Source organism: Anomaloglossus baeobatrachus, chromosome 5 (genome assembly GCF_048569485.1).
Source record: "Anomaloglossus baeobatrachus isolate aAnoBae1 chromosome 5, aAnoBae1.hap1, whole genome shotgun sequence".
Classification (NCBI taxonomy): domain Eukaryota; kingdom Metazoa; phylum Chordata; class Amphibia; order Anura; family Aromobatidae; genus Anomaloglossus; species Anomaloglossus baeobatrachus.
Window position 1 is genome coordinate 249,230,584 of NC_134357.1, and position 144,179 is coordinate 249,374,762.

Sequence of the window (144,179 nt, forward strand, 5' to 3'; positions counted from 1 at the left end):
GGAGTATGCTGAGCCTTGTAGGTCTGCTCCCCCTGACTCTCCCTCTAGCATACAGTCCTGGATGGAGCATGCTGAGCCTTGTAGTTCTGCAGCTGTCTGCTCTCCTGCATACACTAGTGGAGAATGAAGAACATATGGAAGAAGGAAATGACATCAGACCTTTTTTTTTCCTTTCAACAATCTTTAATGGCAATGTTCACTGATAAAAAAAATGCAGAAAAACGCAGTGAGAAAAAAACGCAGCAAAACGCGGTAAAAACGCATGCGTTTTTAAAGACGCTGCGTTTTTGTGCGTTTTTAGCGCTGAAAACACACAAAAATGCAGCGTCAAAAAAACGCAGTGTGTGAACCTAGCCTAAATGTGCAGGCAGCAGGCGTTGGCTTCTGCGGACGCTGGTAACCACGGTAAACATCGGGTAACCAAGAAGCCCTTACCTTGGTTACCCGATATTTACCTTCGTTACCAGCGTCCGCCGCTGTCAGCTGTCAGTGCCGGCTCCCTGTGTCACTGGAGGTCACAGGGAGGAATGATGTGAAATGTGTGTGTGTCACAAGGTCCCCATCAGGGGTGTGTGTGTGTGTGTGTGTGTAGCACAAGGTCCCCATCAGGGGTGATTGTGTGTGTATGTGTGTGTGTGTGTGTGTGTGTGTGTAGCACAAGGTCCCCATCAGGGGTGATTGTGTGTGTGTGTGTAGCACAAGGTCCCCATCAGGGGTAATTGTGTGTGTGTGTGTGTGTGTGTTTGTGTGTAGCAAAAGGTCCCCATCAGGGGTGATTGTGTGTGTGTGTGGCACAAGGTCCCCATCAGGGGTGTGTGTGTGTGTGTAGCACAAGGTCCCCATCAGGGGTGATTGTGTGTGTGTGTGTAGCACAAGGTCCCCATCAGGGGTGATTGTGTGTGTGTGTGTGTGTGTAGCACAAGGTCCCTATCAGGGGTGATTGTGTGTGTGTGTGTGTCTAGCACAAGGTCCCCATCAGGGGTGATTGTGTGTGTGTGTGTGTGTGTGTGTAGCACAAGGTCCCCATCAGGGGTGATTGTGTGTGTGTGTGTGTGGCACAAGGTCCCCATCAGGGGTGATTGTGTGTGTGTGTCTAGCACAAGGTTCCCATCAGGGGTGATTGTGTGTGTGTGTGTGTAGCACAAGGTCCCCATCAGGGGTGATTGTGTGTGTGTGTGTGTGTGTGTGTAGCACAAGGTCCCCATCAGGGGTGATTGTGTGTGTGTGTGTGTGTGTGTAGCACAAGGTCCCCATCAGGGGTGATTGTGTGTGTGTGTGTCTAGCACAAGGTTCCCATCAGGGGTGATTGTGTGTGTGTGTGTGTGTGTGTAGCACAAGGCCCCCATCAGGGGTGATTGTGTGTGTGTGTGTGTGTGTGCGTAGCACAAGGTCCCCATCAGGGGTGATTGTGTGTGTGTGTGTGTGTGTGTAGCACAAGGTCCCCATCAGGGGTGATTGTGTGTGTGTGTGTGTGTGTAGCACAAGGTCCCCATCAGGGGTGATTGTGTGTGTGTGTGTGTGTGTGTGTAGCACAAGGTCCCCATCAGGGGTGTTTGTGTGTGTGTGTGGCACAAGGTCCCCATCAGGGGTGATTGTGTGTGTTTGGCACAAGGTCCCCATCAGGGGTGAGTGTGTGTGTGTGTGTGTGTGTGTGTGTGTGTGTGGCACAAGGACCCCATCAGGGGTGATTGTGTGTGGCACAAGGTCCCCATCAGGGGTGATTGTGTGTGTGCACAAGGTCCCCATCAGGGGTGATTGTGTGTGTGTGTGTTTGTGGCACAAGGTCCCCATCAGGGATGATTGTGTGTGTGTGTTTGTGTGTAGCACAAGGTCCCCATCAGGGGTGATTGTGTGTGTGTAGCACAAGGTCCCCATCAGGGGTGATTGTGTGTGTGTGTGTGTGTGTGTGTGTGTAGCACAAGGTCCCCATCAGGGGTGATTGTGTGTGCGTGTGTTTGTGTTTAGCACAAGGTCCCCATCAGGGGTGATTGTGTGTGTGTGTGTGTGGCACAAGGTCCCCATCAGGGGTGATTGTGTGTGTGTGTGTGTGTGTGTGTGTGTAGCACAAGGTCCCCATCAGGGGTGATTGTGTGTGTGTGTGTGTGTGTGTGTGTGTGGCACAAGGTCCCCGTCAGGGGTGATTGTGTGTGTGTGTGTGCACGCGCGCGCCGCGCCACTGCATGTGAGTACCTGTGTGTGTACCGGTGATACTGTCTGCAGGGTTGTGTATCTAATCCTCTCCTGTGTGATACTGTCTGCAGGGCTGTGTATCTAATCCTCTTCTGTGTGATACTGTCTGCTGAGCTGTGTATCTAATCCTAACGTGTAATACTGTCTGCAGGGTTGTGTATCTAATCCTCTCCTGTGTGATACTGTCTGCAGGGCTGTGTATCTAATCCTCTTCTGTGTGATACTGTCTGCTGAGCTGTGTATCTAATCCTATCGTGTAATACTGTCTGCAGGGCTGTGTATCTAATCCTATCGTGTAATTGTGGCGCCCCTGACCTGGTCAGGCACCACTGAGTACTGCACCCATGCTGGGGACAGTACAATACAGGTAATCCAGAAGGCTGACCGAGGTGTGACTACACAGGCGCATAGTGATCAGGTCTCACACATGTACCTATGAGAGGACCCCTGGGGATCCCAGGAGGGGGAAAAGCCTTCACCTCCACTGGAATAGTGGAGGGGGCCAAAAGCCTCCATCTCCTCTCAAGGGGTGTGGTAAGAGAGTCTGGTTGCTAGGTGGCGTAGGCAGGCACAAAAGGGAAAAGAGAAGGAGGAGTAAACAGTCTGCAGCAGAGTGTGGAGGAGTGAGGAGCAGGAAAGTGAAGCTCTGACAGGAGCAGCAGTGAAGGTCCCAGATGTGAGCCGGTTCAGTGCAGAGTCCAGGGAGCTCCGAGGAGAGCTGACCCCTTCCCCTGGGCTGCTGTAGTCTGACAGCGTCCGCGCAGTGGCTACCGACGGGGGAGAACGGTCACCTAGGAGGGCTACCCGAAACCCATCTCCAGCTAGAGAGAGAGCACAGAGTGGGAAGTAAGGAGACTGCTAGGGAGAACCAGGCCCAAACGGGCGGCAGATCCCGGAGCGGGGATAGATCCACCTTTCCCTGCTAAACCTGCCGGTGTGGGGCCCTCAAAGCCCACACCACAACACCTAAAAGCCGCAGCCACGTAGCCACAGTTAGGGCCCACAGTTCACAGGAGGCAAGAAGCTGGAGTGATCTGGCCCAGGCAACAAGCACACGGCAAACGAAGGGGAGTGAGGCTTCAGCAACTTCCCTGGGTGACCCCCATAGGGACTAAAAGTCGGGGTTACCCCAAACCACCAAGGGCTAAGGAAGGCGAGTTGGTAGTCACCATCAGAAGTCAGCCTGAAGGATACCTGGTTCCACCCTGGTTCATCCCAGCTACGCCCGGGTTACTCACCCTGCCACCTGAAGTGAGTAAAACCCCTGAAAGACATCCTGCGTGTGTGGAGTTATTCTGCGCCTTGTGGTACTACGCACCTACACAGGGCCCTGGGGCTTGCCTCACTCTCAGGAGGCAATTCCAACTAACTGCATTCACCATCAGCCCCAGGCGTCCCTCAACCTGCAGTGGCGGTCCCCACTGACCGCAATACTGAGAGTGGCGTCACGACAAATAGAAGATCTCCTACCTGTGACAAGATCCAGCCGGGTGGAGTCCCTGAAGGTAATGCACCGACACAACACCTGTGGGGCTTCACATCTGGCGTCACGAACAGGATAAGGACTAGACCTGTCCAGACAGGTGACCATGTGCCTGGGCGGTCCGCTTGAAAAATTGGAAGCGCCGCCATATTGCCACCATGAAAAGCGCGCCGAAAAACAACAGCAGCCCGCGCTGGGAGAAGTTACCGCCCACGAAGAGGTGTGGCTACCCAGAGATCCCCTGCAGAGTTCTGACCTCGCTTGTGAAGAGAGCGGAAGCGTCCAGAGACGTCGGGACAGAAAGGGAGCCAGAAGCCTGCTGCTGGGAGAGGAGCTGCTGAAAGAGGCAGAGCGGAAACTGAACAGCTTGCTACTAGAGGCAACGACGAGTCCACTGCTGGGAAATCGTACAGAAGAGGGCGCAGAAGAAATGGCGTCTGACCGCAGAAACCCAGAACCGGGCTCCGCTGCCTGGTGGTATCGGGAGCTGGCCCAGTTCTGCGACCGACTGGAGACCCGGGTCGTGGAGCAGATCAGAGAAGAACGCATGGAACTTCTGGAGATGGCTGCCGCGGTTCAGGCCTATGAAGGGAGAGCCGCGCGCCGAGCGCCAGACCGAGTGGCAACGACTCAGACCCCGATGCTGCCACCGATGGGTGAGTCCAGTATTACCCCTGCCGGCCCGGATGCCCCGACCCCTGCTGCCACGCCCGCGGTCCCTGAAGAGGCGCCCGGCGCGGCGACGCTGAGCCGTGCCGCAGCCACGCCAGGTGCGGCCCGCCAAGCCCAGGCCGCCGCAGCGATGCCCTGCTCGGCCCACCAAGACCCGGTCCCTGCAGCGATGCCCTGCCCGGCCCGCAAAGAACCGGCTGCCACCGCGACCCTCATCCACGCCGCAGGTGTGACGCTGACCCAGGCCGCCGCCTTGCTAGGCCCGGCCCGCCGAGACCCCACCGCAGCAGCAACGCTCGTCCGCGCCGCAAGTGAGGTGCTGAACCAGGCCGCAGCCACGCCAGGTGCGGCCCGCCAAGCTCCGATCGCTGCAGCGACGCCCAGCCCAGCCTGCACCGATCCCATCGTGACAGCGACGCCGAGCCAGGCCGCCGCCATGCAGGGCGCGGCCCGCCAAGGCCAGGCCGCCGCCATGCCAGGCGCGGCCCGCCAAGATAAGATTGCATCGCCATTTACCCCGGCCTGCAAGGCCAGAGCAGACACCGCTCCCCAGTCCAAAGAGGTCCCTGCTGGAAAGCCCACGCTGGGGGAGGACCCCGCATACTGGCAGCTGAAGGCTGACATGGAGGCCAAGTTTCCACAATGGTTGGTGGACCAGTACATACTCCCTCCGCATACCCCCAAGACGACTCCTGCAGCAATCATGCCAAAGAGATCCCTGCCTGGGCCTGCTGAAGAAAGTCCATCCCCAGCACTGCCACCAAAGGAGTGCTCAGAAGAACTAAGGGGGAGGGGAGGCCAGGAAGCTGAGGAGCTGACTCAGGAGCCACCAGCAGTGGATCCATGCCCAGAGCCGGAGATGTTGCCATATTCTCGCTGGGATGAAGAGGAAGATTTATCCAGCAACCTCACCTGGGAGCCTGCCAGCAGTGAAGCAGCCACCCAGCAGAATCAAGCCCGCAAGACACGGCGCCGTAGCAGAAACCAGTTGTCACCTGCTCCGCCATCCCCAGAGCAGAGAGAAGTCACGGCCAGAGACCTACAAGAAAAACGGTTCCTGAGAAGAGCCAAAGCACAGGTCAGAGGACCCCTTTGTAGAGGAATTGTGGAAGACTTTAGCCTGAAGTCAGGATACGGATTCATCGTTGCACCTGGTATAAAGGAAGGTATCTTCGTCAACAGAAGAGACGTGAGAGCCCATTTGCCCAGAGGACATCCTGGAAGAAACCTAAGAATGGGGGACACAGTGCAATTTACCATGCATCAAGGAGAAAGAGGCTGGTATGCGCTAGATGTAATGCCATGTCCTAAAGAAACAGAAGAAGAAAGGAAAGACAGAGATAGAGAAAGACCAGACAAAGAACCTACTGACGAGACTACCACAGACGAAGAAAGAGGTCAAGGAAGCAACAGGTGCCGCAGCCCTACAGGCCCAAGCCCTGGTGAGGAGGAATCTGCATAAAGTAAAGCAAGTTACCAGTTTTGAAGTTTTTGCAACGTTTTAAAGTTTAAGTATGTGCCCACATAAACTAATGTGAGAAATGAACCTTAAGGCTATGAACTGGCTATAGCCACAAACTCTCGCAGTGTAAATAGTTACACCAGAGGGCACCACCACCACCAGAGTCAGCCTGTTTAGGGGCTTGGCTCGTCTGCAACCAGGGAGCACGTCCGTATATAGGGCCTTGGCTCACCTGCGACCAGAGAGCATGCCTGTTTATGGGGCCTGGCTCTCCACCACAAAGAGGGTACCTGGTCAGCACCAACTGTGGAGGCCGCCTCTACATCCTGCCAGAAGAGGCTGAAGGCGCGGCTCCACCAGGCCAGGTATACCCTGAAGACCACCAGACCATGAAAGCCGCCTCTACATCCTGCCAGAAGTGGCTGAAGGCGCGGCCAACGTGAGAGGGTTTTGGGTGGGTTAACGGACTTGTGGGTGGAGGGTGGTGATGTATGGTACCTGGTGCTTTTAAAAATGTTTTACATGTTTTAATGTTTTATGCATTTTAAAATGTTGTCTTGCAGCCCGAGGACGTGCTGGTGATAACTAAGGGGGAATGTGGCGCCCCTGACCTGGTCAGGCACCACTGAGTACTGCACCCATGCTGGGGACAGTACAATACAGGTAATCCAGAAGGCTGACCGAGGTGTGACTACACAGGCGCATAGTGATCAGGTCTCACACATGTACCTATGAGAGGACCCCTGGGGATCCCAGGAGGGGGAAAAGCCTTCACCTCCACTGGAATAGTGGAGGGGGCCAAAAGCCTCCATCTCCTCTCAAGGGGTGTGGTAAGAGAGTCTGGTTGCTAGGTGGCGTAGGCAGGCACAAAAGGGAAAAGAGAAGGAGGAGTAAACAGTCTGCAGCAGAGTGTGGAGGAGTGAGGAGCAGGAAAGTGAAGCTCTGACAGGAGCAGCAGTGAAGGTCCCAGATGTGAGCCGGTTCAGTGCAGAGTCCAGGGAGCTCCGAGGAGAGCTGACCCCTTCCCCTGGGCTGCTGTAGTCTGACAGCGTCCGCGCAGTGGCTACCGACGGGGGAGAACGGTCACCTAGGAGGGCTACCCGAAACCCATCTCCAGCTAGAGAGAGAGCACAGAGTGGGAAGTAAGGAGACTGCTAGGGAGAACCAGGCCCAAACGGGCGGCAGATCCCGGAGCGGGGATAGATCCACCTTTCCCTGCTAAACCTGCCGGTGTGGGGCCCTCAAAGCCCACACCACAACACCTAAAAGCCGCAGCCACGTAGCCACAGTTAGGGCCCACAGTTCACAGGAGGCAAGAAGCTGGAGTGATCTGGCCCAGGCAACAAGCACACGGCAAACGAAGGGGAGTGAGGCTTCAGCAACTTCCCTGGGTGACCCCCTTAGGGACTAAAAGTCGGGGTTACCCCAAACCACCAAGGGCTAAGGAAGGCGAGTTGGTAGTCACCATCAGAAGTCAGCCTGAAGGATACCTGGTTCCACCCTGGTTCATCCCAGCTACGCCCGGGTTACTCACCCTGCCACCTGAAGTGAGTAAAACCCCTGAAAGACATCCTGCGTGTGTGGAGTTATTCTGCGCCTTGTGGTACTACGCACCTACACAGGGCCCTGGGGCTTGCCTCACTCTCAGGAGGCAATTCCAACTAACTGCATTCACCATCAGCCCCAGGCGTCCCTCAACCTGCAGTGGCGGTCCCCACTGACCGCAATACTGAGAGTGGCGTCACGACAAATAGAAGATCTCCTACCTGTGACAAGATCCAGCCGGGTGGAGTCCCTGAAGGTAATGCACCGACACAACACCTGTGGGGCTTCACATAATACTGTCTGCAGGGCTGTGTATCTAATCCTATCCTGTGTGATACTGTCTGCAGAGCCGTGTATCCAATCCTATTGTGTCATACTGTCTGCTGAGCTGTGTATCTAATCCTTTCCTGTGATACTGTCTTCTGAGCTGTATATCTAATCCTATCCTGTGTGATACTGTCTGCTTAGCCGTGTATCCAATCCTATCGTGTCATACTGTCTGCTTAGCCGTGTATCTAATACTTCTGTGTGATACTATCTGCTGAGCTGTGTATCTAATCCTATCCTGTGATACTGTCTGCACAGCTGTGTATCTAATCCTATCCTGTGTGATACTGTCTGCAGGGCTGTGTATCTAATCCTATCCTGTGTGATACTGTCTGCAGAGCTGTGTATCTAATTCTATCCTGTGTGATACTGTCTGCACAGCTGTGTATCTAATCCTATCCAGTGTGATACTGTCTGCTGAGCTGTGTATCTAATCCTATCCAGTGTGATACTGTCTGCTGAGCTGTGTATCTAATCCTCTCCTGTGTGATACTGTCTGCACAGCTGTGTATCTAATCCTATCCTGTGTGATACTGGCTGCACAGCTGTGTATCTAATCCTATCCTGTGTGATACTGGCTGCAGAGCCGTGTATCTAATCCTATCCTGTGTGATACTCCTGCTGCCCTTGGTGACACTTTAGACATTTCTGGTCACCAACAAAATGGCTCTGCACTGTGTCCCTACATGTCATTCTCTGTTATCTGTTGTAAACACTCAGATTGGGAGGGGGAGGCGTGCCATCACACACAGGAGAGCAGACACCGCCCACTTAACGGCAGGCTGTAATCTGAGCTTTTTATACAGTGGAAATTCAGTAGGATTTCAGAAGCTGCTCCCCCTAGTGTTTAACAGTGGAAAATATCAAACTTTTTAATTTTTTTTTTTTATATTTTGCACAATTAAAAAAAAAAAAATATTTAAACAAAACATTTAAACATTATTACTTTACATTTTTTCAGTTATTATTATTATTTTTTTTGACGATACCTTCCCTTTAAAGAAGCCACTTTTCAACACAACCCCAGGCCGCATATTGCTCTTGCTACTTTTAGAATAAGGGTACTTTCACACATCCGGATTTTTGCTCTGCGGCACAATACGGCGTTCTGCAGAAAAACCGCAACCGGCTTTTGTAACGCCGATTGCGGTTTTTTTTGCATTGACTTACATTAGTGCCGCATTGTGCCGTAGGGGCTTGCGTTCGGTCCGGTTTTTGCCGCATGCGGCAGATTTAGCCGATGCGGCGGCCGGATCGAACGTACCCTGCAACGTTTTTTGCTCCGGCAAAAAACACCGCATCGCGCCGCATCCGGCCGCTGCGGCGCATTTTTCAATGCATCCCTATGGAGGCCGGATGCGGCGCGATGCGGAAAAAACCGCATCCGGTCGCCGCATGCGGTATTTTCCACTGCGCATGCTCAGTAGCATGCCGCAACCGGAAAAAACCGGACCGGCCGCATGTAAAAACTGATGCAAAGGATGCGGTGTTTTCACCGCATCCGTTGCATAGTTTTCACAGCCGGATTGAGCCGCAGGGCTCAAACCGGATGTGTGAAAGTAGCCTTAGTCCGGTGTCACACTTGCAAGTGCCTCGCGTGTATCTTGCGCAAGTCTCGCGTTGCATCACCTGGCACGGACTCACACTCTCCTCACAGCAGCGGGTCGGTTGCATGCATCTATATGCAAACGACCCGCTCCTGTGAGGAGAGTGTGAGTCCGTGCCTGGTGATGCAACGCAAGACTTGCGCAAGATATATGTGAGGCACTTGCAAATGTGACACCGGCCTAAAAGTGCTACTTTTGCATGCAGCTTCTCTGAACTTCTCTTTCATTGAGCACATCTGGGAAATCATTAGTCAAAAATTTATTGGGGAGTTGCCAGCAGCAGATCTTGATGATTTGCCCAAGCACATTCTGAGTAGCAGAAAATTCCTCAGACACCAACCATTAACAACACAGGTCTACAAAAAAATACTTTTCTGAATCCTTTCTGAATTTCTTTTTGTCCAGATTTCAAAAATGTATCTCGCTTTTCTGTAGCACGTATAGTTTCCATGCAGCAGCATCATTATTATAAAAAGGTATAAGAAATATACTGGTGAAATTAAAGGGAACGTGTCAGGTGCAATATGCAGCCAGGACCACGAGCAGTTCTGGGTGCCTATTGCTAATCTCTGCCTAACCGTCCCTGTATACACTAGCATAGATAAAGAGATCTTTAGAAAAAGAGTTTCTAAAGATCTTTTATCTTATGCTAATGAGCGTGGGGACTAGTCCCTAGGGTGTTATATCCTCTGACTAGCCGTCCTCTTAGCATGTTAGCACGCTCACAGGGGTGTACTAACATGCTATTCAATTTAACATCACCAGTGGTGCCGCGCGAACCTGTATTTGCTGTGACCGCACTTCTGACTGCCGAGCACTTACGGTCATGCGCAGTAAGAAGCAGGGTGTATGCGTCCCAGCTTCAGAGAGGTCTACTACGCATGACTGGATGTGCCGGGGTATTCAGAAGATCAGTCACCGTAACCGCTGGTGATGCTGCCTTGAATAGCATGTTAGCATGCCAACAGCGGCTAGTCGGGGATATAACGCTCTTGGGACTAGTCCCCGCACTCATTAGCATACGATAAAAGATCTTTAGAAATACGTTTTCTAAAGATCCTTTTATCTATGCTAGTGTATACAGGGACGGTTAGGCAGGGATTAGAAATATGCACCCAGAATTGCTCGTGGTTCTGGGTGCATATTGCATCTGACAGTTTCCCTTTAAGAAAACTGTAATCTACATATCAGAAAAAATGCTTCACCTTACAAAACCAAATTATTGAACCAAAATAATTTCACATGCAAAATAGAATCTAAAATACGAGCCGAAATTAGCCCTTACACTCCCGGCCACTAAAACACCCTTCTGACTGGGCCATTTTTTGCAATTCTGAGCAGTGTCACTTTGGCATGTTATAACTTTGGAACATTTCAATGGATACCGGTGATTCTGACATTGTTTCTTCATGACATATTGTACTTCATGACAGTGGTAAATATAGGCCAATATGTTTTACGTTTATTTGTAAAAATTTCGCACATGTCTACTTCACACCAGTGCAATTTTCAAAACAAAATTTTTTTTTTGTTAGAAGGCTTCAAAGTTCATCAGCATTCTAAAAACTGCACCCCTCAATCTGCTGAAAACCCACATCTAAGAAGTTTATTATCCCCTTTAGGTGCTTCACAGGACCCAAAGCAATGTGGAAGGAAAAAAATTAAAATGTTACTTTTGTACACAAAAATGTTACTTTAGCCTTAAAACTTTGCATTTTCACAAAGGAAAAACGCACCATAAAATTTATGATGCAATTTCTCCTGAGTACACCGATACTTCACATGTGGTGGAAATCAATTGTTTGGGCGCACGACAGGGCTCGGAAGGGAAGGAGCTCCATTTGAATTTTTGAAAGCAAAATTAGCTGAAATCATTAGTTGTATTTGGAGACCCCCTGAGGTGCGTTAAACAGTGGAGCTCCCCCACATGCGACCCCATTTTGGAAACTAGACCCCTCAAGGAATTTATCTAGATGTTTGGTGAGCACTTTGAAACCCCTGGGGGCATCACAGAAGTTGATAATATTGAGCCGTGAAATAAATTAAAAAAAAAAAATTACCACAAAAGTTTTACTTCAACCATGTAGCTTTTTTTTTTTTTAGGCACACGGCAGGGCTCGGAAGAGAAGGTGCGCCATTTGACTTTTCAAAAGCATGGATGCCAAGCAGTGATGTGCATCACTGATCGGCCGCAGAAGGACGCACACACGGATGAGGTGCCAAAGCGATGGTAGATTCAGAAAAAAAAAAGTTGTGCCCAAAATTGAGCAGGGATACCGATCCGTGATGTGCATCTCGATCAGCGCTTGGCAGCTGCAGGACGCACACACTGATGAGATGTAAAAAGTGATGGGGATACGGGAGAAAATAAAATATATAAATCACAGGAGTATTAGCAGGAGGATCACTAAACAGAGGAACTGCAGGAGTTACAGCAGATACGTCATTTGTCCAAAATCTATCAACCTCATACTCAGGTTTTACACCACCAAAATTTATAGCCACAAAGAACCATACGGGACGGTGTTTAACCTAAAAAACTAGACTTTATTTATTCTTATAAAATTATTAACAATCACATGTGTCAAACAAGAGATCTCAAACTTATCACACTGGACGTGTCAACATACCAACATTATCTCAGTAATCTCCAAAAAGCCGTGAGAGCACAGTTAATCCTCCAGTAATCAATATCTTTTATTAAACTTCAATTTATAATTCCCATCTTGAACGGTGGGTACGCAGGTATAATTCAGGTTCAGATCAGGCAGATCATCTTGTTATTGCTCCCATTGCTGTAGAACTCTGAATCACAGAGACTCTGCCCGAACTCAACCAGCTGTCAGCATTCATGTATACTAGTAAATCCTTAGTAATTCTATTACAATTCAGCAGACATCCACCATGGCAGCGTGTCCGCCACCAACAATTACCTCCCCCAAGTGACTGGAGCAACCCACGGCAATGAAGAGATACACTGACCTGACTGTGATGGTAAATGGTGTGACCGTCCTCTATCCCGACGCGCGTTTCCCACTTCTTCAGGGGACGTGTGTATATGTTTTTGAAAAAGGCGCCTTTTTATAGTGGGACCGGAACCTCCTTCATATGCGTGCAGTGACGTATGCCCGGCCCGCCCCCATAGTGACGCGGCACAAGGCACTCCTTCCCATGTGTGCAGTGACGTATGCCCGGCCCGCCCCCACAATGACGCGGCACCAGGATCTCCTTCCCATGTGTGCAGTGACGTATGCCCGGTCGGGCCCCATCAGTGACGCGGATCCATCCATACCTCCGGGTATGTCACAGCCCCTTCCACGCTCCGGTGGTTGAAACGCACGCTGCGTGTCAGCCGCCTAGGTACTGCTACCATGGCAACCAGACCAAACAGCAGGCGCCGCAAGGTTACCGCAGACGTGGAGTGAGCACCCGGCAAGCCAGGAAGGACATGGGAATTATATACCGTAAGTCCCGATCTATGCAATTAAGTGTTACCAAACTGCTCCCCTCTAGGAATAGGAGCCATGTCATCCAATATTACAATATGATCCCATTCTTTCATACCTAGCTATTAAAAGTGGGGGTAATAATGACCCCCGTATCAGCATTATATCACCAATAGCAAAGGATTGTACCCCCCCCCCCCAAAAGGGTTAGCTCTACCCCACCTAGATTTTTTCAATATTGCAATATTACACTCCTGGTCATAACTGAACTCCCGATAATTTACGCTTACACATCAACATATAATTTCAAACCGGGTATCCCAGAATGTAAGAAGACAGCTGTGGGGAGAAGGGGAGAGAATAGGAGCCATGGAGATTAACAGCATCTACACTTCCCTCTGGGTGATTTTTCATATAAATTACAACCCGGATCCACCCCACGAATACTCAATCCAAAATTAGAGTCCACATTATAGTGCATTCCAAGGTTTCTTCATAGAGGTAGCAATCCGATTTTATCCCAGGATGTTGATTGTAGATATAGATATTTGTTGCTCCATTCTCCATTGAGATGACCACAAAGTTCCTGGAAGCTTGAATCAGACCTCAGCCCAGAATTCAAAGAAGGGATGCAGTTTACTACAACAAATAAACACTTGATTAACATTTATTTCATAATGCGACTAGATCACACCCACGTGGGCCTCCACATAGGATTTACATTCAACCGGGAGGCTCCACACCCACTAAGCGCTACTTATTCTCAACATATGAATGCCAATAACACCCTATCTAACTAAAACCACATTAAAAAGGGGCTACATATCTAGACCCTTAATTCCGGATTACTCTAGGAAGGAGTTAAAGCCAAAGTGTTCGTTTAAACCGTATGGAGCTACCGTTCCCAATCTAAAGATCCATTGGCTCTCCAGACGAGCCAATGCCTTACTAAAATCACCTCCCCTTGGGCCCAGGTTGATTTGGTCAAATCGCTTTTATCCTCAAAACACGGGGGTTACATTGGTGGACTTTCTGGAAATGTCTGGGGATAGTTTTAAGATGTTCCCCTTCTTTCGCTGTCTTGGCCTTTTCTATGTCCCTTATGTGTTCCCTTACACGTATTTTTAACTCTCGTGTTGTAAGGCCCACGTATTTGAGATTGCAGGGACATTCTGCCAGATACACTACATTTTTTGAGGCACAGGTGAGATGAGTTCTTATGTCATACGTTTTTATTTCCTTGTTTCCCCTAAAGGAGGATGACCTGTCCATATTAAAACAACCTTTACAGATACCACACGGGAAGAAGCCATTTTTCAACTTTATAGGATTTGGTCTTGCATTTCGATGGTGGCTATGAACCAACAAATCCTTTAGATTTTTGCTACGTCTAGCCGTGACTTTAGGACTGTCCGGAATACAATCCCTCAAAATAGGATCTGATTTCAAGATGTTCCAGTGTCGCTTCAATATGGACAAAAACCCTCCCCATTGGTTATGGAAGGTTGTAATTAAGCGTATGGGTTGGTCTTGTTTTACTTTGGGACCTGTATACAGAAGGGCATCCCTTGTTGTTTCATTAGCCCTTCTATATCCCCTCTTAATCCATCTCCTACTATACCCTCTCTGTAGAAAGCGATCCCTCAACTCCCTAGCTTGATGATCAAAGTCTTCTTGTTTTGTACAAATTCTTTTGGTCCTAATAAACTGGGAGATGGGAATTCCCTTCAAGGTAGACTGGGGATGACAAGATGTCGCATGGAGCAACGTGTTGGTTGCTTTTTCTAAAAACATTAGTCATCAAGTCTCCCTCCTCTGTAGCCATGATTCTTACATCAAGGAATTCCACCTCACGACCATACCTATAAGTGAGTTTGATGTTTTTATCGTTGTTATTTAATTTTCTCATAAATTGGTGTAGATCTTCCTCAAGGCCCTCCCAGATGAACCAGATATCGTCGATGTATCTGATCCAGTTCTGGACCAGACACACCGACTCAACCGGGTCAACCTGAAAAATGTCTCTTTCCCACAAACCCAAAAACAGGTTTGCGTAAGAGGGGGCGCATGACGCCCCCATCGCAGTCCCTTGGGTCTGGACAAAGGTTTCATCCTGAAAAAGAAAACAATTATGTGTCAGGATAAATTTTAATAGATCCAGGATCAATTGGATGAGTTCCGGATCCAAATTAGTGGTCTTTAGGAAAAAAGAGCAGGTTTCTAATCCGTCTTGATGTTTAATCGAGGAATATAAAGCCTCTACATCGGCTACCACCATCAAAGATGTTCTCCCTATGTTCAAATTATCAAACCGCTGTAGGGCTGCAGTTGTATCTTTTATATGAGACGGTAGGGCCTCAACCAACGTCCTCAGGTAGAACTCTACAAAATCACATATCGGTTCATTTAGGCCCCCGTTCCCCGAGACAATGGGCCTACCGGGGGGTCCACTGGGTTTTTGTGCAGTTTGGGTAATAGATAAAAGGTGGGCATGCGGGGATTTATCCTTAAAATTCCCTCCCTTAATTTATTAGTAATGGTGCCCTTCTCAACTGCACGATCTAAAATCACAGTAAGCTCTCTCTGGAAGTCTAGAGTTGGATTATATTTTAATTTTTTATAACAGATGGAATTGAGTAAAATTTTATAAGCCTGGACCTCATATTGAACATTAGGCCAGATTACAAGGTTCCCCCCCTTATCCGCTGGTTTATGTTCAATCTATTTTTATTGTAAACATATCATATTATACATAAACAGCATGTGAAACTGAATGACTGACATGTCAAACTTTTTATAAATTGCATAGTAAAGAAATCATGTTTTTTCAATCTGTCTCGATCTCGATTTGACCGAATAGTGAGCACTTTTCATCTATAATCCTCAATAAGCCTCTTCAACTTGGATTCCAGCTAGAACCCAGGAAAAGGGAAGGAGAAGAGAAGAGAGAGAGAGAGAAGAAGAAAAGAAGAGAAAAAAAAAAAAAGGAAAGAAAGGGGGGAGAAGGGAGGGAATTAGAAGGGGAAGTGGGGGAGAGGTAGGTAGCAGCGTGAGTAAGCTGGGAAGACGAAGGCAGACACACAAGGGAAATGGTGGGTAGTTTGATTTTATTAGGGTGGGGGAGGGGCACTCTCTATCATATGAGAATCAGGTGATCCTACATTCTCATCCGGTTCACCCTAACCAAGCTTTACTCCATCAATCTAATAAGATGTTATGGCTCCATCAAAACAGTTTAACAAAATCTGGAGAATCTTTAAATAGGATCCATTCTCCCCAGGTCCTGCAAAATTTGTCTCCAGTGCCCGCAATGTCGGCAGAGAGCTCCTCCATCCTATATATGTTTGCCATTTCAGAGTACCACTCCGAGATAGGAGGGATCGTGGAGGACTTCCAGTACCTAGGTATGACGGAGCGCGCCGCCGCCAGGCAGAAGCGGAGTATGTCTCTCTTATGATAAGCGATTGAGTGTGGTAACATAGAGAGGAGGGCTATCTTGGGGCAGTTATTCACTGCTTTCCCAGTTATAAGCTGATAATTAGCAAGAACCTTTCCCCAAAACTGTTTTATTCCATCACACTCCCACCAGATATGCGTCATAGTACCGACATCTTGCCCACATCTCCAGCACATCGCAGACACTGAAGGGAATATAATATGTAGTTTAGACGGAAACTGGTACCAACGTGTCAAAATCTTAAAATTTTTCTCCTCTGCAGAGCACGGGACTGACAATTTATGAGTAAATAAGAAACATTTCTTCCACTCATCGGGAGAGAAGTGTTGCTTCAGCTCCTTTTCCCAAGCCAATTGGTAGCCTCGTTTGCCTGAGACCCCAACTCTGATAAGAATATTGTACAGAAGGGAGACTGTGTGTTCAGGCGGGCTATTTTTAGTAAACAGTTCCTCAAAGGCACTACAAGTGCCTCGGACTCGATCAACTGTTCTCCCCGGAGAGACAAATGCCCGTAGTTGGAGAAACTCCAACCATTGTGAACCTCTAGACGGAAGCAGTGTCCGAAAGGTTTGGAATGAGGGTAATTTACCATCAATCAGTATGTGCCCCCAGCGGATGTCTTCCTCCGCCCTCCAGCCGAAGTAGCTTCTCTGTTTATATCCAGGGTGAAATGATGGAGTGTAGAATAAGGGAGCGAGGGGACTAACTGACTGTGAAGGCGACATTTTTTTGGATACTATGTGACTAACTTTGAGCGTTTCTTTGATAAAATTTGAAAGCATCCCCACGTTAGGAAGATCTGAAGGAGGTATCCACGGGAGGTGTTTGAGAGGAATCTCCAGTCCTTCTTGCTCTACCCGTATCCATTGCTTAGAGTCACTGTTGAAATGCCAGTCTAATATACGGGTCAAGGCTGCAGCCTGCATGTAGACTCTGAAGTTAGGAAGGCCTGCTCCTCCACACTCCCTTGGAAGGGTAAGAGTGCGTAAGTTGATTCTTGGTTTAATTTTACCCCATATGAATCGGATAATAGCAGATTGAAGGGTACGAAAAAAACTACTGGGAGGAGAAATGGGGATGGTTTGAAAGTAGTACAAAAAGCGTGGCAGGATATCCATTTTAATGACATTCATCCTGCCCATCCAAGACAATTTCAGTCCCCCGTAAGACTTTAAGTTCTTGATTGTACCTTCTAGTAGTGGTAAGTGATTAAGTGTATATAGTTTGGAGAGGTCCGCTGGGATTGAAATACCCAAATATTTAATGGCCGAAGGTCTCCATTTGAATGGGAAGTTAGACATTGCCCGGGAAACTTCAGTTTGGGTCAAAGAGATATTTAAGGCTTCTGATTTTGATAGATTAACTTTAAAGTTACTAAGGAGGCCGAATCGTTCAAATTCCATCATTATAGACGGGATCGATATATGAGGTTGAGAGATGTATAACAGGAGATCATCTGCATATAATGCAATTTTATGATGGGCATCCCCGATCTTGAGTCCTTTGATATTACTATTCCCCCTGAGAGCGTTAGCTAAGTGTTCCATGATGACTACATACAAAAGCGGGGATAAGGGGCAGCCTTGTCTGGTCCCGTTTCGTACAGCGAAGGAGGAGGATAAAGCCCCATTAACCCTGACCTTAGCGGTTGGGTTATCATATAAAGCGCCAATTTTCTGTATAAATCGGGGTCCCAGTCCCAACTGACCCAATGCTGCCCTCAGAAATCCCCAATGGACTCTGTCAAAGGCTTTCTCAGCATCGATGGCTAGGAGACCCAGCGGGATCGAATTGTTTTTAGCTTTAGCAATCTTATCCGCTGGTTTAAAGGTCACATCTGACCATGTCTTCATCTCTTGTAATGCCTGTCTCTCCTCATAAGATAAATTAAATGGCCCTTGAGTTACAGCAGGCAGAAAGATGGACGGCTTAATACAGGATCAGGCAGTAAGAAAGACAGCTCAGTGAGGAACCAGGAAGGACACAGCGATGGAGGCAGATAGGATTGTACCTCCCACGCAGACCTAGTGGCAGCAGCTAGGGGATGTTAGAGGGGGATAACAGAAGGAGAGAAGGGATCACACCGACTGCAGACTGACAGAATGCAAGGGGAGCAGATCGGCGGGCGGGCTGGCAGATCAGCGGGGGTGCAGATCGATGGGCGGAGGTCAGCAGGCAGACTGGCAGATTGGAAGCTCGCAGGGTCAGCACTGGAGCATGCAGGATAATACTTACAGCGGCAGCAAGATCAGGAAGTGGTGATCGGTTGGCGGCATGGTACTACAAGTACCATCAGGGCACTATGCAGACATGCTGAGGGAGGGCTCTCCAGGCTAAAACAAGCCTGGGGAGGCCAACCAGATCCCTCGAATCAGTGTTGCAGGGGATGGGGGAGCTGTGTCTGCTGGGCTCCAGCTATGATCTGATGCTGCTGCAGCACCTCACAACTGGATCTCACAGGATCACACTGTTTGGGGCATTTTCTTTTTTTAGCCTAAAACAGTGCGATCTCTGTTTGGCTGTTCAGATTTGAACCGCCAATCACAACACGACCCCCCCGGGTTCAAGCAAAGGTCCCCTGCTGTAAGAAACAGCAGGGGACATAATTTGAAAGCTGTTGCTATGGCCCCGGCAATCAAATTATTTTTAGCCAACAAAGTTACATCCCTGGTTGTTAAGTCGCGTAAAAATAAGACATCTTTATTGCCCGCGGTCATGAAGGGGTTAAAAGAGCTTGACAGACTATCGTTGATACGATTTTCCAGGATTGTCCGTATATAGCATATAACAGTAATCTGCCAGCATTGAGTCATTCAAAAAACCCTGGTAGCGGTATTCCATTACTATAATGTCCTGGTGAAACTGCTCGCCTTGTTCATTGCTTACATCCCCAAGATTTTGAGGGAAGAAATCTAATTGTGAATGCAAAAAGTGCATTTTCAGAGACATGCAACATCCAAGACACTGGTATGCATTTAATAATAATAATAATCTTTATTTCTATAGCGCCAACATATTCCGCAGCGCTTTACAATTCAGGAGGATCATATACAAACAAGTAACAGTTATAGAAATTCAATATTTAGAGGAAAAAAAACAAACAAACAAAAAACAAAAAAACACAACCCTGCTCGTGAGAGCTTACAATCTACAATGAGATGGGGGGATAGGCAAGGTTCAAGTGCTTATTTACAATGACAATCAAGCAATCTCACAGAAATGGGGCTAGATAGTGGTTTCCTGGACCAGTGGGCCCGAGCCTTGAGATGCCTTTGGGTGCCATGGAGTTTGATGTGGAGTTATGTTGTGAGAAGTTGTAGAGGGACTATGTGAATCGAATCTGATTAGGGAGTGTGATAGGCCGCCCTAAAAAGATGCGTCTTTAGGGTGCGTCTGAAGCTGAGTAAGTTGTGATTTGTCCTAACTTCTTGGGGTAGAGCGTTCCAGAGGGTTTGTGCAGCTCGGAAGAAGTCTTGGATCCGGGAGTGGGAGGTTCGAATTAGTGTGGATGTTAGTCGAAAGTCGCTTGCAGAGCGTAGAGAACGGGTGGGGTGATAGACAGAGAGGAGGGTGGAGATGCAGGGGGGGGGGTGCCGCACTGTGGAAAGCTTTGTGGGTGAGAACAAGCAGTTTGAATTGGATCCTGTGATATATGGGCAGCCAGTGCAATAACTGGCACAGAGCAGAGGCATCCGAGTAGCGGTTAGCCAGATAGGTGACCCTGGCTGCTGCATTAAGGATGGAGTGTAGAGGAGAGAGTCTAGTTAGGGGGAGACCAATTAATAGAGAGTTACAGTAGTCAAGGCGAGAGTGGATCAGGGCCACGGTGAGTGTTTTTGTCGTTTCCATAGTGAGAAAGGGGCAGATTCTAGAGATGTTCTTGAGGTGCAAGCGGCAGGAGCGGGCCAGAGATTGTATGGGGGATGGGAAGGAGAGATCAGTGTCAAGTATAACACCCAGACAGCGGGCCTGCTGCCTAGGAGTTATCGTTGTGCCATATACAGAGAGGGAGATGTCAGGTTTAGGAAGGTTGGGAGATGGAGGGAAAAGCAGAAGTTCAGTTTTGGAAAGGTTAAGTTTCAGATACAGCAGACATGGCATTGCAAACTGCAGTCAGGCAGTCACTTGTGTTCTTTAGTACAGTGGCGGTGAGCTCAGGAGATGAGGTGTATAGCTGTGTGTCATCAGCATAAAGATGGTACTGAAAGCCAAATCTGTTGATGGTCTGTCCAATTGGGACAGTGTAGAGGGAGAAAAGAAGAGGGCCAAGGACTGAACCTTGAGGGACCCCAACAGTGAGAGGGAGAGGAGAAGATGTGGAGCCAGCAAATGATACACTGAATGAACGGCCAGAAAGATAGGAAGAGAACCAGGAGAGCACAGTGTCCTTTAGGCCGATAGAATGGAGCATAGAGAGAAGGAGACTGTGGTTAACAGTGTCGAAGGCAGCAGAAAGGTCAAGAAGAATAAGCAGAGAGTGGTCACCGTTACGTTTTGCTGTCAATAGGTCATTGGTCATTGGTTTTTTTTAACAATGGAGTAATGATAGAGTGTTTGAGGGAGCAGGGGAAGATACCCGAAGAGAGAGAGATTGAAGATTTTAGTTAGGTAAGTGGTGACAACCGGAGAGAGGGACTGGAGTAGAGGTGAGGGGAAGGGATCAGTAGGGCAAGTGGTAGGACGAGAAGAAGAGAGGAGCCTGGAGACTTCCTCCTCTCTGACTGGGTCAAATGTGGAAAGTGAGCTGGATGGGATGTGGGGAGGGATGGAATTCACAAGGCTTGGTGGCTAGGAGCTGATCTCTTGGCGGATGTTTTCTATTTTCTCTGTGAAATACGAGGCCAGGTCATCAGCATGAAGGGCTGTGACAGGGGTCTGTACTTTGGGACTGAGGAGGGAGTGAAAGGTGTCAAAGAGCTTTTTTGGATTGTTATTGCAGTTTAGCAGTTCCTCAACACCTTCAACATATTCTGGAGATTTATTTTTTCCTAAGAAGTATTCACAGATCCACTTGAAGCTTTTCCAAGATTTCAATTCCTTCAAACACATAATCTCTCATAAGCTCTCTGATCTGAGGACCAACAAACACCCAATCCTTCAGTTTGCTGGAGAATTTCTGTGAAATGTAATGGAACCCTTGTGTGAATTTGTCTTTGCTATGGCTATCACAAAGTTTTTAATCAATCCCACTTTATATGTAGTGGAGGAAGAAAGATTTTTGTTGGAGCAACTAGAAGATTATACTGAACTTTGTCTCTACCTGGAGCATAGATGTTTCTCTGTCTCCAATCACAATGATCATTATGTTTTACTGTCCCATAAACACAAAAAGCAACCTCCTTGCATTCCCATTAGCAGACCAATCACTTTCAAATATCCACAGATATTCCATTGATGATGCGTATATTGTATAGCATCCAAAACAACTGACAGATTTTCATAGCTTTCCTTTATGTGACATGAGTGACAGGGATTGATGGTTTCATATTTGCAATGTGAAGCAACAGTGCTTTCAAACTTCTCTGGGATTCGTCAATAAATAATCGCCAATGTGCAACAAAATGCTCTTGATTCAGATCTTCAAAGAGGTCATTCACATTGTTACAGCACACCATTGGTCTATCAACTGTGAAAAATTGTATTCAAGTGTTACTTCTGTTTCGGTAATCACACACTTTGACATTATCATGAAGAAGATTCTTCTGTTTCAACCTAGATGCAAGAAGTTCAGCTTTATCTTTTGAAAATGAAAAGTCTCTGATGAGATCATTTAATTAATGTTGAGTAAAGCTTTTTGGCTGCTCCATCAGGTACATACTCATCTTGACTTGAGGTCTCCATATCTTCGCCAGTAGCTTCAGCTCTATAGTCTTCATATTCTACTTTATTTTCCTCCAATCCAGACAATGGTGCTATAGGAAGTGGCAAGGTACCATCATGTGGAACTGGCCTGATCTCAGATTCAAGTTCAGAGTAATTAATCTTATGTTTGTTCTTTGTAGAAGACAATCAGTTTGAAAAAACAAAAGTAGCAGTCATCACTATGATTTTTAATTTCTCTCCAAATCATAGGAACAGCAAATGGCATAGCCACTTTCATCATATTCGACCAGTCATGAAAACTATTTGAACAACTTAAGCATATCACATGAGGGCCCCAGCATACATTAAAAATGCAGAAATAACAAAAATAATTCTCTCTCAAAAACTTTATTTGATAGGGCAAAACTAAGCATATTTTTGGAATCAGCACATCACACTCCATAAAACAGACATATTACCTTTGCTGATGATTATTTGGGTTGACCAGTGTAACCTAATTGCTGAGGTGTGTAAGTGCAAGGATTTATAGCACATGCGGCTCAAGATAAGTTGAAAATGTTTCCATTTTTTTCATCATTTGCATATCATTAATCTGTCTATCCATCCTGTGCTTTCCATAATTAAATGGCTTTTCCTTCTTGGTGTTACAAGTGCAACGAGGAGTGTATATGTTTGTATATTGGCCACAGCATTTGTGCCCCTGCATATTCAATTAATACTATAGGTATGCTTTTTTTGTTTTTCATTATGTGCAATGGGGTGTATGGCAGCTCTCTCGGCTGCACACATATGCAACAACCTTTCTTAGAGAGGTTTTAATTAGAGATAAGCCTTGATCCTCAGTTCATGTGAACCCTGTCTGGGGACATGGCAAGGTAAGGCACTAGAGTTAGGGGTACTTCTCACATGAGATCGCTAGCGAGATCGCTGCTGAGTCACAGGTTTTGTGACGTACCAGTGACCTCACCAGCGATCTCGTTATGTATGACACTAAGCAGCGACTTGGCTCCTGCTGTGAAATCGCTGATCGTTACACACTATGGTTTATTTTCTTCAAAGCCGATGCCTTGCTGGGCAGGACGCACCGCTGTGTTTGACACCTACCAACAACCTCCTATACAGGTCACTCATCGTTATACAGGTTGCTGATCGTTACTGCGTCGTTGGTAAGGTCTGACTGTGTGACATCTCACCAGCAACCTCCCAGCGACTTACCAGCGATCCTTATCCGGTCGCATCGTTTTCGGGATCGCTGGTAAGTTGTTAAATGTGACAGGGGCTTTAGGAACATGTATATTATGGTAGGTCACCTTATGATTTGATGGGTTTTACAATTTTTCATCAAAAAAGTTAACTTGTAACTCATCTTTTTTATGTATCTAGCAATATATAAAAACACACAGTCAATCAACAGTAAAAAGGAATGTCGTTATTTCTTGGATATCCCCTAAGTACCAGTAGACAGCACCAAGGGAGAAAATGTATTAATGTTGCGCATTATAGTAATTTATAAGAAACCATTCTTTAAAAATATTGAGATTAACCAAAATTAAGCTCAATATATATGACACCATTCTTGCCAGTTCCAGTATCTAATATTGCCATCAGTAACCGGATTAAATATGCTTCTCTCTTTTGATCCTAAATCAGTCTTATACTGAAGAAAAAAAAAATCTTTGCAATGTTAACAGATATTATAGTAAGAAGTCATCCAAAGTCCTCTCATTCAGCTGCCTGTAATAGGAAAGTAGGCATAGTCACCATGAGAATAATTTACATATTTCTCCAAGCTCTCCGAAGGATCTACAAGTGCACCTCAATAAATTAGAATATAATCAAAAGGTTAATTTCAGTAATTCAATACAAAAAGGGAAATGCATATATTATAGAGTCATTACACACAGAGAGATCTATTTCAAGTGTTTATTTCTGTTGATTATGGCTTACAGCCATAAGTCATAATCATCAACATTAACAGAAATAAACACTTGAAAAAGATCTGTTTGTAATGCCTTTATATAGTATACATGGTTTCATCTTTTGTATTGAATTACTGAAATAAATTAACTTTTTTATGATATTCTAATTTATTGAAAAACAACATATATACAGAGACAGACAGTATCATTTATAATAAAGTGATTTTAATTGTTGATTTTTCACAATATATCTGTCATGATTCTGATTGCTGGTGCTCTGCTCTCCGGCAGAACAGATACTTGGTTTTGTATTATTTTACGGTGGACTGGTTGTTCCCGGTCTCTGGCCCTTTTGGAGGGGCCTGTTTGTTGGAGCCTCATTCCGGGTGATTGCTCTGCTTTAATTTTGGAGCTACTTTACCGGAAACGTCGACAGTGATAGTTCCTGTGTTGCAGCAGTTGTTGCTGGCTCCCGTAAGCGACAGTCTTGATCTTGTCCCACTACCTTCCTCTGCCGGTTTACCAAACCCTGACTTGACTCCCTGACTCCCAGACCCCCGGCTTGTATTCTGACCTGTGCTCCGCTCTCTCCCTTGTAACTGACGCGAATTTCCAGCTCCTGACCTTTGGCTTGTTTGACCATTCCTCCACTAGTGTATCTAGTGACACACAGTCACAGAGCATCACAATATCAAAGCAAAATTATAGAATCTAGTGCAAATGATCAGTGGATATGGTCCTGATCATAGCGTCACCCACTATTTATGTTTCTTTCATTTCTTTTTAGCATGTGTCTTTTGATGCCGGAGCATGTATTTGGAGGAGATAAAAGATTTACCACATTCTGGACAGGAATATGGCTTCTCTCCTGTGTGGCTCATCTTATGTTCATTTAGGCTTTTCCAGTGTAAAAAACCTTTTCCACATTCAGGACAATTAAATGGCTTCTCATCAGCATGAGATTTTAGATGTCTCAGCAGATTATAGACAAATTTAAAAGACTTGTTGCATTCTTCACACTTTAATGTCTCTCCTGTGTGAATCATTACATGCTCTCTGAGTTGGAAGCGTCGTTTATAAGATTTTCCACATTCTGGACACTCAAATGGTTTCTCCCCTGTGTGAATTCGGAGATGTTTCTCAAAATGTGACTGGTAGACAAAGCATTTCCCACACTCAGGACACAGCAGTGTTTGTCCTGTATGAAATCTTTGATGGGCAACAAGGTGTGATTTATACCTAAAGGTCTTGTCACACTCCGTGCAAGGGAAGGGTCTTTCACCAGTGTGAATTCTGTAATGGGCCTGTAGGTTTCCAATATTAACAAAACACTTGCCACATTCTGAACATCGGTAAGGTTTCTCTCCTGTGTGGGTTCTCATATGAAACTCTTGTCCGCTCTTGGAAGGGAAAACTTTATCACATTCTGAACATGGGAAGATTTTAGACAAGGTATGCATCCTGAGATGAGCGTCAAGATTTCCCTTATGAGAAAAACTACAATGACACTCCGTACAAGGAAATGGCCTCTTTTTCCTCTCCACATCGCTCTGGTCTAATAGGCATTTTTTGCAGAATGTTTTGCACTCAATGGAATCAGCATCTGTCTCAATCTGTCCAACATCACTTCTCTTAAGTTCTTTTCCACATTTACTGCATGGTACTGCTATCTGCTCTTTATATTGCTCTTTGTGTTTTTCAATATTTGATTGTTTTTTTAAACATTTCACGGACTTGACCAGATGGTGTGGTGGGGTCAGGACACAGACGTCATCCGAGGAATCATTCCCTTGTTTGTGTAATTCAAGTGGCCTTTCTTTACGGAAATCTAGAGAAGATGGTTTATCTGTGGATAAGAAACCAATAGGAATGAGTAAGTAAACAAGACCCCAATTCACCTTATTACATTAAATTAGAAAGTGCACCAGCTTTCCTGCATGTTAGCCATTAATCTTGTCAGCATTCCATAATCTACAGTATTCATAGGGTAAAATGTATTTCAATATTTTTCACCATTTGTGCAGTTGGCATATGATGATACATTTTTGTAGACAGTTTAAAAACAAATGCTTTGGACTTCCTGTTCCTGCACTGAGATGTGAGGAGGGAGAAGGAGCAGCTCCATACAGCCCCTGCAATATACAGTGACCTACAGAAGCAAACAGCACCCTAGACGAACATAGAGAGGCTGCACTGAATTACCAGCTGTCAGTGCATGGATCGTTATCTCCTCAGAAGTGGAGGAACACCATTCAAGCCCAGAGCAGAGGGAGGAAGAGGTGAGTGCAGATAACATGGCACCCACAGTGAGGAGGAAGGAGGGGGAGGAGGGAGAGGAACCACAAGGTCAGCTGCAGCAATGTGCAGGAGGCCAAGATAACATAAGAATTCAGAGTATGCAGAGTGGTACAGAGACATTGGGCTTGGGGGAAAGATATGAGATTGATTACAAAAGGTTGGCAAAAGAAGTGGCAGATCATCTGACAGCAGAAATCAGAGAGGCAATAGCAACCTCAGTGAAGAAGGCTTTGGCTGCGCTGCAGGAGGATGTGGAGCGCCATGATATGAGACTGACAGAGGTAGAGCAAAGAGTTTCTGATACTGAAGAGAATCTGACAAGATTGGAGGGCAGATTTAAGGAGCTAAACACTAATGCTCAACTTATGAAGGATAAAATAGAAGATCTTGAAAACAGATCGAGGAGGAATAATTTAAGACAGTGACAACAAAATATTTGGACTCAATCTGTGAAAAAGAATTACCCCAGGCTTTAGGCTTACCACATAGCTGCCGTGTAGAAAGAGCGCACAGAATGGGACCCATAAGGGAGCAAAGAGATGGTCACAGTAACAATGATAATACCTCCAAGCAAGGTGAAATGTCCAGAGCAAGACAGGTTATTATAAAATACCTGGAATACAAAGATAAAGAAGAAATTCTACGGGCCTTCAGGAATAGGAAACAGGCACTATGCATTCAGGGACACAAGATTCTATTATTTGGCGACTATTCGGCAGAAGTCACACAAAAAAGAAAAGCATTTAGCCAGATCTGCACTGCCATCTACCACAAAAACATTAAATTTCAGCTTTTATACCCAGCAATACTAAGAGTAAGAGGAGCAGATGGGGGTCACAAAGACTTTTCGGGATCCTTCAGAGGCGGAACGAGAGATACTACAGGACGGGAGAACACGGCGACAGGAGAGGAATGGAAAAGAAGGGACTTTCACTGATCCGAAACATGCAGATCCTGCAAACATAACATCTGCAGTTAGACCCGACAACGAGTCAGAGTGGAGTCAATCGAGATCCAGACCAGCCAGTCCGAAGGAAAAGCGACAGATGGCGACTTCAGCTGGGAAAAGAGGAGGAAGAGGCAGCAGCTCATGAACAAGCAGGCAAGACAAGGACTTAATTTGGGACTGCTGAATGGAGCCGTATGGTGACAAATGTGCCTTAACTCTCTAAAGTCTCGCCTACCTCCTCTTCTCTATCTCTTTCTTTCGCTCCCTTTTTCTCTCTCTCTCTCTTTTTATGCTTACTACTTTTTTACTTTTATCATTTACTAATGCTTTTTTTTTTTTTCTTCTTTTCTCTCTCTTTTTCTTCTCTTCATAACGGTTTTAGGAGCTTGATAAATTTATAAAGGCTGTTTAGGGGCAAGGAGTTAATAGCCAATAGAGGGGGATAGGTGACTTAGTGGGGTGGCTTCCTGGAGAGCTTGACTTGAAGCAGGGGTTTGAAAGGAGTCTCAATCATCTCAGGAAAAAATGGAAGACGTTAATTGTATTTGTAAAGTTGGCGATGGGAGGGGTTATATACAGTTGGGGGAGGGGAGAGGAGGGGAAGAGAGTTGGGGAATCCATGGGACACGGCCTGAAAAAGGAACTGTTGATTTTGGGGATTATGGTTAAGCTCATTACGTGGAATGTTAAGGGACTCAGATCGCCGCACAAACGAAATATGATACTACGTCATCTCAAGAAGCTTAAGGTTGATATTGCTTTATTACAGGAGACACACTTGCAAAAGGATGAGTTCTTCCATATGAACAAGATGTGGGTGGGAAGGGTATATGAGTGGGAAGGGTATATGGGTCGGCCTCAAAAGGTAGGAAAGCAGGGGTTCTTATTTTGATCAATAAAAACTTTGCACACGAGGTGGAAACACAAGATTCAGATGAAGAAGGAAGATACATACATATAAAGATTTCAGGTACTCAAGGCACTTTTAGGCCTTGTGCGCACTGGGAAATGGAATTTTCTTGAGAAAATTCCGCATGCTCTCAAAGATTACCGCACCCGCGGTAAAAAACCGCGGGAAACCGCACCTGAAAACCGCATGCGGTTTGCCGCGGTTTTACTGCGGTATTATTCGCGGTATTGCCGCGGTTTTGCCGCGTGCGGGTTGGGATGTGCTTTATTGCATTCAATGCAATAAAGCACATTGAAAAAAAAAAAAGTCATTTAATTCTGAGATAGTAGATAGACAGAAGAATAGATAGAGGGATAGATAGACAGACAGACAGAGGGATAGATAGATAGATGACAGATCGCTGCATTTCCCACGGTCGGCAGTGAGTTCACATTACCGGCCGTGGGAAATGACCGGTAATTACCTCTGCTGTCTGCTGCTTTCATTCAGCGCTGTGTCTGTGACAGTCGCGGCTGGATGGAAGCAGCGCAGGACCTGTGGATTACGCCGCAGCGGTGGATTACGCCGGAGCTTTGGTGCGGGAGGGGTTAATAAAATGGTGAACGAGGCTTGTTTGTTTTATTTAAAATAAAGGATTTTTCTGTGTGTTTTTTTCACTTTACTTACGGGTTGATCATGTCAGCTGTCACATAGACGCTGCCATGATTAAGCCTGGAGTTAATGGCGGTGGTCCCTCACCATCATTAACCCCTTGTATTACCTTGCTGCCACTGCTACACGGTGGCAAGAAGAGCCGAGGACACGCCGGTGCTGCCGCATAATGCATGCGACAGTTCCGGGGCAGCTGCGGCTGATATTCTCGGCTGCCGGAGGGGGAGTGAGGCAGGGGACATTAACCCTGCCCCTCTCCCTCCCCAGCCTGAGAATACCGGGCCGCCGCTGTGTGCTTACCTCGGCTGGAAGGTAAATATGCAGCGGAGCCCACGTTCTTTGTTTTCTATATTTCCGTTTTCTTTCTATGTGTGTTCTATGTGTCTGTGTCTATGTGTTCTATGTCTGTGATGTGTTCTGTGTGTGTGATGTGTTTGTGTTTACTCTCTGCACGGCTTCCTCTTCCTGTAATGACATCACTTCCCTGCAAAACCGCAGACAGGCGATGTACATTACCGGAGGTAAACCGCGAAATACCGCAGGGAATAACGCAGGAAAACGCAGTGAACCGCACAGAATTTGCTGCCTGCGTTATTCCCTGCGGGATTTCATGATTAACATTGGAGTCAATGGAGTGAAATCCCGCAGCGATGTGCGGAAAAGAAGTGACATGCACTTGTTTTTGCTGCGGGATTCCCGCAGCAAAACATGCAGCTGTCAAATTCCGCCCAGTGCGCACAGGATTTTTTTTCTCCATAGGATTTGCTGGTGATTCACTGCAGAGATGTTATGAACATTTTCTGCAGCGAAACATGCAGCAAATCCGCGGAAAATCCGCGGCAAAATCCGGTAAGTGCGCACATTGCCTTAGTATCCACAATATATATGCACCCAATACAGAGCAAAAGGTTTTTGTTTTTTTTTAAATATAGCTAATAAGATTTTGCTGGATGGGGATATATGTAAATTGGTGGGGGGAGACTTCAATACAGTGGTTTCTCAGGAAGAAGACAGGAGGAGTCAGGGGAAGCAGGAGATGAACACGGAGGGGTTGCTGAGAGCATTGTTAAATACAACTACACTACAGGATTGCTGGAGATTATATCACCAGCAAGAGAGAGAATTTACACACTATTCCCACCCACACGACTCTTGGTCAAGGATTGGCCTTTGGCTGACAAGTGAGAATTTATTGCAGAGGGTAAAAGAGATAGTTATAGAGACTATGGTAATATCGGATCATAGCCAGTGGTAGTCAGTATAGCTGACAAAGTTCAGAGAGGACAGGATTATATATGACGCTTCCCCTCGTTCTTGACTTTGGACGAGAACTTCCATAGAATACTGAGAGAATGGTGGGTGGATTATACATTGACGAATGAGGAGCACAGTGGGGAAACACTATTGTATTGGGAGACGGCTAAGGCAGTTTTGAGAGGAAAAGTGATAGGATATACGACAAAGGCAAAACGACAGGCACAAGTAAAGTTTCAGGAGGCTAGCCGGGCAGTCAGGGAAGCATATACTGACTTCTTAGAAAAACCATCAAGGGTGACAAAATCAAAGTGGGTGGAGGCGAAGGGCCATTTTGAGAACTGGGTAGAAAGGAAAGAAGGTACGTACAGGACACAGCAAGAGGCAGAGTTGAATCGTTTCGGGAACAAGGAAGGGAAGTTATTGGCAAATCTGGCAAGGGGACGACGACCAATGACACATATTATGACACTGAGAATCGCTGTGGGGAGTAAAACGACAGATCCCAAAGAGATAAACGACATTCTTGGAGACTTCTATGCAGGTTTATATAAAGAGGAGGGGTTAGATGATAGGAGAAAAGGAAATGAGTGGTTAAAAGGAACAAAAATGCCTACGCTCACAGAGGAATATTTAGAGGCTCTGAATAAAGAGGTGATGGAGGAGGAGGTGCTACAGGTTATAGGAGAGTTAAAAACGACAAAGGCCCCAGGACCAGATGGCTTTAGCGGCAGTTTTTTCAAAATTATGAAGGATCAAATCTCACCTATACTGACAGAGTTATTCAATAAGATAATGGACGGGGACAGAATATCGGGTACACTTAATACAGCCTATATAAAGCTCATTCCTAAAGGAGGAAAGAATTTAGAAGACCCATCTAGTTATAGGCCCATCTCGCTGATTAATCAAGACCTAAAAAGTTTAGCGAAGTTGATGGCAAATAGGTTAGCGGCAGTATTGCCAGAGATTATAGATCTCCCCCAGGCTGGCTTTGTTAAAGGACGTTCAGTGGTGACAAACATTAGGAAAGTAATGCTAGTAATTGATGTAGTAAAGCAGACAAGAGAAGGGGGGGAGGGGAATCCAGCCTTGATCCCCTTGGACACGGAGAAAGCCTTTGACAATGTGAGGTGGTCATGGCTGGAACAGGTGTTAGATCACCTGGGCTTACACGGAGCTTTTAGGAATTTTGTGAGGGTCCTTTATGCAAATCCTCAGGCAAGAGTGAGTACCCCGGGATTTCTGTCAAAAACATTTCCTTTGATGAAGGGAACCAAGCAAGGATGCCCGATGTCACCACTATTGTTTAACTTGGCTATTGAACCACTGGCTAGACGTTTGAATGAGGGGGGGTGGTTTGAGGGGATCAAGGTAGGGAGGAAGTCATTGCACTCAGCCTTATTTGCTGACGATATAATCCTGTTCATGAGCAAACCTAAAACGCAATTGAGTAGAGTCATAGAACAAATTGAGGAGTTTGGTAGGTTAGCAGGGTTGAGAATTAACAAAAACAAATGTGAAATTCTCTTCTTGGACGGAAAGAGAGCGGAGGGGGAGTGGGGTGCATTATGTGACATTCCAATAGCTAGAAATACAATTAAATACTTGGGAGTACAGGTTGGGAGGGATACTAAGACCATATATTCATTAAATTATTCCCCTTTGATCGAGAAAATTGAACGTGAACTGCAAGGTTGGGCAAATTTGCCGTTGACTCTTCTGGGAAGAAATCATCTAATAAAAATGATGAGCTTTTCCAAGCTTCTCTATCCAATGAAGACAATCCCATTGCTTCTTAAACACTCAGATGTGAACAGATTGACAAAAGCATTCGCACATTTTTTTGTGGAAGGGATATAGGCCGAGGATTAGTGCCAAAAAGCTAATGTTATCAACAGAAAATGGAGGGATCAGACTACCCAACATCAGGGGGTACAATTTGGCCTGTATCTTAAGACATGTAGTCGATTGGATTAGACGAACAAGTAGGTATTCTGACTGGGATATAGAGACTGAATTTTGTAAACCTTGGGACCTGAGTTCAATCCTACATACCTCCATTCCAAATTTGCCGCCCAACATTAAACACTCACTGATTTGTAGAGACACAGTGATGACTTGGAAGGCGGTTAGGAAAAAGTTCGGGTTAGCCTGCAACATCTCCAAATTCCTTAATATATGGGCTTGTCCTGACTTTCCACAATTATCTCTTTAAAGAATGGAGGGAAAAAGGGATTGGAACTCTAAAAATCCTGATGCATGATACAGAACGGAGATGGATGACGTGTGAGGAGTTGAGAGCAAAGTATGACTTGCGCCCATTCCAGACTCTCCAGTTTGAACAGGTGAAACAAGGGATAATGAAGAAACTATACAACATAAATAACGAATATGAGGCAAATCAGATGGATGCGATCATATTAAGGGACATCCATGCCACAAATATATCAAGTCTTTATGGAAATATGAGAGAAGTGTTAAGGCTGCTTTACATGGTACGTACCCGTCCTTTCTGCGTCACGGGCAAATCGCTGCCCGTGTCGCACAAAGTCAGAAACCCCCGTCACACATACTTACCTCTCGTGCGACCACGCTGTGGGCGGCGAACGTCCACTTCCTGGAGTGGGAGGGACGTTCGGCGTCACAGCGACGTCACACGGCCGCTGGCCAATGGAAGCGGAGGGGCGGAGATGAGCGGGACGTAAACGTCCCGCCCACCTCCTTCCTTCACATAGCCGACGGCGGCCGCGTGACGCAGGTGAGCTGCTGTTCATCGTTCCTGGGGTGTCACACGGAGCGACGTGTGCTACCCCGGAAACGATGAACAACTAAATTAAACGATATTATGGAACCTAACGAGCAGTACACAACTCACGATTTGTGAGCGATACTGCGTCGCTAGGAGGTGTCACACAGGCCGGCATCGCCAGCGATGCCGGATGTGCGTCACAAAAACCGTGACCCCGACGATCTATCGCACGATAGATTGTCTGGTGTAAAGCAGCCTTTAGTCCCTAACATATCAGGAAAATGTTGGAAGGGTGGGCAAAGCAGTTAGGAGATCAAGAAGTGGAGGAGAAGATTTTGAATGGTTGGATGGTGATGAGAAAGAAGATTGTGAATGAGACCTTAAGAGATACCCAATTCAGGATCATACATAGAGCTATCTATGGATTTAATATACTGAATGCAAGACATCCAGATAAGATGATGAGTTGTCCAAATTGTGGTACGGAAAAAACAGATCTATATCATGGGATATGGCAGTGCGAAAGGATTGAAAGATTTTAGAAACAAGTCCAAGGGGTAGTGAGGAAAATCTGGAATAGAAATGTAGAGTTAGATCCAATGGTCTGGTTATTTCACTATCAGCATCGGGAGGAGGGAGAGAAAGGGGGAGACAAGTTACCGAATCTTTTCCATGATATAGCAATGATAAGTAAAAGGGCTATTCTTCAGAAGTGGCTGGTGAAGGAAATACCAACAAAAGAAGAACTTGTTAATCAATTGAAAAAAACGCTCATGTTGGAGAAGGTGATGGTGGAGAGGTGCAAAGAAAGGATGACAGCAAATTTTTTCAGTAAATGGAGAAAGTTTATAAGCGTTATATGTTCTAGAGAAGAAACAATACAAATAATGTCCACATTTGTGTCTACGGAATGGTACATGAAGGAAGACCTGTCAGGGTCCCTGTGCGAGCTGAAAGTATAGTTGGCCAAATTCTGGGTTGTGTCGCATGGAGAGGGGAGGGGGAAATGGGAGGGATAGTGTTTACAAGTAATGTTTGTAACAAGTTATCAAGGAATGCTGAAGGGGGGGGTAGCGGAGACTGAACAATGGAAATATACACTGACGAAGAAGGGGAAGGAGCAAATTTGATGACCGTGACAAATATTTGATCGATAAATTGTAGAGACTATGTTATTTGATATTTTGATTTGTTGACCCTTATTTTCTTCATTCTGTACCCTATTTTACCATTACAAGAAAAGAAATAAAAATTTGGTTTAAAAAAAAACAAAAAAACAAATGCTTTAAAATGGCATACAAGGTGCTCATTTATATCTGCTCAGCTCTATAAGACCTCACAAAAGCCTCATATTTCAACAACATATGTTATGGTGAATTTACAATTTTACTAGAGATAAATGGATCGATTTACAGGACTCCGGCTGCCCTCAGTAACGCTTTTGATTAGCGAGGGCTGGCGTGACTTCAATTATGAGTCATGTCGCACAGATGACTTTGTGCTTGCCCTGAGGAATCAAATTCCATGTCAGCCTGCTCATCTCTAATTCTTACTTCATATAGAACCTTAGAATATGTAGAAGATCAGCACCATGCATGCTGAAATCAAGTACTTTCCAGGCACCACATCATCACGTCATTGACTAGCCTGGATTTGAAGATATAGCAGGTGCTCTTCACCATAGCTTTCCATTCATACTTATTGGTACTTTTTCACTTCTACAAGTTGATCGGAATGTTGTCCACACTCTATAATGAAGGTTCTCCACCCATGTTATAGTTCTTGATGACCAAATTCAAATGTATGAAATGATTTAATGCATTTATGTGCTCCAGCGTTTACTTACCAGACGACTGAAATATTTCTGTGACCATCATGATATCTTTGTACAGATTCTTGTGTTCTTGTACATACTCCCATTCATCCAAGGGGAAATGTATAGCCATGTCTTCACATCTAATCGAAGCCTTGAATAAACAATGACAGTCATCAGCCAGACTTATGGTCATGTCACACACAAGGACAACGACATCGCTGCTAAGTCACCATTATCTGTGACGTAGCAGCAACCTTGCTAGCGATGTCGCTGTGTGTGACATCCAGCAACAACCTGGCCCCTGTTGTGAGGTCGCCAGTTGTTGCTGAATGTCCTGGACCATTTTTTCGTCGTTGCTCTCCCGCTGTGAAGCACACATCGCTGTTTGTGACAGCGAGAGAGCAACAAACTGAATGTGCAGGGAGCAGGGAGCCGGCTTCTGCGGACGCTGGTAACCAAAGTAAATATCGGGTAACCAAGCAAAGGCTTTGCTTGGTTACCTGATATTTACCTTCGTTACCAGCGTCCGCAGCTTCTTGAAGCCGGCTCCCTGCTCCCTGCACACGTAGCCAAAGTAATCATCGGGTAACTAGAAGCAAAGCGCTTTGCTTATTAACCTGATGTGTACTCTGGCTACGAGTGCAGGGAGCCAGCGCTAAGCGGTGTGCGCTGGTAACCAAGGTAAATATCGGGTAAAGAAGCGAAGCACTTTGCTTGGTTACCCAATATTTACCTTAGTTACCAAGCGCAGCATCGCTTCCACGCATCGCTGCTGGCTGGGGGCTGGTCACTGGTCGCTGGTGAGATCCGCCTGTTTGACAGCTCACCAGCGACCATGTAACGATGCAGCAGCGATCCTGATAAGGTCGGATCGTTGTCGTGATCACTGCTGCGTCGCTACATGTGACCTAGGCTTTAGTTATCCCATATATGTATATATATATATATATATATATATATATATATATATATATTATTATCCCAGTATTCCCTTAGTTATCCCTTATATATAGTATCCCAGTATTCCCAGCAGCGCTCACCTCTCCAGTCAGCAGCTCAGTGATCTTGTTGGTGAGATCTAAGATTTCTCCATCATGCTTTCTCTCATGTATCCATAATAAGTGCGATGATTCAGTGATCGATCCCGACACGTGATCTGCACCACTGGGTGTGGTGACACTGCCACGACTCCATATAACTATATATTTCTGTACAATGTAATAAACATATCACTGTATTAGTTATATGTAAAAGTAACTACTATTGGTTCATAATAATTTGTCACATGAAAAAAATTATACAATTACACTGGTATGGGAATAGTAACAAAATATTTATTGTATCCATTTTATAAACCGGTGTAGGTGTCTGTGGTGTTTGCCGCTTGCACTGGTGGAACTGAAATTAAATGTAATATTAACATGAAATATTTATAGTAACTGCCTCATGACTTTATTGCACTGCCTTGTTATGGACGTACGTCGTAGGAAGACTGCATCTCTGTGTGCTGTAAATGGCGATCCCTCGACTGTCCATAACAGCCATAGGCATCAGCTACTGATTGGAAACTAATGACGTTATTCTGATCATTAAACCTTGTAGAAGTCAAATCCCATAATATTGTACAGTATATTGCAGGAGAAAACTCTTTTCTTATTTCCTCTCTATAAAACTGGAAATCTATTATTAGGTATAATAAATTGACATCACTCATTCATGACTTTGTAATTTTTTTACAACTGTTCTATAGTAATTCTTGTTGCACGTTGCTTAAAAATGGTATATAGCCATGCTATTATTATTGTATAACTTGGTCAAACATTTTGGATCTCCTGCCACAAGCTTCTCACAATAGTTGGTAGGAATTTAGGCCCATTCCTCCTGACAGAACTGGTGTAACTGAGCCATGTTTGTAGGTCAGCTTGCTCACACTTGACTTTTCAGGTTTGCCCATAAATTTTCAATAGGATTGAGATCAGGGTTTTGTGATGGCCATTCCAAAACATTGACTTTGTTATCCTTATGCCACTTTGTAACCAGTTTGGCAGTATTCTTCAGGTCATTGACCATTTGGAAGAACCATTTCCAACCAAGCTTTAAGTTCTTGGCTGATGTCTTGTGATGTTGCTTCAGTATTGCCATAATCTGTTTTCCTCATGATGCCATCAATTTTGTGAGGTGCACAAGGCCCTCCTGCAGCAAAACAACTCCACAACATGATGCGGTCACCCCGTGACAGTTGGGATGGTGTTCTTAGGCTTCAAAGCTTCTCCCTTTTACCTCCAAATGTAACGATGGACAAACAGTTCAATTTTAGTTGTCTCCAAAAATTACATAGTTACATACTGTAGTTACCGTACTTAGGTTGAAGAAAAAAAAAAAGGACCTAGGGTCCATCTAGTTCAACCTTCCTCTACCAGTTCTACACTTTGTCCCCAAGTCATTTATAACCAACAATGTTAGGTGTACTGAGGAAATCATCCAGTACTTTTTAAAAGCAGTTATAGTATCTGCCATTACTACCTCTTGTGGTAGGGCATTCTACAGTCTCACTGCTCTAACTGTAAAGAACCCTTTCCTATTTAGCTGTCGGAATCGCTTTTCTTCCACTCGCAGTGAGTGCCCCCTGGTCCTTAGTATGGTCTTTGGAAGAAATAAGTCATGTGCCAGTCCTTTATATTGACCACACATATATTTATACATATAAATGAGATCTCCTCTCAGACGTCTTTTTTCTAAGCTAAACATATCTAACTTTTTCAACCGGTCATCATATTTGAGGCCTTCCATTCCTTGTAGTAGTCTAGTTGCCCGCCTTTGAACTGACTCAAACTTCTGAATGTCCTTTTTAAAATGTGGAGCCCAAAACTAAATCCCATATTCTAGATGTGGCCCTACAAGTGATTTATAGAGGGGTAACAATACGTTGGGATCACTGGATCCAATTTCTCTTTCTATACACCCTAAAATCTTATTTGCTTTAGCAGCTGCTGCTTGACATTGAGAGCTGCTGCTCAGCCTATTTGTAATGAGAATACCCAAGTCCTTCTCCTGTTCTGTAGTCCCGAGTTTACTTCCATTTAATGTTTATGCAGCTATAGGATTACTCCGTCCTAGGTGCATTACTTTACATTTATCAACATTAAATCTCATTTGCCAAGTATCTGCCCATTCGGACATCTTATCCAGATCTTTTTGTAATATTGTACTATCAATATCCTCCATAGTTTGGTGTCATCAGCAAAGACTGTCACATTACTATCAATCCCATCCTCAAGATCTTTAATAAAACAGATTAAAAAGAATTGGTCCTAGCACAGATCCCTGCGGCACCCCACTGCTGACTATAGCCCATTTAGAGAATGTAGCATTTATGACTACTCTTTGTTTCCTATCTTTTAGCCAATTCCTTACCCAGTTGCATATAGTTTCCCCTAGTCCTTGCTTCTGGAGCTTTAGTATAAGGCTATTATGTGGTACAGTATCAAATGCCTTTGCAAAGTCCAAATAATTCACAGCAGCTGCTGCAGTTAGACACGACTTCTCTTTCATGAATCCATGCTGTCTGTCAATTATTATATTATTTGCTGCAATATATTTTTGCATGTCCATTCTTAAAATGCCCTCAAAAACTTTGCATACTACTGATGTCAGGCTTACTGGATGGTAGTTGCCTGGATCCACCTTCTTAACTTTCTTAAATATCGGTACCACATCAGCAATCCTCCAATCCTGAGGCACCAACCCTGTTACAAGCGAGTCTAAGAAGATGAGATACAGTAGTTTGTCGATTACTGAGCTCAATTCCCTCAATATTCGTGGATGAAGGTCTTTGTTTCTGTGTATATTTGCAATCATTAATCTGGCTTTTTTTTATGTTTCTTTTGGAGTAATGGCTTATTCCTGGCAGAGTGGCCTTTTAGCCCATATTGCTACAGTACTCATTTCACTGTGGATAATGACACAATCTTACTAGCATCTTCCAGCATCTTTACTAGATCATAAGGCTTTTGTTCTTGGGTTGATATGCACATGTCTGACCAAAGCACGTTCATCTCTGGTACACAGAACCTGTCTCCTTCCTGAGCGGTATGATTTCTGGACATTCCCATCTTGTTTGTACTTGTGTATAATTGTTTGTACAGATGTAGAAGGCATCATCAGGTATCTGGAAATTGCACCCAAGAATGAACCAGACTTGTGCAAGTCCACAATTCTCTTCCTGAGATCTCAATTGATTTCTTTTGACTTTCACATGATGCTGCACAAAGAAGCTGTGTGTTTCAGGTGTGCATTAAATTACATCCACAGGTGTGTCTCTAATTAACTCAGATGTTGCCAATAAACCTATTAGAAGCTTTCAAAGACATGACATCATCATATGGGCTGTTCCATATTGTTTAAAGGTATAGTATTCTTAGTGTATGTAAAGTTTTGACTTTGCAGAAAGTAATAAAAATACCTTAAATCATTCTCCCTCTCTCATTATTCTGGCATATGGCAAATATAAATGTCGGGGTCCGACACCCAGCATCCCCGCCAATCAGCTGTTCGCGGTCCTAGTGGCAACAGCATCCTACTCATCCAATGCTCCGTTTCGGAGCTGCCCAGTCAACAGATAGTGGCCGCAGCTGAGTACTGCACAGCCACCGCCCATTCAAGTCAATAGGAGTCGAATGTGCAGTACTCAACTGCGGCAGCAATCAGAAGACAGGGGGTCACTCCAGAACTGAGCATTTCCGGCTACCTTCTGCCGCCACCGAGAACAGCTGATTGTTTGGGGCGACAGGTGTTAGACACCGGACGATTAAACATTGATGACTTATCCTTTTTAAGTTAACTTGTAATTTTTAACGGACAATATAGAGAAGAACAAAAAAAATAAATAAATTGGTAATAGCTGTTTTTTTCTCCACCAGGAAACAGTTTAAAACAGAAGAGGCAAGTTAAATGTTCCCCTGAAATACTGGCAGGAAAAATATTTCATCCTGAAATGGGACAATAAAAATTGCTTGGCCCTTAACTTTCAACAAATGAAAGCTGGACTAAGGCAGGATGAGCACATGTGGAGTTTGGTATTTTAGGTATTTTACACATTTTGGGGCCCACTTTCCTGAACGTGTGAAGGTGGACAATCCCTTTAGGGATTGAATATCTGAAGATGCATGAAATAAACCAGGCTTATTATTCAGTCTGTATTGAATGAATATGAGGGGGGCACTTCCCTTAGTTCCTCACCTCTTTAGTCAGTAGGTGTAGGAGTTCATTAGTGAGATACAATATCTTCTCAGCCACATGATTTCTGTTTTGATCCGTCCTCTTTGAGTCACTGACTTTCTCTACTGCTGTGTTATGTAAAGTGTCATCACCTTTAAACAAGAAAAGAAAATATTAGCATCTATTGCCAAACAAAGGTCTCCACGTTTCCACTAACGTAGACATTTACATCTGACGATACAAAGATGTGGTTTGTATAGGCAGCTTTTTGGTTATGCTTTTTGCTAAGTGAAAAAAATAAGGTTCTCACAGATAGATTTTGTAAGACTGGTATTCTCCATCAGGACATCTTTGTAGAGGTTCTTGTGTTCTTCTACATATTCCCACTCCTCCCTGGTGAAAAAGACTGTGGTGTCTTCATGTCTTATAGGAACCTGACACACACAATGATACAAGTCATTATCGGTTCATTTCTAAAGATGTCACTCTCTAATGTGCCACCAGAGCTCACCTCATCAGTCAGAAGCTCAATGATCTTTCTCATGAGATCCAGGATCTTCTCATCATTCTTGGTCTCTCGTATCAGTGATGCAGAGGGTATATCAGCACTTCTCACTCCGTCTGGCACTGTGACCCAGCTAGCGCTTCTTAACGAGTCCCCAAAAGTCTTCAAGAGAACATAGCTCTAATTTGGGAAACAAGGTAAATAGAAATTTTGGGACAAAACAAAAAACAAAATAGACATTAAATAGGATCCCAACAGGGCTGTTCAACTGTTTATGGCATCAGAGTATTACTTTAGATGTATCATTTGAAACTGTAGGGAATACACCAGAAATAGGCAGAACGTTTATCAGACTTTTTACTACCCAGACGTCACTGTTCATATATGCAGCCATCATGCTGCCCAAGGCACACCCCTAATGATAAAGGTAGACTAAAGGCCATGTCACACATAACGACAGTGACAACGACGTCGCTGCTAAGTCTCCATTTTCTGTGACGTAGCAGCGACCTTGCCAGCGACGTCGTTATATGTGACATCTAACAGCGATCACACCCCTGCTGCGAGATCGCTGCGTGCTCTTGAATATCCCAGTTCATTTTTTGATCGCTGCTATCCCGCTGCGCCACATGCATCCTTGTGTTTGACACCATAGCAACGACAATTGCGACGACGCTGAAGGCAGTGACATGGGCGTGCTTTTGCGGTGTATTTTACAACATCCCCTCGACTCCGATTGGTGGTCACAACAGCGTTCAGATTGGGTAACTTGCCGAAGACGTTACAGTGATTTCATTCTTTGTTCCATTGTTTTTCACACGGTTTGCCGTAGAGTCTCTGTCTGTGTCGCTAGTGCGTCGTTCTTTGTGGATCTTTCAACACCTTGTGATTAAAAAGGTAGGTATGCTTTGGGTTCTCAAATTGTTGTATATAGGGGTTAGTACCAGAGGAACAGAACAGAGGGGCGTGATAACGGCAACGTAAATGCGCTGTAGCGATCACCAATCGGAACAGAAAAGTGTGAAAAAGACAACGCAAAGACACGTCTAGGTGTAAAACACCACGCCTCTATCAAGGTCTGAGTCGTCGCACAGTGACGCGTGTGACACGTCCCAACGACCGTCGAGGTCGTTATGATTGCTGCTCCGTCGTTGCTTAAAACTACATGTTTGAAAGCTCACTAGCGATCATGTAACGACTTACAAGGTTGCCGTTACGTCACAGAAAATGGTGACTTAACAGCGACGTCGTTGTCGTTGTGTGTGACATAAGCTTAAGGGTATGTACACACAATGGGTTTTACATGCAGTTCTGCTCTGTAACCTGACTGAAAACAGGTAAAAACAATGCTGAAAAGATTTAACATATGTAAGGCATATTGCAGTGTAAAATAAACTTGCTGTGCATATGTTCGGTTTTGAGTTTCTTTTAACCTCTTCAGGTTTAAAAAGATGAAACGCTGTTAAAAGTAGTGAGAGGTATATACCTCAGTTTATTACATACAATTTAAAATAAAAAACTGGAGGCCAAAGATGTTGGAAAAAACAGAAAAGAAGCAGAAAAAGTTCATTTGGGACAAAAGACGCCGATGTATTCTGAAGAGTCTGTGCAGATGTTTAATGGTGTACACATACCTTTTACATAGTAGTTGAGGCACCCACACATTAGACTAATATTGACCTAGCTAACAAAAAAAAAAAAAAATAGATGGGTTCAGCAAACATTGTAGGGTAAAGGCCCCGTCACACTAAGCAACATCGCTAGCAACATCGCTGCTAACGAACAACTTTTGTGACGTTGGTAGCGATGTTGCTGTGTGTGACATCCAGCAACAACCTGGCCCCTGCTCTGAGGTCGTTGGTTGTTGCTGAATGTCCTGGGCCATTTTTTAGTTGTTGCTGTCCCGCTGTGAAGCACAGATCGCTGTGTGTGACAGCGAGACAGCAACAACTAAATGTGCAGGCAGCAGGAGCCGGCTTCTGCGGAGGCTGGTAACCACGGTAAACATCGGGTAACCAAGAAGCCCTGTCCTTGGTTACCCGATATTTACCTTTGTTACCAGCCTCCGCCGCTCTCACTGTCAGTGCCGGCTCCTGCTCTGTGCACATGTAGCTGCAGGACACATCGGGTTAATTAACCCGATGTGTGCTGTAGCTAGGAGAGCAGGGAGCCAGCGCTAAGCATTGTGCGCTGCTCCCTGCTCTGTGCACATGTAGCTGCAGGACACATCGGGTTAATTAACCCGATGTGTGCTGTAACTAGGAGAGCAGGGAGCCAGCGCTCAGTGTGCGCTGCTCCCTGCTCGTGTAGCTCCATGCCCTGGTAACCAAGGTAAATATCGGGTTGGTTACCCGATATTTACCTTAGTTACCAAGCGCAGCATCTTCCACGCGGCGCTGGGGGCTGGTCACTGGTTGCTGGTGAGCTCACCAGCAACTCGTGTAGCCACGCTCCAGCGATCCCTGCCAGGTCAGGTTGCTGGTGGGATCGCTGGAGCGTCGCAGTGTGACATCTCACCAGCAACCTCCTAGCAACTTACCAGCGATCCCTATCGTTGTTGGGATCGCTGGTAAGTTGCTTAGCGTGACTGGACCTTTAGTTCACACAGTGCGTTTTTCGCGGCATTTTTCGGGTGCGTTTTTGGCCTCAAAACTGCATGACTTTGCTTCCCCAGCAAAGTCTATCAGTGTTCATTTTTGCTGTCCACACACAACTTTTTTTTTAAGCTGCGTTATTGAGCTAAAAAAAAAATAAATAAAAAATGGACATGTCAATTCTTTCCTGCGTTTTTCTGCGTTTTCCCCCCCATGCAATGTATTGGAAAAATGCAGAGATCAAAAACGCAGCAAAACGCAGCCAAAAACACACCAAATCGTGCTAAAAATGCATGCGGTTTTTGCCGCGGGTGCGTATTTAGCGGACAAAAATGCAGCGTCAAAAAAACGCAGCGTGTGCACATAGCCTAATGTGTGTGGGTGTCTCTGACTGACGATTGTTGGGGAGCTGGCGTGACTACAGAGCCTTTTGTTCTTTAATAGATAAGCCAGCACCAGAGATATATGGCAGAAGCTCGGTCACCGAAAACATAGGAAAGATAAGCAGACTGAGCGCTCCTGTATATGGGAGAGTCGGGCGAGATCACACAGCTGTCTAAAATGTATGGGGGATCCCAGGGCGAGTTTTTGCCCACTTCCTCTTATGAAGCTAACATTATTGCATTATTGAAAGAAGGGAAGGATCCTATGGATTGCGGATCTTATCGGTCTATTTCTTTAGTAAACATGATTATAAAATCTTCACTAACATTCTGGCTGTGAGACTCAATTAATTGATTCTAGATTTAAAGAAAATTTGTCAGGTGATTTTGTAGTACAATACTAATGTTGTTATATTTAAATAAGGCTTAAGGAGACCTTTCACAATCAGTAACTTTAACGCCTTGTGCACACGCTGCGTTTTTTGCTGCGTTTTTTTGGGTGCAGTTTTGCTCCCAAAACTGCATGCGTTTCCTTCCCCAGCAAAGTCTGAGATTTCACTTTCTCTGTCCACACGTTGCAGCTTTTTTATTTTGGCTGCATCTAAGTGGTGACCACAAAGATGTAGCATGTCAATTCTTTGTGTTTTTGAGCCCTTCCGGTCAGTAGACTTGACTTAAAAAAAACTGCAAAAAAAATGCATGCCAAGGGTGCTTTTTGGGGACTAAAAACATGCATCTTTGTGGTCACCACAAACATGCAGCATGCACACAAAGCCTTATAGCTCTCCCTCTTCCTGTTATCTTGTTGTAAGCTTGTTAGAATTTAGTGTGATACAGTGCCTTACAAAAGTATTCAGCTCCCTTGATTTTTTTCAACCTTTTCCCACATTTCAGGCTTCAAAACAAACAAAGATAAAAATTTTATGGTGAAGAATCAACAACAAGTGGGACACACTAAGGCTATGTGCACACAGTGCGTCTTTTTGACGCTGCGATTGTGCGTTTTTGGCCGCTAAAAACGCACAAAAACGCACCTGCGTCGAAAAAACGCGGCAAAAAACGCACGCGTTTTGCCGCGATTTGGTGCGTTTTTTGCTGCGTTTTTGCTCACTGCGTCTTTATGCGTTTTTTATCAGTGAACAAAAAAAAAGGTCTGATGTAATTTCCTTCTTCAATGTGTTCTTCATTCTCCACTAGTGTATGCAGAAGAGCAGACAGCTGCAGAACTACAAGGCTCAGCATCCTCCATCCAATAGTGTATGCAGGAGAGCAGACAGCAGCTGTCGAACTACAAGGCTCAGCATCCTCCTTCCAGGACTGTATGCAGGATTTCTTTGCCCCCCCAATCAAAAAAATGACGTGGGCTTCGCCATATTTTTGTATGCTAGCCGGGTACAGCAGGCAGGTACGGGCTGCCCCCAACACCCAGCTGCCTATTTGTACCCGGCTGGGAACCAAAAATAAAGGGAAGCCCTTTTTTTTTAAAAATTATTTCATGAATTTCATGAAATAATTTAAAAAAAAAATGACGTGAGCTTCGCCCAATTTTTGAGTCCAGCCGGGTACAACTAGGCAGCTGGGGATTGGAATCCACAGTGCAGGGTGCCCATGCTTTCTGGGCACCCCCGCTATGAATTGCAGTCCCGCAGCCACCCCAGAAAATGGCGCTTTCATAGAAGCGCCATCTTCTGGCGCTGTATCCAACTCTCCAGCTGCCCTGAAGCCGGGTGGCTAGCTGGGTAATAATAATGGAGTTAGGGCTAGCTGTATATTATCAGCTAGCCCTAAGCCCGAAATTCATGGTGTCACGCCAATATTAGACATGGCCACCATGAATTTCTAGTAAAGATAAAAAAAAAACACAACACACAGAAAAATATTTTTATTAGAAATAAAACAATACAATTAGTGATTCCATCTTTATTGAAATAAAGAACCCCCCTCCGCAGTAATCCTGGGTCAAGGATCCCGCGCCGTCCAATCCGGATCCAATATCATCTGATCGGTTTGCTGGAAGGCAAAGCGATCAGATGATGTGTCAGGATCAAGTGCCTGAATCCCATCACACATCAGCTGATTGTATAAAAGCCGTTTATACAATCAGCAGATGCATCGGTGCAAAAAAAAAAAAAAAAATAATACTCACTTATGTGCTGATTACCGGCAGCTCCTGCAGCGATGGGGCGGGAGTCTGATCCCGTCCGATCGCTGCAGCAGCTGCCGGTAATCAGGGATGAAGTCTCCTGACGCATCCACTGATACCGGCCGGGCGCCCGCGTCACCGCGATACTTACGATCACCTGATGCGTCAGGTGACAGCATCAGGTGATCCATCGCCAGGTCCTGCATCCATCGGAGCTTTCCCGGCCGTCTGCACACAGCCGGAGCGGCGATACCGTGAGAGGAGATGGGAGCGGGCATGGCACTGGGAGTCTGCAGACAGGTGAGTATAACTTTTTTTTTTTTCTACTGTTAACTTTTGTTTTCGTAGCCGCTTCCACCTCCCGCCCAGACATGGCGCCGCACGGCAGCATACATGCACCTGACGGGAGATGGAAGCGACGGTGACGGTACCGGGAGGATTCACGCTTCTGTATATACTGACAGAAGGAATCCTCTTCCTGTACATGTCACTTTACTACCCACCTCCTGCGTTTATAGCTGCGTTTTTGGTCTTAGAAACGCACCAAAACGCAGCTATTTGCGTTTCTCATTGCGTCTTTCAACATCCCATTGAACTCAATGGATGAAAAGCGCAGTGAAAAACGCGGGAATAATTGACATGCTGCGCTTTTGTGGTCACCACAAAAACGCAGCTGAAAAAAAACGCTGTGTGGGGACAGCAAAAATGAAAACTCATAGACTTTGCTGGGGAAGCAAAGTCATGCAGTTTTGAGGCCAAAAACGCACCCGAAAAACGCGCAAAAACGCCGAGAAAAACGCACTGTGTGCACATAGCCTAAGGCTATGTGGTGACCACAAAAGCGCAGCATGTCAATTATTCCCGCGTTTTTCACTGCGCTTTTCATCCATTGAGTTCAATGGGATGTTGAAAGACGCAATGAGAAACGCAAATAGCTGCGTTTTGGTGCGTTTCTAAGACCAAAAACGCAGCTATAAACGCAGGAGGTGGGTAGTAAAGTGACATGTACAGGAAGAGGATTCCTTCTGTCAGTAAATACAGAAGCGTGAATCCTCCCGGTACCGTCACCGTCGCTTCCATCTCCCGTCCGGTGCATGTATGCTGCCGTGCGGCGCCATGTCTGGGCGGGAGGTGGAAGCGGCTACGAAAACAAAAGTTAACAGTAGAAAAAAAAAAAAGTTATACTCACCTGTCTGCAGACTCCCAGTGCCATGCCCGCTCCCATCTCCTCTCACGGTATCGCCGCTCCGGCTGTGTGCAGACGGCCGGGAAAGCTCCAATGGATGCAGGACCTGGCGATGGATCACCTGATGCAGTCACCTGACGCATCAGGTGATCGTAAGTATCGCGGTGACGCGGGCGCCCGGCCGGTATCAGCGGATGCGTCAGGAGACTTCATCCCTGATTACCGGCAGCTGCTGCAGCGATCGGACGGGATCAGACTCCCGCCCCATCGCTGCAGGAGCTGCCGGTAATCAGCACATAAGTGAGTATTATTTTTTTTTTTTTGCACCGATGCATCTGCTGATTGTATAAACGGCTTTTATACAATCAGCTGATGTGTGATGGGATTCAGGCACTTGATCCTGACACATCATCTGATCGCTTTGCCTTCCAGCAAACCGATCAGATGATATTGGATCCGGATTGGACGGCGCGGGATCCTTGACCCAGGATTACTGCGGAGGGGGGTTCTTTATTTCAATAAAGATGGAATCACTAATTGTATTGTGTTTTATTTCTAATAAAAATATTTTTCTGTGTTGTGTTTTTTTTTTATCTTTACTAGAAATTCATGGTGGCCATGTATAATATTGGCGTGACACCATGAATTTCGGGCTTAGGGCTAGCTGATAATATACAGCTAGCCCTAACTCCATTATTATTACCCAGCTAGCCACCCGGCTGCAGGGCAGCTGGAAGAGTTGGATACAGCGCCAGAAGATGGCGCTTCTATGAAAGCGCCATTTTCTGGGGTGGCTGCGGGACTGCAATTCATAGCGGGGGTGCCCAGAAAGCATGGGCACCCTGCACTGTGGATTCCAATCCCCAGCTGCCTAGTTGTACCCGGCTGGACTCAAAAATTGGGCGAAGCTCACGTCATTTTTTTTTTAAATTATTTCATGAAATTCATGAAATAATTTAAAAAAAAAAGGGCTTCCCTATATTTTTGGTTCCCAGCCGGGTACAAATAGGCAGCTGGGGGTTGGGGGCAGCCCGTACCTGCCTGCTGTACCCGGCTAGCATACAAAAATATGGCGAAGCCCACGTCATTTTTTTGATTGGGGGGGCAAAGAAATCCTGCATACAGTCCTGGAAGGAGGATGCTGAGCCTTGTAGTTCGACAGCTGCTGTCTGCTCTCCTGCATATGTGGCGCCCCTGAGGCTTCCGTCGCCACAGGTCATTGCACCCCATCTGCGGTGTGATGCCCCATTCTGGGAGAGGAAGAGAGTGAACTCCGGTCCCCTGGTAAATTCACACTACACCCATTGCTAGGGACACACAGGACCAGGGAAAGTGGCAGGCAACCCTCCCATGCTGCATGCTGAGAGGGGCTGTAAGACCCATCCCTGCTCCCATAGGGTGGTAGCTTAGCAACTGGGGAGGTGGGAGGAGCCACCAGAGAGCAGATAGAGAAAGGAAGGTCAAGTTAGTTTCAGTTTACCTCAGGGAGTGAGAGAAGCAGCATGTAGTTGGAGGAGAAGAACGAGAGAAAGGAGGGAGGAGGAGGCCTGCTGAGGCAGGCAAGGAGGAGAAAGAAGAGAAGGAAAGAAAGGGTCGCAGGGCCGCGGGTAGTCCTGTAGGTACCACGAGCTGTCCTTGTTGGGTACCGCTGCCGAGGGCCCAGAGGCGCTACGGGTAGCTGCAGGCTGCGGTGGCCCGTTCCACGGTGACATCGGTGGAGTGATCAGCTGCGACAGGGGACGGTCCCTAGACACTGAAGGAGTGAAAAGACAGTCTCCAGACAGTAAAAACCGAGGCCCAGGGAATTGCAAGCTCCCAGGGCCAGAACCCAGAGCAGACCTTCAGAAAAGGGGTAATCAGCCGACAGGTGACCCCCCAGCCTGGAGGCTGTAATGGAGGCCAAGCCAAGTCCATCTACCTAAGGCAAGGCTAGTGAAGACAGCAGAAAAAGAGACACTAAAGAGAGGGAACCGGATTTCACGCTCTGAATCATCCAGAACTGACGGAGGTCCCTGACAGTGGTCCCAGCAGTCTGAGGGTCCCTGCAACTGTGACGGAAACTGTGAGTAAAAGAACTTGAACTGCACCTCTGAAGTCGCCTCAGTTATTTCCTCTGCATAGACATTCACAAGCACCAACTGTGCCCCGGGCATTGCTCCACCTGTGGGGAGCAGTACTACCATTGCTGCCACAACATCATCCCGGAGGCCTCACACAGCAGCGGCGGCTTAATAGCCGCATACCACAGGTGGCGTCACGAACACCCTTTAACAACCAAGCCACACATTCTACTGACACCCACCAGGGCCACGGAGCCGGGCCCAGCCACCACTGACTACCACCGGACTAGTCCAGCCCGGCACCGGGTGTCCCATAGCCCTGGGGTGGGCGAGTCACATACACTATTGGATGGAGGATGCTGAGCCTTGTAGTTCTGCAGCTGTCTGCTCTTCTGCATACACTAGTGGAGAATGAAGAACACATTGAAGAAGGAAATGACATCAGACCTTTTTTTTTTGTTCACTGATAAAAAACGCATAAAGACGCAGTGAGCAAAAACGCAGCAAAACGCAGCAAAAAAACGCACCAAATCGCGGCAAAACGCGTGCGTTTTTTGCCGCGTTTTTTCGACGCAGGTGCGTTTTTGTGCGTTTTTAGCGGCCAAAAACGCACAAAAACGCAGCGTCAAAAAGACGCACTGTGTGCACATAGCCTTATGAAGTTGAACGAAATTTATTATTTTAAAATTTTGTAAAAAATAAAAAACTGAAAATTGGGGCGTGCAATATTATGCACTATGTAAGCGATCATATTGAAATGGAAGAAGTATGAGACCACTGCAAATCTACCAAGACCCGGCCGTCCATCCAAACTTTCATCTCAAACAAGGAGACGACTGGTCAGAGATGCAGCCAAGAGGCCCATGATCACTCTGGATGAACTGCAGAGATCTAGAGCTGAGGTGGGAGAGTCTGTCCATAGGACAACAATCACTCGTGCACTACACAAATCTGGCCTTTATAGTAGAGTGGCAAGAAGAAAGCCATTTCTCAATGATATCCATAAAAAGTGTTGTTTAAAGTTTGCCACAAGCCACCTGGGAGACACACCAAACATGTGGAAGAAGGTGCTCTGGTCAGATGAAAAAAAAAAAAAAAAAAAGAAAAAAAACCAAAAAAACAAAAACGAACTTTTTGGGCACAATACCAAACGATATGTTTGGCGTAAAAGCAACACAGATCATCACCCTGAACACACCATCCCCACTCTCAAACATGGTGGTGGCAGCATCATGGTTTGGGCCTGCTGTTCTTCAGCAGGGACAGGGAAGATGGTTAAAATGGATGGGAAGATGGATGGAGCCAAATACAGGACCATTCTTGAAGAAAACCTGTTGGAGTCTGCAAAAGACCTGATTCTGGGATGATGATTTGTCTTCCAAGAAGACAATGATCCAAAACAAAGCAAAATCTACAATGGAAGGGTTCACAAATAAACGTATCCAGGTGTTAGAATGGCCAAGTCACAGTCCAGACCTGAATCCAATCGAAAATCTGTGGAAAGAGCTGAAAACTGCTGTTCACAAACGCTCTCCATCCAACCTCACTCAGCTCCAGCTGAGGAACAAAGGAAGAATGGGCAAGAATTTCAGTCTCTTGATGTGCAACACTGATAGAGACATACCCCAAAGCGACATGCAGCTATAAATCGCAGCAAAAGGTGGCGCTACAGTATTACACTCACAATTCACTAATTACCAGAAGTAACATAAAAATGTCACAGACTAAAACTTTCAATTTCCAAAATTGCATTTATTACAAAAAGTGACATATGTACAAACACTTTAAAAGTGTGTAAATGAATCTCATACCTTCCGATAAAGCCAAAAACCACAAACACATAAAGGATACTTCTCTGTAATTTACCTGGCACCTATTCAGACATCTGCATTATTACACAATTGTGTCTATAATATAGGAAGCCTCACACATTTAATTGAAATCTGATTCCTATCCGTCCATAGTCAACAGTCACAGGTCCAGGTCTTCGCAGCATAGGAAATCTATCCCTGTGGTTGTAGTTGTGGGTCCTTACTGAATCTTTGCTTTATGGTACCCTAATTGGATCCTGATACACAGGGATAGATTTCCTATGCTGCTAAGACTTGGACCTGTGACTGTTGACCATGGATGGATAGGAATCAGATTTCAATTAAATGTGTGAGGCTTCCTATATTTATAGCATATATTTATATTTAGGCATATTTAAAGGAAATCACCCATCAGATTCCCTTTAATACATCCAGACAAAACAGGGTTTATGCAGGGCAAGAGTGCTTCCATAAATATTAGAAGAGTACAATCGGTAATCTAATACAGTTCACTACAGCCTGAAAATAGCTGGTGCAACAATGTTTAACCCTAGCCTGTTTCCATGGACCGTAATGTAAACAGGCCTCCGGTATTCTTTGTCCTGTATCTGGTGGGGGGTTGTGTGTGTGTGTGTGTATTGCTCCGCTCTGCAGGGGGCATCCCTAATACACAACCCATGTAGACAAGCTGGAGGCTGTTTCTGCAAACTTCTTTATACTCTGATCTACCAGTAGCTAATAGCTGTGAGTACTTCTGCTCATCCAGGGGATGATCCAAGGAGAGGTAAAAAAATCAGCTACATATTTGGTTTAGGAGTTGGTGCTGGGACATGGAAGGATGAGGATCTGCTTCTGTGGCCAGATCCTGGTGCCACAACTTGGACTCAAGACTGGGGAGCATCGGACCCATGTTAGTGGACGTCTCGCATATTCTGCTGGATTTGAGCAACCATTTTAAGGACTAGCGGGTTATTCTCATTGGTGTCACCGGATTTGTTCTTTTTAGGCTACTTTCACACTTGCATTCAGCGGAGTCCATCACTATGGAGAATAGCGCAGTCCGTTAACGCACTGCACTATTCTCCATAGACTTGTATGGATGACGCACTGTAACGCAAGTGTCAGCGTTGAATCCGCCGGACGACGCAGCGTCGTTATTTTGACGCTGCGCCGGGTGGATGGAACGCTGCATGTAACGTTTTTTTTTTGAGCAGCAGAAACCTTTATTTTTCACTGCGCATGCTCTCTTTTTTTTTTTAATCAAACTTTATTTTATTTCTCGGTGGTTGAACGTTCAGCTGAGCGCTCGGCCGCCGGCATGTCAGGGCACTCAGCTGAGCGCTCGGCCGCCGGCATATCAGGGCACTCAGCTGAGCGCTCGGCCGCCGGCATGTCAAGGCACTCAGCTGAGCGCTCGGCCGCCGGCATGTCAGGGCACTCAGCTGAGCGCTCGGCCGCCGGCATGTTATAGCGCTCAGCTGAGCGCTCGGCCACCGGCATGTGAGAGCGCTCGGCCGCCGGCAATTAAGAGCGATCAGCTGATCGTTCACAATAGTCGGCTGCCGGTACTGTAAAGAAGAAAAAAAATAAATAAATAAATAAATAACGCTTTCCGTTATTTTGTACGATCCGTAGCATTGCGTTGTGCCACTATATGCAACACATCCGTTGCATCCGTCACACAACGCAATGCCACGGAAGCCGTCCAACGCAAGTGTGAAACTAGGCTTACTCTTTGGTGTATTGCTGCAAGGTGCGGTGTCGTCACATATTGATGAACAGTGGTGGCTTGTCTGCATGAACCCCCTAGCTGTTTCATCATTATGCCATTAAACCGGAGAGAGTTATGCTGGGGCCACACGGGGCACTACTGCTGTAGGGGCGGGCCAGTGCTGCGGAGGGGCGGGCCGGCACGGAGGAGGGGAAGGAGGGATTTCTCTCCCTCTCTCTTCCGTAGCCAGCTATTGCGATTCTCGCTCTGCACGCGCGGTACACCGGTGTACCGCGAGTGCAGTGTGATTTTTCTTTCGCCCCATATACTTGAATGTAACGAGAGACTCTTATCTCACACCCAATCGCAGCATGCTGCAATGGTTTTCTCGGTCCGATGAGGGCTGAGAAAATAATCAATCGCTCATATGTGCGGACACACAGGCTAGAATTGGTCCGAGAGTAATGCAATGTTTTATCGCACTCCACTCGCACCGATTTTCTCGCCGTGTGGCTTAGGCCTTATGCCACACAAAATAGTTACTAAATAACATTTCCCACATGTCTACTTTACATCAACACAATTTTTAAAACCTCATTGTTAGGAAGTTAGAAGGGTTCAAAGTTTATCAGAAATTTCTAATTTACCCAACAAAATCATTTAATTTTTTTTTTCTTTTTTTAAAGGGACCACATCACATTTGCAGAGTCTTTGAGCAGCTAGGTGACAAAATACCCAAAGAGTGACATTCTAAAAACTGCACCCCTCACACTGCTCAAAAAAGAAGTTTATTAACTCTTCAGATGCTTTACAGGAACTAAAGCAATGTGTAAGAAAAAAAAAAATTTTTTTAACTGTAAAGAACCCTTTCCTATTTAGCTGCCGGAATCGCTTTTCTTCCACTCGCAGTGTATGCCCCCTGGTCCTTAGTATTGTCTTTGGAAGAAATAAGTCATGTGCCAGATGTTTCATAGAATTTTATAACGTTGAACCGTGAAAATGAAAAAAATGCATTTTTAAATCACAAAAATGTTGCTTTAAAAGGAAGAGTGTTGCGGTTTTTTAATAGTGATTATGAAATCAAGTATTTTTAATACAAAATTAAAAATCACCGTTTTAGTTTTTATTTTATTCTAGTTTTATTGAAGCACTGGGGGCTGCCATCTTGGATTTGGTGTTTGTAACGACAGTTTCTCACCTCCTGTATGGCAGGCCCTTGGGCATAGAAGACAGTGGTCGGATTCCGACCCCATTTAGTAACATTAGAGAAGGCGTCTGCTGTGAAACAGATGCGCCCCCTGGGCTGTCCAGATCACAGCAGGGGGAGGAGATCAGCACTATCTTCGTGGAGAACAGAGCGTATGCTGTGTGCTCCCCTTTCCCCCTGTCACCCGCCGGGATGGATGGAGTGAGTACCGACGCCGGGCAACGGTGATTGCACCGTTACTGATCCCGGCCTGCTGCTCCCTCACGCTGCCGTTCAGCCCCCCCTCCCCCTCTTACACCACCGCCGCTGCTCACCCCTCCTCCCCACTTGTACTCACCTCGAGCCTCCGTCTGCTGCTCGTACTGTGATCGCTGACAGGACATTCTGCCGGGGGCGCAGGTGTGAGGCGAGTGTATGCGGCTGGCAGCGGTGATCTGCAGCCTGAGCGGCACTGCACTACAGATCACCCCTCCTGACCGCATGTCACCTCGGACCTCCGATCCCGGCCGGCAGCACAGTATATGGGTGTGCGAGATACAGTGAGGCATAGAGAGACAGCCAGCAGCGGGGCATATGAGACTGCCAGCAGCGTGGCATAGGGAGGCAGCCAGCCAGCAGCGTGGCATAGGGAGGTAGCCAGCCAGCAGCGTGGCATAGGGATACAGTGGAGAACTATGCAGCTGTCCTCGGTGACACTTTAGACATATTAGGATCACTTTGCGGCCAACAACAAAATGGCTCCGCACTGTGTCCCTAAACTTCAATCTCTTATCCTTTTGGAAACAGCCAGATTGGGAGGGGGAGGTGACATCACACACAGGATTTATGGGCCTGGAGGTTTATTGCTGTTAATTATGAGGAGCTGAAGTCTGCTATACTTTTCCCTGCAAGGAGATGTGCTGCACTTTCTACTGTTAAGGGCTAGGGGCATATTACCCTGTGTACTGTATGTTGCGCTGTATACATTGGGGTGCTGGTGGGTGTTAGGCCCCTTTGCTCAGTTTGACTGTGTGTTTATTTTTATCATCCATTCGTGTGTATGTACATTATTAAAACTGTGTGCTATCAATATGACATCCATGTTTTCTTTGGTATGGATATATAGAAAATGAAATGACAAAGTTTCTCCTATACTTTGCAATGTTAAACACTTGCAGCACACGGACTGTACACTGCTGCCATCCATGTGCTGTTTGTATTTTTCACAGATCCATAGACTTGTATCAGCCTTTGTCATTAGTTCTGCCGGAAAAAACACGGACTTGTGGGTAGCACCATAGGTTAAAATGGGTACGTGCGGCATCTCTGTAGTAAGCTCGATTCCGATCTCGTATTTCTGTAGTAAACTCAGTACAGAGGAGCAGTATGTGTGGGGGATATAATTGTTACGTCACCGCCGGAGTCTGCTCCAGCGACTTCTGCTCCGATCACCAGGCGACGCCGTGTTCCTGCCGTGGATGGTGCTGGGAGAAGAGTCGATGCCAGCGGCACCGGTGGGCGCAGGCTCCAATCATCCACTGGGCTGGGTTATCTTGCGATCTGCAGTACCGCTGGCTGACTGTGGGTGGCATGTGTCTTCCAGCTGAAGTTGCCAGCGTTCAGCTACAGCCAATGGGAAGACACCACACCCTTCTTATTCCCCCTCCTGTCACATGACCACTGCCAGAGATAGTTCTGATTTCCTGGCTCCTGTTCCGCCCTATTCTGTTTTGTGATTCCTGTGTGCTGACTTCAGCATGTTTTCTGACTACCCTTCTGCCTGCTGTTTTTGTACCTCGCTGCCCGATCCGGATTTGACCTCTGCTCCGTTTTCTGATTATGTCCTTGTCTGCAGATTCTGTCCCTGTTCTACTATTTCTGGTTTGACCCTGTCTGACGACTACTCTCATCGGACTGCAGCCTTCCACAGGTAGTGATCTCCAGGGCCCTGTGTAATTCCAAATCCCTACATAGGGGTTAAAGGGTTCTGGGGGTCCTGCTTGGTGAGTGGCTTCCCTTTAGTCTGTCCATTACATCCCCCCTTAGTCTGTTGATCCAGGCAGGCGTTACATTATCTCTGGCCCATCTAACAAGGCGAGAAAAAAAAATAATTGATTCTCTCCATGCTGTGCTAAACCAGGTGCACACCCTTTCTGGCCTTGTTCATGGACTTACACAGCAGGTGCAGGATCTCAGGTCTGCTCAGGTTCAAGCCCCTGCAGCACCCACCTCATCGTTTCCAGAGTCCAGTTGACTGCAAGAGAGCAGATCACGTTGTGGAGCCGAACATGGAGTGCCTGGATCTCAGAAGCAATTGCTTCCAAAGGAGCAGCAGGCCTGAGTGGGCCCCTGGATACTCACTCAGGCGCCCAGGTACTTCCTGCAGACCCTATGAGGTTAATGTTACCTGTCCAATTGTCTCACCAGGGAAAATCTGTACGGCTGCAGGCCTTCTTTGATTGTTGATCTGCAGCTAATTTCTTACACACTATTGTAGCAAAAGAACTGGGTTTGCCTTTGCTAAGATTGAATGCACCTATTAGAATCTCTGCTATTGATAGTACACATCTCACACAGGGTGTGGTTACTTTTGTAACTCCAGAGATCTCCATGCTTGTGGGAGCTCTGCATGTAGAAACTGTGTCATTTTTTGTTCTTGAGAATCTGATGTCAGCAGTGGTATTGGGCATGCCATGGCTGCGAAAACATAACCCGGTCATAGACTGGCACCAGGGTGAGATTGTGCGCTGGAGCCCTGAGTGTCAAGAGACATGCATGTCTTTATCTGTTAACTTGACTAGAGCGGAACCTATTTTCATACATCATGCATTCAAGGATTTTGCTGATGTGTTTTCGGTATCTGAATCTGAAAAATTACCTCCGCACAGAGATTATGACTGCCCCATAGATTTGGTCCCTAATTCCTGACTCCCCAAGGGTAAAACGTATAAATCTTTCTGGTCCGGAGCGTCAGGCCATGAAAGATTATATAGCAGACAGTCTGCAGAGAGGGTTTATTAGACCATCCAGGTCACCAGTCAGCGCTGGATTCTTTTTTGTTGATAAAAAAAAAGACGGTGGACTCAGACCTTGTATTGACTACCGTGAACTTAATGCTATTACTGTAAAGAATCAGTACCCTCTGCCACTCATCCCTGATCTATTTAACCAGCTCATAGGAGCCCGGGGGTTCACCAAGCTGGATCTCAGGGGTGCATATAACCTAATCCGCATCAGAGAAGATGAGTGGAAAACAGCATTTAACACTCCAGAGGGACATTATGAGTACCTGGTAATGCCTTTTGGGTTAAGTAATGCGCCGGCTGTCTTTCAGAACTTTGTCAATGACATTTTCAGGGATATCTGTGGTCTATATGTGGTGGACTATCTGGATGACATCCTGATTTATTCTCCTGATGCTATGTCTCATGTCCAACATATCCGCACTGTACTCCAGAGACTCAGGGAGAACTCCCTATTTGCTAAATACGAGAAATGTGTTTATTTTGAGGCAGAGGTTAATTTCCTGGGTTATATCTTGTCTGCATAAGGCTTTTGCATGGATCCCTCTAAGCTTCGACCGCTTAAGGAGTGGGTGCAACCCAAGTCTCTGAAAGCCTTGCAGCATTTCCTTGGATTTTTATTATCACAAATTCATTAGAGATTTTTCCAAAATTGCCAAACCCCTCACCAATTTCACTAAAAAGGGGGCTGATGTGGTTAATTGGAAGCCAGAGGCGATCCATGCCTTCTCAAAATTAAAACTGTTTTTCCTCAGACCCGATTCTGGTTCAGCCTCACCTTATGCGTCCATTTATAGTAGAAGTCGATGCATCTGAGGTCGGAGTGGGAGCGGTGCTATCTCAAGGTACTCAGTCTCTCACTCAGCTTCGTCCTTGTGCCTTCTTTTCTCGCAAGTTTTCTCCCACAGAGAGAAATTAGGATATTGGTAATTGAGAGCTGTTGGCAATCAAATGGGCCTTCGAGAAATGGCGCCGCATCCTCGAAGGCGCCAAACATAAACGTCACAGTTCCCACAGACCATAAGAACCTCACTTATCTGGAATCTGCTAAGAGACTCAATCCTAGGCAGGCCAGGTGGGCATTGTTCTTCTCCAGATTTGATTTCGTGGCAACGTTTCGGCCCGGTACCAAGAACACCAGAGCTGATGCACTTTCCCGTAGTTTCTGTCCCTCTCAGTTGGAAAACTCTGAACCAGTCCCTATTTTAGCTAATGGCATTATTGTGTCATCTATTTCCTTAGATTTGATATAAGAGGTCCAGAATACCCAAGACCAAGCTCCTGAAACCACTCCTGACCGTAAACGGTTTGTTACCCCCTCACTTCGCCTACGGGTACTCCAGGAATCCCACAATTCTGTGCTGGCAGGTCACCCTGGTATCGGTAATACCCTCCGATTAGTAACCAGGTATTTTTGGTGGCCAACCATAGCGAAAGATTGTAAGGACTATGTACTGGCTTGTGAAACTTGTGCTCGAGCCAAGGCACCCCGTACCCGCCCTGCCAGATTTCTCCAGTCCCTACCTACTCCAGTAAGCCCTTGGACACACCTCTCCATGGACTTCATCCCTGACCTTTCACCCTCAGAAGGGAAGACTTGTATCTGGGTAGTAGTGGATAGATTCAGCAAACAGTGTCATTTTGTTCCTCTGTCCGGATTACCCAATTCTGAAACTCTTAGCAAGTTGTTTATTAGGCATATTGTGCGGTTACACGGGGTTCCGGAAAATATTGTTTCTGACCGAGAAACAGTTAGTCTCGAAATTCTGGAGGGCGTTTTGTAAAAAGATCAATATAGAATTATCTTTTTCATCTGCCCACCACCCAGAAACCAGACTGAACGTTCCAATCAAAGCCTTGAACAATATCTCCGGTGTTATGTGTCTGACCGTCAGTCTGACTGGGTGGAATATCTGCCGCTAGCTGAGTTCGCTATCAATCATCAGTATCAGGAATCCATCAAGACTACCCCCTTTTACTGCAATTTAGGGTTGCATCCATGTTTTGGTTCTTTTTCTTCCGCTGTGGTGGATACTCCTGAGGCTGAATCAACTGTGGACAAATTGAAGGCTATCTGGTCTGAGGTGAAAGAGAACCTGAAGAAGGAAAAGGTTGGTCAAGCCTCCTCTGCTAATAAGAGATGTTCCAAGGGCCCTAGCCTTGGCATTGGGGACAAGATATGGTTATCCACACGGAATATTAAACTCAAGGTCCCTTCTGCTAAGCTGGGTCCGAGATTTATTGGACCTTACGAGATAATTGAGGTAATTAATCCCACAGATTTCCAGGGAAAGGTAACTTGGAGTATGAGGTACAGAGAATACTTGATTCCCGTATTGTCAGAGGGGCGATACAGTATTTGGTGCATTGGAGGGGTTACGGCCCTGAGGAGAGGTCATGGGTCCCTGCGAGCGATATTCATGCTAAGGGTCTGGTCCGGCGGTTTCACCTTCAATTTCCTGGCAAGCCGGGTTTTGAGGGTCCGGAGGCCCCTCGTGGAGGGGGGGGGGAGGGTACTGTTACGTCACCGCCGGAGTCTGCTCCAGTGACTTCTGCTCCGATCACCAGGCGACGCCGTGTTCCTGCCGTGGATGGTGCTGGTGATGGGAGAGGAGTCGATGCCAGCGGCACCGGTGGGCGCAGGCTCCAATCTTCCACTGGGCTGGGTTATCTTGGGATCTGCAGTACCGCTAGCTGAATGTGGGTGGTGTGTGTCTTCCAGCTGAAGTTGCCAGCATTCAGCTACAGCCAATGGGAAGACACCACACCCTTCTTATTCCCCCTCCTGTCACATGACCACTGCCAGAGATAGTTCTGATTTTCCTGGCTCCTGGTCCGCCCTATTTTGTTTTGTGATTCCTGTGTGCTGACTTCTGCGTGTTTTCTGACTACCCTTCTGCCTGCTGTTTTTGTACCTCACTGCCCGATCCGGACTTGACCTCTGCTCCGTTTTCTGATTATGTCCTTGTCTGCCGATTCTGTCCCTGTTCTGCTATTCCTGGTTTGACCCTGCCTGACGACTACTCTCATCGGACTGCAGCCTTCCACAGGTAGTGATCTCCAGGGCCCTGTGTAATTCCAAATCCCTATATATGGGTTGAAGGGTTTCAGGGTTCTGGGGGTCCTGCTTGGTGAGTGGCTACCCTCTAGTCTGTCCATTACATCCCCCCTGAGTCTGTTGATCCAGGCAGGCGTTACAATAATACAGAGGAGCAGTGTGTGTGGGAGAGATAGGGCTCTTTTCCACTTGTGTACCGCTTCTGATGCGAGAGCATCGGAAGCGATATGCTAATGACCCCCTGCTGCGGTGTCAGCCGAGCGTCATGCGACTGTGATGCGATCTGGAGATCGCATCACAGCTACGGAGAAGATGGAGGGAACACTTTCTCCCATCCCCGCTATCTGTCTCTGCGTGCACCGCACTGCAGTCGCATAACATGCGAGTGCAGTGAGAGTTACACACACACACGTGAGCCGAGACTCGGTGCAATGGAATGAAATATGGAATGAAACACAAGTGTGAAACAACTGAAAATATGTCTTATATTCTAGGTTCTTCAAAGTAGCCACCTTTTGCTTTGATTACTACTTTGAACACTCTTGGCATTCTCTTGATGAGCTTCAAGAGGTAGTCACCAGAAATGGTTTTCCAACAGTCTTGAAGGAGTTCCCAGAGATGCTTAGCACTTGTTGGCAGTCCAGCTCACCCCAAAACCATCTCAATTGGGTTCAGGTCTGGTGACTGGAGACCAGGTCATCTGGCGTAGCACCCAATCACTCTCTTTCTTAGTCAAATAGCCCTTACACACCCTGGAGGTGTGTTTGGGGTCAATGTCCTGTTGAAAAATAAATGATGGTCCAACTAAACGCAAACCGGATGGAATGGCATGCCGCTGTAAGATGCTGTGGTAGCCATGCAGGTTCAGTATGCCTTCAATTTTGAATAAATCCCCAACAGTGTCACCAGCAAAGTACCCCCACACAGTCACACCTCCTCCTCCATGCTTCACGGTGGGAACCAGCCATGTAGAGTCCATCCGTTCACCTGTTCTAAGACACGGTGGTTGGATCCAAAGATCTCAAATTTGGACTCAGACCAAAAGCACAGATTTCCACTGGTCTAATGTCTATTTCTTGTGTTCTTTAGCCCAAACAAGTCTCTTCTGCTTGTTGCCTGTCCTTAGTAGTGGTTTCCTAGCAGCTATTTTACCATGAAAGCCTGCTGCACAGTCTCCTCTTAACAGTTGTTCTAGAGATGAGAAGGTGTGTCCAAACTTTTGTTCTGTACATACATACATAAAACACTTAAGCGGGCTTTACACGCTACGACATCGCTAAAGTGATCTCGTTGGGGGTCATTGAATTTGTGACGCACATCCGGTCACTTTAGCGATGCCGTTGCGTGTGACACCTATGAGCGATTTTGCATCGTCGCAAAAACGTGCAAAATCGCTCATCGGTGACATGGGGGTCCATTCTCAAATATCGTTACTGCAGCAGTAACGAAGTTGTTCCTCGTTCCTGCGGCAGCACACATCGCTCCGTGTGACATCGCTGGAACGAGGAAGCTCTCCTTACCTGCCTTCCGGCCACAATGCGGAAGGAAGGAGATTGGCGGGATGTTCGTTCCGTCACAGCGACGTCGCAGGGAAGGTAAGTAGTGTGACGGGTCCGGGCGATGTTGTGCGACACGGGCAGAGATTTGCCCGTGTCGCACTACCAATGGGGGCGGGTACGCACGCTGGCGATATCGGTACCGATATCGCAGTGTGTAAAGCGGCCTTTAGGCTATGTGCGCACCTTGCCATGTTTTGGGACTACAAAGAAGCAGCGTTTTTGGCAGCTAAAAATGCACAAAAATGCACCCGCGGCAAAATGCATCGGTAAAACCGCATGCGTTTTGGATCTCTGCGTTTTTTCAATGCATTGTATGGGTGGAATACGCAGTAAAGAATTTAAATGACCATTTTTTTTTCCAGCTCAAAAATGCAGCTAAAAAAAACCCCAAAAACAAAAAAAAAAACAAAACTGTGTGCGGACAGCAAAAATGAAAACTCATAGGCTTTGCTGGGGAAGTCATGCAGTTTTGAGCCCAAAAACGCACCCACAAAAACGCACTGTGCGCACATAGCCTAACTGTATAGCAACTACAGCTCACCGCCTAATAAGTGACACATCCCTGGAATTGTGGTCTGTCAATGTCTACAATATACTGAATAGTACCATGTGGTGTGTGGAAGTTACCACTCCACCATGTCAGTGATAAAAAGGACAGATTTGTGATGCTAGGGTGCACTTCATGAACCTCTGTTTCTTGGTAGTGTGATGTAATGTAGTGCACTCAAAATTGTCCAGAGAACAGGGAGGACGCAGCGTACTTGCAAATATTTACTTGTAAGAGACCCAGCGCATTGGGTACTGTGTGAAGGTTCAATTCTATTTCAGCAAACAAAGTTACTGTAAAGAGAGTTTGTGGCTCTCAGGCTAAAGGCCCAGTTACACATAGCGATGTAGTTAGCGAGAAACTGAAACGTCACAGGTTTTGTGACACAACAGCGACCTCGCTAGTGATCTTGCTATGTGTGACACATAGCAGCAACTGGCCCCCGCTGCGATATCGCCAATCGTACCTGTACGTCCTGGTTCATTTTTTGATCGTTGGTGTCCCGCCGGGCAGCATGCATCGCTGTGTTTGACGCCATAACAACGATGAGGGACCTCCTTGGCACACCTGTGTGGAAACACTACGGCTCTATCGAATCTGAGTCGTCAGAATAGCTGCTGTGTGACAGGGTCCCAACAACCGCCGAGGTCGTTATACGGATTGCCATATCATTGCTGCGTTGTTAATTAGATCTGCCTGTTTGCCAGCTCACTAGCTACCACGTAGCAGCGATCCTGACCAGGTTGTATCGTTGTCGGGATCGCTGGAACGTCGCTACGTGTAACGGGACCCTAAAGGGCACTTTACACGCTGTGATATCGCTAGCAAGCGTACCCACCCCCGTCAATTGCGAGTCAAGGGCAAATCGCTGCCTGTGGCGCACAACATCGCTAACAGCTGTCACACGTACTTACCTGCCTAGCGACGTGGCTGTGGCTGGCGAACCGCCTCCTTTTTAAGGGGCGGTTCGTTCGGTGTCACAGCGACGTCACTAAGTGGCCGCCCAATAGAAGCGGAGGGGCGGAGATGAGCAGGATAAACATTCCGCCCACCTCCTTCCTTCCTCATTGCGGGCAGCCGCAGGTACGAGGTTGTTCCTGCGGTGTCACACATAGCGATGTGTGCTGCTGCAGGAATGACGAACAACCTGCGTCCTGCAACAGCAACGATAATCGGGAATGGAACGACGCGTCAACGATCAATGATAAGGTAAATAATTTTGATAGTTAATGGTCGTTCCTGTGTTTCACACGCAACAACGCCGCTCACGAGACCGGATGTGCGTCACGAATTCCGTGACCCCAACGACATCTAGTTAGCGATGTCGTTGCGTGTAAAGCGGCCTTTAGGCCCCGATACAGGTAAATAAGTACATGGATTACTCAGCTCCTGTTATTCCTATGTACTGTATACTCTTTGTCCACAACTGTTTGTAGCTGAGATTTCAGTTCTTTACATAGCGTTATGGACTCTCCTAGCTGCTTCATCAGCTTCTTTGGGCTTATATATTTGCAGAGAAGGAAGTGTTGATGTCTATCTTATCTCCTCAGCTCCATGCCATCACAACATGACTGCTGGGCATCATCCACCACATAGTCCTCTGTCTGCTCCTTCAGGAAGACTTCACATACATGTACTACACCCTTTAAAGGGCCAGGTGTACATGTAATGAGCTGATGAGAATGTTTCCGACAATGACCATTTCACTTTAACAATTTAACACATTGCTAACCCAGTATTATCCTGAACATTTTAGTGCAAACATGAGTCTCAGTTATATAACAGTATAAGATATACAGTTAGGTCCATATATATTTGGACAGAGACAACATTTTTCATATTTTTTATTCTGTACATTGCCACCATGGATTTTGAAGGTAACAGTGCAGATTAAGTTGAAGTTCAGACTTTCAGCTTTAGTTCAGGGGGTTGAACAAAATGATTTTATAAAAATGTGAAGAACTAAAGCATTTTTAAACCCCTTAACCCCTGGGCGATTTTCCGTTTTGTTTTTTTTGGCTCCCGTTCTTCCGAGAGCCATAACTTTTTTATATTTTTCCATCAATCTTGCCATATAAGGGCTTATTTGTTGAGAGACGAGTTGTACTTTTGAAGGACACCATTAGTTTTACCATATAGTGTACTGGAAAATGGCAAAAAAATTCAAGTGAAGAAAAAAAAAAAAATTGCAAAAAAAAAAAAAAAGAAGTGCAATTGCCGATTGTTTTTGGGATATTATTATATTCACCGTCTTCACTATATGGTAAAACTGATTCGCTGGTGTGATGCCTGAGGTCAGTATGAGTTTGTAGACACCAAACATGTATAGGTTTACTTTTATCTAAGGGATTAAATATTCAGAAGTTTTTCCCAAAAAAAGGCACACTTTTTGCGCCATTTTCCGTTATCCCTAGCGTTCTCATTTTTCGGGATCTATGGCTGACTGAAGGCTTATTTTTTGCATCTTGAGCTGACGTTTTTAATGGTACCATTTTTGCGTGAGGAGCACCGTTCTGATCGCCTGTTATTGCATTTTGCGCAAAATTCGCAGGACAAAAAAAAATAAATAAAAGTCTTCATTTTGGTGATTAGAATTTTTTTTGCTGCTACGCCGTTTACCGATCGGATTAATTAACTTTATATTTTGATAAATCGGGCGTTTCTGAATGCGGCAATACCAAATGTGTATATTTTTTTAAAACCTTTAATTTTCAATGAGGTGAATTGATTGATGGTGATTTGAACTTTTATTTTATTTCACTAGTCCCCATTAGGGGATTGGGGACTATAAGGATCAACAGTCTGATCGCTTATTCATTTCTGTAGATCACAGCTACACAACTGAGATCTGCAGAAACACTGCTCTCATCTCACATACGGCGCTCTGCCGGGTGTAAGAGGAAGTGACTCATGATAGCTACAGGAGAAATAAGGACCCTATGCTACCATGGCAACAATCGGCTCCACGTGATCAGGTCACATGACTTCCGATGGGTAAATGAATGCTTACAGCGGCACACTTACATTGCGCTGTGACATTTTCACAGCAAAATGCAAGGGGTTAACAGGCGTGAGTGGATTGCGGATCTACCCGTGCTTGATAGCCGCACATGTCAGCTGTTCAAATCAGCTGAAATGTGCGGGGATCACTGCTGGCTGCCCGCAGGGATTGCCCTGACACGATCCATGTTGTACCCAGTAAGTCCTGTGCCGTGAAGAGGTTAAACTCAATTCCTTTATTTCAGGAGCTCAAAAGTAATTGGACAAATTAAATATTTGGAAATAAAACGTTAATTTCTAATACTTTGTTGAAAGCCCTTTGTTGGCCATTGCTGCCTGAAGTCTTGAACTCATGGACATCACCAGATGCGGTGTTTCCTCCTTGTTAATGCTCTCCCGGTCTTTACTGCAGCGGTTTTCAGTTGCTGTTTGTCTGTGGGCCTTTGTCTGAAGTTTAGTATTTAACAAGTGAAATGTGGCTCTATTGGGTTGACTTGGCCATTCAAGAATATTTGACTTCTTTGCTTTAATAAACTCCTGTATTGATTTGGCTTTTTTGAGTCATTTTCCATCTGTATTATGAAACGCTGACAAATCAGTTTGCCTGCATTTGACTGGATTTGAGCACACCGTATGTCTCTGAAAACCCCAGGATTCATCCGGCTGCTTCTGTCCTGTGTCATATCATCAATAAACATTCAGGACCCAGTGCCACTGGCAGCCATGCGTGCCCGGCCATCACACTGCCTCTGCCGTGTTTACAGATGATGTGGTATGCTTTGGATCATGAGCAGTACCTTGATTTCTCCATACTTTTTTCTCGTAGCCGTAGATCTTTGTTTCATCTGTCCAAAGAATGTTTTTCCAGAACTGTGCTAGTTTTTTTAAGATTTTTTTTAGCAAAGTCCAATCTAGCCTTCTTATTCTTAAGGCCTATGGGTGGCTTGTACCATGCAGTGAACCTTCTATATTTTGTTTAATGCAGTCTTCTCTTTATGGTAGATTTGGATATTGCTACACCTACATCCTGGAGAGTGTTGTTCACTTGGTTGGATGTTGTGAAGGGGTTTCGCTTCGCCGTGCTAATTATTCTGCGGTCATCCACCACTGTTGTCTTCCATGTGCGTCCAGGTCTTTTTGCATTTTTGAGGTCACCAGTACTATCTTTCTTTCTCAGGATGTACCAAACTCTAGATTTAGCCACTCCTAATATTGTAGCAATTTCTTGGATGGTATTTTTCTGTTTTTGTAGATGAAGAATGCCTTGTTTCACTTGCATGGAGAGCTCCTTTGACCAAATGTTTACTTCTCAGCAAAACCTTTAAAATGCAATCATCATACCTCAAATCAACTCCAGGCCTTTTATGTGCTTCATTGAGAATGAAATAAAAATGGAATTGCCCACACCGGTCCATGAAACAGCCTTTGAGTAATTGTCCAATTACTTTTGGGACATCTAAAAAGGAGCTGAAACTCCTAAACCCTTCATCAAATTTTAATGTGGTGCCCTCAAGTGAAAGCTAAAAGTCAGGACTTTAAGGCAATGTTCATTATATAACTATAACTTGAATGGGTTTCAGTAAACAGGTAAAAACACAAAATGTGTCAGTGTCTAAGTATATATGGACGTAATTGTATGCACCCTGGTACATAAACTGCAACTGACATTTACACACTGCAATAACTGGTCATTTAAAGGCATATGTGTTAAAATATAACTGAACATTCAGTTGTACCCCGCTTTAGGGTACTACACCTGCTCTCAGATTAAATAGCACAAACAGTCTGACAGATTCCCTTTAATTCTTCCCCCTCCAACTTTTCTATTTCCTACAAGACTTACCTCTCCAGTCAGTAGCTGTCTTATCTTGATGGCAAACATTAAGACCCTGTTACTCCTGTCCCAGTCCATTATATTACAGTTGGCCAATGAAACGGTGGATTTCTTCTCTTCAGTTTAGCATTTGGAGTTCCACCTAAAAAAGAAAAATATATTAAACTCCTCCCAAAGCTTCTTTTTTGCAGTATGGGTTAAAGTTTTGAGTGATACCATTTACTTTAACATATGTATTAACACTAGAAGTCCCAGGAATTTCAAGCTCTATGGATTCCAAAAGGTAGAAATGTTAAATGACCCCTCTCTGGGACTTCTAGTGTTAAAAATCAGGAAAAGAAATCGAATTGAGGTGAACTGCTTTTATAATTTTACAGGTCAGTGCAATTATGCAATACCAAACTTCTATTTTATTTTTTTTTTTGTTTTTACTAAATTACCGTAATGCCTAAAATTACTACTACTACTACTACTACTACAAATCAGACCGATAATTATTTGTAGTAGTAGTAATAATAAGTAGTAAAAACAAATAATTTGTCTTATTTTTTTAAATGGATGGAGCAATGTGAAGACTTGCATTTCTTTTGTGTGTCAACTGTAGTTGTATTATATATAATGTTTTTTCTTTTTTTTAATAATCTTGACCTTCTTTTAAGCAGGAGATGCTGTAAACAATTCTTCCTCAGAGTACGTGCCCACGATCCGGACATGCTGGGCCTCGATGAAACATGTCCTCTCCTGCAGGGCCGCCAGTGCTCTCCGCAGGAGACCGCAGCTGCCCATGCCCACGATCAGGGTTCGGGCTGCTGCAGTCTCTCGGTTCTCCCTGCAGAAAACACTCGAGGTTCCGCAGCAATAAATTGACATGCTGAGGCTCAGGAAGCCGCACCGCATCTTAGTTTATGCTGCAGGAAAAACAAAAGTGGGCATGGGATTACAAATCCCATCCACTGTGCTTATACTGTACAACGCAGCATTTTGGACGCAGCAAAAACACGCTGCGTCCAAAACGCTTTGAACCCAGATTGGGGGCTTGCAGCCTTAAATGGATTTCCCAAGAAATGTGAAAAAAATAAATACTTTTAAATATGAAACACTTTTCTAAATACCTTGACTGTAGTAGAGGCTGCCCCTTAAATTGCCTCTTCATTCTTCTTCACCAGCCCCTTAATCCCAAATTACCCACCCCCAAATAACAGACAGACCCTTTTTGGATTAAATTGGCCAAATCAGCCTTTATTATAACAAACATTACAGATCATAAAGAACTTGTGGTAATGAGGTTCTTGGAGCTCCAAACTGAGCGGAAACAAATATATACACAACGACGAGCAAAAGGGTAAATTTGACTTTCATCTATTCAGCATATGATTAGTTATTACAGATTCTTATTATGTCACTGCATTGTTACCGTTTTGCTCCTGGAAATCTGATTTTACATTTTTATCATTTTATTATTTCTTTTTAATTCCACTTTTGACTTTCAACACTGCCCAAATCATTCTGGGTATGACCTTGATCACATTTGAGCAAGACTCGACAGAAATCTGATCCCAGGTCTCTTCTACACATTCCCAATGTTGGTCCATACTGGTTGGTTCATTTGGGTATGCTTACAGCTTTTTAATACACTCTACCGACAAGTGTTCAATTGACTTAAGATCTCGGGACTGTGGAGGCCAATTCAGCAACTCTACTTCATTGTCATTGAAACAATTATTTCCCAATCTCGACGTATGTTTTGGGTCGTTGTCCTACTGGAACACCATGTCTTTTTTATATCCATAGTACTCTAGTATATTCTAATGAACGAAGTAATTCATCTTGTAGGATACTCACATATAGCTCAGCATAAACACTAGCATCGATCCTGGTCTAGTATCTAATGCCTTTGGCTTTGAAACAACCCCATATCATCAGGCTTCCTCCATCAAACTTGACAGCTCCTTCAATTTCTCAATCCGTTAGCTCCTTCCCCTCCCCTAGTTTCATTTAACCATCAGAGCGTAGTCTACTGATTTTCGTATCATCGCTCCAAATTGCAATCTTCTACTGTCCACTTATCATACTTTTTTGCAAACCTGAGCGGATGCTTCTTATGACGATATTGATGTCGAAGTTTCTTCACCTTTTTTCGGGCCACCATGCCAGACTTATGTAATGTGCGTTGCATGGACGTCTGATCTCACTATTACGAAGCAAACAAACCACCTCCACTGCAGTGTTTGTAGCGCTAGAACTGATAGACCTTGTGATGAGCCAACTTGTTGACTTCAAAATTCTGCTTTGATATCCACCTCTTGGCTTTTGAATTGATGGATAGACTTTATTTCGTATTCTTCCAATCGTCATGGCACTCACATGATGCAGTTTGGCAATTTTCTTGGCCGATAGACCGCTATCGATGAGCTGGATGATGCAGTTTCTCCTTTCTTTGGAAATCTTCATGGCTGCTCCACAATTTGAAACAGTGACCTTTCGCTTGAGAATCAACCTAGCATCAACACTGAGCTACTAGGAAATGTGAAAACAGGTTATAATTTATGGTATACAGGAAGAAATATTTTTTCCCACCACAGGAGCAAAAGGTAACAATTCAGTGACATGACAAGAATCTGCATAACTAATCATATGTTAAATACAGTAGTTGCAAGTCAAATTTATGAGATAGCCAAGATGATTGTCTATAAAATGAAGGTAGTCTCATGCTGAAATCTGTAATTATGATGAGAAATGGAACCTGAAAGTCAAAAGTTCAAAACATTGTTACCCTTTTGCTCTTCAGTGTATAATAACCATCCAGCATTACCCCCAGCTGCGACCACAGGCTCGGGGGCACCTCTATTGCCAAAAAAACAAACATTTTCCAAATAACCGACTCCCTGAGACCCCACCCTTAAGAGCCCCAAAATCTGCCAGGCAACTATAAAATTTACAAAATCAGTAGGAAGTTATCATCTACACGATGTACAACCCATATGCCAATTTTTTACACCAACTAAGAACCCCATCCCCACAATGAGCATTACTTGATCCCTCAAAATGCGAGGCACCCCAACAAAAGACATGCCCGTTCCACAACCCCTTGAATACTTAAGAGTCCATAAATCTATACCTATTGAATTTAAATACACCCTGCCACTCCCCCACAAGTTCTCTTTCGCAAACTCCAGATACATATACCTCATCACAATCCTTCCATTCCTAGCCACAAAAATCCCCACTGCCATATTCACTGTTATCCACATTTTTTGATCCTTTCTACTGATCAGGCAACCTACCAAATTTTTCAGGTTACAATTAGAGTTGAGCGAGTACCTAACTATTCGTACTCTCTATACTCATAACGAGTACGGTCTAATACTTGCGTATTCATTCTGAATAGCGTGTGCAATGCAAGTCAATGGGGAATACTCGCAATGCAACGAGTAGCCCGAATTCTGCACTATTCGCTACTCGCACGAATAGTACGGCATTTGGGTTACTTACTACTTTGCAAGTTTTCCCCATTGACTTGCATTGCACACACTATTTGGAATGAATACACGAGTATTAAACAGTTCTCGTTAGGAGTATAGAGAGTACGAATAGTTAGGTACTCGCTTAACTCTAGTTATAATATCTGGGGAAAAAAAAACAAAAAAACCCCAAAACATTCACTATCTTCATGTTCGGGGGCGTGGCGTAGGCACGAGCTGGAGAAGACGTGCTCGCACAGAGCTACTACTTCTAGACACAGGAAAATAGTTATATAAGACCCCAAATCACCTATAAATCCCCCTCCTAACAACCTCGCAGAACCCTCCTCACCTGTTGGTCAGGTGCTGAGGCTTCCAACCACTAGGAGTGAGACAGTGAAGACTCACGAAGAGGTCCCACCAGGCACCTGACTGCCCGCCTGCGAAGTTTGGTAGAGGAAACTGCAGTTTCTCCCTCCATCTGAGGGTGGGACCCAGGGAGGACCGTCTAGCAGAGAGGAGAGACCAGAGGTTCGGTGGCTGGAGCAGTGCAGTGTTAGTAGCTCTCTCAGAATACTGGGAGGACCATGCCGGCCGCAGAAACTAGTTGAGACACTCACAGGCTTTCAGGGTTAGTGGGGGGGTGAGGGAGAAGATAAGAGGGGACTTCCAAAAGGAAGCTTAGTGATTCAGGCAGAGATACTGGCTTAATACTTGTGAGGAGAAATAGGGCCAGGTAAAGTGACAACCCCAGGGCTATGCATAAAACCCCTGAAATACCTCTTTCCAACACCCTTCTGACTGGTTTTGGAGTCAAAATCTGCCATCTTGGGACCCCATAAAGAAGGCTCCTTTTATATATATATATTATATACACACACACACACACACACACACACACACACACACACACACACACACACAGGGCCTACAAGTAGTATTCAACCCCCTGCAGATTTAGCAGGTTTGTTAAGATGCAAATAAGTTAGAGCCTGCAAACTTCAAACAAGAGCAGGATTTATTAACAGATGCATAAATCTTACAAACCAACAAGTTATGTTGCTCAGTTAAATTTTAATACATTTTCAACATAAAAGTGTGGGTCAATTATTATTCAACCCCTAGGTTTAATATTTTGTGGATTAACCCTTGTTTGCAATTACAGCTAATAATCGTCTTTTATAAGACCTGATCAGGCCGGCACAGATCTCTGGAATTTTCTTGGCCCACTCCTCCATGCAGATCTTCTCCACGTTATTTAGGTTCTTTGGGTGTCTCATGTGGACTTTAATCTTGAGCTCCTTCCACAAGTTTTCAATTGGGTTAAGGTCAGGAGACTGACTAGGCCACTGCAACACCTTGATTTTTTCCCTCTTGAACCAGGCCTTGGTTTTCTTGGCTGTGTGCTTTGGGTCGTTGTCTTGTTGGAAGATGAAATGACGACCCATCTTAAGATCCTTGATGTTGGAGCGGAGGTTCTTGGCCAAAATCTCCAGGTAGGCCGTGCTATCCATCTTCCCATGGATGCGGACCAGATGGCCAGGCCCCTTGGCTGAGAAACAGCCCCACAGCATGATGCTGCCACCACCATGCTTGACTGTAGGGATGGTATTCTTGGGGTTGTATGCAGTGCCATCCAGTCTCCAAACGTCACGTGTGTGGTTGGCACCAAAGATCTCGATCTTGGTCTCATCAGACCAGAGAAGCTTGAACCAGTCTGTCTCAGAGTCCTCCAAGTGATCATGAGCAAACTGTAGACGAGCCTTGACATGACGCTTTGAAAGTAAAGGTACCTTACGGGCTCGTCTGGAACAGAGACCATTGCGGTGGAGTACGTTACTTATGGTATTGACTGAAACCAATGTCCCCACTGCCATGAGATCTTCCCGGAGCTCCTTCCTTGTTGTCCTTGGGTTAGCCTTGACTCTTCGGACAAGCCTGGCCTCGGCACGGGAGGAAACTTTCAAATGCTGTCCAGGCCGTGGAAGGCTAACAGTAGTTCCATAAGCCTTCCACTTCCGGATGATGCTCCCAACAGTGGAGACAGGTAGGCCCAACTCCTTGGAAAGGGTTTTGTACCCCTTGCCAGCCTTGTGACCCTCCATGATCTTGTCTCTGATGGCCTTGGAATGCTCCTTTGTCTTTCCCATGTTGACCATGTATGAGTGCTGTTCACAAGTTTGGGGAGGGTCTTAATTAGTCAGAAAAGGCTGGAAAAAGAGATAATTAATCCAAACATGTGAAGCTCATTGTTCTTTGTGCCTGAAATACTTCTTAATACATTAGGGGAACCAAACAGAATTCTGATGGTTTGAGGGGTTGAATAATAAATGACCCTCTGAATAAACTTTTCACAATTTAAAAAAAAACAAAAAACAAATAACATTCTTTTTTGCTGCAGTGCATTTCACACTTCCAGGCTGATCTACAGTCCAAATGTCACAATGCCAAGTTAATTCCGAATGTGTAAACCTGCTAAATCTGCAGGGGGTTGAATACTACTTGTAGGCACTGATGTATATAAATATATAACCACTGCCAGGCTTACCTCTCCTGGTCCCCACCCACCAAAGCAATTTCTACATAAAGATCTTTTCAGAAAGATTTCCACATAGAGACTAATTGCAAGCATTTCAATCTTCTATTAAACGCTGCAAAACTAACCTGCACCTGCAATACTGATACATCACTGCCTCCTTCTGGCCAACTGAAATTACAACATCCTAGCAATTCACTACTCAATCTACACACCAGCTCCCACCGTTGCAAACCTAAAAGTATTTTCACAAATACTAAATCCATGGGCAACCTGTGATCCTTCAAATTGTACACTATTATCCAAAGATGGTAAAATCCAATAAAGAGCATGCAAAAATGTACTCTGAAACCCTTGTTCCTCATAAACAAGGTGAACTGTGCAAGCTTCTAAGGAAGATACCTCTCACTCCTCAAACTCCCTTCAAGAAACAACCTTCTCACTCCCCCCCCCACCCCACAAATGGAAGAACCAGACTCTAGTAACAACATCTCAGACAGCGAATCTACCTCTAAAGTCTCTGCTCCAAAGTCTAGGTCCTTCCCGAAAAAAAGTCTGTTGCCCAAGCTATGGGACACTTATTGCAGGGACTCTCTAGCCTTAAAACGGATTTAAAGCAATTGGACCATAGTGTCGATAGCCTGGAAACATCTCAATCAGATCTTATTGATTTCACCAATGCTTGGGAGAACAAATGAGTAACCATCAACAACAGCTTAACGCCGTTATCCTAGCGCTAGAAGACCAAGAAAACAGGAGCAGATGCAAGAACATCAAACTTAAAGGAATTCCTGAATCTTCTGCTCCAGAAGCCCTGGAAAAAGTCACCAAAGAAATCTTCACCTCCATACTAGGACAGGACACAGCTGAAACAATCAGAACGAGTCCAGAGAGCTCTTAGAAACAGAGAAAAAAAACTCTGACCCTCCTAGGGATCTGATATGCTGTCTGCTGAACTTTGCGGATACCTCTGCAGTTCTAGAAGGAGCAAGAGAAAAATCATCTCTCTTATGGTAGCTCCCTTATACAAATTAGCAAAAAGAAGAAAAATTAAACCACTCCTGAATGTCTTGAGAGCAAACAAGCTAAACTACAGGTGGCCATTCCCATTTGGCCAAAGAATAATTAAAGGAAGACAGATTACCATATATACCCCTGAAGGCCTCCAAAAGGCCTGCGATATCCTGGAAATATCCTCAATTGAAGAATTGGCAGCATTTGCAGGATGCCTCTAGACACTCGATGGGAACACCCACAACTGCGAAAAATGGAAGATTGGTCCGTAAACAAGAACTCAACTTCTTCCAAGACAAAGAAACATAGGCCAAGACCTCTACTTCCCTGATACCGAGGAAATGCCCAGGCCCACTTTAAAAAGGTCCTACTTTCTCCTTATCTACTGATTTAAAGCAATGAGCATTAGTACCAGAAATCTTGCTTCTGCTTCTTCCCCTCCATCCCAAACCGCTTTCTTCCTTTAGGGCCACAACCATTCTAAGAGTCAAAAATCTGGAATCGTGAACCTCCCTCCCTAATGTTTTCTCTTTTTTGGGAATTATTGTCAACAGTTTACTTATCGATTTACACTTCTAGGTTGTCAGAAGGTTCATTGCTTTTATCTGCTCCCCCACCTGCTGCAAATAAGATTACCACTGTATAGGTTTTTTGATTGTTCAATTCTATGCCCAAGCTGAGGTCAAGCACGTCAATATACCCCTAATGGCTGACAAGACCTTGCCTGACAGGGTCATAGTGGCCTCATTTGTGGTATTAATTCCCCCGCTAATCACAACCACAAAATGACCTTACTGAGGAAAAAGAAAACAAAAATAGCTTTTCTACAAGAAACACATTTTAAAAAGGGTGTATCACAGACTTATCTCACTCAGCATTCCCAACCTGGTTTAATAGTAGAAGTTATTCCTCCTCCAAAGGATTAAGCATTGCGCTGTGAAAGGGTTTACTATTCACGTTAAAAGACACTTTCAGATTCGGGGAAGGTAAAAAGTTTAATTGTTAGCACCTTGTTACACTCTGCAACACATATGCCCCTAAAAAGGGACAGACTACATGGATTATTAAAACGTTAGAAACTATCCCTCATCAAGGAAGGACGATCATGGGAGGAGACCTCAATATCCCCCTGAATCCATCCCTTGACACTTCTATGACAAATACTGCCCATTTAGAGAAAGCCATCAGAAAACTCCACGTGGCACTAAACTCTCTTCAATTGATCTGTGGAGAATTCTCAACCTTACAATAAAATAAATAAATATAATTCCTTTTCACCGCCACACATCTATCATAGATTTGATTACTTATTTTTGCTAAGCGGTTGTCTTTCGCTAGTAACCTCTACTTCCATCAGCTTGATTACAATCTCTGATCATGCCACCATTTTTCTAGAACTATCGATATTCTACCACGGCCATACTTAGCCTGGAAGCTAAACTAAACAGTAATTGATCATGAAAAACACATTGTCAAACACACTAGCATTATTCTTTAAAGAAAACCAAGATTCAGGTCAGTCGATACCTATAATATGGGAAGTGTGCAAATTGGTGCTAAGAGAGGAACTAATTGCCTTAAGTTTCCACCTGAAAAAAAGGAAAAGATAAAGAAATAGCCATCTTACATCAAATCAATACCCTAGAGACCAAACACAAGAGATCGCTAGCGAATAGTACACAGTGCAAGCTCTCCATACTTAGAAATAAACTTAAAGATACCCTAAATATAAAGTCAGCCAAACTTTACCAAAGTTGCAAACAAAAATTCTATATGCATGGGGAAAAAAAAAACAAACAAAACGTAAAACATACCTCTTAATTAGTAAAAAAAAAACCAAAACAATTTTAAAAAATCTTTCATCAGGCAAATCCTAACAGACAAGAAAAACAATTGCCGACAAAACGTAAGACAGCAATTGCTTTTAACAGTACTATGGAAACCTATATAATCTTGAGACCCTACCCTCAATGAAAGGTTCGGTAGAAGCTCCTAATAAAGTAAATAACTTCTTAGATTCCATATCCCTCCTCAAACTTCAGCCCGCAGTGGTATCTTGCTATCCTCTAAAATTACATCGCAAGAAATACTAGATACAAAAAAAAAAACAAAAAACAAACAAAAACAAAAAAAAAAAAATGCAAAAACACCAAAACATTCAGAATGTTAAAATTCCAGGCCCTGATGGCTTCCCCATCATATACTACCTACAAAATATTAAAACACTCCTCCCTCACTTAGTGACCTTATTCAATTCCTTTCCCTCTGGTCATCCCCCCCCTAAACAAGCACTATCCCCATACTTCCCAAGGAAGGAAAAGACCCATTGCTGTGTAGCAGCTATTGTCCAATCTGCCTGCTAAATGCAAAACAAAATGATGGGCCAAACTTTTAGCTAGAAGGATAAGTGCTGCCTTGCCAAAACTAATTCACTCAGACCATGCTGGCTTCGTGAAAAGGTAGGGAAGGAAAAGATAACTGCACTAAAGTTCTACAAAAATTAAAAAAAAAAATTCTCACCTTAAGTGGGCTTAACACACAGCAACATCGGTAGCGATGTCGCTGGTGAAAGCACCCGCCCCCGTCAGTTGTGCGTCACGGGCAAATCACTGCCCATGGCGCACAACAGCGCTAGGACCCGTCACACATACCTGCCCATCAACGTCGCTGTGGCCGGCAAACCGCCTCCTTTATAAGGGGCCGGTTCGTTCGGCGTCACAGCGGCGTCACTAAGCGGCTGCCCAATAGAAGTGGAGGGGCGGAAATGAGCGGGCCGAACATCCCGCCCACCTCCTTCCTTCCTCATTGCCGGCGGCCGCAGGTGCGGTGATGTTCCTCGTTCCTGCGGTGTCACACATAGCGATGTGTGCTGCCGCAGGAACGACGAACAACCTGCAACAGAAACGATAATCGAGAAAGGAACGACGTGTCAATGATCAGGTAAGTAATTTTGATCGTTAACGGTTGTTCCTGCGTTTCACACGCAACAACGTCAGTAACGAGGCCGGATGTGTGTCACGAATTCCGTGACCCCAACGACATCTTATTAGCGATGTCGTTGCGTGTAAAGCCCACTTTAGACTCCTCTCCACAGATGGCAAGAAGGCATTTGATAGAGTTAGCTGGCGCCTCATAGTAAGCACTTTAGAAAGATTTGCCTGACTAAAATCATAGTTGCAATAATAGACTCTTAACTCGCAACATTCAGCAAAGGTTAGAGTCAACAGATCCCTTTCTCATAGCTTTGATATTAAGAATGGAACGAAAAAGGGTTGCCTTATTTCACCCCCCTCTATCTTAATTATGGAAACTCTATACAAAAAAACAAAACAAAACAAAAAAAAACACACACACACACACACACACACACACACACACACACACACACACACACACACACACACACACACACGCTGTAGTACCCGGGCGTTGCCCAGGATAGTCTCTGTGTCTCTGTCTGTCTCTGTCTGTCTGTGTCTCTTTCCCCGTGTCTGTGTCTGTCTGCCTCTTACACAGTCTGTGCCTATGTCTCTCTGTCTCTCTATCAGTCTCCCCACCGACATCTTATTACCGCACACATAAGCTTCTTATAGTAACAATTTATTTTGTTCCTCAAGCAACCAATTACAGCTCCCATTATTAACCTAATAGCTCTCAGCTCCATTCACTTTAATGGAGGCAGGTTTTTTGGAGAGTAACTATAAAACTCGGTGTTTAATTTTACCGTCAAAACATAGTCTATGACGTTCCCCGAGTCACATAGGGTATCCGTGCATAATTTCGTGATTGTAAATGCGACGGTGCGGATTCCTTTAGCGGACATACACACAAACACACACACATACACACACTCAGCTTTATACACCGCGTGCAGAATTATTAGGCAAGTTGTATTTTAGAGGATTTTTTTTATTATTGATCAACAACTATGTTCTCAATCAACCCAAAAGACCCAAATATCAAAGCAGAATATTTTTGGAAGTTGGAGTGTTTTTGTTTTTTTTTTTAGATTTGGCTATCTTAGGAGGATATCTGTTTGTGCAGGTAACTATTACTGTGCAGAATTATTAGGCAACTTAATAAAAACCAAATATATTCCCATTTAACTTGTTTATTTTCACCAGGTAAACCAATATAACTGCACAAAATTTAGAAATAAACATTTCTGACATGCAAAAACAAAACCCCAAAAAATTAGTGACCAATATAGCCACCTTTCTTTATGATGACACTCAACAGCCTACAATCCATAGATTCTGTCAGTTGCTTGATCTGTTTACGATCAACATTGCGTGCAGCAGCCACCACAGCCTCCCAGACACTGTTCCGAGAGGTGTACTGTTCTCCCTCCCTGTACTTCTTACATTTTATGAGGGACCACAGGTTCTCTATGGGGTTCAGATCAGGTGAACAAGGGTGCCATGTCATTATTTTTTCATCTTTTAGACCTTAACTGGCCAGACACGCTGTGGAGTAGTTGGATGCATGTGATGGAGCATTGTCCTTCATGAAAATCATGTTTTTCTTGAGCGATACCGACTTCTTTCTGTACCATTGCTTGAAGAAGTTGTCTTCCAGAAAATAGCAGTAGGTCTGGGAGTTGAGCTTCACTCCATCCTCAACCCAAAAAGGTCCCAGAAGTTCATCTTTGATGATACCAGCCCATACCAGTACCCAGTCTCCACCTTGCTGGCGTCTGAGTTGGAGTGGAGCTCTCTGCCCTTTACTGATCCAGCCTCTGGCCCATCCATCTGACCCATCAAGAGTCACTCTCATTTCATCAGTCCATAAAACCTTTGAAAAATCAGTCTTAAGATATTGCTTGGCCCAGTCTTGACATTTTATCTTATGTTTCTTGTTCAAAGGTGGTCGTTTTTCAGCCTTCCTTACTTTGGCCATGTCCCTGAGTATGGCACACCTTATGCTTTTTGATACTCCAGTAACGTTGCAGGTCTGAGATATGGCCACACTGGTGGCAACTGGCATCTTGGCAGCTTCACGCTTGATTTTCCTCAATTAATGGGCAGTTATTTTGTGCCTTTTTTGGCCAACACGCTTCTTGTGACCCTATTGGCTATTTACCATGAAACACTTGATTGTTCGGTGATCACGCTTCAAACGTTTGGCAATTTCAAGACTGCTGCATCCCTCTGCAAGACATCTCCCAATTTTGGACTTTTCAGAGCACGTCAAATCTCTCTTCTGACCCATTTTGCCAAAGGAAAGGAAGTTACCTAATAATTAAGCACACCGTAGATAGGGTGTTGATGTCCTTACCCCACACCCTTCCACATTACAGAGATGCACATCACCTGATTTACTTAATTGGTAGTTGGCTCTCAAGCCTATACAGCTTGGAGTAGGACAACATGTATAAAAATTATCCTGTGATCAAAATACTCATTTGCCTAATAATTCTGCACACAGTGTATATTATATACACACAGTATATATCAGATAAGACCCAACAATACAAGGTCTAAAAGAGGAACATCTAGACCTGAAAGCGGTGGTATTCGCAGATGACCTTCTGCTATTATTGGCAAATCGTAAACACTCATTTCCCAAACTTTCGGAATTATTCGAACAGTTTGGAGAATTATCAAACTTTAAAGTAAATCTAAATAAATCAGAAGCTCTTAACATTTCAGCCCCCAAAAAAAGATAACAATCCTTTAAAATAACATCCCTTTTCAATGGCCTTCTAGAAATATGAAATACTTAGGAGTGCAAATTCCCAGTAACCCAAAAGAAATGTACCAACACAATTTTTTCCCCTTTCTCAACCACATAAAACGCTATTAAAAGTCTATGACCTGCCTTACTTGTCCTGGATTGGCAGGGTAAACTTAATAAAAGCTTATATCAAGAAAAAGGAAAAATATCCAGGAGGTAAATCTTTCTTAAAAAACTCATTTTTTTGAATCATGTGCAGCAAACATACGAGGGTTGAATGAAAAGTAATGCCTCCACCGTCGTAAGTGCTCAGCAGATGGCAGCACTGGTATGCTACAGGCACTGGACTGTTCAGTAGACTCTCCTCTACAGCAGAATGTGACCCTGCATAGATGGTCAGTCACTGCGATTTAGGCCTCGTTCACACATCCGTGCTTTAAACGTACGTGTGGGACGGTCCGTGTGGAAGGTACACAAGGCCATCCGTGCGTCCATGTGTGTGTTCTATGTGTGCCAGCCATGTGACATCCGGATAGGACACAAACAACATGAACTTGCATACTTACTACTTATCTGTCTCCGATGCGGCTGTTATTTCTAGGTCGGCGGTCAGTGCGGCAAATATGCATGAGCATAATGAAAAGGGACCAGGAAGCAACAGCAGTGCCAGAGAAAGGCAAGTATACATTTTTTCTATTTTTTAAAATGACAGGTGTTCTCTGGTACGTCTCAGACTGATGTCACACGGATCATATCAATGTGTGGTCCGTGTGACATGTGCTGTCGGCAGAAAAACGAACATGATGCCGAAAGAGAAGGAACGCCAGTTGACTACAAAATTGTCTGGAATCATTAGCAGACTCCATGTTGCGTTTGGAGAGCCCCTGATGTGTCTAAACAGTGGCGCTCCTCAATAAGTGACCACATTTTGGAAACTAGACCCCTAAAGGAATTTATCTAGGAGTTTGGTGAGGCTCTTGAACCCCCAAATGCTTCACAGAATGTTGTAACGTTGAGCCATGAAAATGAAAAAAATTTTTTAACCACAAAAATGTTGATTCAATTCCAAATGTTTCATTTTCATTAGGGTAACAGGAGATATTGTACAACAAATTGGTGCATTTTCTACTGAGTACGACATTAACCCATATGTGGTTGAAACCTACTTTTGAGGCACAGTGCAAAGTGAAGGGAAGGAGCACCATATTTGAGTTTACATTTAGTTGGAATGGTTTGCAGGTGCCATGTAGAAATTGGCAGGAGCCCCTGAGGTATCATAACAGTAGAACCCCCCACATGTGACCCCATTTAACAAACTGCACCCCTCAATTAATTCATCCAGGGGTGCAGTGAGTATATTGACACTACAGGTGTGTCACAATGTTATACAATTTAGTGGTGAACAAAAATAAATTACATTTTTACCCCTAAATTGTTGTGTTAACCCCATATTTCTAATTTTCACAAGGAGAATAGGTAAAAAAAAGGCCCCATGTGTTACACAATTTAAACTGAAAGTGGCAATATAACACATGTGAATTTATAGTACTGTTTGGCTGCACCTCAGTGCTTGGAGGGGATGGAGTGCCATTTGATTTTTGGAGCACAGATTTTACTAGAATAGTTTGCGGACTCCCTTTGCAGAACCCCTAAGTGCCAGAACAGAAGAACCCACCTCAATTAACCAAATTTTGGAAACTTCGCCGCTCTGGGAATTCATCTCTTGGTGTAGTGACGATTTAGTCTCTGTAAAACACCAATGGTGTCAAATGCAGTGAATGTTGCAGAATTAAGAATTGCAAATAAGCCCTGTAGCGCCCAGTACATTGTAGTGCCTGAACACTGTGACCAGTTTGTGCTTCTGGAGACACATTTTGTAAATTAAACGGGCTCTCCGCCCTACAACAATGCCAAACATGTGGATGCTAACTGGTTTAGGCATATTGTGGTGCTCAGAAGCAAAAGGGAATTAAGATTTTGGAGCTCAGATTTTGATGGATTTCCTTTTTGGAGAGGGGGGGATCCATAGCGCTACCAGTAATATGGAAGCCCTCTATATTTCTGTTAACAGGACCTGAGTGGGGACTTGTGTTTCTGTGGGTTGAGTTGAATTCTATTTGGTGGCAATTTGGGTGCAGAACACTTTGCATCAGCTCCCATTTATACTGTGCTCTATGCTGAGCACTTACATTGGGGTTTCCATCACCGAAATACATGAGTCATGTGAAACCCCCGACGGATCCATTCACTGTAATGAGGCAGCAGAGTTACTCTGTTCGGCTTCTGTTCAGCAGTGTGCCTTTTAAAAGGTGAACAAAGAAAGTCTGAAAAGAGGTATAAAAACCCATGAACACCGCTGGATCACAGGCCAGACAGTGAATTTTCCATTAGGAATTTTGTCCGAATCATGCTTTTCAGAGATTTATATGTTATTCCTAGTGTAAGTGCTCAACGAAGAGCGCAGGATAAAAAGGAGTTACGCCGTACTACAAGCTTTGAGAGGCAGAATAAACAAAAATCAACAGCAGCTGAAGAATTGGCTTTATTTACTTTTTGTACCCCATACACGCTGCAGTATAAATGATTAGGCGCCTTTAGGCTGTGTGCGCACGTCTGTGTTGTGCATGCTTTTACGCTGCGTACTACACTGCAAGGTAAAAGCATGTGCTGGGGATGAAGGACACAATCTATGAAGATTGTACAAATTCCATCCGCAAGTTGTGTTTTAGAACGCAGCGCTTTGCATGCTGAAATATTTTGCCAAAATGCTGCATTCTAAAAAGCAACATGTCACTTCTTTTGCACGTTTTGGATGCTTTTCCCACTGTCTGTGGCAGGGCAAGCATCCAGAACGCATGAATTCTGCAAGAATTCTGCATTCACAATGCATTCAAAACGCAGCTTTTCGGCTGCATTTTGAAACGCACATGCAGGGTCTTAAACACTGCGGAATAGAACGCAGATGTGCGCACATACCCTTATTCCTCACGTTAGTACGGTTATAGCGATACCAGATTTCTATTTTTTTTTTAAGCTTTGGTTACTATCATGCTGAAAAATGCTTTTTTTTTACAAAACAAGCTTATTTGCAGCACTGAATTTTGAAGGTCATGTGGGGGCTTATTTTATGCGAGAAGAATTGTAGTTTTTATTAGTACCATTTTGGGCCAGATATTTGATTGCTTTCTATTCCACTTTATGTGAGGCAAAATCATGAAGACACCGCAATTCAGGATTTATTTTTACGCCGTTCACCATACCATAAAAGTGATAAGACCGCTTTATTTTTTAGGTCAGTACGATTACAGCAATACCATTACTTTTTTTTGAATGTTTTGACGCTTTTACACCAGCGAAACAATTTTATAGAAAAAGAAGAGCAAATCGTTTTGCATTTCTGTATTCTGAGAGCTGTAGCTTTAATATTTTTCACTGAGCGGTGTGATAGCTTGTTTTTTGCAGGAAAAGATGAGGTTTTCAGTGGTATAATTTTTGTTTTTCTATGATTTTTTTATTGCGTTTTATTCCACTTTGTCAGGTATATGATCAAAAGACTGTTTTGCTACTTTTTTTATTTTTATCGTGTTCACTGAAGGGGATAACTAGTATGACAGTTTTATAGATCGGGTTGTTATGGATGTGAAAATGTGTACTTTATTTTTTTTTACTTAGATTTACTTATTTATAGGAATTGTTGTTTTTTTTCCTTTTATTTTCAGGTTTTTATATATTTTTAACTTTATTTTAACTTCTTAAGGTCCAGTCACACTAAGCAACTTACCAGCGATCCCAACAACGATAGGGATCGCTGGTAAGTTGCTAGGAGGTTGCTGGTGAGATGTCACACTGCGACGCTCCAGCGATTCCACCAGCAACCTGACCTGGCAGGGATCGCTGGAGCGTCGCTACACGAGTTGCTGGTGAGCTCACCAGCAACCAGTGACCAGCCCCCAGCGCCGCGTGGAAGATGCTGCGCTGGTAACTAAGGTAAATATCGGGTAACCAACCCGATATTTACCTTGGTTACCAGCGCACGGAGCTACACGTGCAGGGAGCAGGGAGCAGCGCACACTGAGCGCTGGCTCCCTGCTCTCCTAGTTACAGCACACATCGGGTTAATTACCCGATGTGTGCTGCAGCTACATGTGCACAGAGCAGGGAGCAGCGCACAATGCTTAGCGCTGGCTCCTTGCTCTCCTAGTTACAGCACACATCGGGTTAATTACCCGATGTGTGCTGCAGCTAAATGTGCACAGAGCAGGGAGCAGCGCACAATGCTTAGCGCTGGCTCCCTGCTCTCCTAGTTACAGCACACATCGGGTTAATTACCCGATGTGTGCTGCAGCTAAATGTGCACAGAGCAGGAGCCGGCACTGACAGTGAGAGCGGCGGAGGCTGGTAACAAAGGTAAATATCGGGTAACCAAGTACAGGGCTTCTTGGTTACCCGATGTTTACATTGGTTACCAGCCTCCGCAGAAGCCGGCTCCTGCTGCCTGCACATTTAGTTGTTGCTGTCTCGCTGTCACACACAGCGATCTGTGCTTCACAGCGGGACAGCAACAACTAAAAAATGGCCCAGGACATTCAGCAACAACCAACGACCTCACAGCAGGGGCCAGGTTGTTGCTGGATGTCACACACAGCAACATCGCTAGCAACGTCACAAAAGTTGTTCGTTAGCAGCGATGTTGCTAGCGATGTTGCTTAGTGTGACGGGGCCTTTAGTCTCTTTATGGAACACTAACGTTCAGTGATCTAATCACTGATATAATCCACTGCAATGCATATCTGTCAGTGCTGCACTCGTAGCACTGCCATTTTCCTTCGCACATCATGCATCTGGTATGGTGTGAGACTTTCTGTAACTCAGGGTCATCATGACGACGACCTGGGGTTACTATGGCAGTGATCGGGTCCCTGTGATCGCATTACAGGGACCCAATCGCCTGGGAGAGGTAAGCGATGCCTTTCCCTGCCTCCTGAATGCTGCGATAGCCATCAGGGGGTTAAACTACTGGGAGCGGCATGAGCACCACTCCTGGTAGTGAGTCGAGTCTTGGCTACAAGATAAGCTGTAGACTCTGCAGCAATCACGGGGGTACAGTGCAGTAACCCTCACGATTTCCATGATGTACCGAGTACGTCGTTGGTCGGAATGGCACTGACTTTCATGGCATTCCCAGTATGTCCAATGTTGTAAAGAGGTTAAGCAACGTGCTGTCATTTTATTCTTGACAGCAGGTGTCACCCCAAGGGAAATTAATCAGAGAATGCAAGCTGTTTATGGTGATTGTATTTATGGGAGCACTATGTCGATGGTCCAGTAAGTTTAAAGATGGTGGCAAATGAGAAATGATCAGCAAACATATTTTGACCAGAGGCCATTGCATAGACCTTTCCTTGTGAACAAGTCTTGTGGAGTGAGACTTTAAGGCTATGTGCGCACGTTGCGTAATTGCATGCAGTTATGCTGCGATCTGCACCGTAGTGTAACTGCATGCGTCCTGCGTCCCCTGCACAATCTATGGAGATTGTGCAGGAGCCATGCCCACGTGGCGTATTAGAGCGCAGCGCTTCGGCTGCTGCCCGAAGTGTGCGTTCTAAGAAGTGACATGTCACTTCTTTTGTGCGCTCTGCCTGCAGTCCCTGCTCTGTCTATGGCAGGGGCTGGGAGGGGGCTACATGCAGAGCGAATTAAATCGGCTTTTGTTTCTGCAGCGATTTGAAGCGCATGTGTGCTGTTCAAATCGCTGTAGAAATTTCTGCAGTGACAGTACGCAATGTGCGCACATAGCCTAACTCTTGTTAGACTGAAGAGACCCACTCCCTTGACAAACCTCCTGGAGAAATTAACCCTATCACCACTCATAATGATAAATAAAGTCTTGTTGTAAATTTATCCGCAGTGGAACTTTAGTTTTGAGTGTATCCATTCACCACGTCCCTCCTTATATTGTCTCCCCTAAAAAGGTTTTATGTTTAATCTCTGTTTTATTGAAAAATTAAGGTTGGATACAATAAGCAGGGCTGCAAACCAAGGCAAACCCCCAAATAGAGACAAAACCAAGAAAAAAAACAAAAAAAAAAACAAAACAAGAATGGAATGAAACATGAAAGGCTTTGCATGGTTGTAGCCATATACCGTTTGTTACAATAAAGAACATTTATATCATTCTGTCTTGAACCATTATAAAAGTATAAAATCCATAACTATACCATAAACAGCAAAGATGTACCATTCATACCATAGAGGCACATAATGGTCAGTCGAAGGAAAAGAAATAAAGAGAGAAAAGAAAGAGGGAAGTAGACAAAGTGAATGATGACGGGTAAAAGGATCATGGGGAAGGGCAAGGAAGGGCCGGGAATAACTAGCAAGGAAAATCTAGGTAGAGTCTCAACTCGCCCCAAAAAGGGACCCGAAGTCCGGAGAATCCAAAAAAATGACCCAGGGACTCCAGATCTTAATACATTTTTCAGTAGCGTCCTGAATTTCAGCAGGGAGACTCTCCATTCTGTAAAGGGAGGCCATCTCCCCAAGCGACTCATCCAAGGCGGGGGCACGGGTGGACCTCCAGTGTCTGGGGATCACGGCTCGGGCAGCCACTAGGCAAAAACGCAATAGTCCCATTTTCTGAGATTTAACAGACCCCGGTAGGATAGATAACAGAGCGATTTGTGGAGAACCAGAGAGGGCCTCCCCGCTAATTGTATGCCGAGAAGACCCCACTCCAAAAAGGCTTAATGAGGCTACAGCTCCACCATATATGTAACATATCCCCCCTCTCGAGATTACACCACCAACATCTGTCTGACACTGAAGGGAAGATTGCGTGTAGGGCATGAGGGCAGTGGTACCAGCGGGTGAGAATTTTCTAACCCTTTTCCTGGACCGAACAAGCCCTAGAAAATTTGTGAGTGAAAAGAAAAGCAGTCCTCCATTCCTCAACCCGGATAGTCACGCCCGAGTCTCTACTCCATCCCCCCTCAAATTTGAGCTCGTCCACATCCCCCTTCTGGATCAAAAGGTTATAGATAAGGGACAGGGTATGTCCCGGAGCCTCTTCCAAAAGAAAGAGCTTTTCAAACGAGGAGGGAGGGGGCAGCATAAAGTGCCTCCCGGCCTGATCCGGTCAAGAAAGACCTGATCTGGAAGTATTCAAACCAGGGTATGGCCCCTCCCAAGGCAGAGGCAGAGAGCAAGTCGTATGTGGGCAATGGGGATCCCTGAAGTATGTGAAAGAAGCGCACGTCCCCGCTCCTCCTCCGGCACAGGAAAACATCGGCCTCAACTGCCGGGGCAAAATATGGGTTTGAAAAGATAGGGGAGAGGGAACCGCGCCCCCTGGACAGACGACCCCTTTTGATTTCTAAATCCCACGTCCTCAATGTCACCCTCGAGATCAGCCTCAGAGAGAGGCTGGCCCCTGGAGCCCGAGCTAATCCAAGCAAGGTAACGCAAGGGGATCTCGTGGTCCATTTCTTCTAGGCTTACCCACTGCTTTGTGGCCCCATGATATTGCCAATCTAGTAATCGCATCAGTAGAGCCACTTTATGATAGAGTTTAAAGTTGGGCAATCCAGCCCCCCCTGGCTTTTAAGTCTGCAAAGGGTAGTGAAGCCTATCCTCGGGCGCTTACCTCCCCACACGAAGCGCGTGATAACTGACTGCAGGCTGGAGAAAAAGGCCGCAGGAGGAACCAAGGGGACCGTCTGGAACAAGTACAAAAAGCCCTAAAAAGGTTTTATGACACATTCTATGCCAATAACATTAAAGTTAGCGACAGCCTCTTTATGATTATAAATGGAATCTTTTGAAATGGCAGAGCTCTTATGAATTACCGTACATGATTTACAGTGTTCATACAATTTTTCCTCTTTTGCACTAAACCCCATCCTTATTTTATTACTTGCATTCTGGAGCAAAAATTAAAATTATAATATTATGGTGTTGCTCATTATGCTTATTAGAATACTATGTCTACTCTTGGCAAAATTTAAAGACTCCTTTTTTCCTGAGTTTCTAAAAAAAAAATAAATAAATAAAAAAAAAAATTGTATGTATGTATATATATATATATATATATATATATATATATATATATATATATATATATATATATATATGCGGGAAAGCCACTTCATTTTCTACCACACCAATCCCTCCTCCTCCCATATCAGGTGGCTTGGTCATTTCATAGATGACATGCTCTTGATGTGGGATGGACCTGAGGGATTGGTGTTGGAGTTTTTTCATTATGTATGTATGTATATATATCTCAGTTGATTGAACGTGAAAAGACCGTCCCCATAGGGGCGCCACAGTTTTGAAGAAAAAAATTGAAAAATAATTATGTCTGAGAAGGAATTCCACTAACAAGCTCCTGCACAGGTTTGGCATAGTCACTGTAATTAGAAAGATGTCTAGTCAAAATACGTAAAGCCAAGTCATGAACCAGGGATGGGTATAAACCTGTGACAACTAAAAAGTTATCAAAGAACTATTGTCAGGCCACTTGGTGCCATCTAATTAATTCATAACGTGATTAGTATCCTTAATAAAGCCAGGTAAGCCAAAAACAAGTGGTTGCAAATGCAGGTCCACCCAGGAGCGCAATTACTCCCCAGAACCACCAATACAAGGTGGTAAGAGCTCCTTGTGGACTTTGGGGAGAGAATAGAAAATTGGAACAATAATAATAATTTTATTCATTTATATAGCACTATTAATTCCACAGCGCTTTACATACATTTGCACAATCAGATGTTGAACCATCAAATCTTCAGCCAATTTATCTGTGAAAACACCCAAAGTGACCCCTTCCTATAGGAATTATTTTACCTTGAAATACTGGCTGGAGTAGGGTCATGACTTGCATTTATAGCCAAATTGTCAAGCATCAATATTCTTTTTTGTGTATAAACCAGCATCAAGCTACACCACCATACCCCCCTTATCCTCCTTCCTTATGATTAAATCCATAGTAGATTTTAATTCCTTCAAAAGCTTCTTTTTCTATTTTATAAAGATTGGACTTATATTAGCCCAATGTATCCTGTTTCACCTGGATCAAGTCCTCTTCTACCACTTCCTGGAAAGAGACCAAAATCCCTGGTCTTGAAGTGGTTGGGTAAATATAGGGTTTATTTTCCGTTTTAAAATTGATTGCCAAGATTCTCATCCTGAATATGGGATTCAGCTGCTTGCATATGAAGATCATGAAATGTTGCCTGTACCTGGAAAGGTCCTATTTTTTTGGGCTTTTTTGGTAAGTTTTAGCTGCAGATTTGCCTTGGATTTCTGAAATCTCCTGCACACAAACACCTGCAGATTTTTTCCTGACTGTTTTGTCAAATACTTGCGCTTTTGCTGCAGATTTCAAAGAATGAGCGTGCCAATTCTTTGCAACGTTTTTTCATTGATACAACCCATTTTGTAGAAAAAAAAAAAACGCATCAAAAACGCACATGATTCAAATGAGATTTCCTGCCACAAGATCAGGTTTTGGTCAGGAAAAAAAAAACCATTCCAGAAAAAAAACAAAAAAACAAGTCCTGTGTGAACATAGCCTAAAGGCCACTTTACACGCAGAGATAAATCTTTGGCAGATTTGTGGTTGCAGTGAAATGATGGACATATTGTTCCATTTGTACACAGCCACAAACCTGGCACTGATTGTCCACAATTTCACTGCAACCACAGATCTGCCGCACATTTATCTCTGTGTGTGACAGACCTTTAGGCTATGTACCCACGGGAGAAAGTAACCGCAGATTTTCCAGATAAATCCGCGGGTTTACACAAGTACAGACACTCCCCATGTTATCCTATGGGATTTGGGGAGTGCTGTATCAATGCTGCGGTCTTTGCAGCTGCGGAAAATTCTGCGGATTTCCCACAGCCGTATGTAACTGCATGGCCATTATTTATGTGGAATTATCTGCGGACTTCCCGCTCCTCCACTATGGAGATACAGGGCGGGAATTCCGCACGAAATCCGTAGCTTCCGCAACAACTCCACAGATATACTGTACCGCAGCAATGGATTGCTGCGGATTCCGGGGAGTTGCTGCGTGAACCTGCAGAAATAGCCGCAGAAGTGTCCGCAGATACGACCTCCCATGGGCACAGGGCCTTACCGTCACTGCCCATACTTTGTTTATGGACAGAGGGCTCACAGTCAGTTGTTTCTGTTGACTAAAAAAAATTAAATTTCAAAGAGATTCTGAACAAATTTGTTTCCATCAAGTAGAGTTCTGTATACATCAAATTCCTTCACAGGAGAAAAAGAAAGGCCCTTAGATAACACCATTGTTGTGCTTCTGTCACAACAGCTATACTGGGCTTTCTCCGCCCTCCTCTGTCTTGAAGGATATCTTTGTGTTTGCGGCCCTGACTTCTCCTCTGCTTTTGCAATAGTTGGGGGAGGAAATTCCACTTCTTGACTTCTTGAAAAAATCTGAGACTATGGGGTTTGAGGTTACAGTTGACAGTTTATCACAGGAAGAATCAGACAGACTATTCGAAATTGAGCCTTCAGAGTTTTCATACGAGGTAACAGTATCTGAAAAACTTATTTTCTTGTTACCTGAGCGGAAAATACGGCCTTTATTATTTTTCAGTATAGAATTAGAACCACCCAAGAGTTTCCCATGTCTGTGGGACAGGTATAAGCTTCATTTTACATATAATCCTTGTAGTCTCGCTCAAATTTGTCTTTTTTAGCTTGCAAAATATCCTTCTCCATCCTGGTAATCTTGATTTGAATAGAATTAGACCACTTCTCTAATTGCTTGGAAGCTGGAAACTCTTGTCAGCGAGTGTAGCTTGTATGTCACTAATGTAGCTAGTAGGATTCCTTCCTGATCCACTATTACATTCATCAGTTAAGAGCATTCTTATAAGGCCATGTTCACACACTGCATCAGTTACTGCCTTTTTGAGGTTTCAAAGATGCACCCAAATGCTTGCCTTTCCTTCCCCCAGCAAAGTCTATGAGGTTTCTACTTTACTGTCCACACAATGCATCTTTTTTTGGCTGCGTTTTTGAAGATGCAGCATGTCAATTCTTTTTGCGTTTTTCAGCCTTTCCAGTCAATAGATTTGATTTAAAAAAAACACATTAGGCAAAGTACTGTAAAAATGCATAAAAAAAATGCATGCATTTTTGCCACAAGAGCATTTTTTGGGACCAAAATCGCGGCATCTTAGTGATTAACTTAGGCCGGTTTCACACATCCGGCATTTCGCTGGATTGCTGGATCCGGCACACTCCAGTACAGTGTATACAGTACAATGGCATCGCAGCAAGCTCCGGTCACATGCTCCGGTCACATGATAGCATGTAACCAGAGGTTGCTAAAATGCCAATGTACTGTATTACACTATACTGGAGTGTGACGGATCCACCAATCCGGCGAAATGCTGGATGTGTGAAACCGCCTAAGAAAAGATGCATTGTGTGAACATAGCCTTAAGGTACCGTCACACTAAGCGACGCTCCAGCGATCTGACCTGGCAGGGATCGCTGGAGCGTCGCTACATGGTCGCTGGTGAGCTGTCAAACAGGCAGATCTCCACAACGATCAGAGATCAGCCACCAGTGTAACGACGCTGTGCTTGGTAACCATAGTACACATCGGGTTACTAAGCAAAGCGCTTCGCTTATAGTTACCCGATGTGAACCTTGGCTACGTGTGCAGAAAGCAGGGAGCCGGCTTCTAAAGCTGCGGATGCTGGTAACCAAGGTAAATATCGGGTAACCAAGCAAACCCTTTGCTTGGTTACCCGATGTGTACCTTGGTTACCAGCGTCGGCAGAAGCCAGCTCCCTGCACATTCAGATCGTTGCTCTCTCGCTGTCAAACACAGCGATGTGTGCTTCACAGCGGGAGAGCAACGACCAAAAAATGGTCCAGGACATTCAGCAACGACTGGTGACCTCACAGCATGGACCAGGTCGTTGCTGGATGTCACACATAGCGACATCACTAGCAAGATCGCTGTTGCATCACAAAAAACGTGACTCAGCAGCGATGTCGCTAGTGATGTCGCTTAGTGAGACGTGGCCTTTAAGCTGTGTTCCAAGATTTCAAAACAACCTCTGGCTACACAGTGGTGGCTTTCTTCTTAATCCTTAATCCACTGGGGATCATTTGTCTATGTACATCTTTAAAATGGTAAAGTCCCACCATGTACTTATTTGCTTAAGGCCTAAGCCACACGGCATGAAAATCGGTGCGAGTGGGATGCGATAAAACATCGCATTCCACTCGGTCCAATATTACCCTATGGCCCAGCACACATTAGCGATTATTTTCTCGGCCCCAATCGGACCGAGAAAACAATCACAGCATGCTGCGACTGTAATGTGGTCCTGTTTTCTCTCGCACCCATTCAAGTCTATGGGGAGAGCGAAAGATCGCACTGCACTCGCATTACACCCCGGTGTCCCGCGAGTGCAGGGCGAGAATGGCAATAGCCGGCAACGGAGTAGAGAGGGAGATAAATCCTTCCTTCCCTCCTCAGAGCCGCCCCGCCTTTCCTCAGCGCCGGCCTGCCCCCCGCAGCTGAAGTCCGCTCGCATGATTGGACCTCAGTCGCAGTGACACTCTGCTCCTGCTGTGCTGCCAGCGTGAGCAGAGTGTCATGTGAGGATTGCAGTAGTCCCCATGTGGCCCCGGCCTAATGTGCATGCTTTCAAGAGACCTCATTACCGGAGGTCATCCAATTCATCCATGTGTTATACTGGCTTATCCATGGAAAATATGGAGGCTGCTTTTTTAGCTCTTACAGCATATTCATCTTCCTGTTTCACAGGATCAGTAGTCAAACATACAACGTCCATGTTGGAAGTGAATTGTGACATGATTGCTGTATTATAGAGCAAATCCTTAGGGTTTGATATGAGGGAGGAAGACACACGAAATAGCAAAAAAACTGAAAAAAGATCATCTCACCTCACAGGAGATACCACACGGGTCTCATGGTGCAATGGGGAAATCCAGCATGAAAAAGAAAAACAGCTTCCTACCAGGTGAGAGGTGTACCGCCATAACCGAAGCCGCAGCTTCATAGCGATAAAAACATGGAAAACAAGTCACCATGGCAAGTGCGGACTATCAGGAAACAGGTTTCAGCCTATTCATTGCATATACCTGTCCATACTAACAAGTCCTGTGGAGTGAGATTTTTAACTCCTAGTGAGCCTCACCCTTTGCCGACCCCTGGAAAAATTAACCCTATCACCACTCACAAGCGTGAGACAGCCGTCACATATTAGTCTGCTGTTTTAGTAGACCTAAAGAGATTACAACACATTTACCCATAATGATAAATAAAGTCTTGTCATATATTTATCCCCAGTGGAACTTTAGTTTTGAGTGTATCCATTCACCAGGTCTCTCCTTATATCGCCTCCCTTAAAAAGATATAGGACATGCTCTATGCTAATAACATTAACCCCTTCACGACCTGCCAATTTTGCGCTTTCCGTTTTTTGTTTTTTTTTCGTTATTCTAACTTTTTTATTTTCAGTCAATCTGGTCATGTGAGGGCTCGTTTTTTGCGGAACGAGCTGCACTTTTAAATGAAACCATGACTTATACCATATAGTGTACTGAATAACGGCAAAAAATTCCAAATACGTAAAAATTGCAAAAAAAGTGCGATTGCACTCATGTTTTTGAGATATTTTATTCACTGTGTTCACTATATGGTAAAACTGATGTGTGGGTGTAATGTCTCAGGTCGGTACGAGTTTGTAGAGACGAAACATGTATATGTTTACTTGTATCTAAAGGATTAAAAAAAAAAATAAATCAGAAGTTTGTCCGAAAATAGTGGCGTATGTTTTGCACCAATTTCCGTGACCCGTAGAATTCTCATTTTTCGGGATCTATGGCTCAGTGATAGCTTATATTTTGCGTCTCGAGTTGACGTTTTTAAACGAACAATTTTGTGAGCAGATGCTATGTTTTGATCGCCTGTATTGCATTTTGTGCAAAATTTGTGATGACCAAAAAACGTAATTTTGGCGTTTGGAATAATTTTGCCGCTACGCCGTTAACCGATCAGATTAATTGATTTTATATTTTGATAGATCGGGCGTTTCTGAACGCGACGATACCAAATATGTGTATTTTTATTTTTTTTAACCCTTTAATTTTCAATGGGGCGAATGGGGGGTGATTTGAACGTTTAGGTTTTTTATTTTTTTTTAATTTTTCAAAACTTTTTTAAACTTTTTGTTTATTTTACTAGTCTCCTTAGGGGGCTATAACAATAAGCTGTCCAATCGATCATTTATTTCTCCTGATTGGAGCAGCACTGCTCAGACCGGGAGAAATGATTATCTCTTGTAACAGCCATTATTCGGCTGTTTTTTTACAGAACCTTAGTCATGTGAGCACGAGTCATCACATGACCCTGTGCTACCATGAGAACCACCAGATCCATGTGATCATGTCATGTGACTTCCGGTGGAGGCCTGTCAGTAAAGTTATAGCGTTGATCGCTATTATAATGACACTGTCACATATTGACATCGCCATTTAAGGAGTTAAAAGGGACAGGCGGATAGCGATTCTGCTCGTGCCTAGCAGGCACACATGTCAGCTGTTCAAATCAGCTGAGATGTGCGCCGATCTACACTATGACCGCTAGGACATAATTTTACTGCCCGCTGTCGTTAAGGGGTTAAAGTTAGCGACATCCCCTTTATGCTTTTGAATGAAGTTTTTTTTAAATGGCTTTAAAGCCTGTAACCTATAGTATGTGGGATGCACGAGCGGTCCGCTCAAAATTCATGTTAGACGTCATTTATCAGCCTCTGTAAACAATATCCTTCATAAAAGCTCCGACATTTCAAAACACATCTGTCCTGTTATTTAATGGAAGGTGCGACTTCAGGTATCTATGTTTGCTACACATGATTCAACAAATTGAGCTTTTTAAGGAAGATTACCGCTGGATAGTATCCTTTTTCTTGCTGGATTTCCTCATTGCATTTGGAGAGCCGTATGGTGTCTACTGTGAGGTGAGCTGATCTTTTTTCACTTTTTTTTTAAATCTTATATCCTTCCCAAAACTTTATACACTTTGAACATACTATAAAGGTCCAGTCACACTAAGCAACTTACCAGCGATCCCAACAACGATAGGGATCGCTGGTAAGTTGCTAGGAGGTTGCTGGTGAGATGTCACACTGCGACACTCCAGCGATCCCACCAGCAACCTGACCTGGCAGGGATCGCTGGAGCGTCGCTACACGAGTTGCTGGTGAGCTCACCAGCAACCAGTGACCAGCCCCCAGCGCCGCGTGGAAGATGCTGCGCTTGGTAACTAAGGTAAATATCGGGTAACCAACCCGATATTTACCTTGGTTACCAGTGCACGGAGCTACATGTGCAGAGAACATTGAGCAGCGCACACTGAGCGCTGGCTCCCTGCTCTCCTAGTTACAGCACACATCGGGTTAATTACCCGATGTGTGCTGCAGCTACATGTGCACATAGCAGGGAGCAGCGCACACCGCTTAGCGCTGGCTCCTTGCTCTCCTACTTACAGCACACATCGGGTTAATTAACGCGATGTGTCCTGCAGCTACATGTGCACAGAGCAGGAGCCGGCACTGACAGTGAGAGCGGCGGAGGCTGGTAACAAAGGTAAATATCGGGTAACCAAGGACAGGGCTTCTTGGTTACCCGATGTTTACATTGGTTACCAGCCTCCGCAGAAGCCGGCTCCTGCTGCCTGCACATTTAGTTGTTGCTGTCTCGCTGTCACACACAGCGATGTGTGCTTCACAGCAGGACAGCAACAACTAAAAAATGGCCCAGGACATTCAGCAACAACCAACGACCTCACAGCAGGGGCCAGGTTGTTGCTGGATGTCACACACAGCAACATCGCTAGCAACGTCACAAAAGTTGTTCGTTAGCAGCGATGTTGCTAGCGATGTTGCTTAGTGTGACGGGGCCTTTAGTCTCCCTACATCCTTTTTCCCATCCTTCAATCGAATTTTCTCTAGTTATATCTGGAAATACACAATAGCTAGCATGCTACAAAAGCTCCTTATCCTTCCCAAAACCTCAGGAGGTCTGGGACTCCTGAATCTCCACTACTATTACATAGCTATTTACCTCATTAGGTGGTTGAAATTAATAGACCTTCAAAAACATGAGGTCAATGATAACCTTGAATTTTTATTACTAGGCAAAGAATCCCACAAATATTTATGGTCGCTTGCAATGCCTCCAAAAAACAAATACATAGACGACACCACCATCACAACCCTAAAGATTAGAAGAGATCTGACCAAGGCTTTCCCACAAACTCTCTCCATAACTTCGTGACCCAGAATACGTAGACATATGTGATCTATGGTCCCATTTGCCAAAATACCCAATCTCCCAACTCGGAGTCAAAGTCCCCATGGAAACTCATGGCCTATCGAAGCTAAGAAACACTCCATCAACATCTTAGAACAAAAACATATGGAATGCATCTTTGAAAAATTTAGATTATAATCTTCCACCATTGAAGACTGGACCTGGATCGACTTTCTCACAAAATTCCCTTTCCCCTTCCAAACATGATCTCTAGAATATATTCTCAGTCTCACCTCATCTCCCCCACAACCAATTACAAACTTTTATTTTTTATTTCCTGGGAAAAAAACCCCTTAATATTAAATTGTCAGATTTTGAAATCAAAAGGTATTCTCACCAATTCTCATGGTTTTCTTCAGGTGCACGCTGTTACAAGAAATCGCTTACAAAATAGTAGCTAGGTGGTATAGGCCACTGAGTTCCTACATCATTTAGGACTAACAGACTCTAATCTCTGTTGGAGATGCGACCCACATTTTTTGCCATTGCCCAAGAGTAAATCAATTTTGGGGAGATATTAACACAACCTTAAAAGATCTTAGATTGATAACAGCTGACCTAAAAGCGACTGAAGTCCTTTTGTCCTGTCCTTCCATGAACTTGAAAACAAAAAGACATGGGCTCTCACCTCTTCTAGTTGAGCAGCTAAGCATTTAATCCCTATACAATGGAAAACTTCCACCCCATCCTACCTTTTATGAATGGGTAGAAAAAAATTCACCTGATTTGGAGACTCGAAGAGCTTTCCAGTTGGAAATCACATACACATCATGGATTCCTGCTAATTTGGGCACCATGGTTCGAAACGTTTGGCAAATACAACAAGCCTTCCTCCTCTTCTCCTGAACCATTCTCGTTACTCTTCACCCCCCTTTTCAATTAACTACTGATGACCATCCCCGACCTCTTTTACTAAACCTACAAACACTTCGATATAGTTAAGTGTTCTCTAAAGGCACCAACTTAGTTTCTGGATTTGTGTCTTGACGATCCACCTTTTATTTTTGTATTTACTGACTGTGCCTTTCTGTTAACTATTGTTGACTAATGTAATTTTATTGAGGAATGTTAACTCCTTGTAATATTTTGTCACGCATTGCTACTGCTATATAACTTGTTAAATGGAGAATTATTAAAAACAAACAAACAAAAAACCTATCTTCATGTTTGGATACAATGTCCAAAGATGCAATGAATCATGACGGATATACCTAACAACTCCCTGCAAGGGCGAATTCCCAAATTGTTTCCACTAATAAAAACACTTTCGTTGGCGATCCAGCATTGCGAACTGATGAAAATCTGGCAAAATGTGATGCCAGCTCATAGCACTAACCACCTGATTACCGCATCACTCCTAGCAAAACCCAATTGGTGTCTGATTTCCCAAATGTCAGCCCTCAACACTCCACAAAAATCAAACAAATGTCCTAATATCCACACCAGGCGTGTTCCTCCTGCAGGGGAATAAAGAAAGAAAAACCATTGTGGAAGGGGAAGAAGCAGTAAATTAAACAATGCAACTAATACACACCTTGAAACCAACCTGGTACACATTATACCAAATGGGGGTGCATATAAAGTTTGTATCTTCTGCAATTTGGAATGGTGGACCCAAAATTCCACAGCATCCCCATCCCCACACCATCCTGACCCAATGTACACCTCTCTCTGACTGCCAATTCACTTAAGGGCCCGTTACACGCTACGATATATCGGGCGATATGTCGTCGGGGTCACGTTGTTAGTGACACACATCCGGCATCGTCAGAGATATCATAGCGTGTGAGAGCTACGAGCGACTGTGAATGACCAAAAATACTCACCTTATCGTTGCTCGTTGACACGTTGTTCATTTTCAAAAAATCGATCGTCCTTCTGCGCGCCGGTTGTTCTTCGTTCCCGAGGCAGCACACATCACTACGTGTGACACCCCGGGAACGATGAACTGCAGCTTACCTGCGTGCCGCTGGCAATGCGGAAGGAAGAAGGTGGGCGGGATGTTACGTCCCACTCATCTCCACCCCTCTGCTTCTATTGGCCGGCCGCTCTGTGACGTCGCTGTGACTTCGAACGTCCCTCCCCCTTCAGGAAGAGGATATTCGCCGCCCACAGCGAGGTTGTTCAGGAGGTAAGTACGTGTGACGGGGGTTACCAACTTTGTGCGCCCCGGGCAACAAATTGCCCGTAATGCACAAACGATGGGGGCGGGTGCGATCGCACATGCGAACGCACGATAAATCTACACGTGTAAAGTGGCCTTAACTCTCATAGCCCCAAACCCGTCCCGAAAAGGAGAGCTACACACCTGGTTTAGCTTCATCCGAAGTCCCTTAAATTACTTAAATGAAACTGGCCAGGAGACATCAGTCGTTGTGTGCCCCTTCCTCAAATCTTTTAAACTGGAACAGAAGAGAAGCGCTCCAGGGATGGAAACAGAAGGTGTTAATGGTAAAGTATGATAATTAGGTAGGCTCATCTGAGTCAGTTGTGCACACAATACACAACAATGATAAACATATGTAAATCCACCATGTGCGTAACCTGCTCCAACCAGGAATGAGTAGTGTCTGTGCACTGGTTGTTTCCAGATAGAAAAAATGCAGGTCTGAAAGGGCATTGCAAAAAAAATGATGGATTATTATGGAAAAAAAATCTCTATTGAGAATAATAATAAAAATGAAGGTTTTTGTTTACATTTTTTAATTTAAAAAAAAGTCATTTTTATTATCATTATTATTATTATTATGCTTAACTGAGATTTTTTTTTCCATGATAATCCATTACTTTTCTGCACCGCCCTTTCAGACCAGCATTTTTTCCATCTAGAAATAACCTTCTTCAAATCTTTTAAGGCCTATGCCACCAGAAAGCTCATTATGATGTCTGTACTGCCCCTAAACTTGCAACCAAACACTACACTGCCACAAATCTGTTAACTCTGGCAATCGACCACCCTTCTTTCATTGCTTGAACCAACCAACAGAACAATGCACCTACATAATCCTCTTCAGACCCGGAAACCCCTACCTGCTGAATACACAAATTCCATGCTTCCAGGCTGCTTCGTAAGCCCTCCATGTGCTGTCTGAAAGGGGAGCCCTATTTAATGATCCTGGTACTAGAACACCAATTCCCAAAGCTCCACGGGCCAAGTGCAGCCGCAGACTCCTTTCCCGATGCCAAGTTCTAAACACGTTCCCACAGAAATCGAGAAAAGGGAATCAGCAATTGAATTTTCAACCTCAGGAATGTGACCCACCACCGCCGCCATCAACCATGAGTTAAGACAACGCAAAACCAACTGACGCAGTAAATAAACTACAAGAGGAGATGATGCCGATAAATTATTAATAACCATCTCCACAGACCTAATGTTACAATGAGACCTGACCTTTTTTTCGCTAAATTCTTTTCCCAAACTGACAATGCTACCACTATAGGAAAAAAAATCCCAATAATGTAAGGTACTCCGTCACCACACATAAAAATCAAAAAATCAAAGCCAAGTGGTGTATATATACCAAAGGATCAATTCATTATTAAAAGTACTATAAATAAGTTAATGAATAAATAACATATATGTTAAACTGTGCAAAAAATACAAATATGCAAACTCTGTGTATATCAAATTTATATAAACTGCATAGTGCCAAATAATTAATCCCTATGGTAAAAAATTTTAAATCCAGCAAGGAACAATCCTGATCACATAGATGTAACACCTTGATACCTCCTAGGGTGCATATAACAACATAGGTAAGGTTACCATCTCACTAAACGACGTACCAGCGATTCCCACCACGATACGACCTGGTCAGGATCACTGGTGCGTCACTACAGGGTCGCTGGTGAGCTGTCAATCAGACATATCTCACCAGCGACCAGCCACCAGCGTCTCTGCGCTTGGTAACCAGGGTAAATATCGGGTAACCAAGCAAAGCGCTTTGCTTGGTTACCCGATATTTACCCTGATTACCAGCGTACACCGCTTAGCGCTGGCTCCCTGCACACGTAGCCAGGGTACACATCGGGTTACTAAGCAAAGTGCTTTGCTTAGTTACCCGATATTTACCCTGGCTACGTTTGCAGGGAGCCAGCGCTAAGTGGTGTACGCTGGTAACCAGGGTAAATATCGGGTAACCAAGCAAAGTGCTTTGCTTAGTTACCTGATATTTACCCTGGTTACCAGTGTACACTGCTTACACACAGTCGGTGCTCGTTGGTTTCCCGCCGTCAAATACGCCGATGTGTGCTGCACAGCGGGAGACCGAGCAAAAAATGAACCAGAACCGTGTGTAATGATCAGCGATTTCACAGCAGGGGCCAGGTCGCTGCTTAGTGTCACACACAGCGAGATCGCTGATGAGGTCACTGGTACGTCACAAAACCTGTGACTCAGCAGCGATCTCGCTATGTGAGAAGTACCCCTAAAGGTGGCTTTACACACTGCAACATCGCAAACGACATCGCTGTAACGTCACCGGTTTTGTGACGTTATAGCGACCTCCCCAGCGACATTGCAGTGTGTGAAACACATCAGCGACCTGGCCCCTGCTGTGAAGTTGCTGATCGCTACAAATCGTTCAGGACCATTCTTTGGTCCTTTGTTTCCTGCTGTGCAGCATGATCACTAGAAAGTCTCAGTGTGTAAAGGGGACTTAAATGTGCAGGCAGCAGGAGCCGGCTTCTGCGGACACTGGTAACCACGGTAAACATCAGGTAACCAAGAAGCCCTGTCTTTGGTTACCCGATATTTACCTTCGTCACCAGCCTCCGCCGCTCTCACTGTCAGTGCCGGCTCCTGCTCCTTGCACGTGTAGCAGAGTACACATCAGGTAATTAACCCCATGTGTGCTGTAACTAGGAGAGCAGGGAGCCAGCGCTAAGCAGTGTGCGCGGCTCCTGCTCTGTGCACATGTAGCTGCAGCACACATCGGGTAATTAACCCGATGTGTACTGTAGCTAGGAGAGCAGGGAGCCAGCGCTAAGCGGTGTGCGCTGCTCCCTGCTCTCTGCACGTGTAGCTGCGTGCGCTGGTAACCAAGGTAAATATCGGGTTGGTTACCCGATATTTACCTTAGTTACCAAGCGCAGCATCGCTTCAGTGCGTCGCTGCTGGCTGGGGGCTGGTCACTGGTTGCTGGTGACAGCTCACCAGCAACCCGTGTAGCGATGCTCCAGCGATCCCTGCCAGGTCAGGTTGCTGGTGGGATCGCTGGAGCGTCTGACTGTGTGACCTCTCACCAGCAACCTCCTAGCAACTTACCAGCGATCCCTATCAGGTTGTATCGTTGTTGGGATCGCTGGTAAGTTGTTTAGTGTGATGGTACCTTAAAGGCCCCTTTACACACTGAGACTTTCAGCGATCCCACCAGCGATCCCAACCTAGCCGGGATCGCTACAAAGTCTCTGGTGAGTCTCTGGTGAGCTGTCAAACAGGCAAACCTGGCCAACGACGCAACAGCGATCCGGACCTGCAGAACGACCTAGCTAGTCAAACACTGGAAACGAGTGATGTGTCACAATATCTGCCAATCACTATTCTCTGTCAGTCGGTCTCTCCCTCTCGGTCTCTATTCTCTCTCTGTCGGTCCGTCACTATCTCTGTCCCTCTCTCACAGTCTGTCGGTCATTTTCCCCTCCTCTCTCATACTCACCGATCCCCGATCCCCGGCACGGCGCTGCACGGCATTCACACTGCTCCGGCGGCTTTTACTATTTTGAAAAAGCCGGCAACTCATTAAACAATTTCGTATTCCCTTCTTTCCCCGCCCACAGTCGCCTATGATTGGTTGCAGTGAGACACGCCCCCACGCTGAGTGACAGGTGTCTCACTGCACCCAATCACAGCAGCAGGTGGGCGTGTCACTATGGAGTATAGAAATAAATAATTAAAAATACCGGCGTGCGGTTCCCCCCAAATTTAATACCAGCCAGATAAAGCCATACGGCTGAAGGCTGGTATTCTCAGGATGGGGAGCTCCACGTTATGGGGAGCCCCCCAGCCTAACAATATCAGTCAGCAGCCGCCCAGAATTGCCGCATACATTACATGCGACAGTTCTGGGACTGTACCCGGCTCTTCCCGATTTGCCCTGGTGAGTTGGCAAATCGGGGTAATAAGGAGTTATTGGCAGCCCATAGCTGCCAATAAGTCCTAGATTAATCATGTCAGGCATCTCCCCGGGAAACCTTCCATGATTAATCTGTAAATTACAGTAAATAAACACACACAACTGAAAAAATCATTTATTAGAAATAAAAAACACAAACAAATTCCCTCATCACCAATTTAATCAGCCCCAAAAAGCCCTCCATGTCCGGCGTAATCCACGGACCTCCAGCGTCGCTTCCAGCTCTGCTGCATGCAGGTGACAGGAGCTACAGAAGACACCGCCGCTCCTGTCAGCTCCACGCACCTAATGAAGACAGCCGCGCGATCGGCTGAGCTGTCACTGAGGTTACCCGCTGTCACTGGATCCAGCGGTGGCCGCGGGAAACCTAAGTGACAGCTCAGCTGATCGCACTACTCACCTCAGTTGCTGCGTGGAGCTGACTGGAGCGGCGGTGAGTAGCGCAATCAGCTGAGCTGTCACTGAGGTTACCCGCGGCCACCGCTGGATCCGATGACAGCTGATAATCTCAGTGACAGCTCAGCTGATCGCGCTATTTCCTTCATTTGCTGCGTGGAGGGACAGGAGCGGCGGTGTCTTCTGTAGCTCCTGTTACCTGCATGCAGCTGAGCTGGAAGCGACGCTGGAGGTCCGTGGATTACGCCGGACAAGGAGGGCTTTTTGGGGCTGATTAAATTGGTGATGAGGGAATTTGTGTTTTTTATTTCTAATAAATGATTTTTTCGGGTGTGTGTGTTTATTTACTGTAATTTACAGATTAATCATGGAAGGTTTCTCGGGGAGACGCCTGACATGATTAATCTAGGATTTATTGTCAGCTATGGGCTGCCAATAACTCCTTATTACCCCGATTTGCCAACGCACCAGGGCAAATCGGGAAGAGCCGGGTACAGTCCCAGAACTGTCGCATATAATGTATGCGGCAATTCTGGGCGGCTGCTGACTGATATTGTTAGGCTGGGGGGCTCCCCATAACGTGGCACTCCCCATCCTGAGAATAGCAGCCTTCAGCCGTATGGCTTTATCTGGCTGGTATTAAATTTGGGGGGAACCGCACGCCGGTTTTTTTATTTATTTATTTATTTTTATACTCCATAGTGACACGCCCACCGGCTGCTGTGATTGGGTGCAGTGAGACACCTGTCATTCAGCGTGGGGGCGTGTCTCACTACAGCCAATCATAGGCGCCTGTGGGCGGGGAAAGTAGGGAATACGAAATTGTTTAATGAGCGGCTGGCTTTTTCAAAATAGTAAAAGCCACTGCAACAGTGTGAATGCAGTGCAGCGCCGCGCCGGGGATCGGTGAGTATGAGAGAGGAGGGGAAAATGACCGACAGACTGTGAGAGAGGGACAGAGATAGTGACGGACCGACAGAGAGAGAATAGAGACCGAGAGGGAGAGACCGACTGACAGAGAATAGTGATTGACAGATATTGTGACACATCACTCGTTTCCAGTGTTTTAAGTCCCCTTTACACACTGAGACTTTCTAGTGATCATGCTGCACAGCGGGAAACAAAGGACCAAAGAATGGTCCTGAACGATTTGTAGCGATCAGCAACTTCACAGCAGGGGCCAGGTCGCTGATGTGTTTCACACACTGCAATGTCGCTGGGGAGGTCGCTGTAACGTCACAAAACCGGTGACGTTACAGCGATGTCGTTTGCGATGTTGCAGTGTGTAAAGCCACCTTAACTCTCCTCAGAGGATAGAGAATCAATAGAACAAATAGTGTCTATCTCAATTACAGTGGTGGCACAGCATGGGTTAATGGACAAGTCAACAAAGAGTCAGATGGAGAGCATAATGCCTATTTAAAATACAGTGGTGGCACAGTATCCAAAGATGTCATAGAAAGAGGTAATTCCATGAATTATATTAAGCACAATGGGTTAAGCAAGGGTTAAACACTCCTATAGACAAAGAGTCAGTAGAAAGAATAAAGCCCAACTCTATTACAGTGGTGGCTGAGCATATCCAAGGCTATTAAGCAAGGTTACAGTCAGGGCTGTGGAGTCGGTAAGCCAAACCTTCGACTCCGACTCCGACTCCGACTCCTCAAATTCTCTTGCACCGACTCCGACTCCGGCTCCGGCTCCGACTCCGACTCCGGCTCCGACTCCGGCTCCGACTCCGACTCCTACATATATTGCTTAGTTAGGTGAAAAATTTATTGTAGTACATGAATATGTGTATGTGAACATCAGACATTTAATAATTTTTATGATACGATAATCAAGATATTTGGATAGAACATAAAATATATTTATTGGAATACAACTTTAGAACACAAAAAACTGTAATAAATTGTAAATATGTAATACACTATGTAATATACAGTAGATTACATATATATCTTGTGTGTGTATATACACTGTGTGTATATATATATATATATATATATATATATATATATATATATATATATATATATATATATATATATATATATTACATATTTACAATTTATTAGTTTTTTGTGTTCTAAAGTTGTATTCCAATAAATATTTTATGTTCTATCCAAATATCTTGATTATTGTATCATAAAAACAATTAAATGTCTGATGTTCACATACACATATTCATGTACTACAATAAATTTTTCACTTAAATATAAGCATTATACTAAATGTTATTATTTAGTAAAATATTCAGCACATTCTGCATTGCACTCCTGTCCCCAATTTATTATATATTTTAGGAGTCGGAGTCGGTGCATTTTATACCGACTCCGACTCCGACTCCACCAAAATGAGCTCCGACTCCGACTCCACGACTCCGACTCCGACTCCACAGCCCTGGTTACAGTACCATGAGTTAACTCAAGCACAATACCTGTGCTCCTGCTGGTATGGATGTGTGTAACGCCCACCTCCCCCTGTTACACACACACATCCATACCAGCAGGAGCACAGGTATTGTGCTTGAGTTAAAGTTAGGGTGTCGCGGTTTTTTATTTTTGTATTAATAATAGTGATTATGAAATCAAGTATTTTTAATACAAAATTAAAATCACTGCATATTTTGTTTTTATTTAATTCTAGTTTTACGGAAGCACTGGGGGCTGCCATCTTGGATTTGCTGTGTGTAACGACAGTTCCTCACCTCCTTTATGGCAGCGCACAGGGCATTGCATATATATCACATACACACTGCATATTGGGTGTAAATCTAAGTATCTGTATTATTCTGTATATACACACTGCACAGTACCACTTTTCCTGTCCTGTATACTGGTGTAATTCTCAGGATCTGTATTAGTCTGTATGTATACACTGCACAGTATCACTTCCCCTGTCCTGTATACTGGGTGTAATTCTCAATATCTGTATTATTTTGTATATACACACTGCACAGTACCACTTTTCCTGTCCTGTATACTGGTGTAATTCTCAGGATCTGTATTATTCTGTATATATACACTGCACAGTACCACTTTTCCTGTCCTGTATACTGAGTGTAATTCTCAGTATCTGTATTATTCTGTATATACACACTGCACATTACCAATTCCCCTGTCCTGTATACTGGGTGTAATTCTCAGTATTTTTATTATTCTGTATATATACACTGCACAGTATCACTTCCCCTGTCCTGTATACTGGGTGTAATTCTCAGTATCTGTATTATTCTGTATATATACACTGCACAGTACCACTTTTCCTGTCCTGTATACTGGTGTAATTCTCAGGATCTGTATTATTCTGTATGTATACACTGCACAGTATCACTTCCCCTGTCCTGTATACTGGGTGTAATTCTCAATATCTGTATTATTTTGTATATACACACTGCACAGTACCACTTTTCCTGTCCTGTATACTGGGTGTAATCCTCAGTACCTTTATTATTCTGTATATATACACAGCACAGTACCACCTCTCCTGTCCTGTATACTGGGTGTAATCCTCAGTATCTGTATTATTCTGTATATATACACTGCACAGTAGCACTTCTCCTGTCCTGTATACTGGGTGTAATTCTCAGTATCTGTATTATTCTGCATATACTGTATATACTGCACAGTACCATTTCTCCTGTCCTGTATACTGGGTCTAATTCTCAGTATCTGCATTATTCTGTATATATACACTGCACAGTACCACTTTTCCTGTCCTGTATACTGAGTGTAATTCTCAGTATCTGTATTATTCTGTATATACACACTGCACATTACCAATTCCCCTGTCCTGTATACTGGGTGTAATTCTCAGTATTTTTATTATTCTGTATATATACACTGCACAGTATCACTTCCCCTGTCCTGTATACTGGGTGTAATTCTCAGTATCTGTATTATTCTGTATATATACACTGCACAGTACCACTTTTCCTGTCCTGTATACTGGTGTAATTCTCAGGATCTGTATTATTCTGTATGTATACACTGCACAGTATCACTTCCCCTGTCCTGTATACTGGGTGTAATTCTCAATATCTGTATTATTTTGTATATACACACTGCACAGTACCACTTTTCCTGTCCTGTATACTGGGTGTAATCCTCAGTACCTTTATTATTCTGTATATATACACAGCACAGTACCACCTCTCCTGTCCTGTATACTGGGTGTAATCCTCAGTATCTGTATTATTCTGTATATATACACTGCACAGTAGCACTTCTCCTGTCCTGTATACTGGGTGTAATTCTCAGTATCTGTATTATTCTGCATATACTGTATATACTGCACAGTACCATTTCTCCTGTCCTGTATACTGGGTCTAATTCTCAGTATCTGCATTATTCTGTATATATACACTGCACAGTACCACTTTTCCTGTCCTGTATACTGAGTGTAATTCTCAGTATCTGTATTATTCTGTATATACACACTGCACATTACCAATTCCCCTGTCCTGTATACTGGGTGTAATTCTCAGTATTTTTATTATTCTGTATATATACACTGCACAGTACCACTTCTCCTGTCCTGTATACTGGGTGTAATCCTCAGTACCTTTATTATTCTGTATATATACACAGCACAGTACCACCTCTCTTGTCCTGTATACTGGGTGTAATCCTCAGTATCTGTATTATTCTGTATATATACACTGCACAGTACCACTTCTCCTGTCCTGTATACTGGGTGTAATCCCCAGTATCTGTATTATTCTGTATATATACACTGCACAGTACCACTTCTCCTGTCCTGTATACTGGGTGTAATCCCCAGTATCTGTATTATTCTGTATATATACACTGCACAGTACCACTTCTCCTGTCCTGTATACTGGGTGTAATTCTCAGTATCTGTATTATTCTGTATATATACACTGCACAGTACCACTTCCCCTGTCCTGTATACTGGGTGTAATTCTCAGTATCTGTATTATTCTGTATATATACAGTGCACAGTACCACTTCCCCTGTCCTGTATACTGGGTGTAATCCTCAGTATCTGTATTATTCTGTATATATACACTGCACAGTACCACTTCCCCTGACCTGTATACTGGGTGTAATTCTCAGTATCTGTATTATTCTGTGTATATACACGGTAGAGTGCCACTTCTCCTGTCCTGTATACTGGGTGTAATGCTCAGTATCTGTATTATTCTGTGTATATACACTGCACAGTACCACTTCTCCTGTCCTGTTATTTGATAGGCTTAATTGGATTTTGGAAGGGTCATTATTGTTTTATTATTTTTAACATTTTTATGGGCTAATAAAAATAAATCTTGAAAAACCTGTTTAAATTGGTTTTCCCAAGTTCGGAAGTTATCACTTATCTTCTGGATTGGAGGTGACTTTCCGTTCAATGTGGATCTGACTGCTGAGACACCCACAATCCAGAGAAAGGTAGCTTTGAAGGGCACCATGTAAACAAAGTTGTGGTCGATCGTACTGGTGCGCCATTGTAGCTCTCCAAATATCTCCTTTAACTGAGCGTGACTACGTAAACACAAAAATTCACTTATCGAGGTTGAGTGTTTATAGTATTTGGTTTGGGGGGGAGTTGTGTGCTAGAGCTGCTTTCTGGTCACAGTCCGGCCCTGCCACCAAGAATTGTACAAATCATCATAGTGTTTGATTACTTTTTGGACATTTTCCATAGAAGGATCAATAGAGACCTAAGCAGGTTGTCCTGGCAGCCTGAAGCACACACAGAATAGGCTCAGGGCATTCATGACAGGATAGAGTAGGTAAGTGAAAATTTTGTTTTGGCTTTGGAGGTGATTTTGATCAGGGAAAGTCTGGGGACGTGAGTAAGGTAATGTTTATGGGTGGGGCTTCTATACAAGGGGCTTATATATAAGATTTTGGCAGGCTGAGATGCTATTCTATAGTGAGGGCTGGTGTCACATGTCTGATCTAGAGTAGTTGCTGACTTGCATTAAGGTACCGTCACACTTAGCGACGCTCCAGCGATCCCACAAGCGACCTGACCTGGCAGGGATCGCTGGAGCGTCGCTACATGGTCGCTGGTGAGCTGTCAATCAGGCAGATCTCCACAGCGATCAGAGATCAGCCACCAGCGACCCGTGTACCGACAATGTGCTTGGTAACCATAGTACACATCGGGTTACTAAGCAAAGCGCTTTGCTTATAGTTACCCGATGTGTACCTTGGCTACGTGTGCAGGGAGCAGGGAGTCGGCTTCTAGAAGCTGTGGACGCTGGTAACCAAGGTAAATATCGGGTAACCAAGCAAAGCCTTTGCTTGGTTACCCGATGTGTACCTTGGTTACCAGCGTCCACAGAAGCCTGCTCCCTGCGCATTCAGTTGTTGCTCTCTCGCTGTCACACACAGTGATGTGCGCTTCACAGCGGGAGAGCAACGAGCAAAAATTGGCCCAGGACATTCAGCAACAACCAACGACCTCACAGCAGGGGCAGGCCGTTGCTGGATGTCACACACAGCGACATCACTAGCAAGATCGCTGCTGCGTCACAAAAAACGTGACTCAGCAGTGATGTCGCTTAGTGAGACGTGGCCTTTAGAAGCCAGGCAGCCTTACTGTGACCGGCTTGGTTACAGAACAGCTCAAGGTACCACTCCATTAAGGCTACGTGCCAGTGATCAGGCTTCCTCGAGTTCTGAACGCAGCGTCATTTCTCTTGCAGAGACGCTAGAGTCCTGTGTGGGAGATCGCACTGTCCGTGCACACGATCAGGATTACGGACACAGTGTATGTTCATTCTGTGTTCTACAGCTTAGAACACCCGTGTCTCCACAAGAATAAACGGACATGCTGCGGCTGGGGAAGCCACGCTAGAGGTCCGTGTTCGGAGACTTAGCAGCACAATGGGTAGGAGGTTTCTATAAATATCACTGTGCTTGTACTGTACAACGCAGCGTTGTGTGAAAACATGCTGTGTCCGCTGCTGACACTGATCGTGGCTCCCAAAGGCACGGTGCTCTTGGCCCCTGGAGACACTTAGCCCATCTTCCTCCCCTATCCCTGGTCGGCGGAGTGTCCTTACCTGCAGCTGAGGTCATCGCCAGGAAATACGGAGAGCAGGAGTCATGCACTGGGAGGATGAAGAAGAAGGCTGAGGGAAAGAAGATCACTTCAGGAGGTGAGCAGGGCAGAAAAGAGGAACAGGAAGAAGGAAGTCTGCAAGAGCCAGGGTGTGGATAGAGAGGAGTCGAGCAAGAAGCAGGGCTTCACCAAGGGGGGGCCATTTGGTGAGTGACTGTCAGCACCTTAAGCCCCTGCAGCCAGGACAAGTTAAATCAGGCAGTTAGGAGACAAGTAACCTGACACAGCTATCCGGGCTGCACAAGCCTTCAACTACAAAGTTTTACTTCCTTGGAGGTTGAGTTTGCTGTCAGCAATGGCATGACTGAGGTTCCAGCGCCATCTGCTGGTCTATCTGAGAATGTCGGTGTTACAGCAGATGTGGCTGCTGCTGTTTTGGCGCCATCTGCTGGTCTAGCTGAGAATGTCAGTGTTACAGCAGATGTGGCTGCTGCTGTTTTGGTGCCATCTGCTGGTCTAGCTGAGAATGTCAGTGTTACAGCAGATGTGGCTGCTGCTGTTTTGGCGCCATCTGCTGGTCTATCTGAGAATGTCAGTGTTACAGCAGATGTGGCTGCTGCTGTTTTGGTGCCATCTGCTGGTCTAGCTGAGAATGTCAGTGTTACAGCAGATGTGGCTGCTGCTGTTTTGGCGCCATCTGCTGGTCTATCTGAGAATGTCAGTGTTACAGCAGATGTGGCTGCTGATGTTTTGGTGCTATCTGCTGGTCTAGCTGAGAATGTCAGTGTTACAGCAGATGTGGCTGCTGATGTTTTGGCGCCATCTGCTGGTCTAGCTGAGAATGTTAGTGTTACAGCAGATGTGGCTGCTGCTGTGTTTGCGCCATCTGCTGGTCTAGCTGAGAATGTCAGTGTTACAGCAGATGTGGCTGCTGCTGTTTTGGTGCCATCTGCTGGTCTAGCTGAGAATGTCGGTGTTACAGCAGATGTGGCTGCTGCTGTTTTGGCGCCATCTGCTGGTCTAGCTGAGAATGTCGGTGTTACAGCAGATGTGGCTGCTGCTGTTTTGGTGCCATCTGCTGGTCTATCTGAGAATGTCAGTGTTACAGCAGATGTGGCTGCTGATGTTTTGGTGCTATCTGCTGGTCTAGCTGAGAATGTTAGTGTTACAGCAGATGTGGCTGCTGCTGTGTTTGCGCCATCTGCTGGTCTAGCTGAGAATGTCAGTGTTACAGCAGATGTGGCTGCTGCTGTTTTGGTGCCATCTGCTGGTCTAGCTGAGAATGTCGGTGTTACAGCAGATGTGGCTGCTGCTGTTTTGGTGCCATCTGCTGGTCTATCTGAGAATTTCGGTGTTACAGCAGATGTGGCTGCTGCTGTTTTGGTGCCATCTGCTGGTCTAGCTGAGAATGTCGGTGTTACAGCAGATGTGGCTGCTGCTGTTTTGGCGCCATCTGCTGGTCTATCTGAGAATGTCAGTGTTACAGCAGATGTGGCTGCTGCTGTTTTGGTGCCATCTGCTGGTCTATCTGAGAATGTCGGTGTTACAGCAGATGTGGCTGCTGCTGTTTTGGCGCCATCTGCTGGTCTATCTGAGAATGTCGGTGTTACAGCAGATGTGGCTGCTGATGTTTTGGTGCCATCTGCTGGTCTAGCTGAGAATGTCGGTGTTACAGCAGATGTGGCTGCTGCTGTTTTGGTGCCATCTGCTGGTCTAGCTGAGAATGTCAGTGTTACAGCAGATGTGGCTGCTGATGTTTTGGTGCTATCTGCTGGTCTAGCTGAGAATGTTAGTGTTACAGCAGATGTGGCTGCTGCTGTTTTGGTGCCATCTGCTGGTCTAGCTGAGAATGTCGGTGTTACAGCAGATGTGGCTGCTGCTGTTTTGGTGCCATCTGCTGGTCTATCTGAGAATGTCGGTGTTACAGCAGATGTGGCTGCTGCTGTTTTGGTGCCATCTGCTGGTCTAGCTGAGAATGTCGGTGTTACAGCAGATGTGGCTGCTGCTGTTTTGGCGCCATCTGCTGGTCTATCTGAGAATGTCAGTGTTACAGCAGATGTGGCTGCTGCTGTTTTGGTGCCATCTGCTGGTCTATCTGAGAATGTCGGTGTTACAGCAGATGTGGCTGCTGCTGTTTTGGCGCCATCTGCTGGTCTATCTGAGAATGTCGGTGTTACAGCAGATGTGGCTGCTGCTGTTTTGGTGCCATCTGCTGGTCTATCTGAGAATGTCAGTGTTACAGCAGATGTGGCTGCTGATGTTTTGGCGCCATCTGTTGGTCTATCTGAGAATGTCAGTGTTACAGTAGATGTGGCTGCTGCTGTTTTGGTGCCATCTGCTGGTCTATCTGAGAATGTCGGTGTTACAGCAGATCTGGCTGCTGCTGTTTTGGCGCCATCTGCTGGTCTTTCTGAGAATGTCAGTGTTACAGCAGATGTGGCTGCTGCTGTTTTGGTGCCATCTGCTGGTCTATCTGAGAATGTCAGTGTTACAGCAGATGTGGCTGCTGCTGTTTTGGCGCCATCTGCTGGTCTATCTGAGAATGTCGGTGTTACAGCAGATGTGGCTGCTGCTGTTTTGGCGCCATCTGCTGGTCTATCTGAGAATGTCGGTGTTACAGCAGATGTGGCTGCTGCTGTTTTGGCGCCATCTGCTGGTCTATCTGAGAATGTCAGTGTTACAGCAGATGTGGCTGCTGCTGTTTTGGCGCCATCTGCTGGTCTATCTGAGAATGTCAGTGTTACAGTAGATGTGGCTGCTGCTGTTTTGGTGCCATCTGCTGGTCTATCTGAGAATGTCGGTGTTACAGCAGATCTGGCTGCTGCTGTTTTGGCGCCATCTGCTGGTCTTTCTGAGAATGTCAGTGTTACAGCAGATGTGGCTGCTGCTGTTTTGGTGCCATCTGCTGGTCTAGCTGAGAATGTCAGTGTTACAGCAGATGTGGCTGCTGCTGTTTTGGCGCCATCTGCTGGTCTATCTGAGAATGTCGGTGTTACAGCAGATGTGGCTGCTGCTGTTTTGGCGCCATCTGCTGGTCTATCTGAGAATGTCGGTGTTACAGCAGATGTGGCTGCTGCTGTTTTGGCGCCATCTGCTGGTCTATCTGAGAATGTCAGTGTTACAGCAGATGTGGCTGCTGCTGTTTTGGCGCCATCTGCTGGTCTATCTGAGAATGTCGGTGTTACAGCAGATGTGGCTGCTGCTGTTTTGGCGCCATCTGCTGGTCTATCTGAGAATGTCAGTGTTACAGCAGATGTGTCTGCTGCTGTTTTGGTGCCATCTGCTGGTCTATCTGAGAATGTCGGTGTTACAGCAGATGTGGCTGCTGCTGTTTTGGCGCCATCTGCTGGTCTATCTGAGAATGTCGGTGTTACAGCAGATGTGGCTGCTGATGTTTTGGCGCCATCTGTTGGTCTATCTGAGAATGTCAGTGTTACAGTAGATGTGGCTGCTGCTGTTTTGGTGCCATCTGCTGGTCTATCTGAGAATGTCGGTGTTACAGCAGATCTGGCTGCTGCTGTTTTGGCGCCATCTGCTGGTCTTTCTGAGAATGTCAGTGTTACAGCAGATGTGGCTGCTGCTGTTTTGGTGCCATCTGCTGGTCTAGCTGAGAATGTCAGTGTTACAGCAGATGTGGCTGCTGCTGTTTTGGCGCCATCTGCTGGTCTATCTGAGAATGTCGGTGTTACAGCAGATGTGGCTGCTGCTGTTTTGGCGCCATCTGCTGGTCTATCTGAGAATGTCGGTGTTACAGCAGATGTGGCTGCTGCTGTTTTGGCGCCATCTGCTGGTCTATCTGAGAATGTCAGTGTTACAGCAGATGTGGCTGCTGCTGTTTTGGCGCCATCTGCTGGTCTATCTGAGAATGTCGGTGTTACAGCAGATGTGGCTGCTGCTGTTTTGGCGCCATCTGCTGGTCTATCTGAGAATGTCAGAGTTACAGCAGATGTGGCTGCTGCTGTTTTGGCGCCATCTGCTGGTCTATCTGAGAATGTCGGTGTTACAGCAGATGTGGCTGCTGCTGTTTTGGTGCCATCTGCTGGTCTAGCTGAGAATGTCGGTGTTACAGCAGATGTGGCTGCTGCTGTTTTGGCGCCATCTGCTGGTCTATCTGAGAATGTCAGAGTTACAGCAGATGTGGCTGCTGCTGTTATGGCGCCATCTGCTGGTCTATCTGAGAATGTCAGTGTTACAGCAGATGTGGCTGCTGCTGTTTTGGTGCCATCTGCTGGTCTATCTGAGAATGTCGGTGTTACAGCAGATGTGGCTGCTGCTGTTTTGGCGCCATCTGCTGGTCTATCTGAGAATGTCGGTGTTACAGCAGATGTGGCTGCTGCTGTTTTGGCGCCATCTGTTGGTCTATCTGAGAATGTCAGTGTTACAGTAGATGTGGCTGCTGCTGTTTTGGTGCCATCTGCTGGTCTATCTGAGAATGTCGGTGTTACAGCAGATCTGGCTGCTGCTGTTTTGGCGCCATCTGCTGGTCTTTCTGAGAATGTCAGTGTTACAGCAGATGTGGCTGCTGCTGTTTTGGTGCCATCTGCTGGTCTAGCTGAGAATGTCAGTGTTACAGCAGATGTGGCTGCTGCTGTTTTGGCGCCATCTGCTGGTCTATCTGAGAATGTCGGTGTTACAGCAGATGTGGCTGCTGCTGTTTTGGCGCCATCTGCTGGTCTATCTGAGAATGTCGGTGTTACAGCAGATGTGGCTGCTGCTGTTTTGGCGCCATCTGCTGGTCTATCTGAGAATGTCAGTGTTACAGCAGATGTGGCTGCTGCTGTTTTGGCGCCATCTGCTGGTCTATCTGAGAATGTCAGTGTTACAGTAGATGTGGCTGCTGCTGTTTTGGTGCCATCTGCTGGTCTATCTGAGAATGTCGGTGTTACAGCAGATCTGGCTGCTGCTGTTTTGGCGCCATCTGCTGGTCTTTCTGAGAATGTCAGTGTTACAGCAGATGTGGCTGCTGCTGTTTTGGTGCCATCTGCTGGTCTAGCTGAGAATGTCAGTGTTACAGCAGATGTGGCTGCTGCTGTTTTGGCGCCATCTGCTGGTCTATCTGAGAATGTCGGTGTTACAGCAGATGTGGCTGCTGCTGTTTTGGCGCCATCTGCTGGTCTAGCTGAGAATGTCAGTGTTACAGCAGATGTGGCTGCTGCTGTTTTGGCGCCATCTGCTGGTCTATCTGAGAATGTCAGTGTTACAGCAGATGTGTCTGCTGCTGTTTTGGTGCCATCTGCTGGTCTATCTGAGAATGTCGGTGTTACAGCAGATGTGGCTGCTGCTGTTTTGGCGCCATCTGCTGGTCTATCTGAGAATGTCGGTGTTACAGCAGATGTGGCTGCTGATGTTTTGGCGCCATCTGTTGGTCTATCTGAGAATGTCAGTGTTACAGTAGATGTGGCTGCTGCTGTTTTGGTGCCATCTGCTGGTCTATCTGAGAATGTCGGTGTGACAGCAGATCTGGCTGCTGCTGTTTTGGCGCCATCTGCTGGTCTTTCTGAGAATGTCAGTGTTACAGCAGATGTGGCTGCTGCTGTTTTGGTGCCATCTGCTGGTCTAGCTGAGAATGTCAGTGTTACAGCAGATGTGGCTGCTGCTGTTTTGGCGCCATCTGCTGGTCTATCTGAGAATGTCGGTGTTACAGCAGATGTGGCTGCTGCTGTTTTGGCGCCATCTGCTGGTCTATCTGAGAATGTCGGTGTTACAGCAGATGTGGCTGCTGCTGTTTTGGCGCCATCTGCTGGTCTATCTGAGAATGTCAGTGTTACAGCAGATGTGGCTGCTGCTGTTTTGGCGCCATCTGCTGGTCTATCTGAGAATGTCGGTGTTACAGCAGATGTGGCTGCTGCTGTTTTGGCACCATCTGCTGGTCTAGCTGAGAATGTCAGTGTTACAGCAGATGTGTCTGCTGCTGTTTTGGTGCCATCTGCTGGTCTATCTGAGAATGTCAGTGTTACAGCAGATGTGGCTGCTGCTGTTTTGGCGCCATCTGCTGGTCTATCTGAGAATGTCGGTGTTACAGCAGATGTGGCTGCTGCTATTTTGGTGCCATCTGCTGGTCTATCTGAGAATGTCGGTGTTACAGCAGATGTGGCTGCTGCTGTTTTGGCGCCATCTGCTGGTCTATCTGAGAATGTCGGTGTTACAGCAGATGTGGCTGCTGCTGTTTTGGCGCCATCTGCTGGTCTATCTGAGAATGTCAGTGTTACAGCAGATGTGGCTACTGCTGTTATGGCGCCATCTGCTGGTCTATCTGAGAATGTCAGTGTTACAGCAGATGTGGCTGCTGCTTTTTGGCGCCATCTGCTTGTCTATCCGAGAATGTCACTGTTACAGCAGATGTGGCTGCTGCTGTTTTGGCGCCATCTGCTGGTCTAGCTGAGAATGTCGGTGTTACAGCAGATGTGGCTGCTGCTGTTTTGGCGCCATCTGCTGGTCTATCTGAGAATGTCGGTGTTACAGCAGATGTGGCTGCTGCTGTTTTGGCGCCATCTGCTGGTCTAGCTGAGAATGTCAGTGTTACAGCAGATGTGGCTGCTGCTGTTTTGGTGCCATCTGCTGGTCTATCTGAGAATGTCAGTGTTACAGCAGATGTGGCTGCTGCTGTTTTGGTGCCATCTGCTGGTCTAGCTGAGAATGTCAGTGTTACAGCAGATGTGGCTGCTGCTGTTTTGGTGCCATCTGCTGGTCTATCTGAGAATGTCGGTGTTACAGTAGATGTGGCTGCTGCTGTTTTGGTGCCATCTGCTGGTCTATCTGAGAATGTCGGTGTTACAGTAGATGTGGCTGCTGCTGTTTTGGCGCCATCTGCTGGTCTATCTGAGAATGTCAGTGTTACAGCAGATGTGGCTGCTGCTGTTTTGGTGCCATCTGCTGGTCTATCTGAGAATGTCAGTGTTACAGCAGATGTGGCTGCTGCTGTTTTGGTGCCATCTGCTGGTCTATCTGAGAATGTCAGTGTTACAGCAGATGTGGCTGCTGCTGTTTTGGCGCTATCTGCTGGTCTATCTGAGAATGTCAGTGTTACAGCAGATGTGGCTGCTGCTGTTTTGGTGCCATCTGCTGGTCTATCTGAGAATGTCAGTGTTACAGCAGATGTGGCTGCTGCTGTTTTGGTGCCATCTGCTGGTCTATCTGAGAATGTCAGTGTTACAGCAGATGTGGCTGCTGCTGTTTTGGTGCCATCTGCTAGGCTATCTGAGAATGTCAGTGTTACAGCAGATGTGGCTGCTGCTGTGTTGCCGCCATCTGCTGGTCTATCTGAGAATGTCAGTGTTACAGTAGATGTGGCTGCTGCTGTTTTGGTGCCATCTGCTGGTCTATCTGATAATGTCGGTGTTACTGTAGATGTGGCTGCTGCTGTTATGGCGCCATCTGCTGGTCTAGCTGAGAATGTCAGTGTTACAGCAGATGTGGCTGCTGCTGTTTTGGTGACATCTGCTGGTCTATCTGAGAATGTCAGTGTTACAGCAGATGTGGCTGCTGCTGTTTTGGCGCCATCTGCTGGTCTAGCTGAGAATGTCGGTGTTACAGCAGATGTGGCTGCTGCTGGTTTGGCGCCATCTGCTGGTCTAGCTGAGAATGTCAGTGTTACAGTAGATGTGGCTGCTGCTGTTTTGGTGCCATCTGCTGGTCTATCTGAGAATGTCGGTGTTACAGTAGATGTGGCTGCTGCTGTGTTGCCGCCATCTGCTGGTCTATCTGAGAATGTCAGTGTTACAGTAGATGTGGCTGCTGCTGTTTTGGTGCCATCTGCTGGTCTATCTGAGAATGTCAGTGTTACAGCAGATGTGGCTGCTGCTGTTTTGGCGCCATCTGCTGGTCTATCTGAGAATGTCAGTGTTACAGCAGATGTGGCTGCTGCTGTTATGGCGCCATCTGCTGGTCTAGCTGAGAATGTCAGTGTTACAGCAGATGTGGCTGCTGCTGTTTTGGCGCCATCTGCTGGTCTATCTGAGAATGTCGGCGTTACAGTAGATGTGGCTGCTGCTGTTTTGGCGCCATCTGCTGGTCTATCTGAGAATGTCAGTGTTACAGCAGATGTGGCTGCTGCTGTTTTGGCGCCATCTGCTGGTCTAGCTGAGAATGTCAGTGTTACAGCAGATGTGGCTGCTGCTATTTTGGTGCCATCTGCTGGTCTATCTGAGAATGTAGGTGTCAGAGCAGATGTGGCTGCTGCTGTTTTGGCGCCATCTGCTGGTCTATCTGAGAATGTCAGTGTTACAGCAGATGTGGCTGCTGCTGTTTTGGCGCCATCTGCTGGTCTATCTGAGAATGTAGGTGTCAGAGCAGATGTGGCTGCTGCTGTTTTGGCGCCATCTGCTGGTCTAGCTGAGAATGTCGGTGTTACAGCAGATGTGGCTGCTGCTGTTATGGCGCCATCTGCTGGTCTAGCTGAGAATGTCAGTGTTACAGTAGATGTGGCTGCTGCTGTTTTGGCGCCATCTGCTGGTCTATCTGAGAATGTCGGTGTTACAGTAGATGTGGCTGCTGCTGTGTTGCCGCCATCTGCTGGTCTAGCTGAGAATGTCAGTGTTACAGCAGATGTGGCTGCTGCTGTTTTGGTGCCATCTGCTGGTCTATCTGAGAATGTAGGTGTCAGAGCAGATGTGGCTGCTGCTGTTTTGGTGCCATCTGCTGGTCTATCTGAGAATGTCAGTGTTACAGCAGATGTGGCTGCTGCTGTTTTGGTGCCATCTGCTGGTCTATCTGAGAATGTCAGTGTTACAGTAGATGTGGCTGCTGCTGTTTTGGTGCCATCTGCCGGTTTATCTGAGAATGTCAGTGTTACAGCAGATGTGGCTGCTGCTGTTATGGCGCCATCTGCTGGTCTAGCTGAGAATGTCGGTGTTACAGCAGATGTGGCTGCTGCTGTTTTGGCGCCATCTGCTGGTCTATCTGAGAATGTCGGTGTTACAGCAGATGTGTCTGCTGCTGTTTTGGTGCCATCTGCTGGTCTATCTGAGAATGTCAGTGTTACAGCAGATGTGGCTGCTGCTGTTATGGCGCCATCTGCTGGTCTAGCTGAGAATGTCAGTGTTACAGCAGATGTGGCTGCTGCTGTTTTGGCGCCATCTGCTGGTCTATCTGAGAATGTCGGTGTTACAGCAGATGTGGCTGCTGCTGTTATGGCGCCATCTGCTGGTCTAGCTGAGAATGTCAGTGTTACAGCAGATGTGGCTGCTGCTGTTTTGGTGCCATCTGCTGGTCTATCTGAGAATGTCAGTTTTACAGCAGATGTGGCTGCTGCTGTTATGGCGCCATCTGCTGGTCTAGCTGAGAATGTCAGTGTTACAGCAGATGTGGCTGCTGCTGTTTTGGTGCCATCTGCTGGTCTATCTGAGAATGTCAGTTTTACAGCAGATGTGGCTGCTGCTGTTATGGCGCCATCTGCTGGTCTAGCTGAGAATGTCAGTGTTACAGCAGATGTGGCTGCTGCTGTTTTGGCGCCATCTGCTGGTCTATCTGAGAATGTCAGTGTTACAGCAGATGTGGCTGCTGCTGTGTTGCCGCCATCTGCTGGTCTAGCTGAGAATGTCAGTGTTACAGCAGATGTGGCTGCTGCTGTTTTGGTGCCATCTGCTGGTCTATCTGAGAATGTCAGTGTTACAGCAGATGTGGCTGCTGCTGTTTTGGTGCCATCTGCTGGTCTATCTGAGAATGTCAGTGTTACAGCAGATGTGGCTGCTGCTGTTTTGGCGCCATCTGCTGGTCTATCTGAGAATGTCAGTGTTACAGCAGATGTGGCTGCTGCTGTTTTGGTGCCATCTGCTGGTCTATCTGAGAATGTCAGTGTTACAGCAGATGTGGCTGCTGCTATTTTGGTGCCATCTGCTGGTCTATCTGAGAATGTCGGTGTTACAGCAGATGTGGCTGCTGCTATTTTGGTGCCATCTGCTGGTCTATCTGAGAATGTCAGTGTTACAGCAGATGTGGCTGCTGCTATTTTGGTGCCATCTGCTGGTCTATCTGAGAATGTCGGTGTTACAGCAGATGTGGCTGCTGCTATTTTGGTGCCATCTGCTGGTCTATCTGAGAATGTCACTGTTACAGTAGATGTGGCTGTTGCTGTTTTGGTGACATCTGCTGGTCTATCTGAGAATGTCGGTGTTACAGCAGATGTGGCTGCTGCTGTTTTGGTGCCATCTGCTGGTCTAGCTGAGAATGTCGGTGTTACAGCAGATGTGGCTGCTGCTGTTTTGGTGCCATCTGCTGGTCTATCTGAGAATGTCGGTGTTACAGCAGATGTGGCTGCTGCTGTGTTGCCGCCATCTGCTGGTCTATCTGAGAATGTCAGTGTTACAGCAGATGTGGCTGCTGCTGTTTTGGCGCCATCTGCTGGTCTATCTGAGAATGTCAGTGTTACAGCAGATGTGGCTGCTGCTGTTTTGGCGCCATCTGCCGGTCTATCTGAGAATGTCGGTGTTACAGCAGATGTGGCTGCTGCTGTTTTGGCGCCATCTGCTGGTCTATCTGAGAATGTCGGTGTTACAGCAGATGTGGCTGCTGCTATTTTGGTGCCATCTGCTGGTCTAGCTGAGAATGTCGGTGTTACAGCAGATGTGGCTGCTGCTATTTTGGTGCCATCTGCTGGTCTAGCTGAGAATGTCGGTGTTACAGCAGATGTGGCTGCTGCTGTTTTGGTGCCATCTGCTGGTCTATCTGAGAATGTCGGTGTTACAGCAGATGTGGCTGCTGCTGTTTTGGCGCCATCTGCTGGTCTATCTGAGAATGTCGGTGTTACAGCAGATGTGGCTGCTGCTATTTTGGTGCCATCTGCTGGTCTAGCTGAGAATGTCGGTGTTACAGCAGATGTGGCTGCTGCTATTTTGGTGCCATCTGCTGGTCTAGCTGAGAATGTCGGTGTTACAGCAGATGTGGCTGCTGCTGTTTTGGCGCCATCTGCTGGTCTAGCTGAGAATGTCAGTGTTACAGCAGATGTGGCTGCTGCTGTTTTGGCGCCATCTGCTGGTCTATCTGAGAATGTCAGTGTTACAGCAGATGTGGCTGCTGCTGTTTTGGTGCCATCTGCTGGTCTATCTGAGAATGTCAGTGTTACAGCAGATGTGGCTGCTGCTGTTTTGGTGCCATCTGCTGGTCTATCTGAGAATGTCAGTGTTACAGCAGATGTGGCTGCTGCTGTTTTGGCGCCATCTGCTGGTCTAGCTGAGAATGTCAGTGTTACAGCAGATGTGGCTGCTGCAGTTTTGGTGCCATCTGCTGGTCTATCTGAGAATGTCGGTGTTACAGCAGATGTGGCTGCTGCTGTTTTGGCGCCATCTGCTGGTCTATCTGAGAATGTCAATGTTACAGCAGATGTGGCTGCTGCTATTTTGGTGCCATCTGCTGGTCTAGCTGAGAATGTCGGTGTTACAGCAGATGTGGCTGCTGCTATTTTGGTGCCATCTGCTGGTCTATCTGAGAATGTCAGTGTTACAGCAGATGTGGCTGCTGCTGTTTTGGCGCCATCTGCTGGTCTATCTGAGAATGTCAGTGTTACAGCAGATGTGGCTGCTGCTGTTTTGGCGCCATCTGCTGGTCTATCTGAGAATGTCAGTGTTACAGCAGATGTGGCTGCTGCTGTTTTGGTGCCATCTGCTGGTCTAGCTGAGAATGTCAGTGTTACAGCAGATGTGGCTGCTGCAGTTTTGGTGCCATCTGCTGGTCTAGCTGAGAATGTCAGTGTTACAGCAGATGTGGCTGCTGCTTTTTTGTCGCCATCTGCTGGTCTAGCTGAGAATGTCGGTGTTACAGCAGATGTGGCTGCTGCTGTTTTGGTGCCATCTGCTGGTCTATCTGAGAATGTCAGTGTTACAGCAGATGTGGCTGCTGATGTGTTGCCGCCATCTGCTGGTCTATCTGAGAATGTCGGTGTTACAGCAGATGTGGCTGCTGCTGTTTTGGTGCCATCTGCTGGTCTATCTGAGAATGTCGGTGTTACAGCAGATGTGGCTGCTGCTATTTTGGTGCCATCTGCTGGTCTATCTGAGAATGTCGGTGTTACAGCAGATGTGGCTGCTGATGTCTTGGCGCCATCTGCTTGTCTATCTGAGAATGTCAGTGTTACAGCAGATGTGGCTGCTGCTGTTTTGGCGCCATCTGCTGGTCTAGCTGAGAATGTCAGTGTTACAGCAGATGTGGCTGCTGCTGTTTTGGCGCCATCTGCTGGTCTATCTGAGAATGTCGGTGTTACAGCAGATGTGGCTGCTGCTATTTTGGTGCCATCTGCTGGTCTATCTGAGAATGTCGGTGTTACAGCAGATGTGGCTGCTGCTGTTTTGGCGCCATCTGCTGGTCTATCTCAGAATGTCAGTGTTACAGCACATGTGGCTGCTGCTGTTTTGGTGCCATCTGCTGGTCTAGCTGAGAATGTCGGTGTTACAGCAGATGTGGCTGCTGCTGTGTTGCCGCCATCTGCTGGTCTAGCTGAGAATGTCAGTGTTACAGCAGATGTGGCTGCTGCTGTTTTGGTGCCATCTGCTGGTCTATCTGAGAATGTCGGTGTTACAGCAGATGTGGCTGCTGCTGTTTTGGTGCCATCTGCTGGTCTATCTGAGAATGTCAGTGTTACAGCAGATGTGGCTGCTGCTATTTTGGTGCCATCTGCTGGTCTATCTGAGAATGTCGGTGTTACAGCAGATGTGGCTGCTGCTATTTTGGTGCCATCTGCTGGTCTATCTGAGAATGTCAGTGTTACAGCAGATGTGGCTGCTGATGTCTTGGCGCCATCTGCTTGTCTATCTGAGAATGTCAGTGTTACAGCAGATGTGGCTGCTGCTGTTTTGGTGCCATCTGCTGGTCTAGCTGAGAATGTCGGTGTTACAGCAAATGTGGCTGCTGCTGTTTTGGCGCCATCTGCTGGTCTATCTGAGAATGTCGGTGTTACAGCAGATGTGGCTGCTGCTGTTTTGGTGCCATCTGCTGGTCTATCTGAGAATGTCGGTGTTACAGCAGATGTGGCTGCTGCTGTGTTGCCGCCATCTGCTGGTCTATCTGAGAATGTCAGTGTTACAGCAGATGTGGCTGCTGCTGTTTTGGCGCCATCTGCTGGTCTAGCTGAGAATGTCAGTGTTACAGCAGATGTGGCTGGTGATGTTTTGGCGCCATCTGCTGGTCTATCTGAGAATGTCGGTGTTACAGCAGATGTGGCTGCTGCTGTTATGGCGCCATCTGCTGGTCTAGCTGAGAATGTCAGTGTTACAGCAGATGTGGCTGCTGCTGTTTTGGCGCCATCTGCTGGTCTATCTGAGAATGTCAGTGTTACAGCAGATGTGGCTGCTGCTGTTTTGGTGCCATCTGCTGGTCTATCTGAGAATGTTGGTGTTACAGCAGATCTGGCTGCTGCTGTGTTGGCGCCATCTGCTGGTCTATCTGAGAATGTCAGTGTTACAGCAGATGTGGCTGCTGCTGTTTTGGCGCCATCTGCTGGTCTAGCTGAGAATGTCAGTGTTACAGCAGATGTGGCTGCTGCTGTTATGGTGCCATCTGCCGGTCTAGCTGAGAATGTCAGTGTTACAGCAGATGTGGCTGCTGCTGTTTTGGCGCCATCTGCTGGTCTATCTGAGAATGTCAGTGTTACAGCAGATGTGGCTGCTGCTGTTTTGGTGCCATCTGCTGGTCTATCTGAGAATGTTGGTGTTACAGCAGATCTGGCTGCTGCTGTGTTGGCGCCATCTGCTGGTCTATCTGAGAATGTCAGTGTTACAGCAGATGTGGCTGCTGCTGTTTTGGTGCCATCTGCTGGTCTAGCTGAGAATGTCAGTGTTACAGCAGATGTGGCTGCTGCAGTTTTGGTGCCATCTGCTGGTCTATCTGAGAATGTCGGTGTTACAGCAGATGTGGCTGCTGCTGTTTTGGCGCCATCTGCTGGTCTAGCTGAGAATGTCAGTGTTACAGCAGATGTGGCTGCTGCTGTTTTGGTGCCATCTGCGGGTCTAGCTGAGAATGTCGGTGTTACAGCAGATGTGGCTGCTGATGTGTTGCCGCCATCTGCTGGTCTAGCTGAGAATGTCAGTGTTACAGTAGATGTGGCTGCTGCTGTTATGGTGCCATCTGCTGGTCTAGCTGAGAATGTCGGTGTTACAGCAGATGTGGCTGCTGATGTTTTGGCGCCATCTGCTGGTCTAGCTGAGAATGTCAGTGTTACAGCAGATGTGGCTGCTGCTGTTTTTGCGCCATCTGCTGGTCTATCTGAGAATGTCGGTGTTACAGTAGAAATGGCTGCTGCTGTTATGGCGCCATCTGCTGGTCTATCTGAGAATGTCAGTGTTACAGCAGATGTGGCTGCTGCTGTTTTGGCGCCATCTGCTGGTCTAGCTGAGAATGTCAGTGTTACAGCAGATGTGGCTGCTGCTGTTTTGGTGCCATCTGCTGGTCTAGCTGAGAATGTCGGTGTTACAGCAGATGTGGCTGCTGATGTGTTGCCGCCATCTGCTGGTCTAGCTGAGAATGTCAGTGTTACAGTAGATGTGGCTGCTGTTGTTATGGTGCCATCTGCTGGTCTAGCTGAGAATGTCGGTGTTACAGCAGATGTGGCTGCTGATGTTTTGGCGCCATCTGCTGGTCTATCTGAGAATGTCAGTGTTACAGCAGATGTGGCTGCTGCTGTTTTGGTGCCATCTGCTGGTCTAGCTGAGAATGTCAGTGTTACAGCAGATGTGGCTGCTGCTGTTTTGGTGCCATCTGCTGGTCTATCTGAGAATGTCAGTGTTACAGCAGATGTGGCTGCTGCTGTTTTGGCGCCATCTGCTGGTCTATCTGAGAATGTTGGTGTTACAGCAGATGTGGCTGCTGCTGTTTTGGTGCCATCTGCTGGTCTATCTGAGAATGTCAGTGTTACAGCAGATGTGGCTGCTGATGTTTTGGTGCCATCTGCGGGTCTAGCTGAGAATGTCGGTGTTACAGCAGATGTGGCTGCTGCTGTTTTGGCGCCATCTGCTGGTCTAGCTGAGAATGTCAGTGTTACAGCAGATGTGGCTGCTGCTGTTTTGGTGCCATCTGCTGGTCTATCTGAGAATGTCAGTGTTACAGCAGATGAGCAGAGTGAAGGCAGATAGCCGTAACGTACATGACTGAGGCAGTGATAGATCCAGGAAAGGGTTAAGGAGTAAGGGATGGGGTTTTTACCTAAGGAATGTGGTGGGGGGTGAGCGAGCAGGAGGAGAGATGGGGGCAGGGGCCATATAAGAAATAGGTCCCATGTTAAGGTGTCATTCCTTTGTCCTGGACTCAAAGACTGAACCAGCAGTATGGATCCCTTGAAGAAAAAACAAAAAGCAGCACCAAATGTGCACTACAGCACTAAACATTCCAAACTGTACTTATTTTAAAAATTTTTTGAGATTTTTGGCAAAAAATTGCAATTTCTTGAGCTGCTTCGCCACGTCACGGCAAATCTCATTTGAAGCAGTCCTACACTAAAATATTTTTATAAAATGTGCCATACGGCCTCACATATGAATAGTAGAACTGCTCTCAGCAGCACTCACCTGGTCTATTTCAATCCCGTACCCATGACTGAGTCATGGCTGTGGGCGGGACAGGTCCAAGCAAATGCTGCATGAAGTAAATAGCCTGTGGACAAAGCCTGATGACTTAATGTGAACAGTCACCAACCGCCAAAATCTAGACAGATGGAATACATCCCAAATTGGGGTGCAAAGCAAGGTGGAGGTCAACCACCGACCAATTCAATGAAGAAAAAACAAAAAGCAGCACCAAATGTGCACTACAGCACTAAACATTCCAAACTGTACTTATTTTAAAAATTTTTTGAGATTTTTGGCAAAAAATTGCAATTTCTTGAGCTGCTTCGCCACGTCACGGCAAATCTCATTTGAAGCAGTCCTACACTAAAATATTTTTATAAAATGTGCCATACGGCCTCACATATGAATAGTAGAACTGCTCTCAGCAGCACTCACCTGGTCTATTTCAATCCCGTACCCATGACTGAGTCATGGCTGTGGGCGGGACAGGTCCAAGCAAATGCTGCATGAAGTAAATAGCCTGTGGACAAAGCCTGATGACTTAATGTGAACAGTCACCAACCGCCAAAATCTAGACAGATGGAATACATCCCAAATTGGGGTGCAAAGCAAGGTGGAGGTCAACCACCGACCAATTCAATGAAGAAAAAACAAAAAGCAGCACCAAATGTGCACTACAGCACTAAACATTCCAAACTGTACTTATTTTAAAAATTTTTTGAGATTTTTGGCAAAAAATTGCAATTTCTTGAGCTGCTTCGCCACGTCACGGCAAATCTCATTTGAAGCAGTCCTACACTAAAATATTTTTATAAAATGTGCCATACGGCCTCACATATGAATAGTAGAACTGCTCTCAGCAGCACTCACCTGGTCTATTTCAATCCCGTACCCATGACTGAGTCATGGCTGTGGGCGGGACAGGTCCAAGCAAATGCTGCATGAAGTAAATAGCCTGTGGACAAAGCCTGATGACTTAATGTGAACAGTCACCAACCGCCAAAATCTAGACAGATGGAATACATCCCAAATTGGGGTGCAAAGCAAGGTGGAGGTCAACCACCGACCAATTCAATGAAGAAAAAACAAAAAGCAGCACCAAATGTGCACTACAGCACTAAACATTCCAAACTGTACTTATTTTAAAAATTTTTTGAGATTTTTGGCAAAAAATTGCAATTTCTTGAGCTGCTTCGCCACGTCACGGCAAATCTCATTTGAAGCAGTCCTATACTAAAATATTTTTATAAAATGTGCCATACGGCCTCACATATGAATAGTAGAACTGCTCTCAGCAGCACTCACCTGGTCTATTTCAATCCCGTACCCATGACTGAGTCATGGCTGTGGGCGGGACAGGTCCAAGCAAATGCTGCATGAAGTAAATAGCCTGTGGACAAAGCCTGATGACTTAATGTGAACAGTCACCAACCGCCAAAATCTAGACAGATGGAATACATCCCAAATTGGGGTGCAAAGCAAGGTGGAGGTCAACCACCGACCAATTCAATGAAGAAAAAACAAAAAGCAGCACCAAATGTGCACTACAGCACTAAACATTCCAAACTGTACTTATTTTAAAAATTTTTTGAGATTTTTGGCAAAAAATTGCAATTTCTTGAGCTGCTTCGCCACGTCACGGCAAATCTCATTTGAAGCAGTCCTACACTAAAATATTTTTATAAAATGTGCCATACGGCCTCACATATGAATAGTAGAACTGCTCTCAGCAGCACTCACCTGGTCTATTTCAATCCCGTACCCATGACTGAGTCATGGCTGTGGGCGGGACAGGTCCAAGCAAATGCTGCATGAAGTAAATAGCCTGTGGACAAAGCCTGATGACTTAATGTGAACAGTCACCAACCGCCAAAATCTAGACAGATGGAATACATCCCAAATTGGGGTGCAAAGCAAGGTGGAGGTCAACCACCGACCAATTCAATGAAGAAAAAACAAAAAGCAGCACCAAATGTGCACTACAGCACTAAACATTCCAAACTGTACTTATTTTAAAAATTTTTTGAGATTTTTGGCAAAAAATTGCAATTTCTTGAGCTGCTTCGCCACGTCACGGCAAATCTCATTTGAAGCAGTCCTACACTAAAATATTTTTATAAAATGTGCCATACGGCCTCACATATGAATAGTAGAACTGCTCTCAGCAGCACTCACCTGGTCTATTTCAATCCCGTACCCATGACTGAGTCATGGCTGTGGGCGGGACAGGTCCAAGCAAATGCTGCATGAAGTAAATAGCCTGTGGACAAAGCCTGATGACTTAATGTGAACAGTCACCAACCGCCAAAATCTAGACAGATGGAATACATCCCAAATTGGGGTGCAAAGCAAGGTGGAGGTCAACCACCGACCAATTCAATGAAGAAAAAACAAAAAGCAGCACCAAATGTGCACTACAGCACTAAACATTCCAAACTGTACTTATTTTAAAAATTTTTTGAGATTTTTGGCAAAAAATTGCAATTTCTTGAGCTGCTTCGCCACGTCACGGCAAATCTCATTTGAAGCAGTCCTACACTAAAATATTTTTATAAAATGTGACTGTTCACATTAAGTCATCAGGCTTTGTCCACAGGCTATTTACTTCATGCAGCATTTGCTTGGACCTGTCCCGCCCACAGCCATGACTCAGTCATGGGTACGGGATTGAAATAGACCAGGTGAGTGCTGCTAAGAGCAGTTCTACTATTCATATGTGAGGCCGTATGGCACATTTTATAAAAATATTTTAGTGTAGGACTGCTTCAAATGAGATTTGCCGTGACGTGGCGAAGCAGCTCAAGAAATTGCAATTTTTTGCCAAAAATCTCAAAATTGTTTTTATAATAAGTACAGTTTGGAATGTTTAGTGCTGTAGTGCACATTTGGTGCTGGCTTTTTGTTTTTTCTTCATTGAATTGGTCGGTGGTTGACCTCCACCTTGCTTTGCACCCCAATTTGGGATGTATTCCATCTGTCTGGATTTTGGCGGTTGGTGACTGTTCACATTAAGTCATCAGGCTTTGTCCACAGGCTATTTACTTCATGCAGCATTTGCTTGGACCTGTCCCGCCCACAGCCATGACTCAGTCATGGGTACGGGATTGAAATAGACCAGGTGAGTGCTGCTAAGAGCAGTTCTACTATTCATATGTGAGGCCGTATGGCACATTTTATAAAAATATTTTAGTGTAGGACTGCTTCAAATGAGATTTGCCGTGACGTGGCGAAGCAGCTCAAGAAATTGCAATTTTTTGCCAAAAATCTCAAAATTGTTTTTATAATAAGTACAGTTTGGAATGTTTAGTGCTGTAGTGCACATTTGGTGCTGGCTTTTTGTTTTTTCTTCATTGAATTGGTCGGTGGTTGACCTCCACCTTGCTATCCACCCCAATTTGGGATGTATTCCATCTGTCTGGATTTTGGCGGTTGGTGACTGTTCACATTAAGTCATCAGGCTTTGTCCACAGGCTATTTACTTCATGCAGCATTTGCTTGGACCTGTCCCGCCCACAGCCATGACTCAGTCATGGGTACGGGATTGAAATAGACCAGGTGAGTGCTGCTAAGAGCAGTTCTACTATTCATATGTGAGGCCGTATGGCACATTTTATAAAAATATTTTAGTGTAGGACTGCTTCAAATGAGATTTGCCGTGACGTGGCGAAGCAGCTCAAGAAATTGCAATTTTTTGCCAAAAATCTCAAAATTGTTTTTATAATAAGTACAGTTTGGAATGTTTAGTGCTGTAGTGCACATTTGGTGCTGGCTTTTTGTTTTTTCTTCATTGAATTGGTCGGTGGTTGACCTCCACCTTGCTATGCACCCCAATTTGGGATGTATTCCATCTGTCTGGATTTTGGCGGTTGGTGACTGTTCACATTAAGTCATCAGGCTTTGTCCACAGGCTATTTACTTCATGCAGCATTTGCTTGGACCTGTCCCGCCCACAGCCATGACTCAGTCATGGGTACGGGATTGAAATAGACCAGGTGAGTGCTGCTAAGAGCAGTTCTACTATTCATATGTGAGGCCGTATGGCACATTTTATAAAAATATTTTAGTGTAGGACTGCTTCAAATGAGATTTGCCGTGACGTGGCGAAGCAGCTCAAGAAATTGCAATTTTTTGCCAAAAATCTCAAAATTGTTTTTATAATAAGTACAGTTTGGAATGTTTAGTGCTGTAGTGCACATTTGGTGCTGGCTTTTTGTTTTTTCTTCATTGAATTGGTCGGTGGTTGACCTCCACCTTGCTATGCACCCCAATTTGGGATGTATTCCATCTGTCTGGATTTTGGCGGTTGGTGACTGTTCACATTAAGTCATCAGGCTTTGTCCACAGGCTATTTACTTCATGCAGCATTTGCTTGGACCTGTCCCGCCCACAGCCATGACTCAGTCATGGGTACGGGATTGAAATAGACCAGGTGAGTGCTGCTAAGAGCAGTTCTACTATTCATATGTGAGGCCGTATGGCACATTTTATAAAAATATTTTAGTGTAGGACTGCTTCAAATGAGATTTGCCGTGACGTGGCGAAGCAGCTCAAGAAATTGCAATTTTTTGCCAAAAATCTCAAAATTGTTTTTATAATAAGTACAGTTTGGAATGTTTAGTGCTGTAGTGCACATTTGGTGCTGGCTTTTTGTTTTTTCTTCATTGAATTGGTCGGTGGTTGACCTCCACCTTGCTATGCACCCCAATTTGGGATGTATTCCATCTGTCTGGATTTTGGCGGTTGGTGACTGTTCACATTCAGGGTATGTGCGCACGTTGCTTTTTACCTGCTTTTTACCTGCTTTTTTGCTGCTTTTTCTTCTGCGCTGTTTAATGCCAAAATGGATGTGTTCTTCTATTCAAGCAAAGTCTATGGGAATTTGGGTTTCTTGTTCACACTATGTTGTTCAAAATGCTGCCTTTTTGTGGCAGAACTTTGGTCAAAAACTCAGCTTTGCAGTGCAAAACCCAAATGGCAAAAACAATTGACATGTTGCTTCTTTGAAAAGCTGAGTTTTTGACCAAAGTTCTGCCTCAAAAAGGCAGCATTTTGAACAACATAGTGTGAACAAGAAACCGAAATTCCCATAGACTTTGCTTGAATAGAAGAACACATCCATTTTGGCATTAAACAGCGCAGAAGAAAAAGCAGCAAAAAAGCAGGTAAAAAGCAGGTAAAAAGCAACGTGCGCACATACCCTAAGTCATCAGGCTTTGTCCACAGGCTATTTACTTCATGCAGCATTTGCTTGGACCTGTCCCGCCCACAGCCATGACTCAGTCATGGGTACGGGATTGAAATAGACCAGGTGAGTGCTGCTAAGAGCAGTTCTACTATTCATATGTGAGGCCGTATGGCACATTTTATAAAAATATTTTAGTGTAGGACTGCTTCAAATGAGATTTGCCGTGACGTGGCGAAGCAGCTCAAGAAATTGCAATTTTTTGCCAAAAATCTCAAAATTGTTTTTATAATAAGTACAGTTTGGAATGTTTAGTGCTGTAGTGCACATTTGGTGCTGGCTTTTTGTTTTTTCTTCATTGAATTGGTCGGTGGTTGACCTCCACCTTGCTATGCACCCCAATTTGGGATGTATTCCATCTGTCTGGATTTTGGCGGTTGGTGACTGTTCACATTAAGTCATCAGGCTTTGTCCACAGGCTATTTACTTCATGCAGCATTTGCTTGGACCTGTCCCGCCCACAGCCATGACTCAGTCATGGGTACGGGATTGAAATAGACCAGGTGAGTGCTGCTAAGAGCAGTTCTACTATTCATATGTGAGGCCGTATGGCACATTTTATAAAAATATTTTAGTGTAGGACTGCTTCAAATGAGATTTGCCGTGACGTGGCGAAGCAGCTCAAGAAATTGCAATTTTTTGCCAAAAATCTCAAAATTGTTTTTATAATAAGTACAGTTTGGAATGTTTAGTGCTGTAGTGCACATTTGGTGCTGGCTTTTTGTTTTTTCTTCATTGAATTGGTCGGTGGTTGACCTCCACCTTGCTATGCACCCCAATTTGGGATGTATTCCATCTGTCTGGATTTTGGCGGTTGGTGACTGTTCACATTAAGTCATCAGGCTTTGTCCACAGGCTATTTACTTCATGCAGCATTTGCTTGGACCTGTCCCGCCCACAGCCATGACTCAGTCATGGGTACGGGATTGAAATAGACCAGGTGAGTGCTGCTAAGAGCAGTTCTACTATTCATATGTGAGGCCGTATGGCACATTTTATAAAAATATTTTAGTGTAGGACTGCTTCAAATGAGATTTGCCGTGACGTGGCGAAGCAGCTCAAGAAATTGCAATTTTTTGCCAAAAATCTCAAAATTGTTTTTATAATAAGTACAGTTTGGAATGTTTAGTGCTGTAGTGCACATTTGGTGCTGGCTTTTTGTTTTTTCAGTATGGATCCCTTGCTGAGGAGCGTTCAGGCAGCGGCTTTAACGTGTAGGCCCGAATGGCTTCAGGCCCAGCTAGACGAATTGCTGAAGAGTGCCCGGGATACAGCATCTGTCCCTTCTGAACTTTCTGAACATCAAACTTTAAGAAGATCCAGACCTCCTGAGAGACTAACTTCTGAAATGGCCAATTGGACTCACAATAGGATCATAAGTCCTTCTGTTACTTCTAGGAAAAGAGCAAAGCGCAGCTCGGCCTCTGATCCTTCTTACAAACCAGGAAGGAAACTACAGTACAAGAATAACAAGGGACAGAGAAAAGAGCCAGACCATCTAACCAGAGAGACACCAAGAAGTGCAAGGAGAAAGTCCAGCTCTACTGAGGTGCCAGCCAGAGAAGCAGCCACACAAGCTACAAGTGACGTGACCACAGCCCACCATGAATCCTTAGAACTTCCTCAACAATCTTTGCATCATTCTAGAGGACATCATACGGCCTCACCCCAGGAACTAAACCAACACGGGGGGATGGGCTTAGGACACACAACATTTCCGGATCCGGGTTCTCATTACACGAGGAGTGGTAGGAATCCAAAAAGACAACTGCGCAAAAGTACTTTAACCAGACAAAGACTTCATCGGCCGGCTCAGGATTGGAGTCAGGCAATAAATCTACAGCTACAAGACTCAGCAGAGATTCCAGACAATGACTATGACACAGATAACGACTCCCCACTAGAGGGCAGCAGCACGCAGCACTTCAATAATGAAGGGGCTGTAGAGACTATAACTAATACGTCACGGACGGCTGGTCAACCTAGGACGCAGCCAGGTATTGGTGAGAACACTTTTTCTTGTCCTATATCTAGTGTAACAACACCTGTAATGAGTCCAGTGGGCGCAGTTGGGGGTACAGTTCCCGGCAATGTAGGATGGGATCTTAATTCAGTAGTACAGCAATTAGTGTCAGGGGTTAAGGAGGCTTTGAGTCAGTCTAGCTTACCCATAACTTCTTCTCCTATTGCTGCATGGTGCGGGAATGGTCGCCGGACATCGGAGGTGGTTAGTCAGTCGTGTGCTGATCCAGAGACACAGGAGAACGCAGTAATTTCACAAGGGGTTACATTATCTGATGCAGCAAAAGGAGAATTATATGTATGTTTTGAGGGTCCTCTAGGAATTCATTTGAAACAGGAGGTTAGGGAGAAGATTTGGGCCGACGAATATGTGGAAATATTTTCATTATTGCCCTTAGAAAAATATAACTTGGATAGAGTCAGGTTTGATGAGAGGAAAAGAGAGGAACAAGAAAGACGGTATCGTCTCATCCCCCAAACATTTGCCAATTGGTTCCAGGCTTTTGCCATATTAGCAAGTGTAATAGGCCAAAAAACTCCTGAACATTGCTCTGCCTTATTTTTTTACATGAATTCTATCGGGGAGGCGCACCGTGTGTATGGAGGTTTAGCATGGCTGCGCTATGATGAGCAGTTTCGCCAACGAAAGGCTGGTCGGCAAGGGATTCGTTGGGATCACAAAGATATTGGTTTATGGATGCGTCTCATGACAGCGCCACGTGGGGTTAATCAGCCCTTTCAGGGCTATGTCGGCAGATCATCAGCAATCGGATTGTCGGCAGCAAACAGAAAAGGTTGCTGCTGGCAGTTCAATGATAGCCAGTGCAGATTCGGAAACACATGCAGGTACAGACATGAATGCACCTTCTGTAGTGGAAACCATAGCCTATCCAAATGCTTTAAACGAAATAAAACCCCAACAGCAGAGATTAACCAAAAAGGGGGAAACCCCAATTAGACTCGGGGAGATGGTGGGCTATCTAAGCAGGTACCCAGATAGAAAAGCAGCACAATTGCTGGGGGAGGGTTTCTCAGAAGGTTTTAAGATCCCATCTACTTCGGGCCCATTAACCTGTTCTCGTAACCTTGCTTCAGCTTATACATATTCTCACATTGTCTCCACAAAACTAAACAAAGAAATTGACCTGGGCCGCATGGCAGGCCCATTCCCCAAAATGCCAATAGAAAACTTAAGGGTCTCTCCATTGGGGGTGGTCCCAAAGAAGGAACCCAATAAGTTTAGGCTGATCCATCATCTGTCCTTCCCTCATGGAAGCTCAGTTAATGATGGAATCGATCAGGAACTTTGCACAGTCTCGTATACTTCATTTGATACAGCGATTGCATGGGTACAGAAGTACGGCAGAGGAGCTTTAATGGCAAAAACAGACATTGAAGCTGCCTTTAGACTCTTACCAGTTCATCCAGAAAACTTCCATCTCTTGGGTTGTCAGTGGCAAGGAAGGTTTTATGTAGACTTGTGTTTAGCCATGGGCTGCTCCATCTCATGCTCCTTGTTTGAATCATTTAGCACATTTTTGGAGTGGGTAGTAAAGAAGGAAGCCGGCGTGCGTTCCGTCCTGCATTATCTAGATGATTTCCTATGTATAGGTCCACCAAAGTCATTTGTTTGTGCTTCATTATTGGCAGCGATTCAGTCGGTTTTTAAGCGTTTCGGAGTACCGTTAGCATCAGATAAAACAGAAGGCCCGTCTACACTTATCAAGTTTTTAGGAATTTTGATTGACAGTGAGGCCATGGAGTGCAGATTACCGGATGACAAGGTCAGTGATCTGCTGGAGGCAGTCAGAGAAGCTAGATCTCACCGTAAGATCAGATTAAAGGATCTACAATCGCTGTTAGGAAAAATGAACTTTGCGTGTCGCATTATTCCAATGGGTAGAGTCTTTTGTAGGCGCCTAGCTGCAGCTACCTCAGGCATAACCTTTCCACATCACTTTGTGCGGCTGGCTAGAACATTAAAGGACGATCTGGCGGTATGGGAACAGTTCTTAATGGAGTTTAATGGGAGGTCATTGTGGATCAGACCACCGGTTTCAAATTTTGATCTAGACATCCACACTGATGCAGCGGGGTCAACTGGTTTTGGTGCATATTGTTCTGGACAGTGGTGTGCAGATAGGTGGCCAGAGAGTTGGAGAAACAATGGGTTAACACGAAACTTAGTACTCCTTGAATTGTTCCCCATAGTGGTTGCTTGTGAAATTTGGTGCAATATTTTCCAAAACCGAAAAGTGAGATTTCATTGTGATAACTTGGGAGTTGTAGAAGTCATCAACAAACAATCAGCTTCTTCCCTGCCTGTTGTTACGTTGCTGCGTCATCTAGTGCTGCGCTGCTTAAAGTCAAATTGTCAGATTACAGCTGTGCATGTCCCCGGTGTGTGCAATTCTGTGGCTGATGCTCTGTCTCGTTTTCAGTGGGACAGATTCCGTTCGTTAGCCCCGATGGCAGAGGTACAAGGCAAGAAGTGTCCGGATTTTCTGTGGTCACTGCCAGTGACACCGCATACGCTCTGATAGAACGGTCTGTGGGTGTAAGCACATGGCAGAGGTACCAGTCAGCATGGAGGGAATGGGAAGACTTGTGTGCTCTAGTGGCACATGATGCCAGGTCACATGACAATGTTTCCTTGTTGTTATTTTACATTAGCAGGGCCTTTGTAGACGGTACTTCATTGTCCAGTATTGATAGTAAAATGTCAGGATTAGCCTTTTGGTTTAAGTTGCACGACTTCACTGATTACACAAAGCATTTTTTAGTTAAGCAGGCCCTAAAGGGTTACAGGAAAAGTTGTAAGAAGACCAGAGATAAACGGCGTCCGATTTCTTTCCAGTTATTGCAGCAGATACTGAGTGTACTAGGCCGAGTCTGGAGCAGTCCGTTTGAAGTGTTACTCTTTAGTTGTGCATTCACACTGGCCTTCTTTGGAGCTTTTAGAATCAGCGAGTTAGTGTCGAGTAGCTCCACCAGAAGTGGGGGTCTACAAGCTGAGGACATGCATCAGTACACAGACAGAGGGGGTCTACAAGCCGAGGACGTGCATCAGTACACAGACAGATTGGAATGTTTTCTGGCAAAGTCAAAAACTGATCAACAGGGTAGAGGAAAATGGATCACATTGTTTCCTTTAAGCGGTTCCAGGGCCTGCCCGGTCATCTGTTTTAGAAACTATGTCTCAATAAGGCCAAATATCCAAGGTTCATTACTAATTCATGAGGATTGTAAGTCATTGTCACAATTTCAATTCACAGCAGTTCTTAAAAAATGCCTGACAATATTGGGAGAGTCTCCAAATGCATTCACTTCACACTCGTTTAGGATAGGAGCAGCCACAGAAGCTGTAGATGGGGCTTAGAGCCTGACATAGTTAAAAAAATCGGGAGATGGGAATCGAGCAGATTTAAGAGCTACATTAGATTACATTTATTATAAATGGCGTACATGTATATATATGTGTACATTTTGGTAATCTTATAGTAGTTGTGTCTTCATTTAGACAATTGTGTGATAATTGTGTTTTTGTTTTAGCTGAACAGCAATGCCTGGTTTGGATCATGGGACATTCATTTGTTTTTTTTGGGGGGCCTTACGTGCGGCAGTCAGGCCTAAAGGTAAACAGTTGGGGTTGCCCAGTTCCTTGGCACGGGTGACATGGATAGGAAAGAGGGGAATGCAGTGGCATCAGCTGTTAAAAGAAATCCAGTATCATGTGGAGTTCTATCGCCCCCCGGACGTCTTACTTATCCATTTAGGTGGTAATGATTTAGCAATAAGAACATCAAGACATTTAGTTAGGAACATAAAGCTCGATATGTTGAATTTATGGAGGTCTTACCCAGAAACAGTGGTGGTCTGGTCGGATATAGTAGCTAGACAAATGTGGAGAACAGCGCGATCAGTGGCTCGCATCAATAATACAAGGATAAAGGTTAATAAAAAAATAACAAAATTTGTGTTGGAAAACGGAGGGGTGGCCATACGTCACCAGATGCTGGAAAATACAAAGGAACATTTTTGGAGAGATGATAAGGTACATCTTAATGACATTGGCATTGATATATGGATGTGGGGAATACAAGAAGGAGTAGAACGAGCCATTAAGTTGTGGAGGAACTCACTCTTGTAAGGTGTCACAAGAGCGAGTCTTGGCGGGATGTGGTTGTTTAAACCCCCTCTTTGTTGGTTGGAGAATTATGTTTTTAATGGGGTCCCTGGGCCAGAGCTCAGCGGACAGTGGAATATGGGTCCCTGGGGAGGAGCTCAGCGGACAGTGGAATAGATGGGTCCCTGGGGAGGAGCTCAGCGGACACAAGGAAAATGATCAAGGGGTATACCCAGAATCCCCCTTGAGCTAGGTGTACACGGCGGAGGGGGATATGGGGCTGGGATTTATAACAACCACATCTCTGGGCCGATAATCTTGTTTTTTCTTGTTGATGTTTTTTCTTATAAAAATAAAGGGCTGCTGTGGCCAAAATTTTAATCCATGTCACGCAGTGTGTGGTGTCTTATTTATTAGGTTACCAGGAGCGCAATTCACTAGTCCATCAGTCAAGCAGAGTGAAGGCAGATAGCCGTAACGTACATGACTGAGGCAGTGATAGATCCAGGAAAGGGTTAAGGAGTAAGGGATGGGGTTTTTACCTAAGGAATGTGGTGGGGGGTGAGCGAGCAGGAGGAGAGATGGGGGCAGGGGCCATATAAGAAATAGGTCCCATGTTAAGGTGTCATTCCTTTGTCCTGGACTCAAAGACTGAACCAGCAGTTGTCCCACCCACCCTCCCTATAATAAAGGGAAATGTATCAATATCAGGACTTTGCAACACTGTCAATGTTCTAACAATGTTTTGGTATTTAACATCATCGGTATTTTATCAACATTATTAGTATTGTATCAATTGTTATCAGTAATATATCCAAATTGTCAATGTCATATCAACATATTAATATTGTATTAACATTTTAATATTGTATGTTACAGCAGCATTTGGCGGCGGGATGTGGTTGTTTAAACCCCCTCTTTGTTGGTTGGAGAATTATGTTTTTAATGGGGTCCCTGGGCCAGAGCTCAGCGGACAGTGGAATATGGGTCCCTGGGGAGGATCTCAGCGGACAGTGGAATAGATGGGTCCCTGGGGAGGAGCTCAGCGGACACAAGGAAAATGATCAAGGGGTATACCCAGAATCCCCCTTGAGCTAGGTGTACACGGCGGAGGGGGATATGGGGCTGGGATTTATAACAACCACATCTCTGGGCCGATAATCTTGTTTTTTCTTGTTGATGTTTTTTCTTATAAAAATAAAGGGCTGCTGTGGCCAAAATTTTAATCCATGTCACGCAGTGTGTGGTGTCTTATTTATTAGGTTACCAGGAGCGCAATTCACTAGTCCATCAGTCATGGCTGCTGATGTTTTGGTGCCATCTGCGGGTCTAGCTGAGAATGTCGGTGTTACAGCAGATGTGGCTGCTGCTGTTTTGGCGCCATCTGCTGGTCTAGCTGAGAATGTCGGTGTTACAGCACATGTGGCTGCTGCTGTTTTGGTGCCATCTGCTGGTCTAGCTGAGAATGTCAGTGTTACAGCAGATGTGGCTGCTGCTGTTTTGGTGCCATCTGCTGGTCTAGCTGAGAATGTCAGTGTTACAGCAGATGTGGCTGCTGCTGTTTTGGCGCCATCTGCTGGTCTAGCTGAGAATGTCAGTGTTACAGCAGATGTGGCTGCTGCTGTTTTGGCGCCATCTGCTGGTCTAGCTGAGAATGTCAGTGTTACAGCAGATGTGGCTGCTGCTATTTTGGTGCCATCTGCTGGTCTATCTGAGAATGTCGGTGTTACAGCAGATGTGGCTACTGCTATTTTGGTGCCATCTGCTGGTCTATCTGAGAATGTCAGTGTTACAGCAGATGTGGCTGCTGATGTCTTGGCGCCATCTGCTTGTCTATCTGAGAATGTCAGTGTTACAGCAGATGTGGCTGCTGCTGTTTTGGCGCCATCTGCTGGTCTAGCTGAGAATGTCAGTGTTACAGCAGATGTGGCTGCTGCTGTTTTGGTGCCATCTGCTGGTCTATCTGAGAATGTCGGTGTTACAGCAGATGTGGCTGCTGCTGTTTTGGCGCCATCTGCTGGTCTAGCTGAGAATGTCAGTGTTACAGCAGATGTGGCTGCTGCTGTTTTGGCGCCATCTGCTGGTCTATCTGAGAATGTCAGTGTTACAGCAGATGTGGCTGCTGCAGTTTTGGTGCCATCTGCTGGTCTAGCTGAGAATGTCAGTGTTACAGCAGATGTGGCTGCTGCTGTTTTGGTGCCATCTGCTGGTCTATCTGAGAATGTCAGTGTTACAGCAGATGTGGCTGCTGATGTTTTGGTGCCATCTGCGGGTCTAGCTGAGAATGTCGGTGTTACAGCAGATGTGGCTGCTGCTGTTTTGGCGCCATCTGCTGGTCTAGCTGAGAATGTCGGTGTTACAGCAGATGTGGCTGCTGATGTGTTGCCGCCATCTGCTGGTCTAGCTGAGAATGTCAGTGTTACAGTAGATGTGGCTGCTGCTGTTATGGCGCCATCTGCTGGTCTATCTGAGAATGTCGGTGTTACAGCAGATGTGGCTGCTGCTGTTTTGGTGCCATCTGCTGGTCTAGCTGAGAATGTCGGTGTTACAGCAGATGTGGCTGCTGCTGTTTTGGTGCCATCTGCTGGTCTATCTGAGAATGTCGGTGTTACAGCAGATGTGGCTGCTGCTGTTTTGGTGCCATCTGCTGGTCTAGCTGAGAATGTCGGTGTTACAGCAGATGTGGCTGCTGCTGTTTTGGTGCCATCTGCTGGTCTATCTGAGAATGTCGGTGTTACAGCAGATGTGGCTGCTGCTGTTTTGGTGCCATCTGCTGGTCTATCTGAGAATGTCGGTGTTACAGCAGATGTGGCTGCTGCTGTTTTGGCGCCATCTGCTGGTCTATCTGAGAATGTCAGTGTTACAGCAGATGTGGCTGCTGCTGTTTTGGTGCCATCTGCTGGTCTATCTGAGAATGTCGGTGTTACAGCAGATGTGGCTGCTGCTGTTTTGGCGCCATCTGCTGGTCTATCTGAGAATGTCGGTGTTACAGCAGATGTGGCTGCTGCTGTTTTGGTGCCATCTGCTGGTCTATCTGAGAATGTCAGTGTTACAGCAGATGTGGCTGCTGATGTTTTGGCGCCATCTGTTGGTCTATCTGAGAATGTCAGTGTTACAGTAGATGTGGCTGCTGCTGTTTTGGTGCCATCTGCTGGTCTATCTGAGAATGTCGGTGTTACAGCAGATCTGGCTGCTGCTGTTTTGGCGCCATCTGCTGGTCTTTCTGAGAATGTCAGTGTTACAGCAGATGTGGCTGCTGCTGTTTTGGTGCCATCTGCTGGTCTATCTGAGAATGTCAGTGTTACAGCAGATGTGGCTGCTGCTGTTTTGGCGCCATCTGCTGGTCTATCTGAGAATGTCGGTGTTACAGCAGATGTGGCTGCTGCTGTTTTGGCGCCATCTGCTGGTCTATCTGAGAATGTCGGTGTTACAGCAGATGTGGCTGCTGCTGTTTTGGCGCCATCTGCTGGTCTATCTGAGAATGTCAGTGTTACAGCAGATGTGGCTGCTGCTGTTTTGGCGCCATCTGCTGGTCTATCTGAGAATGTCAGTGTTACAGTAGATGTGGCTGCTGCTGTTTTGGTGCCATCTGCTGGTCTATCTGAGAATGTCGGTGTTACAGCAGATCTGGCTGCTGCTGTTTTGGCGCCATCTGCTGGTCTTTCTGAGAATGTCAGTGTTACAGCAGATGTGGCTGCTGCTGTTTTGGTGCCATCTGCTGGTCTAGCTGAGAATGTCAGTGTTACAGCAGATGTGGCTGCTGCTGTTTTGGCGCCATCTGCTGGTCTATCTGAGAATGTCGGTGTTACAGCAGATGTGGCTGCTGCTGTTTTGGCGCCATCTGCTGGTCTATCTGAGAATGTCGGTGTTACAGCAGATGTGGCTGCTGCTGTTTTGGCGCCATCTGCTGGTCTATCTGAGAATGTCAGTGTTACAGCAGATGTGGCTGCTGCTGTTTTGGCGCCATCTGCTGGTCTATCTGAGAATGTCGGTGTTACAGCAGATGTGGCTGCTGCTGTTTTGGCGCCATCTGCTGGTCTATCTGAGAATGTCAGTGTTACAGCAGATGTGTCTGCTGCTGTTTTGGTGCCATCTGCTGGTCTATCTGAGAATGTCGGTGTTACAGCAGATGTGGCTGCTGCTGTTTTGGCGCCATCTGCTGGTCTATCTGAGAATGTCGGTGTTACAGCAGATGTGGCTGCTGATGTTTTGGCGCCATCTGTTGGTCTATCTGAGAATGTCAGTGTTACAGTAGATGTGGCTGCTGCTGTTTTGGTGCCATCTGCTGGTCTATCTGAGAATGTCGGTGTTACAGCAGATCTGGCTGCTGCTGTTTTGGCGCCATCTGCTGGTCTTTCTGAGAATGTCAGTGTTACAGCAGATGTGGCTGCTGCTGTTTTGGTGCCATCTGCTGGTCTAGCTGAGAATGTCAGTGTTACAGCAGATGTGGCTGCTGCTGTTTTGGCGCCATCTGCTGGTCTATCTGAGAATGTCGGTGTTACAGCAGATGTGGCTGCTGCTGTTTTGGCGCCATCTGCTGGTCTATCTGAGAATGTCGGTGTTACAGCAGATGTGGCTGCTGCTGTTTTGGCGCCATCTGCTGGTCTATCTGAGAATGTCAGTGTTACAGCAGATGTGGCTGCTGCTGTTTTGGCGCCATCTGCTGGTCTATCTGAGAATGTCGGTGTTACAGCAGATGTGGCTGCTGCTGTTTTGGCGCCATCTGCTGGTCTATCTGAGAATGTCAGAGTTACAGCAGATGTGGCTGCTGCTGTTTTGGCGCCATCTGCTGGTCTATCTGAGAATGTCGGTGTTACAGCAGATGTGGCTGCTGCTGTTTTGGTGCCATCTGCTGGTCTAGCTGAGAATGTCGGTGTTACAGCAGATGTGGCTGCTGCTGTTTTGGCGCCATCTGCTGGTCTATCTGAGAATGTCAGAGTTACAGCAGATGTGGCTGCTGCTGTTATGGCGCCATCTGCTGGTCTATCTGAGAATGTCAGTGTTACAGCAGATGTGGCTGCTGCTGTTTTGGTGCCATCTGCTGGTCTATCTGAGAATGTCGGTGTTACAGCAGATGTGGCTGCTGCTGTTTTGGCGCCATCTGCTGGTCTATCTGAGAATGTCGGTGTTACAGCAGATGTGGCTGCTGCTGTTTTGGCGCCATCTGTTGGTCTATCTGAGAATGTCAGTGTTACAGTAGATGTGGCTGCTGCTGTTTTGGTGCCATCTGCTGGTCTATCTGAGAATGTCGGTGTTACAGCAGATCTGGCTGCTGCTGTTTTGGCGCCATCTGCTGGTCTTTCTGAGAATGTCAGTGTTACAGCAGATGTGGCTGCTGCTGTTTTGGTGCCATCTGCTGGTCTAGCTGAGAATGTCAGTGTTACAGCAGATGTGGCTGCTGCTGTTTTGGCGCCATCTGCTGGTCTATCTGAGAATGTCGGTGTTACAGCAGATGTGGCTGCTGCTGTTTTGGCGCCATCTGCTGGTCTATCTGAGAATGTCGGTGTTACAGCAGATGTGGCTGCTGCTGTTTTGGCGCCATCTGCTGGTCTATCTGAGAATGTCAGTGTTACAGCAGATGTGGCTGCTGCTGTTTTGGCGCCATCTGCTGGTCTATCTGAGAATGTCAGTGTTACAGTAGATGTGGCTGCTGCTGTTTTGGTGCCATCTGCTGGTCTATCTGAGAATGTCGGTGTTACAGCAGATCTGGCTGCTGCTGTTTTGGCGCCATCTGCTGGTCTTTCTGAGAATGTCAGTGTTACAGCAGATGTGGCTGCTGCTGTTTTGGTGCCATCTGCTGGTCTAGCTGAGAATGTCAGTGTTACAGCAGATGTGGCTGCTGCTGTTTTGGCGCCATCTGCTGGTCTATCTGAGAATGTCGGTGTTACAGCAGATGTGGCTGCTGCTGTTTTGGCGCCATCTGCTGGTCTATCTGAGAATGTCGGTGTTACAGCAGATGTGGCTGCTGCTGTTTTGGCGCCATCTGCTGGTCTATCTGAGAATGTCAGTGTTACAGCAGATGTGGCTGCTGCTGTTTTGGCGCCATCTGCTGGTCTATCTGAGAATGTCGGTGTTACAGCAGATGTGGCTGCTGCTGTTTTGGCGCCATCTGCTGGTCTATCTGAGAATGTCAGTGTTACAGCAGATGTGTCTGCTGCTGTTTTGGTGCCATCTGCTGGTCTATCTGAGAATGTCGGTGTTACAGCAGATGTGGCTGCTGCTGTTTTGGCGCCATCTGCTGGTCTATCTGAGAATGTCGGTGTTACAGCAGATGTGGCTGCTGATGTTTTGGCGCCATCTGTTGGTCTATCTGAGAATGTCAGTGTTACAGTAGATGTGGCTGCTGCTGTTTTGGTGCCATCTGCTGGTCTATCTGAGAATGTCGGTGTGACAGCAGATCTGGCTGCTGCTGTTTTGGCGCCATCTGCTGGTCTTTCTGAGAATGTCAGTGTTACAGCAGATGTGGCTGCTGCTGTTTTGGTGCCATCTGCTGGTCTAGCTGAGAATGTCAGTGTTACAGCAGATGTGGCTGCTGCTGTTTTGGCGCCATCTGCTGGTCTATCTGAGAATGTCGGTGTTACAGCAGATGTGGCTGCTGCTGTTTTGGCGCCATCTGCTGGTCTATCTGAGAATGTCGGTGTTACAGCAGATGTGGCTGCTGCTGTTTTGGCGCCATCTGCTGGTCTATCTGAGAATGTCAGTGTTACAGCAGATGTGGCTGCTGCTGTTTTGGCGCCATCTGCTGGTCTATCTGAGAATGTCGGTGTTACAGCAGATGTGGCTGCTGCTGTTTTGGCACCATCTGCTGGTCTAGCTGAGAATGTCAGTGTTACAGCAGATGTGTCTGCTGCTGTTTTGGTGCCATCTGCTGGTCTATCTGAGAATGTCAGTGTTACAGCAGATGTGGCTGCTGCTGTTTTGGCGCCATCTGCTGGTCTATCTGAGAATGTCGGTGTTACAGCAGATGTGGCTGCTGCTATTTTGGTGCCATCTGCTGGTCTATCTGAGAATGTCGGTGTTACAGCAGATGTGGCTGCTGCTGTTTTGGCGCCATCTGCTGGTCTATCTGAGAATGTCGGTGTTACAGCAGATGTGGCTGCTGCTGTTTTGGCGCCATCTGCTGGTCTATCTGAGAATGTCAGTGTTACAGCAGATGTGGCTACTGCTGTTATGGCGCCATCTGCTGGTCTATCTGAGAATGTCAGTGTTACAGCAGATGTGGCTGCTGCTTTTTGGCGCCATCTGCTTGTCTATCCGAGAATGTCACTGTTACAGCAGATGTGGCTGCTGCTGTTTTGGCGCCATCTGCTGGTCTAGCTGAGAATGTCGGTGTTACAGCAGATGTGGCTGCTGCTGTTTTGGCGCCATCTGCTGGTCTATCTGAGAATGTCGGTGTTACAGCAGATGTGGCTGCTGCTGTTTTGGCGCCATCTGCTGGTCTAGCTGAGAATGTCAGTGTTACAGTAGATGTGGCTGCTGCTGTTTTGGTGCCATCTGCTGGTCTATCTGAGAATGTCAGTGTTACAGCAGATGTGGCTGCTGCTGTTTTGGTGCCATCTGCTGGTCTAGCTGAGAATGTCAGTGTTACAGCAGATGTGGCTGCTGCTGTTTTGGTGCCATCTGCTGGTCTATCTGAGAATGTCGGTGTTACAGTAGATGTGGCTGCTGCTGTTTTGGTGCCATCTGCTGGTCTATCTGAGAATGTCGGTGTTACAGTAGATGTGGCTGCTGCTGTTTTGGCGCCATCTGCTGGTCTATCTGAGAATGTCAGTGTTACAGCAGATGTGGCTGCTGCTGTTTTGGTGCCATCTGCTGGTCTATCTGAGAATGTCAGTGTTACAGCAGATGTGGCTGCTGCTGTTTTGGTGCCATCTGCTGGTCTATCTGAGAATGTCAGTGTTACAGCAGATGTGGCTGCTGCTGTTTTGGCGCTATCTGCTGGTCTATCTGAGAATGTCAGTGTTACAGCAGATGTGGCTGCTGCTGTTTTGGTGCCATCTGCTGGTCTAGCTGAGAATGTCAGTGTTACAGCAGATGTGGCTGCTGCTGTTTTGGTGCCATCTGCTAGGCTATCTGAGAATGTCAGTGTTACAGCAGATGTGGCTGCTGCTGTGTTGCCGCCATCTGCTGGTCTATCTGAGAATGTCAGTGTTACAGTAGATGTGGCTGCTGCTGTTTTGGTGCCATCTGCTGGTCTATCTGATAATGTCGGTGTTACTGTAAATGTGGCTGCTGCTGTTATGGCGCCATCTGCTGGTCTAGCTGAGAATGT

At 45.6% G+C, this 144,179-nt stretch overlaps 1 protein-coding gene across 1 annotated transcript; it reads right to left on the reverse strand.

Moving 5' to 3' along the window:
* Positions 1-19,168: 19,168 nt before the first annotated feature.
* Positions 19,169-109,361, reverse strand: LOC142311162 (uncharacterized). The gene is made up of 8 exons (XM_075349338.1): positions 109,031-109,361; positions 66,388-66,520; positions 40,290-40,463; positions 40,089-40,212; positions 39,800-39,930; positions 35,602-35,769; positions 34,592-34,712; positions 19,169-25,777 (listed from the first exon to the last, which is right to left on the reverse strand). Exons 2-8 carry the CDS (start codon positions 66,454-66,456, stop codon positions 24,705-24,707), a joined length of 1,860 nt encoding a protein of 619 aa, XP_075205453.1. The 5' UTR covers positions 66,457-66,520; positions 109,031-109,361; the 3' UTR covers positions 19,169-24,704.
* Between the last annotated feature and the right edge of the window lie 34,818 nt (positions 109,362-144,179).

Excerpts from the sequence above, each read along its gene's own strand:
- LOC142311162 (XM_075349338.1), bottom strand. The coding sequence starts at position 66,456 with ATGGACTGGGACAGGAGTAACAGGGTCTTAATGTTTGCCATCAAGATA. Across the intron at positions 39,931-40,088 it reads CAGTCTTACAAAATCTATCT|GTGATGACACTTTACATAAC; the intron begins GTGAGAACCTTA and ends TCTTGTTTAAAG. Across the intron at positions 35,770-39,799 it reads TACACCTACTGACTAAAGAG|AAATATATAGTTATATGGAG; the intron begins GTGAGGAACTAA and ends TACATTGTACAG.